Source organism: Anolis sagrei, chromosome 1, assembly GCF_037176765.1.
Source record: "Anolis sagrei isolate rAnoSag1 chromosome 1, rAnoSag1.mat, whole genome shotgun sequence".
Lineage (NCBI taxonomy): Eukaryota > Metazoa > Chordata > Lepidosauria > Squamata > Dactyloidae > Anolis > Anolis sagrei.
Window position 1 is genome coordinate 126,567,809 of NC_090021.1, and position 103,905 is coordinate 126,671,713.

Sequence of the window (103,905 nt, forward strand, 5' to 3'; positions counted from 1 at the left end):
GTTAAAGAGGTGGATCTTAACACCTTTTCTTAACCAGAGCCAACTGTAACAGGAGGGTGCATTACACAATCTGAGAAAGTCCTCTCCTTTGTGTCTGACAAACAGAGCACTGTGAGCAACAATATTCTCTGGCAAAGCTCTCCTAAAAATCATAACAACTACACCAATTCATAAAGAGATAGAACAGTCTTCTAAACATACATGCTCCAACCTGGTGAAAACCAACACTTTGAATTAAACCTGGAAAACACGGGCAAATGTTGTTTTAGTATCAATCCACCATGGATGTTTAGGTTCTCTGGGGGGTAGCTCCTCCAGCCAGCCAGAGTCTGGCTGGCAACTGTCACCCAGAGGACCTTTTCATAGGCCTCCCCAAGACTATGGAATGACCTGCTGGAAAAGCTCTGAGCTTTAATCCTCTGTGCCACTAGGTGCTCCTCATATTGATTTAAGTAATTTGGAATTGCCTGTCAAAGTACACCCAGAACTGTGTTTTCCTATAGGTCATTACATGTTTAGCTAACTGCTTTCCAAATATAATTAGGAATCCACCACGTTCTCTAAGGACCCTGAAAGTTTAAACTAATTTAAAATGGACCGAGAAAACTTCCCTAAGAATCTTGCAGGGCAACATAATGACCTTGTCTATTGATTTGTAAGGAAATGTTATATGAGATTTTTCTCCCCATCACATTGACAGACACATAGAAAGTGTTTTATTAGCTACTGTGAGAAAGAGGCATGCCGGGATGCATATACAACTAAAATCCCCATGGCATATAGAAACACAAGGCTCTGGAGCATGGGAAAATCATTGTGCCAATTTTCTTCCCTTCCAAACAGAAGCAATAGTAACACTGGCAATACATTTGAAAATCTCCCCAGCTGCCTTTGTTTACAGTGAATTTTTGTCGTTGGTGTAAACTGAATGTTCTACAACAGTAGAAAGGTTGTTGACATTTCATGAGGTTTAGTTTTCTGTCACTATGTGTAATCCACCCAGAGCAAGCTAGAAAGTTCTCAACTACTTTCCTTCCCCTCACCATAATTATTTGGAAATTAATCCATTTTTTTTTTCATTTGGACTCAGAAGGAGCAATTCTGTGAATAGAACTCTCCATTCATGAAGAACAAAAAACTTTGGATCCAATCCTCCCTTTTCAAGAAGGGATTGTTTGCCTTCCTATTAAAGTGAACACAATCTTTTCATATAGCACAGTCCGGGAAGAAAAGGCATGGCAGAGTGAGTTAAGATTTCAAGTTTATTAGATCTTAAAATATAGACTTAACTTCCGACAGGACATTTCAAAGAATAATATAATCTTCAATTTCATACACTCAAAATGGTACACCTTTATTCAAAAATATATTACTTAATGTACCCCAAAATACATTTTTTCAAACTTTATTTAAAATAAACTCAGTTCCAAACATCATAACCTTCTATCTAATTCACAAACAAATCCGTTTCCTTTAAAAATGATTTCCAAACAAATTGGAGCAGACTTCGCAGGAAGAGACATTTGTGATTCCTCAAATTCTTCTCAAACCAGCACATTTATTGGTGGTATCGATATTAATATACATTACAGTTCATGAACTGCAATTTAAGCAAGGCTTTGTGGTAAGTTAAACATAGTTAAAAGCAATGGAAATGCATCATGTAATAAAAAACCTTCTGCAAAACATGTTTATTTTGTATCTCAACAAATTTAACAAGATGATAAAATATCACAATTTCAGATGTTCTTCCGAAGTGAGATAGATTTTTCTGAAACTCAATACACTTGGCCACATTATTGATATAGCTTGTGCTCTCTCATCCACCCCTGTACCACACAGAGAAATCTTATGTAATAATGCTAGCAGGAGGGATATATAGTGTAAATCTAAATAAATCTACTCAAAACCAAGACCTTTTGACTTCATTGGGACTTAACTGGTACATGGAAGAGATAATATGCAAGGGAGTAGGCTCTATAGTGGGAATTATATCAGGATAGACATCCGTAGGCTAGGAATGTAAGGTTTTTTTTATCATGTCAGAACCAACTTGAGAACATATTGCAAGTCACTTATGGTGTGAAGGAATTGGCTGTCTACAGAGACATTGCTCAGGGGATGCCCGGATGTGTTACCATCCTGTGGGAGGTTTCTCTCATGTCCCCGCAAACTAGAGATGACAGGTGGGAGCTCACCACATCTCACGGACCTGAACCAGCAACATTCAAGTCAGCAACCCAACCTTCAGGTCAGCAGTCCAGATGGCACAAGGGTTTAACGCCATTGCGCCACCATGGTGGGAATGTAAGTGATTGAAGTGGAATATCTGGTAAATGGGCATCTGCTTCATTCAAATATTCCTCTATGAAAATTGCATAAGAGTTTGTTTTTTTAACTCTCATCAAGAAAGATGTCTGGCTAATTTGGTCTATGAAGAGGAACTGCAGCATAGTTGTGTTAGAGAGACAATAGATCAATAGCATGTTTTTATGTGAGGTAAGAATGTTGTATTATTGCTCCCCATCCCAAACTCTGGATACAAGCAATGGGCCTCCAGCAAAATCTGCAAGCCGCGAGTAAAGAGAAGTAACATGGTTCCTACTGTTACACTGGCTACGCTCAAGAAAACAGCTCTCACAATTATGTGCAATCTTTCAGGCTCTACATTTAAACTACCATTTATTTATTTAAACATGATTCAATGTCTTACTTTATCTAATGGAGCTGAACTTCTAAAAGGAGAATTGTGTTAAGCTAAGCAATCTTTTCGCCCTTTTTCAGTGCCTTTTCTAAATAAATAGCCCGCCAGAGTTTTCATTGGCACAATGTAGCCAAATGTATTCAATTTCCTTTAACAATATAAAACAGTCACAGGAGTTCTGGCGTTTCTGTGTTCGAAAAGGAAAAAAGAGAGCACTGTACAAAGGCCTTATTTTTTAAATATAGAAAAAAATCTCAGCATGATTAACTGAAAATCTGTCTTCAATGTTCTACGACGTAGTAAGATAAACTCGTATTAATAAAGCATTTGAACGGCCATCCATACAAAAGAAACTATATATCTTTAAATAAATAAAAGCTACTATGTACATAATACTGTACATGAAATGAGAAATGGCAGACTGGAATAACTTGCTGCGGAAATCACTTTTCAGAGAGAGAGAAAAGGAGAGGCAATTTTTCATTTATACTATAAAATTAAAAGCTAAGTTGAAATTTCTTAGAAGTTATACTCTAAAAAAAATTCTGATTTTTTTTTCTTTTTCTCATTTTTTAGGACAACATTCTTCAACCTGGGGGTCAGAACCCCCGGGGGGGGGGGGGGTTGCAAGGGGGTGTGAGAGGGGTCGCCAAAGACCGTAAGAAAACACAGTATTTTTCTTTGGTCATAGGGATTCTAAGTGGGAAGTTTGGCCAAATTCTATCATTGGTGGGGTTCAGAATGTTCTCTGGTTGTAGGTGAACTCTAAATCCCAGCAACTACAACTCCAAAAGTCAAGGTCTATTTTCCCCAAACTCCACCAGTGTTCACATTTGGGCATATTGAGTATTTGTACAAATTTTGGTCCATAACCATCATTGTTTGAGTCCACAGTGCTCTCTGGATGTAGGTGAACTACAACTCCAAAACTCAAGCTCAATGCCCACCAAACCCTTCCAGTATTTTCTGTTGGTCATGGAATTTCTGTGTGCCAAATTTGGTTCAATTCCATCATTGGTGGAGTTCAGAATGCTCTTTGATTGTAAATCCCAGGAACTACAACTCCCAAATGACAAAATCAATTTCACCCCCAACCCCACCAGTATTCAAATTTGGGTGTATTGGGTATTTCTGCCAAATTTGGTCCAGTGAATGAAAATACACCCTGCATATCAGATATTTACATTACGAGTCATAACAGTAGCAAAATTACAGTTATGAAGTAACAAAAATTAATAATTTGATGGTTGGGGGTCACCACAACATGAGGAACTGTATTAAGGGGTCACGGCATTAGGAAGGACCTCACAACCTCTGAGGATGCCTGCCATAGATACAGGCAAAACGTCAGGATAGACTGCTTCAAGAACATGGCAATACAGCCCGGAAAACCTACAACAACCCATTAGGAAGGTTGAGAACCACTGCTTTAGTAGGAGGAGAAATTACTTTGGTAATATATAGACTCTTCATATTTTGTAGTAAACGTCAATTTCATCCCTCCGCCATGCCCCCTCCCCCCAAGCTATGCTACATTTGGGGCATTGTGGAGGATGCAAAATGGTGTCCAGACAGCAAAATGAAAATAAACTGTGGTAAAAAGAAAGAAACCATGCTATTGCCTCCAATGATGTTAGCCCCTCCCCTGCTCCCTTTGGAGAAATGTAATGAAATGGTCCCAAGTTCTCTGCTCACAAATACAGTGGCATATCTGACAAGACATTTTGCATAGCTCTGCTAAAATGCTGGTCTTCAATCTCTTCTGATTTAAATACCGGGGCTAGTGGCAACCACATGACCGTACCACCATATTCCTGTATTTTTTCAAAATAACGTTTGAACTGTCATCAAAGTAGAGCACGGAGATAGCATTCAGTTTTGTTGGAGCGCAGCAAGGCTTGGGCACATGATCTGGGAACATCAGATGGACCTGAAAAACAGAAATGGGATAAGTGAAGCCTTTTTTCATAGAATTATTTCCACTGCTAATAATACAATATGTGTATTTTCTACTTGCACTGACATTACATTGCAAAAATAGTGTGCTTTTTGTATTTCACACAGTAAAGTGCTATCCGTTTTTGTTTTTGTTTAGCCACCGTGTAATACGGGAAGGTAGCGAACACACAAAAATAGTTCTGTGGCTTCTTAAAGATTAACGTGCTTCTTGTCAAGCTTTCATGGACTGGGGCCAACTTCGTTAGATTCGTGAAATGTTAGGAAAGAGAATGTTTCATGCAGCTGGAATATGTTTCATGCAATCGTAATCTGTTGACATAGTAAGAAAGAAAAAAGTGACAAAACTGACTTGGGAGACTAATTTTAGACAGTTAGATCAAATGTTAGACTGGAGAAAGGAGACCTGGACTAAGTCCTCACTCAGCCATGAAATTGTGTGTGTGTGTGTGTGTGTGTGTGTGTGTATAGATAGATAGATAGATAGATAGAGAGAGAGAGAGAGAGAGAGAGAGAGAGAGAGAGAGAGATGATAGATAGAATAAAAGCACAGTGCCCATTTATAAATGCCTGATGGCAGAAATTTGTCTTCACCTGTCTGCAAAAGGCAAGCATGGATGAAATCATCCTGATGTCTTTTGGGAGAGAGTTCTAGAGTCTGGGAGCAGCCACCAAAAAGGCCCTTTCTCCCTTGTTCCCACCAAATGTGCTTGATGATCATAGTGGTCTAATAAGTCCCTAAAGAGAGATATGGTCCTTCAAATAACCTGGACTCAGTCTCTCTCTCTCTCTCTCTCTCTCTCTCTCTCTATATATATATATATATATATAAAGCTTGTCTCAAGTATTTTGAGAGGAAGACCACTTGCAAGAGTTCCATGTTTCCACAAGATTAGAAAACTAATGGGAGCTTAGAACTATCACACAAGGTCCTCATCTTCTTAAAAGGCTTGTAACTCTCTCATCTATCAATAAAGCTGAAAGAAGAGTGCTTAAAAGATGGACAGCACTATTAAATATTCCAGTTCTGTCTGTTGTGTGCATAGCTGATACTCACTTTTCTCATTCTCAGTTCTACAGATGACCATAAAAGTAGTACGTACATGAGGTACAATTGAGACTACTTGGTTTGATTGGCAAGATAGAAGAAAAAGAGTTTCAACATACCAGCCAAAATCCCAGCAAGCAAACCCCAAGTATGTGGCTTTTAAGAACATTTTGCCGTGCACCTAAAACTTGGGGATTGGTTGAGAAGTGCCTGCTTTCAGCAGTTCAAGGAATATGGGATTTAAGTCAAGCTAAATAACTGTGATACAGAACTGAACTTCAGATCCCCCAAGTGCAGAGGACACAAAACCACGTATTATCTGCCAAAGAGAGCTGGTGTCTCACCAAATTACAATTCCCATAGCATTGAGCCAAGGCTGTTAAAATGGTGTCAAACTGTATTAATTCTATGGTGTAGAGAAAGCCTAGGATAACTGTAAGGGGGGCAAGGTATGAGGAAAATAGTTGAGAAATTTGAGAACGAGGGAAACACAGGACCTTCCTGCTTGAAAATCAGTTAGATGTAATATTCTGCACATGTTGGGTGAGTTGGAAATCAAGCAGGAGGCCACAGACGAGGGAGTAGTAACAGAAAGGACAAAGAGATTATTAAAGCCTGAATAAAAGCTTCAGAAATAATAAGTTTCATTTGTTTGGTAAGACTGTTAAAGTCTGCTATAGCTATCTGCCCAGCAGCAATATAAGCCTGTAGTATTTGCCAGAGAACACAAAGCAGGCAACTGGGAAGGAGTTTTCATACAACTCTTACCATGAAGAGACCATTTACCCCAAAGAGATGTTTTTTCAAACAACCATAAATCCTAAAAACACACACAAAACCTAGTAAAAGTTTAAGCACATTTCTGAGGTTATTTAATAAAGGTGAGGAGAAATGTTGAGAATGCACAAATCCAGTTTTATTTTGGACAACCAAAAGCTTCCCATTTCCAACACTGGAAAGCACAATTTTTGTTTTGTAATTTGTTTGGTAATTTCTCAGCCAGGCTCTCTGAAGATAGAACATTAAAAAGATTATATGTTGGTAATATGTTGCAGAAGTCTGAGAAAGGATGTGCTTAGGCTAGGGTTTTGTTTTGTTTTTTGTTTTTTCATGTCAGGAGCAACTTGAGAAAATGGAAGTCGCAAGAATTGGCAGAATTGGCCATCTGCAAGGACATTGCCCAGGGGATGTCTGGATGTTTTGATGTTTTACCATCCTTGTGGGAGGCTTCTCCCATGTCACCGCATGGGGAGCTGGAGCTGTCAGAAGGAGCTCATCCGCGCTCTCCCCAGATTCAAACCTCCGACCTGTTGGTCTTCAGTCCTGCCGGCACAAGGGTTTAACACATTGTGCCACCAGGGGCTCCAGGCTAGGTATGGAAAGGATACTCAGATACAGATACTGAAAGGAATCTGGGCTGGTAAGACTCTTCACAGTTTGGGATTAATTTGCATTTAGTTGTTTAGTTTAGAAAACAACACATTTTGTCAAAAATAAACATATCTGTCAAAAAATATTTTCTGCGACAAAAAGGTGTTTCTTTCACAGGAAATACTGTTATAACAGACTTGATTTGAGCAAAATGTGTCTTGTTCAATAAACATTTTCTGCACAAAAAATGCTGTTTTCTGTAAATTTTGTGCAAAATAAGTTTCTAATTGTGAACAGATTTTGATTGCTTTTTTTTGCAAGAGAAAGGAATTTTACTAAAATTACTCACTGCTTCTTACAAAAATGAAAGTAGTGAAAGTTTACATCTAGGGCTTACACTACACATTTTCCCTGTGAGTAATGCCTGAGAGTCGTCCCTTTGACCAGAAATTCATTTTTTACTTATAATTTAAGAATGTTTCTCTTATATTGGATACTTTGACATCTGAGTGCAATGAAGACAACTGGACAAAATGCTTTTGCAACCTGCTCAAAAGCTGATTAATTTTATCTTTTATTAAGTCTAACTGTAGAATTAAATTAACAGAACAAGTTGTTGGATCAAATACAACTGACTCAGGAAATTCCATAACAAAACAAGTACACACTAAGGCAGAGTTTCCAGAGCATTTCATGGTGGAGACATACTTTTTAGATTTGCATCATATCACAACAAAGTAATTCAGTTTTATTAGCAACCCAACTCCTTATAAGAGATATGGATGGACGGACACACAAATCATAGTAACAACATGTATGGAGATACAACATATGTTATGAAAACTTTAAATATATATGATTTATTGTTTATTTCACATAGACCTAGAGGTTTCTCATTATGTTCATGAGACATGCCAACATGCTGCAGCTAACGTATTGTGACACACAATTCGGAAATCTCTGCGGTAATGTGCATTCTTATTCATGGAAATTGACCGTAGCTAGCAAGAAAATGAGGCAAAGGTTTAAAAGTGCATGCAAATTATATTTGGGAAACCTTCACATTTCTGAGAAACAACCTTGTTACTAAGATTTATGAGCCAGTGTGAATAAAAAAATTTCCTTTAAAAAATAATAATCATGACTTGTTAGCTAAATTGACACTCAATTTCCTGTTTGGCTCCATTAGTCAATGCAGATGCTATCGCATGTCCACAAGGTGAGATGATGTCTTAAATACACAATGCATGCAGAAACTCAATTGCTGCTATTCCCACTTGTCGCTTAGAGCACAATAGCAGTGATTGGGTAGAGCTAGGAACTGTCCATCTGGAAGTACCTAAAATGCCTGTAAACGCTGATTTCCTGAAATAAATATAATTTTATTTTAGTATGATAATCTGTACCTAGGGATTAATTCATACTCAGCCCTACTCACATCATCACTGGTTACATACCATAAAGGCATCGGATTTTTCCTTTAAAATGTGGTTTCTGTTATTAAATGTTTTGGTGTAATCGTAAGTAGTAGGGACTTCTTTAGGTTTTGTATAAGATAGTCCTCAGAAGCCTTAAATTCTAGGAATGGGCACTTATTTAAAGAAGTGTTTTATGTGTTCTGTAAGGTTGGCTCTACACTATAGAATTAATGCAGTTTGATGCCATTTTGACTGTCATGGCTCAATGCTATGGAATAATAGAAGGTGTAGTTTTAGAAGGTCTTTAACTCAACCTTCTTTGTCAAAGAGTGCCAGTGTCTCACCAAAGTACAACTCCAAGAATTTCATAACCTTGAGCCATGGCAGTTAAAGTGGAGTCAAAATGCATTAATTCTATGGTGTAGAACCAGCTTAAGATGACAGCGGGTTCTTCAGGAAGGAAGACTCAGCCAACAGGGTGTTGTAGAGGTAAACTAAATAAGTGGTGAAAAAAAGAAATTTCAAAATCATCTGTTTGTCTCGGGAAGATTGGCTGGGAAAAAGAGAAAAAATCAATAACCCCACTTCTGCCAAAAAAAAAAAAAAAGCATTCCCCTATGTAAAACATGTTTGCAGCCTCTCCCTCAAATAAAGCTAAGGAGAATTTGCCTATCATTGATTCCACTGTAAACCTATTTATTTGCTGAATAATTTTTAATTATGTAAATAATTGGTTTCATAAAAGGTAAAGGTAAAGGTTTTCCCCTGACATAAAGTCCAGTCGTGTTCGACTCTGGGGGGTTGGTGCTCATCTCCATTTCTAAGCCAAAGAGTCGGAGCTGTCCATAGACGCCTCCAAGGTCATGTGGCCGGCATGACTGCATGGAGCGCCGTTACCTTCCCACCGGAGCGGTACCTATTGATCTACTTAACATAGGCATGTTTTTGAACTGCTAGGTTGGCAGAAGCTGGGGCTAACAACGGGAGGTCATGCCACTCCCCGGATTCGAATCTGCGACCTTTTGGTCAGCAACTTTAGCAGCTCAGTGCTTTAACCCACTGCGCCACGGGTTGCATAAAAATCAAGCCTAAATATTACAAAAGCACCAATTCCTATCTGATCTTGGGAGCTAAGCAATGTCAGCCCTGGTTTGTCCTTGCATGTGAGACTGCCAATGAATACCAGTTGCTGTAGGTTGCATTTCAGACGAAGGAACTGGCAAAATGACTTTGAGTATCCTTTTCTTTTTTAGTTTTTGTTTTTTGGGTTGGTTTTTTTTTTTTTTTTTTTTTTTGGTGTCAGGAGTGACTTGAGAAACTTTTCTTATAATTGCCCCCCATGAAATGTTTGGGGTCACCATAAGTCTATTGGTGGCTTGTAAACATATACACATGACTACTTAGAAATAGAGGGGGGAAATCCCAAATACATTTTATTTTATTGATTGTGTGTGTGTGTGTTGCATAAGCAACATATCTATTTGGCATTCTCAACACTGTAAGTTAAAATTGGTGGCACCAGACAGGGATGGAAGAACAACTCATATAGTTAGTTTGGGGCTATCCCCAAACTATCCCCAAACTAAAATAATATACTCAGGATTACTTACATTTGAAAAAAATGTTTTCCAAACTCAGCCCTTCCCTGCATCTTTCTTGGAAAGGAATGGTTGTAGGGTTTGTGTGATTTTTTTTTTTAAAAAAAACAAGACTTGCTATATTGGGTAAAATAGGCACCTGCAATTGATAAAAAAATTAGGGGGCACTGGCATTTAATTTCTAAAGTATAGTTAGTGAAAATTTTGTTACTATAACAAGAATAACACAATTTTGTTACTTTTTATTATAGTAATTGCACATAATTACTTCAGGGGTGTCATGTATCATGTCCCACAGTTGATGGTGGTTTGTGGTGGAAGACCTAGCAGTTGGTGATGGAAGGGTTAATGTAAGCCTTAGTTCTAAAGGGCTAAGTAATTTGTAAATAACAGTTTAGAGGTAAAAGCAATTAAGGGTAGAGGCATGCAAAGGATGGGTTGCAGCTGGATGTTACTGGATTTAAAGAGCTAACCTTGGGGCTGATCTTTGAGGGGAAAAGTATTTGTGCTATTTTGGTGTTAGATATTGCTGGTTTTCCCCCAGGTTTCTGGATTTTTGGTGTCCTGACCTGTCTCTTGACCCCTTGAATCTTTGAACTGGCGTTTGACTACGGTATAGACTCTTGATCCCTGGACTTTGCTAATTGAACTCTTGGCATTTGACCACTGGACTGGACCTTTGACTACGGTGAAGCATTTGCTATCAGTTTTTGTTTTATATTCTGTGGCTAAGTGCTATCTTTATGTTTTATATTTTGGACTATTAAAATAGCCAAAAAGTAAGTGCTGCTTTAATTAAACTTTTTGATACAAACTGGATGTTTGTTTGATTCACCTCTGCCTGAATACCAACAGAACCTTGGCATCATGACAAGGGGCTTTTTTCCTGCTCGTTGTTACAGTTATTGGGGTGAAATGTGCTACAATGGTAGAACACATTTACCACTATTTGCCCATCAAGTTTCAGAGTGTTTCACTTCTCCACAAAGTTTTGGGGAATTTTCAAAGTTTTTTAAAACAACATTTAAAAAACACTACAAGAGCTATCTCCTTGAATGTTCTATAAAATGACACAAGATAACGGGATCATTCCTCCCAACTTTCAGAAATATTCATACAACTACTAATTTTAGGATTTTTTTTAAAGTTTTGACAAAAACGTTTTTTTTAAGCCACAACAGCTATCTTATTGAATTATTCTCATATTAATCAATAGAATTTCCATTTCAGGATTTCTTCCTAGTCCAACACAGAGATTTACTTACTAGAAGTATTGGTCAGCCTTCCTCTTTGCAGATTCAATAATTTATTGGAACTCTGGCTGGCTGCTGCTACTGAGAGACAAATCTTCTTCCCAATTGGGGCTTTCTGGCGCAAGCAGAATTCTGGGAAATGTAGTTTAGGGCAGGGCATTTTGAATTCTCTGGCATAGGGCTCCTCACCTTCCCAAACTACATTTCCCAGGATTCTGTGCTTTCTTTCCCAGTGAACTCTGCTTTCTGCCTGCTGCTTCTTTCTCCTAATGGCAAGGCCATTAATTCAAAGAGGAATGGCAGCCTTTTTGGCTTTGCTTTACTTCCTTGCATTGAAAATCAAACTAACTTTGGGAGGCTTCCAAGATTTACAATATGCAAATGAAAAAGTATTGGGTAAGTTTTGGTTCTTAATTTTTTGGGGTGGGCCACGGCCACATGTCAGATATTATGTCGTAAGTACGTATTTAACAATGCGACTTATGAGAACTAATAAAAAATTGCATACCTCTAGTACATACATATAAATTGTAAAATTCCAGAATGAGGACCAAACAACATGTAATGAGGTTGTGCCAGACATGTTTTATTGTTTTGTTTTGTTGTCATGAGCGTGAGGACTGTATGACAATTATTTGCATATCATATGAAGATATCCCAGCAAATAGGTGTTCTTGAAGGGGGAGGTAAATTTCCTATTGGCTTTTGAAAATACACAATTGATCACTCTATTTCACAATTGTGCTGGGTAAGAGATCAAAATAGAGCTACACAATCTGTTAATGGCTGTACCCTAAGGGAAATGCAGATATGTACAGTTTTGGCATAAAGTGTTATAGAATACATTGGTGTGAGTACGGTAGGCAGAGCTGAGACAAATGAATAAAAAGCCATTGCCAAAATTATAGCAACTTAGGAGTAAAACACTATTCAAAGACTCTCTTATGGTATTAAGAACATCTGGTTTGTTTCTGTTTGACAAGGAATGCTAGTATAATGTGTGTGTGTGTATACACACACACACACACATATGTATGCATGTGTATATATTCTTTTATAAAAACTGCTGCAAAGAAAGATGCATTTTTAAAAACAAAACAACCTACTACAGTTGGATATTTACATGTTTCTCTTGTGTCTTTTTCATTAGAGAGACAAGAAAAATGTGTCAAAACTTGACAGGTTTAAGTGAAATCCTATGGAAATCAATGGGATTAATCATCTGCTCTACTCATTCATTAATTCATAACCTAATTTTCATGAAATATTTGGAAACACATACATACCAGAGTCTGAACTATTGCATGATTTGTAGCATTCATATGGGCATTGAGAGGAAATGAACACTCTCCATCACAATAAAATGCAGCATAACCTTCTGGAGCTATGATCCAATCCTAAAAGTAAACACAGAATATTTAAAAATGCAAAGTCAAAAACATCCTGCAGAAAAGCCACACTAGTTTGTATTAAGAAGTTGAAAATATCTAGAATACATGAAAGATCACTGAAAACTGAACTCCACCTACAAATACTTTTTTTAGATTCTGGGTAGAAATCAATAGATGAATGTGCATGAACTGATCAGTCATTTTGAAAAGATGATTCATTTTCAGTAAGAAGGATCCCATTAGCATTTCTTGATCCATCCCTGTGTTGTGGGACTTAAAAAAATTCACACAGAAATAGGTGTGCATTTTCCCTAAGATACATATGTTTAATGCATTTTCTTTAATGTATTCATTTTAATACATTTTATCCATTGATGAAAATGATGAAAATGTGCTTCTACGCATTTTTCAAATATATATAGTTTGAATCATGCAGAATTTTCAGAAATAAGCATGATTCTGTACTGGTTATTTTGTATTCACTACAAACCTGCAAATATGCAGATTTTCCAGATGAGGGGTGCTTTTCCCCACTGTCGGTCCCTGGAGGTGCAAAATAGATGTTTTCATAGGGAAAGGCAAACCCAATGTATTTCTTGGCCTTCCATTCCTAGAGCTGAACTTCCCCTTTGCTCTGAAATGATTTGCCGCTTTCAACACCACTCTTTCAATTTCTATAGGTGGTAGTGTTAGGATTACATATGACCAATGAGCTGCAGTCAGAGATGTAAACTAAATATACTACAGGAGCTGTAGCCTGGAAAGATGGTCATTTGTGCAGTGTTGCAGGGCATGGTTTTTAGAAAGTTAGTAGTGAATATGGGAAACTTCTTTATGTTTCCTCATACTGTCATGTCAATACTGACAACTAAGCAAGAAGAAACAGTAGATGACATATGACCAAGCCTTCTGACTCATGGATTTTCTTTCTTCATTAAGTGCAGCCATAACTGCATAACTACTAGGCATAGCCAATCCATGGTTCTAAATGGTTCTAAAGTACTTACAAAACTAGAGGGTGCTCATGCTTTGCTTCTAAAGTATTGCTAAAACTAGTGCTTTGCTTCTAAAGTGTTGCTAAAGTTCTGTTGGTGAAAATTTCAGAACGCTAACAAAACTTTCAAAATGTCATTATTATTTCGTTATTGGTGATTTTTATGACAGAACCAATTAGGAACTGCCATTTATAGTGAAATTTTGAAAGTTTTGTTAGAGTTCTGAAATTTTCACCGCCAGAACTTCAGCAACACTGTAGAAGCAAATCACCAGGGCCCCCTTTTTTTGTAAGTACTTTAGAACCATTAAGAACCATGGATTGCCCATGCCTAATTAACTACTGCATTAATCTGAGGGGTTCAATGCAAGTAAATCAGCTGTTGGAATTTAGGAGTCAATTGAAAGCCTAACTGTTTATACCCCGCCTTTCTCAACCCTGAAGGGGACTCGAGGAAGCTTTACATGTATGCAACTATTCAACACCTTAAAACAACATACAATAAAAATAAAAATAAGAATTAATACACATTAAAACATTAATAAACATGACATTCACTATTAAAACCACACCATCCACAATCATAATCCAGGGTCATTCCAGTAGTCAGTCATTGCACATATTCAATATCTATCTATCTAGTCAAATTTTTACTATGAATTTTAAACTTATGTCTTGTGTTTCCTGTATTTTAATCTTTGTTCTGTGTATTTTAATATATGTATTTCATAGAAATATTTCTTAATATATATATTTTATATGCTTTATGATTATGTGTTTTTAACGATGTTGTGCCCTGTCTCGAGGAAATATTATGATGATGATTATTATTATTATTATTATGAATTATTATGAATTATTATGAATTATTATTATTATTATTAGGTTCTTGTGGGTTTTTTCGGGCTATAGGGCCATGAATCAAGGAGGGGGGGCAATAAATAAGCAGTTACGAAAGTTCCACTGAAGCAATTAACCTGTTCTAGTTGGGATTAACTATTAGGTTTTGACTTACTAAACCTATAAATGTAACTTGAAAGATTACAGCTAGTCTACAAAAAAGTGATTTTCTCCATCCTTGTGATGGTTCTTCATTTTCTAAAAAGTTTCCATAGCAGTTAAAATGGAATGATAGCATTAGGATTGTGTGAAAGGGTCTCTGAGATGGACCTTTGATAGGATTACTTTACCCACCACAAAATGTAAGAGTACACATGGTTAATCACATGTATCCCTCTCCTGGCAAAGTTGATCCCACCCCCTTTCCGGATTTTAACCACAAGTTAGAATCTATAGAGTTTTAGGCTCTATCTACACTGACATATAATGCAATGCATTATATGCCAGCGTTAGGGCTTTACTTTTATTCTGTAATAGTTTCTTCTTGTTCACAATTTCTCACGCTAGTTAACAAGCAAAAGATCTATTTACTATTTTTGTCTATATCTAGGAGCTCCAATGTTTGAGGTTGTTCTTGTTGAACAGGGCAATAACCAATCAGTATAGGATTTATTTTTATGTTTCACCACATATTTAATGCAACCCTCTTCCAACACACATACACATTTACTCTTGTTTCTCTGCAAAAGCTTGTTTAATTTGGGAGACCTTCTTAGTAGCAATGCTATTTTAAGTCTAGCCCCTCTTGTCCAATGGGAACAAGCAATCCCACCACCATTAAAACATAATGACAAGACCACAATTACAGAAAGTAACACTATCAGAACGTGCTATATTATCCGTCAGTACTCAAGTTCCTCCCAGATTCTTGGATAGAATTTCTAATGGCCCAAAACTCTAGTGATTAACATCTGGAAGACTGTGAAATCAATAAGAAAAATAGGATTTAATATTGCCCCTACCTGCCACCCAAGGTCTCGGAAGCTCACATAGAGTTCATGTTTTTTACAGGCTTGTTTCTGCTCACTTGTGTTGTAATCTGGAAAAAGAAAAGAAGTGCATTGTATGAAATACTTCTACATTTCTAAATTCAGTATTTCACCTCTTGTTATTTGAGTAAACTTTCAAGATATTTCCTATTTCACAGATGAAGTATTTTTAAGGCAAATGCTGTCTATAGTGGGAGTTCTGTAATAATAATAGAGAAAATCTGACAGAAGGATATTAACATTAAGTATTATACATACCAACTCTGAAATAAATCCCTTTCAAGTGAATGGAAACAGCTTATTTCCTAGTAAGTGGAGATAGGGCTGCCATCTTTAAATACCTCAAAATCTGGGGCAGGAAATAACTCAACCACAAATATCAGCAAAAGTGAAATGCAATCCAAATAGGTGCGTCATAGAGGTATGCCTATTATTCAAATCTTAGCAATTACTTTGCTCTTGCTACTTTTTTTAAAAAAGCTAATAGTTTGTGATTATCCTATATCAGGCATGCAAAATGTAAGACCAAACAATCAAACCTTGGCATTCAGGGTCAAACTTTCGAGTACATCCAATACAGAGAATGTAGATGATCATCCTCTTTCAACTTTCCCCTTAGAAATAACCACATAGACCAGGGGTCCTCAAACTAAGGCCCGGGGGCTGGATGCGGCCCTCCAAGGTAATTTACCCAGCCCTCGCTCAGGGTCAACCTAAGTCTGAAACAACTTGAAAGCAAACAACAACAACAACAACAATCCTATCTCATCACCCAAAAATAGTCCCACACTTCCCACTGAAATACTAATGATTTTATATTTGTTAAAATTGTTCTTCATTTTAATTATTGTATTGTTTTAAGTGGGTTTTGCACTCCACATAAGATATGTGCAGTGTGCATAGGAATTCATTCATGTTTTTTTCAATTTATAATCCACCCCTCCAACAGTTTGAGGGACTGTGACCTGGCCCTCTGTTTAAAAAGTCTGAGGACCCCTGACATAGACTCAAACTGAATCAGAAATGGGGCTACAAAGTGGAGTCCACAACATGAGAGTGTGGAGAAGAGCAAACCACCTCCTACAATGCAACCTGAGCCCTGCCACATGCACAATGGAGGACCTTCTCACAATGACACCAGAGGCATTCCAAGTGGCCAGCTTCTGGTCAAAAGACATTTAGCATAATGGCATTAAAAAAAACTTTGCTTGTGTTTTTAAATGCATTATAACTGTACCCCCAATTCGCTTCTGACACAATAAAAAAATGATGGGGGAAAGCAATTACGTGAGAACAACAGACCTTGGAAAACAGGACCTACATGGGGCGTATGAGTATACTCTTCATCATAATCATCTGTGATGAGTGCATAAACTTGGCTCATAATTATATCGATAGTTTTTCTTGATGTCTTATGGATATTATTTAGTCAAACTTTACATTGCACTCCTGACTATTTCTACTATATCTTATCTCACTATTAATGCTTCTCCATTTTTTTTATTTTCAGTATTAGAATAAAATACCATGTAATTATCTGATCGAAAATATCCAATTCCTGTCCCTTTTTACTCATTCTCAGCAAGTATGCCCAATATCTCTGTGTTTCCTTTCTTGTTTTATATTCCTAGCATCCCCTGATCTATGCTTCTCAATTCTCACACAGTGTGCAGCTTCAGCCTTTCCTTTCACTTTTGTGTATTTCAGCAGCTGAACGTTCTTTTGACTCCTACGTAGTTGCATCATTAGACCCAATGTTACGTGTCCTTTGTTTCCCCACATTTTGGGCTGGGAGTCTCATGTTCCAGCACTATTGTCTGTTTCATTTTGGGTTGTTTCATCATAAGGTTTTCAAGGTAAAGGTCTTCAGCATGAGTTTACCATTGCCATCTTCTGAGCAGTATTAGCTTCTTTAGTAATAATGTTGCCACTGTTGTCTCTGAGAGATCTTCCATCAGTATCACCTTCTTATTGGGTTCGATGGCGCAGTCGGTTAAACAGGTCGCAGATTTGCATCTGGGGAGAGTGCGGATGAGTTCCCTTTATCAGCTCCAGCTCCTCATGCGAGGACATGAGAGAAGCCTCCCACAAAGATGGTAAAACATCAACATATCTGGGCGTCCCCTGGGCAATGTCCTTGCAGACAGACAATTCTCTCACACCAGAAGTGACTTGCAGTTTCTCAAGTCACTCCTGACAAGACAAAAAAAAAAAACCAAAAACACCTTCCTATTTCTGGTGCTGGCCCGTAGATATTTGACATATTTAATCTGGCTTCTCAACAAAGGCTCCACTGATGATGGACTTTGTGTGCAATAACAGCATAACTTTTAACACAGTAGCTTGTAATTCCACCAGCACAAAATGTGAATTCCAAGATGCTTATTTTTAGGCACAAGGAGGTATAGTTCTCTCAATAAATGTGAACCCACTTCCTTACCTGCAACACTTGATATTCTTGAAGAATCCTGAGGACTGCTGGATTTGTTGCGGTTCTGGTTTTTCTTTTTATTGTTGGCAGCTCGAACGGATCGAAGAAGGACTTCGCTTGCTTTGAAGAATGCCACCATGAATGGCTGCTTTGACTGAGGGCCATGTCTTCCTATAAGGCCAGCTGATTTCACATTGATACTGCGACCTGCAAAATAGAAGGCAGTGAAGCTATATGATGAATGGACAATATTAGAAAAAAGTATGTATGGATCATAATGCAGAAATAAAATAAACTGGGCTAGGTAGGGAAAGCTTGTTGATTTTGCAAATTATAAAAAATAGAAATCTCACTAGAATTCCAAACTCTGAAGCTAATAGCTAATTTTAAAATCACAAATCTGTTATTTGTTAAAAATCAGAAGAGTACATCAAGAATCCTATTCACCAAACAAAAACCAAAAGGAGGTACCATGCATATTGATGCTTCACATAAGAAATAACTGTAAATTTCAGAGTTCGGTGCCATTTCTATGCAGGTGACACTCAACTCTACTACTCCTTTCCACAAAATGCCAAGGAAGCCCCTTGGATCCTGGACCAGTGCCTGGTTGCTGTGATGGGCTGGATGAGGGCCAACAAGCTGAAACTTAACCTGACAAGACAGAGGTCCTCCAGGTCAGTCACCTGATGGATCGGAATATAGGGTGCAACCTGTGCTTGATGGGGTTACACTCTCCCTAAAGACACAGGTCCGCAGTCTGGGGGTGTTACTGGACTCAGAGCTTACGCTTGGTGCTCAGGTGTCAGCGGTGGCCGGAAGGGCCTTCGTGCAATTGAGATTTGTGTGCCAGCTGCGGCCACACCTCAAAAAGTCTGACTTGACTATGGTGGTCCACGCCTTAGTTACCTCCAGGTTGGATTACTGCAATGCACTCTATGTAGGGCTGCCCTTGAAGACGGCTCAGAGACTGCAGTTAGTGCAAAGATCAGCAGCCAGGTTGATAACTGGAGCAAACTACAGGGAATGGTCAACCCCCATGGTCAAACAGCTCCATTGGCTTGCCAATAAGTTTCCGGTCTCAATTCAAGATGCAGGTTATCATCTATAAAGCCCTATACAGTTTAGGACCTACTTATCTTCGTGACCGCATCTTCCCCTATGAACCTACATGATCTCTAAGATGTTCTGGGGAGAGCCTCCTCTCACTCCCACTCCCATCACAAGCTCAGTGGGTGGGGATGAGAGAAGGGGGATTCTCGGTGGTGGCCCCCTTGGCTCTGGAACTCTCTTCCCAGGGAGATTAGACTAGCGCTCACCCGATCCACCTTCCGAAAAGAACTAAAAAGAAGGATGTTCCACTGTGCCTTTGACTAGATTGTTCCCCAAATAATTCTGTCCCCCAATTTTGATCTTTAGGCACTTCACGACTGTTCCCTTCCAAAGATATAGAGTTGCCTTCAGGCTGATATGAGATAAAAATGTTGTAAATAAATAAATAAATAAATAAATAAATAAATAAAGTGCTCTCTTTACATTACCCCCAGTACTGACCTTGTCACCATGCTTAGCACTTTATCCATCAGGACTATCCTTTGCAAGTGATTTGCACCAGTTGCCCACCCAAAATCAGAAGACAATAGATAGACAATAGATACTGATCACCCCCCCCCCCCCAGTGGATTTGGGCATAGGATTTAGAGGAAGTGGTGCTAGGGAGTGGAGTGCTGCTGAAGCTGCATCCATATGGGTTTCTAACATATAAGCCTCCAGCTTTTTCACATAATTTGTTTTGGCAACTCAGACACTTTTGTGTCTCTGCACTTTATGCAGAATCCGCCTCTCTGCCAGGAACTGAGACAGTGTCATGTGAAGCTGTGCAGCTGCACAAGAGGAAGCACACCCAAGATCTTTAAGTAGTAAAGAAATGTGGAATGGCCTCAGCATGGGGCAGGGAGGGGAGCTGGGCAGCCCCAGGATTCCTCTGATCTATTGTTCTGGTGACACACCAGAAGGAGAGAAATTGTTAAAACTGTACAACAATAGAAGCATCTGCCTTGCAAATGTACATGAGCCATTCAGCTCTGTTCCAGCTACAGAAAGAACTTACTAATAACCATGGGGTAAACCTTAAGCAAATAAGCGTATAGGTTTCCCTTTTAAAGGCAAACTTACCGTGGCTTTCTGCCAGGGACTATATTTCTTAGAAAAACCCCTATCATTGGCATAAATGAAAGAGGGCAGTTTGATTTGTGGTCAAGGCAGTTTCCATTCTACTTCCCCTGTAACAAATGTATTAATTCAGCTCAGACTTCCTCCTCCTGGCAGCCCTTTCGCAGTAAAAAAGAGAAATTAGAAGTCGCAGCCAAATACCGTACCTTGAACTGACCCACTTCGATACATAAACACTTTTACAACATGTTTATTCAGGTGTAGCACTTTAAATTGGTTTAAGATGTTTCCAGTGACAGAGAACCCAGCAAAAGTGGGGCAGTCGTTGGGAGGGAGGGAGAGAAGAATTGAGAAATTTAAGCAGCTCAGGGACAGAGTGCGTGGTCACATACATTCTGAAAAATTGTAATAAATGCTACTTTGGGGAAACGAGTCTGGAAAGAATGGAAAGGAATGAATGTAGGTGTTGCAACTTTTATTTATACTTTTAATTTTTTTAAGTCATGGTTTTGTCTAATGCTGTCTTTTGGTTCCTTTATGTCACTGGCTAATATAGTATCTGAGATTCCTAGAGGGATACTTCTCTAAGAAGCTCTAGGCCTTCCAGTGCAATTCTATGGTCAATTTTTAGTCTTTCTATAAAGAGAGAAGAAATTTGATCATTTGTATGATCCAATCCCTTTTACAAAGCAATGTGTAAATTATCTTTTGTGGAGAGGAACTACCACCTCCTAAAAAAATCTGCCATACTCATGCTACATGGCTGCATGTGAGCTTCTCCCTATTTTATTTCTATCCTTTCCATCACATTTCTTTCAAATATGGGGCAAGCCAGTTACATCAGCACTGGGGCTGACTGAGTTTTGTGTCTGTCCTGAAGCATGCCTGGAGACTGGGGAAGCACTGGTTCCAACATATCCAGTACTTCCATCAATCCATCCCTGGCATAATACTAGAATACCATCCTTACCTTATCCCAGTTGCTTTCACGGCTGTTGAAGTAGCGGCCAACATAACACCCTTTCTTCCACAAAAGATGGACTTCTCAAACACATGAAATGTGACAGCACTCTATGACTGCAATGATATTCTATCAACGCTCATAAAACTGTACTCTCAGTCATTTAATTTTGCCTATAAAACACTAATATTTGTCTGACTGATCTAAGAAACCTTGTGTTCTATACTGGAACGAGGTGTAGTTCTAGGCCTTCTAGACTTTGTGGTACCAAACACTGGTATCAAACAGTTATAAAATAAGCTCTTTTTTTTGGTGATAAAGATGCAGGAGATGGTACATAGCAGATAACCATTCCAGCCTTTTCACTTATGGGGTCCACCAGCCCCTCGCAGTCAACAGTAGAATGGATTTCTAAATATTAATTCTACCCAGACAATCCTTGGCTAGCAAGCCAATCCCTCATAATTAGTTATTGATCCTCTGGGCTGGTGTGGCACATGGATAAACAAAGAAAAAAAGTCTGTAATCCTGACCAATTTCTCTCAAGCTAAGCTATGAGAATGGTGTAATAATGTAAACAACAGTTAAAATTTATGGCCATAATGCATTCTCGGGCTTCACGTCTTTTCCCATCCCCAAACTACCAACTAATGTTATTTTTTAAAATCAAAAACATGAATACAAATCACTGCTTTCCATCCCACTGGAGAGCAATTAGCATTTGGTCCATGATGATAACAAGGAATCTGAAGTGTCTGCTTGGTGTTAGATGGCCAATTCACAGCACAGCCATTTCATACTATCTAGACAAGACCCGTTACTTCAGGTGCTGAGAAGCAAGTCAAAACTTAGGGAAATCTCACGGATTTAATAGATCTACTATAACTGAGACAGGACATTGAGGTCACCTATCCGGTTGGCAACAGGGGATTTGGCATGGATTGTGCAAATCCAGCATCAACTCTCACCTCACCGCCTGGCCTCCCCCCATTGTTGCATGGAGCATAGAAAGCCTCCTGTGTTGCCGGTGCTGCCTCCTGTGACACTTGGACCTCTCTTCAGGCACAGAGCCCCACTGGAAGTAGATAGACGTCATGTGATGGAAACTGGTGGGTTCTGTGCCTGAAGAGAGGTCCAAGTGTCACAAAACAGGCAATTTGGCCCATCTGATGAAATCCCTGGGGTGGACTTCCAAATATGAGACAAGACAGTTTGGCCCCACTTTAACTGCCATGACTAAATACTATAGAAATTTGTAAGTTGCAGTTCGTTAAGAAACATTTAGAGAAGACTAAAGATCTTGTAAAACTACAGCTGCAATAATTCCATAGCACTGAGCCTTGGCAGATCAAGTGGTGTCAAACTACACAAAATGTATAGTGTAAATGCACCCTAGCAAAGGGATTTAGGCCTATTACATATATATTAGACTTCGAGAATGTGGCATTTCAAAAGACTATAGAGATATTTACATTTTAAAGTCTGTAAAGCCATTATCTGAATTCACAAAGTTTTATATTGTGTAAGAAGTCTTCAAACTGACAAGAACCCCCTTTAAAATAATGTTCAATATTATTAAGTTTCCTCTTGGTTTCCCTCACGCATCAGCTGTGGGATAACTATTACGTTCCCACAAGTTAAGGTTTATATAAGTCCTGAAGATATACAGAGATATTCCTAAAAATTAGTGAAAATCCAAATAACCTTTAAACACAGAAGCAGTTTATATGGTTCTCTATCTTCTGTTTACTTGATCTTTTGAACAGCCAAGGTAAGCTGTTAGGAGCAGATTTTTTCCACCCTTCTTCATAAAATTACAACCCAGTGCTCATACTGGGAAAAATCAATAAATAATCATTCATATTTGACAAAGATTTACTTGGTTGTAAGTCCCAATGATCGCTGCTGAGTTTACAGGTAAGTAAATGTAGAATTACAGAAGCCGATAAATTAATTCTGCAGCAGAAAAAGCATGTTGTATTCATCAAAGCACTTAATTCAGAATTGCTCCATTGATCTCAAAACTGCTCCAAAATTAGTGGCTTCATAACTGAAGCTTTCACGTATTTATTATGGCCAGGGGCCAAAGAACTGTGGAACTAGTTCCCTGCACCCAAGGGAGATTTAGGCTTGTGTTTCCCAAACAGCAGCCCCTCGCATGCTACAGAGCAAACTTCTTTTGAACCTGAGGGCCTTTCAGAAGCCGTTTGTGATTATGAATTGTGGGTCTCGTTTTCAAAGGAAAAATGTTAGAGCCCCATTGGGCATAGCCAAGCCCTTAGGCATGTCTAAAGTTATGTTTTGGACCATGGCCTGCATAATTCAATCAATAATTGCATCTCATTATGCAGTATTAGTTAATCATTTTACCATAGGCACCTTGTTCCGATTAGACTGGTGTCCAAAATATAGGTTGAGGAGAGGCCTCCTGAAACTGCATACATCCCTACGTGGGATTCTCCTTTTGGGAAAACTGACAAAACAACCCACTCCCCACTTCATATAGTCACATTGGCAGATTTCCACCATTTCAGTTCCCATAAAAAGTTAAGAAACTGCTGATATAATCCATTCCTTCCTATGTATAAAGAATACTCTGTGTCCAGAAAATACAGGACTTGTGTATTTGTGTGTGAATGTCATGGAGATGGATGAATCAATCTATCCAGTCCTTGTCAGTTTCAAAAGCATTCACTCAACTTTTTTTGTCATTTTAGAAGTGACTTGAGAAACTGCAAGTCGCTTCTGGTGTGAGAGAATTGGCCGTCTGCAAGGACGTTGCCCAGGGGACGCCCGGATGTTTTGATGTTTTGTCATCCTTGTGGGAGGCTTCCCTCATGTCCCTGCATGAGGAGCTGGAGCTGACAGAGGGAGCTCATCCACGCTCTCCCCGGATTTGAACCTGCGACCTGTTGGTCTTCAGTCCTACCAGCACAGGGGTTTAACCCACTGTGCCACCAGGGGCTCCTATTCACTCAACTGATAAATGTTAATGCTTGGACTACAACTCCCAGAATCACAACACGAACATGGCCAATGCTTATCCTCATTGGAGAACCGCGCCAGCCAGAGTTTAAAGAAGTAACATTTCCAAGTTCTTCTGTAGTCATTAAGTCCATCTTGATTATTTTCTGCATCAGTTTGCAATGTTTTTAATACGCATGGAAATTTGCATTCATATACAGTGGACCCTTGGTTCCTTCTGGGGTTTGGTTCCAGTTTTCCCTGTGGATATAAAAATCTGTGGATGTGTAAGTCCCAATATATACTGTGAAGTATTAAATTAAGGTCCCTTATATGAAAGAGCAAAATCAAAGTTTGTGTTGTTGAAGGGTTTCATGGCCAAAATCCCTGGGTTGCTGTGAGGTTTCTGACTGTATGGCCATACACCCCAGAAAACTCACAACAACCCAAAATCATGGTTTGTTTTAGGAATTTCATTTTTTTAAAATATTTTCAAGACATAGATGGTTGAATCAGGAAATACAAAATCTGTGAATATGAAAGGCTAACAGTATAGAGCTTTTTCTAATATACAAACACTGTGGGTATATATTTAAACCAAAAACAAATAAAGCAAATGACCATACATTAGCATGTGGAGCTTTATTTTCTCATGTTCTTTGCCCTTTCAGAAATGATCATCAATTCTCTCCTTTTGAACACCAAATTTGAAGAACTGTGTTCTGATATACACATTAGTCTCGAAACCATAAATTAGGTTTATCAAAGACATTTTCTGCACTGCATACATGTAAATGGATGGTAAACATCTGCTTTTTTATTAATGAAATCCTATAATTAATACCCATCATTCAGGTGTCCCCTGGGCAATGTCCTTGCAAACGTCCATTTCTCTCACACCAGAAGCAACTTGCAGTTTCTCAAGTTGCTCCTGACACAAAAAAAATTACAATAATTCCCATGTCACTTTTCTGAAACAAAGTGAAGGTTCTTACAGTTATGTTCCATCAAGTCAGCTTCAACTTCTAGAGACCTAGATATCAATGATCCAGTTCAGAAGGCTGTGGCCTTTTGGATTAATTCAATCTACATGTAATGCATCTTCCTCATTTACTACTACCTTCAGCCTTACCAATTATTATTCTCCGATGAGTCATGACATTTCATGATTCATCTCTTTGAAAAGTTCACCTGAAATTTCCAGCATCTTAAACAATACATGATTTTACTTTGATTGCTAGTGGCAGGTAATAAAAAAAACTAAGGGCAAAACTGAGTGACATGAGGTTTACTGTGAGACAACTGATGATGGACTATCTTAATGAAATGGCACCAGCATTGATAGTCTAACTGTTTCTGTATTGGAATTAAAACTTCACACTAGAAAAACTTGGTGATTTCAGTTATCCAGTATATAAAGAATGGCCCTACTTGTTGAAGACAAGGCTACAGGCTTGGAGCTTCAGTTACTAGCAAGGAATTATACTACATTATCCAAATTACGAGTCACATTCCCAAATATTGTTTTGATACACAATATAACACTCATAGTTCTTTAGTTTAGAGATTAATTTTACATCTTATAAACCTCCTCATAATTCTGGCTGGCAGTGACTGTTGTAGAGTTTTTCTCTCATATTCTCTTGCCTTCCTCCTTCCTTGGCATCTACATGGAGTTGCTATGACAAATTTGGCTGTAATGACTTATGACTTGACTACACTTTTTGAATACATCATTTGAAATGCCTGCCAACTTGAGCAGGTTGCTGGAACCAGCCTATTGCCTGGGGCAAATGTTAGGAAGATTGTGATTCCCTTTTGTCTGCACCTTTGCTGGATTCTTGTTTCTTCCTAGGCACAAAATCCACTTCTGAAGAGGCTTATGCAGAAAATTCATCACATCTCAGAACAAGGCTAAGTGGATGTCTCTATATATCTAGATTTTTTAGGATCTTCAGAAGAGGTTATTCTCAGTATTAGAATAGCTTGTGGCCAGAAAATGAGGTGATATTTTCATTTTTGTTGTTAAAGTTGTTCTCTGGTCTGAATTTTATTGACCTAATGAAAGCAAGGTACCTCTATTTTGAATGACTTTCTGCTAAGAGTTGAATTCTTCATTTATTTATTTATATTGAAAGGAAGCAATGAGTAATTTTAGCAGGTTTTTTCCCATAGTCTTTTTTCAAAAACTATGAAAAAATAGTCTTTGAAAATCTACTCAAGTTTTGAAGCCTATTTGCAATGTCAGACTTATTCTGGACAAAATCTGAGACCTATTCTGTACATGGCTGTTTTGCACAGAAAAAAAGCCCTTTCTATACATTTCTGCCAGTGATATAATTAATGGGATGTACTTAATTTTATTAATATCTAATAGTTAAATAATTTTATGTATGTGTCATCCCTTTGTAATATATCTTAAATAAATATATGCAATACTGTTTATCTTGATACAGTCCCACAAGAAGGATGATTAATTTGTGTAAAGACAAAAATGCAACAGCTTTTAAAATTATTAATTCAGTCCAACTGATGTCAGCAAAGAGGTGCCAAGGAAGGTAGGCAAACCAACTGCAATGGAGGGATCTGAAGGGGACCCATTGGCCAGGGAAGTAGGAAGGCCAGTTCAAAAAGAGTAAACAGTCCATACTGGCTTCTGCACTTCCTGTTTGCCCCTTACAGAAGTGGTAAGTGAAGCAATAATGGCAGTAATAAGAAAAATATGAGGAGGTTCCTTCCTTGCCTATCATCAGCTTTCTACAACTGGCTTCCTTGTCTAATCAGAGAATGTGAAGAGAAGGAGGAGATGGAGACAAGAGCAATAGCTGTGAATAACCAAGGGGGTGGAAGGGTGTCTAAGAGACATGTTAAAAGAATCACTGATCACTCTCTGCTCTTCCCACCACGGGAGAGTAGTGTCAAAGGGCACCCGCTGTCACCACTACCACTACTATTTGTCCAGGCATTCAAAGACAACAGAAGTGCCACTTCCGTGTGAGAGTAGAGGGGACTGGTGCTTCTTTTAGATTTTCCTAGGATGGAATAAACTCTTGCCTTTTGCCACTTTATGCAGAAGAGGGAACAATTCTTTTTTTAAAAAGAATTAATATAATTAATTAATATAATCTGTTGTGCAGTTCTTTCTCTCTTTGAATTGCAAATGCAATCCTTTTCATGGAAGGAAACTGCTGGCCATTTTTTCCAACCATAATTTTAATTTAAGATACCTATAGCTTTTTAAAATATTTGGATAACCAAAAAAATGGGTAAGCTGACATTACTAATTTAATTCTACCTTGAAACTATTTTCTTTCATTTAATCTTGTTATACAGTAGATTTAATTTTGAGCATTGATGCATAAAGAAATTATGTTTCAGGAATTTGAAAGGAAAACTCCCCACCTCAACCTGTAAAGTTCTCTTCGGGGATTATAAAATAGCTCTACTTGACATGCTATTCAAACTTTTGTAAATCTGTGCTTGCTCAAAGCAAACCATTTGCACTGAGGCATTAACACAAGTCCTCACACTGAAATTAACAGGTCTCAAACAACACAGCTGTTTTGTTCATCCTAGCAAAACAGCTTACTCCAAAGAGCTGAGTTACATGAAGTTGTAAAGAGCCTGCATCCTGCATAAGCAAATCTAAATATTTGACATCCTATATTAAGCTGTGCCAAAAAACTGAGACCATTCAAATGACTAGAGCAGAGCTTTCCAAATTGTGTGTCATGACATGATAGCGTGTCAGCTGCAGTGTGCAGGTGTGTCACATGAACATAATGAGAAACCTCTGCGTCTTTTTAAAAACCTAACTGAAAGATTTTCATAAGCTAGATTTTCATAAGCTATGTGCCCATACATTTCATGATTACAGTTTTTGTATGTGCCTGTATATCTTACAAGATATTGGTTTAACTTCCAGTTTGCTAGAAAAACTGAATTACTGTGTCACAAAATGGTGCACATCAAAAAAGTTTGTCACCAACTTGAAATGTTTGGAAAGCTCTGGACTAGAGGACTAATAATTACAAACTGTGTTGTTCCTCCTACCTGATGGTTGTTTCTCCAGAATAAGTGTTAAAAGAAAGCTCTCTACTTTAGGTAACACTTTAATTGTCGTACATTTATCCCAAGAAATCTTGGGATGCAAAATTTTCCACAAGTCACATCTGTTGTACACTCCTAAAATACAGCTCCTATGGTATCCAGGAAAAAAAAACAGACTGAAGATGAATTATGAGTATTTTTCCTCTGCATCTACAGCTTTCTAGTATCTCAAGAAACTGTAACTCCTAAGGTGTGGCATTCTAGTCGCCAGAAGAACTTGCAAATGGTGTGCAGAATGATGTGTGCATTAATAGAATGGCACAAAATGAACCAAGTATGCATATGCATGACAATAATTCCCTTTAGCACAGTGGTTCCCAGCCCTGACCAGGGTCCACCTTGACAAGGGACCACTCTCCAACATTAGTATTAAAAGGGTTACAAATCAGTTTTTGGTCAACTTTAGATTCGGTTTGGTTATTTGGGGTGCTGACTCAGAAAATTGCATAGAACATCAGCTCTAGTTTCTGATACAGAACATATGCCATCCAGTAGTCACCATCTGCTCACCCACAGAAAACCATACTTAATAAGCTTCAGCACTATAAGAGAGTTTGGATGACTTAAAGGGGTATCAGACTGACATAACTGAACTATAGATATTAGGGCTGGGCGGTTTCGTTCCTTAATTTCGTAATTCATTATTAATTCGTATTTAAATTAGCTTACGATCTGATATTGAGCCATGCAGGAGCAATTAAAAATCGAAACAAAAATTTCAATTTATTTCGTAATTGTTTCGTAATTGTTTCGAAATTGTTTCGTAATTGTTTCGAAATTGTTTCGTAATTGTTTCGAAATTATTTCCATATGTCTGGTGCAAGTTTTAGGGTGGTTGTTTGTTTTATCAGTGATAAAATATAAATTTTATCACACCAACAGTCAACAACAGAGGGAGAGGGAAGCTTCAGAAGTTCCCCCGTCCCATTTGGAGGGTTTTTTTGCATATTGCGCAATTGTGTCCGCCATTAATGAATTGATTCGTAATTCTTTCGTAATTGTTTCGTAATTTACGAAATTTCGTATATTTCGAACTTTTTTAAAGAAAAATTTCGGAATTCTTTTAAAAAACGAAACGCAAAAACCCCCTAAAAATGAATTGAGTTTAGAAACAAATTTTTCCGTGGTTACCCAGCCCTAATAGATATGCCTTGAGGATATAGGATTCAAATATTATATTGAATTAAATAGTTCTTAGTTGTGGCCACGTATTTCTTGATGTTTTCATTTACATTTGTTGTCCCCAACCCCAAATTTATCCTAAAAGAGGAAGGATTAAGTGGAGGTGGGGATCATATTGGGTGAGGAAACAGATTCTCCACCTGACAACCCTGTGGCCCAGACAATGCCAAGAGGCATGGCAATCCCCTCGGATACCATTGGATTCCCAGCCAAAGTGAAATGTGATTCTTTCCCAGCAAACCTGAGGAGGATAGAGAGAGTTGGTTCTTCCTGTCACTTGCAAGCACATGGATTAAGTTCTCTTCCTCCTTCCCTACTCAGGATAGGGACTAGAGGAGCAAAGCATTCTTGATGTTGTTTGGAAGCTCTGGCTAAGGTCCAGTACCTGTATCGGAGCATCCCGTTTCAGAGATTCCATGTTCAACCCCACTTGTCACTGTGATGTTCACCTTCCCAGTGGAGATGGTAGATAAGGTTGTGAGGGACCCAGTTTGTCAGTGATATGAGATAACACAGAATTTCCAACTCAACTCACCCAATGAATCGCATACTACATTTTATGGAGAAGGGCAAAGACCTAAGCCCAATTCCTATTCCCTACTAGAGCAGACCTATTGAATCAATGGGATTTAGTTAAGTGTTGTCTTGCCATTTGTACATTGATACAATTAAAGCCATAATTGTCATTTATTTTAAAACCAAGCTAGAGCTTGAGAAAATTAGTTCTTTTTTTGGTATCACTTTCAGAATCTCCCACCCAGCATGGGGGATTCTGAAAACTATAGCCTAAAAAAGTAACTTTTCCAACCTCTGCTCCTAGCAAAACCCATAAAGTGCTGGGCTATTTATGTCCATTCAGAAGTAAACTGGTTAAGCTCAATGTAGCTTGTTCTCAAGTAATAAAACTCCAGCCATAGCTATATTTTTGAATGGGCTTCCTATGCAGGGTTCGTGTCAAAATTAACAGAATTAATCTGATAGAAGTTCTTTGTAACTTATCTGTACATGCTGGAAATTATATCTGAAAAACACTTTAAGGGAGACCTCTTGAAAGATGTATGAATATTTCAAGAGAATGGTGTACACATTCTTTCAGTCCATTGTGATATATTATTTTAAAGAGGCAAATGTTGTAATCATTACAGAAAATGTGCTCTTGAAATACTTGATCTATCATTCCAATTTAACACACTTCAACTGTTAATGGTATGTGGGAGTCCCACTTTTGAGTCCAGTTCAGCTCCCTTGTAAAGATCACCAAACGATAATACTATGCAGAGTAAATCAGGGTCTTTGAATGATTCATTCCACTTAATTACCAGAAAGGGCAATTTCCCCTTAAATTATATATACAGTTATATCTGAAATGCCACAGTTTTTTATATAGTGTTGCACTGGATTTCTGTGGTATATAATATTAAATAGATTTAAAAGTAACTTAACAATCTGTTACAATAGAGTTGTTACTACGTTAAAATTGAGTTGCATTCTCTGCTATACATCATGACAGATTTGCAGCATCTGGGCTGTGTCCCAAAATGTTTATAATCTAGTTTATATACAGAGTCAACCATACATTTAGTAAGGCTGGGAGGAAAAATAAAATGCTATGTGAAATAAATGAGAAATATACAATGCGAACTTGGTGGGCTACTGTGAAATGACTCCAAGGAAGGAAACACATTGGTATTTAAGAAACTCATGCAAACAAAAGATTAATTACTGGTATGCAGGAAGGGGGAAGATGAGGCTTGCATAAATACAAAATCCCAGAAACGAAATAAAATAAATAGAACAAGGCATAGACGCCAGAAAGCACAATTCACAAGTGCCATAAGGTGGTGCATTGCATTTAAATCATTTCAGTGAGACAGGCATCAAACCCAAGGGGACAAGCAAATGACTTATGTCAACATTCCCTTGGGTAGTTGTCATGGCTTAGAAACAATTCCCACACTGTGAAACCAAAAGGCTGCTTTCTGAAATCAGTTCACCCATCTCTTCAAAATGTTGTGGGTTTTCAAAAACTAAACAATGGTGGGGAGAAAAGAGTTATTTGGAATGAAACACAAAAGAGTGAATTCATTCCTTTGACTTTCCCATTTAAAATCGTTCTTGAAACTATTTGTCTCTTTTTTTCTTAAGAGGACAAATTTGCATGACAACAGGAGAAGGTAGTAGCCCCCAGTGGTGCATTGGGTTAAACCTTTGTGCCGGCAGTCGCAGATTCTAATCCGGGGAGAGCGTGGATGAGCTCCCTCTGTCAGCTCCAGCTGCCTACACGGGGACATGAGAGAAGCCTCCCACAAGGATGGTAAAATATCAAACATACGAGCATCCCCTCAGCAACATCCTTTCAGACAGCCAATTCTCTCATACCAGAAGCGACTTGAAGTTTCTCAAGTTGCTCCTGATACGGGGGGGGGGGGGGGGGAGAGAGAACCAGGAGAAGGTGGCCTACACATACTGCACAAGTATCATGGTGTCATCAAAATTGACTCTACTTCTACAGATATTTACAGATATACAGTGTTCACTCACTTATTGCAGGGGTTCTTTCCAGGACCCTCTGCAATAAGTGAAAATCCGTGAAGTAGGGATGCCATATTAATTTTAATATTTATACATTATTTTATATATTATTTTCTTATCCACGCTTCCTTACCCATCTCCCAGCACATCCCAAGGGTGCCTGCCTGCCTCCCTGGCCTCCGCAGACCCCGGCAGAGCTTCCGGAGCCACACAGGCAGCAGCAGGCTAGGGAGCCAGGCCTTCCCTGCCATGCCTCAGGCCACCACACTTCTGGGGTCCTTGGCCTCCACTGGATGTAAAATTTGTATATTTTATATTAATATTTTGAAAAAACCGCAAAAGAGTGAGTCCACTAAAAGCGAACTGCAAAGTAGCGAGGGAACACTGTATAGGAAAAGAAAATCCTTTTGTCTCAACTTAAATCGGCTTCACCAATTTAACCTAAGGCACATTCTCATTATACGTGAATGATTTCCATTTAACTGCTGTGGCAACAATGTACTGAATCGAGGGAGATACATTTCACATTCTCAGCCGGAGGCGTCTTTAGTCCCTCATCACACCACCAACCCCAGGTTTCAATATCATGGAATCAGTGCAATCAAAATGGAATAAGCCTTATAACTGTGTGGTATGGATGGCCCATGATCCACAGAAATTTCATAAATCAGACAATTCCTCAATGTACTAAAAGTGATACAGTTATTAGTGTTAGAAAGGATGTTGAATATTCCTGTTCTAACCTTCTTCTACAATTCACTGAATGACTCCATAGCTTGGTTTTACCTTTATTTTCTTTACAGTTTGTCATGAAGATAAAGTGGGTAGTACAAAGCCACAATGGAGGAAAGATAGGGTATAAGTATTTTTAAAAAAATTAGAAAAATAATACATTTTAAATAATTACTTTCCATCAAGTTGACTTCAACTTATGGTGACCCAATGAATGAGAGATCTCTATGTCTAGATCTACACATACCCATATATTCCAGAGAAAACTGCGTCAGAGCTACCCAATGTGGCCTTGGAGTCCTTTGGGCATCCAGACAGCCAAAAGACCAAGGGTGAATTTTAGGAATGCCATTGCTATGTTGTGGGCCACAACCGCTGACTCTTACGGCCTCACTATATGGGTTAATTTACCCATCGTATGCCAGTTCCTCTCCATTTTTGTTACAGAGCCCATTCCATGATGTACATCTACTTCCAGCGGGGCTCCGTGGCAAAAGAAGAGAGGAAGAGACATATGCTTCCATGGCAGAAACAAGGGATGGTTCCCATGTTGCATTTGCAACAATGGGGGTGGTAAACACTTTCCCCTGTGGAATGGAGTCAAGGGTAAGTTGGGTGATATGGAGCATGGGGTTATGGGTTCCCCACTCCCCCCGCTGGGCCCCCAGATTAACCATGATGTATAGCAAATCCATAGATTAAGGTGATAAGGTCCTCAGAGGCTTACCTGCAATGTCACTTCTGCTGGTCATGTGGCAGAGCACCCTGTTGAGAACTCAGCAGGAGTGACATTGCCAGCAAGGCTCTGCAAGGGAGCTGTTTATGATGGACAGAGTTGGGTCTGTTGGACATGCATACACTAGACAGGAACATATCCAGACTAAACCAGCTGTTCTACCTCTAAAACATCAGGAGCATTCCTGTTGTTCCTGAGAATTCAGGCATAAATCTCATTTTGCCTTGCACCACATTAATGGCTAGATGCAACCCTTCTGCTGTGAATCCAGCTATATGTCATGTGGACTCCACACAGCAGTTGAAGGATATATTTGCCCTTTATTTGCCCTGTGTAGACATGCTCTGATCTTGCTGATTCAGGGTTGTGGCTTCCTTGATTTAGTCTGTCTGGAATGAGGTACTTCCTCTTTTCCTACTACCTTCTATCTTACCAAGCATTATTGTTTTATTAAAACTTAAAATCCTGTTTTGTTTTGTTTTGTTTTTTTAAAGAAATATAATATTTCAATATCTTGTGCATCTTTTGAATGCCATTTAGGAAAAAATGTGCTGCTTTCTTGCATCTCCTCCCTACCCAAACATATGTGCCATGGGAATATGATGTTAAAATTACACTTCCACTATAACTCTATATTAAAATACAGGTGGTGCTCTACTGAAAGTGTCTCGGAAGTCTTTAGGGATATTCTGTGCATATGAGAAAATTATAGAAGATGCTTTTTTTCAGCAGTTTCTGTATCTGCACAGATTTTATATTGCAGCTTGCGTCTCACCTCTTGAATTAGTGTGAAACCAACTATTTTTTAGTATAAGATCACTAAGGTTTCCAGGCATCAAAAGCATAATATGAAAATGTACGGAAACCCAGTGGAGTATTTCAAAGATATATGCAGACATTTGGAAAGCAAAATCTTTTTAAAATGCTCCTTTCTTAATTTAGTGGAGCCCTAGGGAAACTGTAAATTATATGTTGACAGTTTCCATATGTGTTATGTTACTCTTTGGACCTACAATTCAATATAAGATGTGGTTTTTAGCAGAACCCAAGTTCCATTTCATTCAAAAAGGATGACTCTGATACCAAATATCATAATGGAAAAATGGATTCCAATGTCAGATGGCCTTCCAGCATTGTCAACAGGGGAAACAAAGAACGAAGAAGTGTGAACTTTCCCACAGTTGCTTTCAATATATTATTATTTTTCCTCAGCTGATAGTGTAACAAAGGATTTACAGTTACAAACCATAACCCCAACGGAAGCTGTTTTGATTAACCAGCTCTTAAAATTGATCCTTTTAATCCAAGCTAGAAAGTAGCCATTGTACCATCACTTTTGGAACATAAGATATTTACCGTATTTATTTATTGTACTGTTGCTGGTTTTAATTTGGTTTCAAATGTAGAAATATTTGATTCTCTACTGTGGGTTTTTTCATGGGTTTACATTCCACTCTTTTGTTATTGTTTTATTTTTGAGAGCATAGCAAAGGCAACATGTCCACATCCATACTATATCTGCCCATAGTTTCCTGTCCTCAAAAGATTGTTTATATAAATATCAAAAATTGCCCTAAACACACCAGAGACATTTCAATGGAATCCACTTCTGTTTTATGTGTACTAGTGGCCACTTTAGTCACTAGACATTTTATTTGCATCATAAAATCAACTGGAGATGTTTCAAGGGCCAATTCATTTAAACACTGTGTTTCTGGTAATATCTGAAATGTCTCCCTGTGCTATCTCTTTGCTAATTTCCATTCAATTATGGACATCAGACAAAGCAAGGTCAATCAATTTCCACACTGGAGCAGATAAAACATTCTCATTGACATGAAACCTATAACCAGTTGCCTCAAATTCAACTACTGTATGAATTGGCTTTAGTACTAGGGACACATCTACACTGATCCAGTATCCGGAGGGAGGTGGGGGGGGGGGGGGGCTTCATGGCAGATAAATGCTGAACAAAGCTGATTTAGTTTAATGTTTCCTTTTACTTCATTAACAAAAGTCATGGGTTGCTCCAAATTCTTCAAAGGAATATGGAACAAATCATGATTTTGGGCCTGTTTAAGCAAATGTACTGGCCCTGAGAGTGTGAGCACTACAACTGGCTCCATGACTTGGTGGGATGGATTGGGCCCGTGTTGCCCCATATTACCATGGCAGATGACCAGAGCTCTGCTCCCTCTTTCTCTTTGAGATACCTTTGCTGCTGTCAGCAAAGGTGCCTGGTAATAGCAAAAACAAAACAAAACCTCTCCTGTAGCTCTGTAGCCTTTTGTAGATGTGACAGGGACAAGAAAGGTAAAGTGACAGTTCAGCAGGTCAGAACCAGTTTTGGTCTGGCAGGACCATGAGGATTCTATCCCATCACCACCACAGGATGGTGATGGAGTATGTGGCCACCTTTGGGATCCAAAGTATGCTTACTGTTTTTTGAAGCTGCCTTGGGTCCTTCATAGAAGAAAGGTTAAATATATATTAAATAAATAAATGTTGCTACTCTGGACTGGCCCCAGATGTTGAGGTACATATAGATGAGTCCTTCATCTTCAAAAGGCTGCTTGATTGTTCCCCTCTTTCCTTTTTATGCTGTGACAAACTAACAAGGCTGTCTCTTTGAAAACTGCTATTATGGAGGAGCAATAAATGGCTGGAGAAGTTTTTAAACTCACTGTCCTGGACAGGTATAGGAAGGAGCCTTCACTATCATTCCCTTCAGTGTTGCTCTCCAATCACCCTTATCTAAAGTATGGTTTTTAATGTATGATAATTCATAAAAGTAGTTGGTTGCTCTGTCACAGAGACAACTGATACGTAAGAACCATATGATGAGTGGTACCACCAGGGGCGGCCCGTCCATTACTCGAAGTAAGCGGTGGCGGAATACTTTTTTTGCCAGGGGGCGCTGTTCTGTCCTTAGGCCACGCCTCCTCCTGCAGGCCCCATGCGCCCTCCACAGCCTTCTTCTAATGGAGAAGCGCAGGCCCCGCCCACTAGGCGAGAGGGAAGTCCTCCCTCCCTCCACGTGCTGCCAGGAGGGAGGCAGCCAGCCAGCCAGCCAGCCAGGCTCTTTCTTTCGCTTTCCCTTTCCTTCCCTGCATCTGAGCCTGGACCCCTCTCAGGGCAGCAAGGAGGCCTGGTCAAAAGGTACTGCAAATGTCATCTTCTGTACATGCCTCCCCCAAACCCCTCTAGTATTTGGTAATGGAAGTCCTATATGCCAAGCTTGGTTCAATTCTATTGTTGGTGGAGCTCAGAATGTTCTTTGGTGCTTGGTAAACTGCAATTCCCAAGTGTCAGGGTCTATTTTTCCCAACCCCCTCTCCAGTATTTTCTGTTAGTCATGAAAGTCCTGTATGCCAAGTTTGGTTCAGTTCTATTATTGGTGGGGTTCAGAATGCTCTTTGGTGCTTGGTGAAGCATTCTCACCTGATGTTTCACCCACATCTATGGCAGACATCCCCAAGAGGCTGTGAGGTCTGTTTGTAACTAGGCAAGTGGGGTTTGTATATCTGTGGAATGTCCAGGGTGGGAAAAAGAACTCATGTCTGCTTGAGGTAAGTGTGAATGTTGCAATTGGTCATCTTGATGAGTATTTAATGGCCTTGCAGCTTCGAAGCCGAGCTAGTTGCTGCCCAGGAATCCTTTGTTGAGAGCGGTTAACTGGCCCTGATTGCTTCATGTCAGGAATTCCCCCCCCCCCTTTTTTAGTGTTGCTCTTTATTTATTGTTCTGATTTTAGAGGGTTATTTTAGAGGGTACTGGTAGCCAGATTTTGGGCAAGGGGCGAGCGAGGCATTCTCTCCTGACGTTTTGCCTGCATCTATGGCAAGCAGCATCCTCAGAGGTAGTGAAGTCTATATCTATAAGGGTTTATATTTATGTGGAATAATGACCAGGGTGGGACAAAGGACTCTTGTCTGCTGGAGCGAGGTGTGAATGTTTCAACTGACCACCTTGATTAGCATTTGATGGCCTGGCAGTGCCTGGAGCAATCTTTTGTTGAGAGGTGATTAGATGTCCCTGATTGGGTTGTTGTAGGTTTTTTCAGGCCATATGGCCATGGCCTAGAGGCATTTTCTCCTGACTTTTCGCCTGCATCTATGGCGAGTGAGAGGGGCGAGCGAGGCATTCTCTCCTGACGTTTTGCCTGCATCTATGGCAAGCAGCATCCTCAGAGGTAGTGAAGTCTATATCTATAAGGGTTTATATTTATGTGGAATAATGACCAGGGTGGGACAAAGGACTCTTGTCTGCTGGAGCGAGGTGTGAATGTTTCAACTGACCACCTTGATTAGCATTTGATGGCCTGGCAGTGCCTGGAGCAATCTTTTGTTGAGAGGTGATTAGATGTCCCTGATTGGGTTGTTGTAGGTTTTTTCAGGCCATATGGCCATGGCCTAGAGGCATTTTCTCCTGACTTTTCGCCTGCATCTATGGCGAGTGAGAGGGGCGAGCGAGGCATTCTCTCCTGACGTTTTGCCTGCATCTATGGCAAGCAGCATCCTCAGAGGTAGTGAAGTCTATATCTATAAGGGTTTATATTTATGTGGAATAATGACCAGGGTGGGACAAAGGACTCTTGTCTGCTGGAGCGAGGTGTGAATGTTTCAACTGACCACCTTGATTAGCATTTGATGGCCTGGCAGTGCCTGGAGCAATCTTTTGTTGAGAGGTGATTAGATGTCCCTGATTGGGTTGTTGTAGGTTTTTTCAGGCCATATGGCCATGGCCTAGAGGCATTTTCTCCTGACTTTTCGCCTGCATCTATGGCGAGTGAGAGGGGCGAGCGAGGCATTCTCTCCTGACGTTTTGCCTGCATCTATGGCAAGCAGCATCCTCAGAGGTAGTGAAGTCTATATCTATAAGGGTTTATATTTATGTGGAATAATGACCAGGGTGGGACAAAGGACTCTTGTCTGCTGGAGCGAGGTGTGAATGTTTCAACTGACCACCTTGATTAGCATTTGATGGCCTGGCAGTGCCTGGAGCAATCTTTTGTTGAGAGGTGATTAGATGTCCCTGATTGGGTTGTTGTAGGTTTTTTCAGGCCATATGGCCATGGCCTAGAGGCATTTTCTCCTGACTTTTCGCCTGCATCTATGGCGAGCGAGAGGGGCGAGCGAGGCATTCTCTCCTGACGTTTTGCCTGCATCTATGGCAAGCAGCATCCTCAGAGGTAGTGAAGTCTATAATTATAAGGGTTTATATTTATGTGGAATAATGACCAGGGTGGGACAAAGGACTCTTGTCTGCTGGAGCGAGGTGTGAATGTTTCAACTGACCACCTTGATTAGCATTTGATGGCCTGGCAGTGCCTGGAGCAATCTTTTGTTGAGAGGTGATTAGATGTCCCTGATTGGGTTGTTGTAGGTTTTTTCAGGCCATATGGCCATGGCCTAGAGGCATTTTCTCCTGACTTTTCGCCTGCATCTATGGCGAGCGAGAGGGGCGAGCGAGGCATTCTCTCCTGACGTTTTGCCTGCATCTATGGCAAGCAGCATCCTCAGAGGTAGTGAAGTCTATATCTATAAGGGTTTATATTTATGTGGAATAATGACCAGGGTGGGACAAAGGACTCTTGTCTGCTGGAGCGAGGTGTGAATGTTTCAACTGACCACCTTGATTAGCATTTGATGGCCTGGCAGTGCCTGGAGCAATCTTTTGTTGAGAGGTGATTAGATGTCCCTGATTGGGTTGTTGTAGGTTTTTTCAGGCCATATGGCCATGGCCTAGAGGCATTTTCTCCTGACTTTTCGCCTGCATCTATGGCGAGCGAGAGGGGCGAGCGAGGCATTCTCTCCTGACGTTTTGCCTGCATCTATGGCAAGCAGCATCCTCAGAGGTAGTGAAGTCTATATCTATAAGGGTTTATATTTATGTGGAATAATGACCAGGGTGGGACAAAGGACTCTTGTCTGCTGGAGCGAGGTGTGAATGTTTCAACTGACCACCTTGATTAGCATTTGATGGCCTGGCAGTGCCTGGAGCAATCTTTTGTTGAGAGGTGATTAGATGTCCCTGATTGGGTTGTTGTAGGTTTTTTCAGGCCATATGGCCATGGCCTAGAGGCATTTTCTCCTGACTTTTCGCCTGCATCTATGGCGAGCGAGAGGGGCGAGCGAGGCATTCTCTCCTGACGTTTTGCCTGCATCTATGGCAAGCAGCATCCTCAGAGGTAGTGAAGTCTATATCTATAAGGGTTTATATTTATGTGGAATAATGACCAGGGTGGGACAAAGGACTCTTGTCTGCTGGAGCGAGGTGTGAATGTTTCAACTGACCACCTTGATTAGCATTTGATGGCCTGGCAGTGCCTGGAGCAATCTTTTGTTGAGAGGTGATTAGATGTCCCTGATTGGGTTGTTGTAGGTTTTTTCAGGCCATATGGCCATGGCCTAGAGGCATTTTCTCCTGACTTTTCGCCTGCATCTATGGCGAGCGAGAGGGGCGAGCGAGGCATTCTCTCCTGACGTTTTGCCTGCATCTATGGCAAGCATCCTCTACTAGTGAGGTCTGTTGGAAGTAGGAAAAAGGGTTTATATATTTATGTGGAATAATGACCAGGGTGGGACAAAGGACTCTTGTCTGCTGGAGCGAGGTGTGAATGTTTCAACTGACCACCTTGATTAGAGGGCCCGCCAGAGTGAGTGCCTGCCTTCCCTCCTTAATAATAATTTTAATTTCTCCTCCCTATTCTACTAAATTAATAATTAAATTTAAAAAATATTGAAAAAATATTGAAAAAAAGGGCGCCATCTTTACAAAATGTTTTGTAAATATTTACGAAATTTCGTAAATACCGAACTTTTTTTTTGAAAATTTTGTAATTATTTTAAATATCGAAACAAAAAAAAACCCCAATTACAAAACGATTTTAGAAACAAATTTTTGCGTTGTTACCCAGGCCTAATAGATAGATAGATAGATAGATAGATAGATAGATAGATAGATAGATAGATAGATAGATAGTGATTGGTTTTGGGGGGGGGGCACCAAAATACTGTTTGCTTACCATTGAAAATTACCTAGGGCCGCCTCTGGGTACCACTTTCTATCAATTTCCCAGTGTTACAACTACTGTATGGATGCAGCTCATGGAAGGTTACATCTAGGATTTGAGTTAGCCCCAATTCAGCCCCATTGATTTCAGTGGGACAATGTGCAATATGGCCTCATCTACACTGCCGTATTCAAATTGCATTCTATAAGTTTACACTGACAATATAATGCAGTTTCAAACTGCATTATATGGCACTGTAGATGCAGCCTTTGACTAAACGCTTTCCCTAGAGATGTAAAATGCATACACTGAATTTTTGTCGGATTTGTAAGCCGCCTTAAGTACCCTTCCGGGTCATGAAAGGTGAGAAAGAAATGAAGTAAATACATAAATAAATGTATTTATTAAATAAATAATACTCATTTTGAACAACAAGATGCAAGGGGAGGGAGAAAATCTATTACGAAAGTGAGATACATCAATATATCTTACCATCTGCCATCTCTGCACAGAGCTGCAATCCTAAATTATTCTGTGGATTAATCACCCAGTGATTGCTGGTCACAGTGATGTCAAACACAAGCCAGCCAACATCAGAGGCTTGCGTCTGTCTTGTGTCTAATAGGAAGAGGTCAGCATCCCTAATTTGAAAATAGAAAAAAGACATTGAGAAATGTGTACCAGTTAGGTCAAAGGTTTAGCATTTTTGTCAGTGATCTAACAGTGAAACATTTGTTTTTGCTTGGTAAAAGCAAACTAAACAAATGGGCATATTAATGTTGGCATCCTCTGTTGAAAATTAAAGCTATAATCCACAAATACGCTAAATCAAGTTACTTCAACTTAACTCCCCAGAACATTCACATTGGCAGAGTTGGGTCATAAGTACCTATCACAGAAGGAAAAGGCATTGTCCATATTGTATTGTTGTTGTTGTTATTATTATTATTATTATTATTATTATTTTATATATATTCTGCCTTCCTCTCCGAGGTACTCAAGCCAGCTAACAGTCACAGACTTTGATCAATTTAAAACAAAACAAATACAAAAACTAAAAAAAAATTAAACAGTACTATGTGTGTTAGATTAAAATGCAGCTAAAATACAATTATAAAGCATTTTTAAAAACACAATCCCCCCCCCCACCAATTCCCCCGCTCTCCCAATCGCAACCACAACCTCCCCAGCAACATGCCCCTTATCCTTCCCCAAATGCTTGCCCACAGAAAAAAGTCTTGCCCTGCTTCTGGAAGGCCAGCAGTGATGGATCCCTCCTGGTCCCTCTTGCGAGGGAGTTCCAGTCTGTGAGCAGCCACCAAAAAGGCCCTTTCCCATGTTCCCATGAAGCACATTGGGCAGACGGTGGGATAGAGAGAAGACCCTCTCCGGTGAATCGTAGATGTCTACCAGGTTCACAGAAAGTTATACAGTCCTTCAGATAATCGGGACTAGAGCCACACAGGGCTTTGTAGGACAAAAACGACACATGCCCAGAAAGATGCTTGCAGCCAGTGGACCTGTCACAACAGTGGAGTTATATGCTTCCTGTAGCCAGCACCAGTTAGCAGTCTGGTTGCTGCACTTTGGACCAACTGAAGTTTCTGAGCACTTTTCAGAGGTGGCCCCACGTAGAGCACATTACAGGAGTCCAACTATGATGTAACCAAGGCATGTACCACCATGGCCAGATCAGACTTCTCCAGGAATGGGTGCAGTTGGCACACAAATTTTAATTATGCAAAAGGACACCTGGTTACTTCTGATACCTGCACTTCTGGTTCAGAACTAAATCCAAATTGTGAACCTGCATTTTCAGGGGAAATGTGACTCCATCTAACACAGGCTGAATCCTGATTCCCGGGTCTGTCTTTTGACTGATCAGAAGCATTTCTGTCTTGTCTGAATTAAGCTTCAAATTGTTTGCCCTCATTCAGTCCATTATAGCCATCAAGACACTGGTTTAGCACAAGAACTGCTAAACCAGTGTTAGAGTAATACTTTGGTGTCATCTGCATATATATGGCACCACACTCCAAAACTTTGGATGCCCTCTCCCAGCAGTTTCATAAATAAGTTAAACAGCACGTGGGACAAAATGGACCTCCTATTACCTACTGGCAACATCCAGGTAGGTCTGATGTGATCAGATTTCCAGCATACAACTCTATGAGAATACAAATATTCCATACATTTACAGGGAATTCTAGTGAAAAGGTGGATAATAGGAAAGAAATATAAAAGCTACACTTCAGCTTCAGATCACACAAATGGTATTTCAGGATTCATTTTCATTATTAATGAATAAAAGCCAGCTTGCTAAAGAAGATCTATTTTTGAAATATTTTTAAATTGGGGTGCTCCCAGAATATTTAAAAAAAACCACCTTCTCCGATATGAGTTTGCTAGACATTTGGGTGTCAGCTGCATTAAGATCACTACTGACCAAAAGTTCATGAATTCGAAGCCAGCCTGGGTCAGAGTGAGCTTCCAACCAATTTGTGTAGCTTGCTGTGGACTTTTGCAGCCTGAAAGACAGTTGCATCTGTCAAGTAGGAAATTTCGGTACCGCTTATGTGGGGAGGCTAATTTACGACACCATAAAAATATCCAGCAAGCATGCAAAAAATGAGGAAGTACTTCTTCAGTGTCACAAATGGACGGTGAAGCGACAGCTCCCCTGGTGGCCAGAATACCCTCATGAAAAAGCTGGACTGTTAAATAGCCTCTGTGTGTCTGTCTATATATGTTGTGTGTCTATGGCATTGAATGTTTGCCATGTAATCCGCCCTGAGTCCCCTGCGGGGTGAGAAGGGCGGGATATAAATACTGTAAATAAAATAAATAAAAATAAACAACATGTCCAGACACTTTGAGAAGCTAGGTTGGTGGGTACACAGAACAGTAGTAGCACCCCAAGAGTAAGGCTCCTCATCCAAAAAAAAAATGGGCTGGTGCCATCCCTTTTAAACTTTCAACAGGAGGCAATGTTAGTACTGTTCCGTCTGACATTGGATGTTTGCAAATGCTCTGTGTTTACTAGTTAAAATTAGATTTTAGGATTATTCTTAGGAGTTATTAAAGATCACAAGCTGGGGATGCCCTACCTGGAAATCCCACATAGTTTGAATCTGCTGTGCCATAGGAGCCCTTCCAACTCAATGATTCTATGATCATTTGAGTATCTTTTAAAGATGTTTTTGTTTCCACAGTATTTTGATTGCTTTTTATTTGTTCATTGTCTTGGATGCAGGTGGAAGCCAATACAGAAATACTTTAAATAAATGATAAATGCATAAAGAGAAGAGAGAGAACTTAAGTTTGGTTAGTTGTTTAGATATTTTGGGTATAATATTTCCACATATTTCTGGAAACAGCAAACCCAAGTATACACTTACTACTAATGGAATATTTCTATTAAAATTACTTATGTTGACGAGCATGAATGTGGCAAAGCTAATCTGAACACTCATTCATGGGCTTAGTGTGCCTAAGAAGCTGTCCCACTAACACACACAAAAGTCCTACACAGCATATAGATCAAGAAAATAAATGCCGCTCTTGGTTCTGTAAAAATAAATAGAGTTGAGCCATATAGTACATCCCTTGTTGCAGTCAAATTAAACTTGGCTTTTCATCCTCATATTTTAGGGCAACGTGTATTTTTTCAAAACTAGTCATTTAAATTGTGCATGTAATCCCCTACATTTGCTCATCCATAACTTAACTAATCATTTACATGATGAAATTGGAAAATTGGATACCTGTGAATTTTCCTTCTGGCACCCTCACTGGACAGCAGTACAACAGATGAGTTGTTCAACCTTCCAACCACTAGGAGAAAAAGACTCCGGGTAGGGGCTGAAAACAGACAGGCTGGTATTAGGAACCACTGCTCTGTTCTGAATCCAAATCTATATCTTTTTCCCCAAAACATGCCAGGCTGTTGCTGGATTTACATGGGCTGTATTGAGGGCTGCCATGAAACTCCACACTATATCAATACAGAGGCAAATGCTCAGTATTTGGGGATGAACCTTTCCCCCTGTGGTTCACAAAAAGGTGAAATCTCTCATCAAAGAGCCACGAACAGCCCCAGCACTGGCTTCCATTGAAAGTAGTAAAAATACACAGAAGCTAGTTCTAATTCTGAGCAGAGCTTGGAAAAGTTACTTCCCAGAATTTCCCAGCTGGTAGGACCACTGGTGGTGCAGCAAGTTAAACTACTTACTGCTGAACTTGCTGACCGAAATGTTGGTGGTTCAAATATGCGGAGCGGGGTGAGCTCCCACTGTTAGGCTCCCACTGTTAAGCTTCTGTCAACCTAGCAGTCTGAAAACATGCAAATGTGAGATCAATAGGTACCGCTTCTGTGGGAAGGTTACGGTGCTTCATGCAGTCATGCTGGCCACATGACTTTGGAGGTGTCTACGGACAATGCTGGCTCTTCAGCTTACAAATGGAGAGGAGCACCACCTCCCAGAGTCAGACACGACTAGACTGAATGTCTAGGGCCGTGGTTCTCAACCTGGGGTCCCCAGATGTTTTTGGCCTTCAACTCCCAGAAATCCTAACAGCTGGTAAACTGGCTGGGATTTCTGAGAATTATAGGCCAAAAACATCTGGGGACCCCAGGTTGAGAACCACTGGTCTAGGGAAAACCTTTACCTTTACTTAGGACCACTGGTTCCATTAATTGAGGTAATGTAGTTGCTTCCAAGATGTGATTTCGAGTCTGTCCCATTAACAAAAACACACAAAGTTCTGGGAGTTGTGACTCAATAAATTAGGAAAACTTTTCTAGACTGCACCCTTTCATATCACAGATGGGATGGGGAGAAAAAACTCACAACCCCATGTTCTAGCTTTCAAAAGGATTTCTCCACATATAAATCTGTCAAAAAGAAAGAGTTTCATGGAGCCATCCTTTTTACAAGATAATGTTTGAAGTACAGGGATTATTTCTGTGTGGATGAACTTTAATCATATTTTCAAAATGGTAGATCTCAGAGTAAGGTTTGCCAGAGTTTTTGCTGTATGTTATGCCAAAGGATCCATGATCAATATTTTTGTTGTTTTGTTTTGTTTTGTTCTAAATTACAGCACAGAATTCAGCAGCTGTTGGTTTGATTGTAGCAGAGGTCAATCCCTTCCCATATTTGATAATTTCACCATCTTCTGAAGTTTTTAAAAAACCTTGGGAATTAGGATGAATGGAGGAAGATGTGGAATTGATGGTGCCCAACAGGGCCCCCGGGTGGTGCAGCAGATTAAACTGCTGAGCTGCCAACCTTGCTGACCAAAAGGTTGGCAATTCAAATCCAGAGACAGAGTGAGCTCCCACTATTAGGCCCAGTTTCTGCGAACCTAGCAGTTCAAAAACATGCAAATGTGAGTAGATCAATAAGTACCACTTCTGCAGGAAAGTCATGCTGGCCACATGACCATGGAGGTGTCTACAGACAATGCCAGCTCTTTGGCTTAGAAATGGAGATGAGCACCACCCCCCAGATTCAGACATGATTAGACTTAATGTTAGGGGCATCCTTTGCTAATAGAGAATAAAATCCCTCAGGGCTTAGTACCATACAAGGCTACGTCATGGCTCACACTTCAGTCTCTCAAAAATCTTATTAGTTTTTGAGCACAGTTTGTAAACAACATAGTCCCAATAAAGATGTTCCCTCTGACACTTTTGAAAATGTTGACTTAATGATGTTACTTTAAAAGACTTTCAAGGTGAGGACAGTGTTGTTGTAATGAGTAATTCTAACCCATTGCTTTGAAATGTCATTGGGAGGACTCAACAGTTTCTATTTGGGATCTTTTTATGAGTTGGAAATATTTCAAGGATTAAAAATTAAAGAACTAAAAGTAGAAAATGATGTGCTATACCAAACATGAAGGATGGGTGAGAGTGCAACACTGATAAATATTTTTAAGCAACATGGAATAAATAGCTTTTTAAAAGTAAGGTCCCATGCTATGTATCAGTGGGGGATTCAGAATTGATCTACACTGCCATATAATGTAGTTTCAGAAAACAGATGAACTGCATTGAATTGGTTTATATCACCCTAAACATCGATGTAATCCAATGCAGTTAATGTGCAGTCAAAGTTCTGGCAATCATAATAAGAGTTACTCTAAAGAGAATGCCTTGGTCACCATAACATTCCCTATGTAGCTGCAGGTAGGAGCCAGAGTGGTATAGTGATCTCAGTACTCCACTACAACTTTCAGAATCAGGGTTGGAATTCCCACTCAACCATGGAAACCCCTAGGTGATCTTGGGCACGCCACACTACTTCAGTCTCAAAGGAAGTCAAAAGCAACCTCCCTCTGAACAAATCTTGCCAAGAAAACTCCTTGATAAGGTTGTCATAACTTAGAAACAACTTGAAGGTACACAAGAACAAGAACAAGAACAAGAACAAGAACAATAACAACAACAACAACAACAACAACAACAACAACAACAGCTTCAGGTAGAAATAACTGAGACAACTATCCAAGGACCCATCTACACTGCCATCTAATACAGTGTGCATTATATAGTGACTCATATAATGCATCATATGGTGGTGTAGATGAGACACCAGCATATGGAATCCAGGTCAGTATCTAGCATTCCTACAGTGCTATCTTGAGTAATGGACAATGGGCTTTCTCTCCACCCTCTCCCACCTTAATATGATTTATCAATAACCATGTTCCCACATATCTAATTTAGCTTGCATTTCTTTTGCCTCTCAGAGTGCATCTCCACTGTAGAATTAATGCAGCTTGACACTACTTTAATTACCATGGCTCAATGTCAACAAATAGTATCAACAAAGGGATACAGAATTATTGGAGATATAGTTTGATTAGGCACCAAAGACCATCAGAAAACACAGTATTTTCTGTTGGTCATGGGGGTTCTATGTGGGAAGTTTGGCCCAATGCTATCACTGGTGGGGTTCAGAATGCTCTCTGATTGTAGGTGAACTATAAATCCTAGCAACTACAACTTCCAAATCTCAAGGTCTGCTTTCTCCAAACTCCACCACTGTTTACATATGGACATATTGAGCATTCATGCCAAGTTTGGTCCAAATCTACCATTGTTTGAGTCCACAGTACTCTCTCGATGTAGGTGAACTCCAACTCCCAAGCTCAATGTCATTGCCCCTGCCCCTCAAACCCTTCCAGTATTTTCTGTTGGTCATGGGAGTTCTGTGTGATAACTTTGGTTCAATTCCATGGTTGGTGGAGTTCAGAATGCTCTTTGATTGTAGGTGAATTATAAATCACAACAACCACAACACCCAAATGACAAAATAACCCCCCCCCCCCACCACCACCACCACATCAGTATTCAAATTTGGGCGAATTGGGTATTTGTGCCAAATTTGGTCTATTGAATAAAAATACATCCTACATATCAGATATTTACATTACAATTCGTAACAGTAGCAAAATTACAGTTATGAAGTAGCAACAAAAATGTTACAATTAGGGGGCGGGCACCATAACATGAGAAACTGTATTCACGACATTAGGAAGGTTCGTCTAGTTCAAGGGTCGGAGAGGAAAATTCACAGGCAAAACCAATTTTCTTTCAAGTACCAGGACTTTTGGTCTACCAGATAAAAATGAAGCATAGCATGAACTGTTGGCAGACAACCATATCGGTTGATTGAATTAATGATCATTGTGTTTCTTTACTGAATCAGTTGAAATATGTTAGAACTAGAATTCGAACCTGGAAATGTTGTCCTTTTTTGGACTACAATGGCTACAATCTTAGTTTTGGATTCTGGCAGTTGTAGCCTTCCAAAAATGTTCTTGGATGCCACTTGTCTGTGTCTGTGTGCTGAATCACTATTTCTGCTACATTACCTTTAGTTACTCTCTTTTGGTTCCAAGACTGCTCTTGACAGCTTTATTGTATCTACAGAAGTCTCTTCTCAAGATTATTGTCCATGTTTTATCAGTTTAAAAATTATAACCAATGTGACCCATTTCATATACAAAGGAAGGAAGGAAGGAAGGAAGGAAGGAAGGAAGGAAGGAAGGAAGGAAGGAAGGAAGGAAGGAAGGAAAGAAAGAAAAACTGGTTGCTTTATCTATGGGGTGTTGCACTAAATTCACTTATAAAATCTTTGGCAAAGATAATTTCTTAAATTTGATGGCTTCCCCCAATTATTTCCATTTTTCAACACTCTGATGGAAGAACAATTTGAACACATTAACTGGCAGAATATATATCAACCCATCCTCACAACGGATTGTATTGGTCCTTTGCCCATTCCCAGAACTGCACTGCTATCTCAGGCTACTGGTTGTCTGTTGATGTTTGTTTTATATTGTGCTATGCCGTTGTTTTTTTATTATGCTTGTTGCTGTTTTTATGAATTTTAATGTGTTATTTTAACTATGTTGATTGGGTTTGCCCCCATGTAAGCTGCCACGAGTCCCAGAGACAGAGGCAGGATACAAAAACAAAGTTGTTATTATTATTATTATTATTATTATTAGGATGCCTGCTATAGATGTAGGTGAAATGTCAGGAGAGAATGCTTCTAGATCATGGTCATATCGCCCAAAAAACCTACAACAACCATATTATTATTATTTTATTGACACAAAACACATTATAACACAGCAAACTAGATATATATGCTAGATTTTGTATCACAAAATCAAAAGTCAAACACTTCCCAAGCGTTTAGGACTGTGTGATGTATTTTCAAATGATGCACTCAGATCCAAGGAAAGTGGCCTTTTGCAGTTGACAGATTGTGATTTTGTCAATACTTGTTTCCAAATGCCAACTGAGATCTTTTGGCACGACACCCAGTGTGCCCATTACCAAATTATCTCAGCCGGCATTTGGAAACAATAAACATTGACAAAATCATGATCTGTCAACTGCAAAAGACCACTTTACTACTACTACTACTACTACTACTACTATCATTATCATTATCATTATTATAATAAAAATAGTTTGGCATGTTATAGTGGGACCTTGCTTGTTTAGCTCATAAATGGAAATTGAATCCAGACAAGATAGAGGTCCTCCTGGTCAGTCATAAGCCCAAACAGGGCATAGGGTTATAGCCTGGGTTGGATGGGGTTACCCTCCCCCTGAAAACACAGGTTCGCAGCTAGAGAGTCCTCCTGGACTCATCGCTGAGACTGGAACCTCAGGTTTTCGCAGTGGCACAATTAAAACTTGTGTGCCAGTTGTGCCGTACCTTGGAAAGTCAGAGTTGACCATAGTAGTCCATGCTCTGGTTATATCCTGAATGGACTACTGCAACACACTCTACATAGGGTTGCCTTTGAATACTGTTCGGAAGCTTCAAATGGTCCAATGGGTGGCAGCCAGATTGCTCACCAGCATGGGGCACAGGGAGCACACAACCCCCTGTTACGCCAGATCCACTGGCTGCCAGTCTGCTACTGAGCACAATCCAATGTGCTGGCTTTAACCTGGAAAACCCTAAATGGTTCTGACCCAGCTGACCTGTCTGAACATATCTCCCTCCATGAACCATCTAGGAAGTAAAGATCATCTGGGGAGGCCCTGCTCTTGGTTCCACCTCCTATACAGATGCAACTGGTGGTGGCCCCTCATCTATGGAACTCCTTCCACAATAAAATTAGGTCAGCTCCTTCTCTCCTGACCTCCGGGGGGAAAAAACATAAGATATGGCTTTGGGACCAAGCCTTTGACAACTAATTTGGAATAGTGCAACAAGTGATTATGAATCAATGTGGTTGATAAATGGAACAGTCCTGGATTATGATTTGGATGCCATGATTTTAAATGATGTTTAATAATTTATGTTTTAACTGTTTGGTTTTTAATTGTGATTGTTCATTTTAATATATGTGTGCATGGCATCTAATTGCTGCCTGTTGTAAAATTTCCTTGAGTCCCCTCCGGGGTGAGAAGAGTAGAGTATAAATATGGTAAATAAATAAATTGATTCAACCCTTTTTCTGATTATTCTCAACCTTTCACTGGAATGGTTTGAACCTTTATACCTTGCCACACAATGGATTGTGACTGAGATTATAATAAGCATCTTAGTTTGTTTCTTTGGAGAGTTCCTATTGCATTTTCTATTTTTCTTAGAAAAAAAAAACAAATATCCATCTCTTTATTAACTAATCTTTCTTAAGTAACCAAAAAAAATTATGAAAAGTTAATCTTTCTCATGGAAGCTTTTCTGACATCCAGTACATTTTCACTAAAAATGAGTTGCGTTTAGACATAAAGGCAAACTATGGGATACGTTAGATATCACAAAGGCACCATCTACACTTCCATACAATGCAGTTTGAAACTGCATTATATGGCAGTGTGGATGGGATCTTCAACTCCAAACCATCCTATGTATTCCAGCTGTAGAGGTAAACCATGGTTTCTTGATTCAGTTAAATGTGTTTTGCAAACCAAATTCGAAGCATTATTTCAGTTCTTATTGACTATGACTATACCTGGCTTCTGTTTGCAAATCATCATGCTGTATAGAATTAATTTTTAACCATCACGTATTCTCATTTAAAGTATATCCCTCGGGGAAAGATCAGATTCTTTTGCCTTTGAAAATGAAGAAATGATTTGAAATATTATTAAAAGACCAAAGCACCTGTTTGGGTACTCCTTGATGATCTGGTAAATGCTAATTTTGATGGTTTCGTTCTCAAATCGATTGTAACTTCGATCCTTGTAGATCCGGAATTCAGCTGCCGTCACTGCCTCTCCGTGGGGGATTTGAGTCAAGTCAAATCGGAATTCTTTGTAATGTCTCCGTTGGTGGGAAAAATCTTTGTCTTTTTCAACTGTGAAAACAAGATAAAAATGAAGGGGAAGAATTATACCACCACCACGGTTCATTTGGCATTCAATGCACCTTTAAAGAGAAAGCAAGATTTCTTGCTGTGCATTTGATCTCAACACTGGATGAGTTTGTCTGTACATTTAGCAATGAAGGATTAAATCCTATGAAAGCCGTGGCTAAAGAGCATGTCAATAACTTTCACGATCTCAGGCTAAGTATTGTGATATCTTTCAAAGCTTTCAAAGTCACTGTGAAAATTAATTTCTTACTCTTATCCCAGACCCCACAACAATCAGATACCATCTTCTTTGTTTTCATAATCCTTGCAAGTAACTAAATTGTTTTTCTTTAGTTAAAAAGCTGGATATATAATGAACTCCTTACTCCCAAGCTTTGGATGCTCGCACTAAATATGCATCTGCGTTGTACAATTAATTCAGTTTGAAGCCACGACTCAGTGGTATAAAATCCTAGAAGTTGTAGTTTGATGTGGCACCAGGACTTTTTGGCAGAGAAGACAAGAGACCTTGTAAAATGACAACTTCCACGATTCCATAGCATTGTGCCACAACAGTAAAAGTGGTGTTGGACTGTATTAATTCTACAGTGTAGATGCACCCTTTGACACAAGGACTGTTACGTCAGCTGCACAGCCAATGGAAAGAAACAAGATAAACCCTAATCAACCCACTTTATCATACTTACAGTCCCGCCCCCCACCCCCCATTTTACAGGCAGTCACCCTTAATTTACTGGTAGTCACAGTTGCCATTAGGCAACTTCTGACCATCACTCCTGCCCCCCACCCTCCACCTCGCCACAGAACTACAAAGCAATCATGAAATTGGGCAGATCTGTAATCATGGGGAAAATTATGGAATTAGACAAAAAGCACTACGGACCTGTTATTTTGGCTCAAAACAACATGTGATGGGGTCAGTGACAGTCTCCGTCCTGTTTCGGAGCTTGCCATGGTGGAAAGGGGCAGTCTGATGGGCAGTCCTTAGCAATGGTCTGTCACCCCTCTTTACAGAAGTGCATAATAACTCCTTCCTTTCACATTTTTTAAAATATTAATGACAGATATAGCATAATAGAGGCATTGTAGAACAGAGGACAGCCAGTTGTCCTTTGCTGGTTTGTTCCAATTATAATATTGTATTTAGCAGAGAGCTGCCATCCCTGTTTATAGAAATGAATGATCGCTCCTTCTTTGGAAAGAAATGGCACTCCCAGTTGTGCAGTGGGTTAAACTTCTGAGCTGCTGAAACTTCCTGACTGAAAGATCAGTGGTTCAAATCTGGGGAGTGGGGTGAGCTCCCACTGTTAGCCCCAGCTTCTGACAACTTAGCAGTCTAAAAACATGCAAATGTGAGTACATCAATAGGTACCACTCCAGCGGGAAGGTAATGGCACTCCATGCAGTCATGCTGGCCACATGACCTTGGAGGTGTCTACAGACAATGCCAGTTCTTCGGCTTAGAAATGGAGATGAGCACCACCCCTCAGACTAGGACACAACTAGGCTTAATGTCAAGAGGAAATAAGTGGTTTAAAATAACATCCTTGTTTCAAGGGTCTAATGGGTTTAGATGCAGAACAACTGGATCCCACTGAAAGCAATTTTTAAAGCAGCATCCCTGTCTCAAGGGTCCAATGGGTTTAGATGCAGAACTATTGCATCCCATGGAAAGGGATTCTGGCAGATTTGCATGAAGAAAAAAAGTTGGGGGCAGAGACGTATTGCCTATGTGTAATGAGGAAGACAGCAGGTACCTACGGGGAAGCACTAAAAGTCTGTTGAGAGGAGAATGAATGAAAATGAGTGAGAGAGGACTGGAAGGCACCATCAGCTCCCGATTCCTCTCTTTACTTACAATGCCTCTTAATACTGCTGCCTGATAAGGTCCAATGACTCCATTTCAGGCTGTTGCAGTAAGCATAATATATACAAAGTTTATAAATGTCCTCTTTACAATTCAGGGTACCTTCACTAAACACAAAAATGTATTATTTAATTTAAAGGATTCTCATGTTAACATCGCAGCACTTTCCTCACTCATTTTTCAAGTATATGTTCGGATGGCTATGCAATAGAGTTTTATGAACAATTGCCAGAATTATATATAACCTAGTTAATATACTTAACTAAGTAACGTCACCTGGTCTAACCACCACATGCTGCCATGGAGAACATGAGGAAGAACTTCCTGACTGTGAGAGCCATTCAGCAGTGGAACTCTCTGCCCCAGAGTGTGGTGGAGGCTCCTTCTTTGGAAGCTTTTGAACAGAGGCTGGATGGCCATCTGTCAGGGGTGATTTGAATGCAATATTCCTGCTTTTGGAAGAATGGAGTTGGACTGGATGGCCCATGAGGTCTCTTCCAACTCTATGATTCTATGATTCTATGAAATCTGATGCAAATATCATTCAATCCTGCTCCAATTGTCTGCAGAGTGGACTTCTCTCTCCCTCTGCAGCTAATGTCAGGTAAAGTAGGTTGGAGAAGGAGTTATGGTCATGGCAATCATGTAAATGATGTTCCTGTAAGTTTGTGGTAGGGAGTCAAGATAGAAGAAGTTACTTAGTAAAGTGTACTTAGTTAAATTGACTTATACTTACTTTATACTTAACTAAGGAGCTGATACATAATTCCAGCCAATGTTTTTAATGAGTACACTTGGAGCTGAACTGCTTTTTTTGGCCATGCAATATTTACGTAATCTAATGGTTACAGTAACTATAATAATTGCAGCAGAATTCCCAACATATTTGAGAATATGTGCTGTTAAAGAGGAACATTCCAGCACATGGAAAAATTACTCTTTCGACTACTTCTCTCACACACAGCCAAATAGGTGCCTAAGCACTGGAACTAAGAAAAGTGTTCATACTTGCTGGAGGATTCTTGGAGTTCCAGTCCAAAACATTAATTTTACCAAGCAGATTCCATCCAGGATTACGATCTATTTTGAAATAAATATACTACCGTAGGAAACTAGGAATCATAGGCAAATGACTGCAGTCATCTCCAATCCAGCTGCTGTGAGTTTTAATTCCAGTTGAAACCACAGCTTGGAAGTACTAAGTGATGAGTATAAGCAGCAACTGGTATAAGAAGTAACGTTTTCTACTTAAACATACTCTACATTTAGAACTTACTTGGCAATCTTTTTAGGACTTTGAAGAAAAAACATCTGACAAGCACTTTTCCAGTTTTATGGCTTTCTCTTACTAATTCTGACCTTCTTCCCAAAACATATAATAGAAAATAACACAGAGAAAAAAATTAGCCACACAATGCGTCACTTGAATACATTAAAGCAGTGTTTCTCAGAGTGTGCTCCTCCAGGTGTTTTGGACTTCAGCTCCCAGAAATCCTAGCCAACTTTCCAGCTGTTAGGAATTCTGGGAGCTGAAGTCCAAAACATTTGGAGGAGCACAGTTTAAGAAAATCTGCATTAAACCATAAAGGCAATGGATGTCTTTTGAAAAATAGTCTGCATTTATTTGATGTTATTGTCTATTGTGTGTATTTTATTTTGCCTTATTGTAATTACTTGGGCTTGGCCTCATGACAGCTGCTCTGAGTCCCTTCAGGGACTCGGTGGCAGGGTATAAATAAAGCTATTATTATTATTATTATTATTATTATTATTATTATTATTATTATCAAGGTGTTTCTAACTTTTGATGACCCTGAGGCAGTGATTCTCAACCTGTGGGTCTCCAGGTGTTTTGGTCTACAACTCCTAGAAATCCCAGCCAATTTATCAGCTGTTAGGATTTCTGGGATTTGAAGGCCAAAAACATCTGGGGACCCACAGAATGAGAACCACTGCCTTAAGGCAACCCCATCACAAAGTCTTTTTGACAAGATTGGTTCAGAGAGGGCTTGCCATTGCTTTCTCCTGAAGCTGTGAAATTGTGACTTGCACACATTCACCCAGTCGGTTTTAAGGGACAGGAACTGATGTAGTAACTTTGACAACTTTGGTTCACATCAATGAAAATAGTTAACTACAAAGACTTGCGGCTCTGTTTTTGGAAGGAGAGGGAAAAGGCCAATGTTATTTATTTATATACCATTTGAAACAATGCAATCGTAATAATTAATAATAACAACAATAATAATAGTAACCTGTATTTATATGCCACTTTTCCCCCAAAATGGGGACCCAAAGTGACTTCCAACATGTTAAAAACACAATACAAAATTAAACAACAGTCAAATATATGCATATAAAACAATGTAAGGAATCCGGTAAAACATTAATAGACATTTATCATATAGATTGATCCAGAATTTCTTGATCAGGTTGATAATTTATCCTAATCAATAATATAGTCTCCTATTCAGGTTGCTAAAATCTTTTTTCCCTTTAAATAGTAAAACCGCAGTGATGATCCAGCTGTTACCTCTATTTTTTTTAATTCTGAGCATGAGACTGTGTTTTATTTCATACTTACAAGGGCTACAACACTTCACAAATGTCAATACTGCCTGTTAAGATGGGTATATGGACCTGTTGTATATATAAATCTTAGATATCACGTGTCATGGGTGGCCAAGATGGAAGTAGCTTGTGCTCATTTCTTGGCTCTCAGCACAAGGAGGAATGCAACTCAGCTGATACCAATCACCTCTAAGTGATGGAGATTACTGTAAACTGACACAGAACAAAGTACATGTGTTTACATCTTGAAACCAATGAAATGATAGTTTATCTTCAGTAAATACTTTTGGTTATCTAACAAGCACGGGTCAAAGGGTCCAAGTGTTTCTGCTGGAAATTACTGAGCGCTCTTTTTGATAACTGATAATTGAAAGCAGAGGTTGGAAATATCAAAAGTGGTTGGCGACAGATAAGTCACAGATAAATTCAAAGACTCTAGTTCCTCCACACAGCCAAAGGGCAGAGGCCTCAGGAATTAGCTATTGTGTTCCTGGGAACAGAGGGAGATATCAAACAGTTATTATCATGCACATATCCTTTCTCTATCTTCCACCTTCAGCCAGCCAAGCATCACAATTTACTCTCGTGTGACCTCGTTCTTTATCGGTGATTCACAAGAGAAAATAAACTTCCAAACAGTACTTAGAAATAGCAGTGTGAGAAAAATGAAAGACATTTTTTCTTATATAAAACAGTTCAGATAGAAAATGAACTATGCTTGACAATGATTGCATTGCACTAGAAAGACTTGAAAAGAAAAGAGCAAGAGGCCATCCAACATAATCCCTATCCAAGGCATTTTTTTCACATATTAGTCCCTTTGGAATGAATTGCATAATCCCAGCCATAAACTTTGGGCTGTGTGGATGCCACAATCCCATAACTTTATCTCCAGCTGCAGAAGGTTGCAGCATTGGGTCAGCCAAAGTCCAGAAGGGTCAGTTTCCTGAGAGAGGTTCTGCTTACATGCCCCATCCTCTGCCAGGGAGACCATTTGGCTGAAACCTGAATCGGTTAAATATGTGTGACTGTGCTTTCACAATAATCTAGGTTTCAGAAATGCAGCACCACATTATTTAGTGAGTGCTAAAACACCACAGCAAGGATAAACCATAAAGGTGTGATTTCTCCATGGCCATCCATTTCTAAAGAGCATGGTGATCCAGGATTATTATTTTTTACTCACACTTTTTAAAATTCTAGATTAGAAGCACAGCAACAGTCTGGAGTAAATAATCTTTAGCACTGGCTCCTCAAAGGCAAATGAGTGGCAAATGTACTCTCAGATTTAAGGTGCATCTAGACTATAAAATGAATGCTGTTTGACACCACTTTAACTGTCATGGCTGAATGCTATAGAATCGTGGGATTTGTAGTCTGGTGAGGCACCAGCGGTCTTTGGGAGAGAGGGCTAAAGAATGTGTAAAACAACAATCCCAAGATTTTTTTAGCACGGAGCCATGGTGATTAAAGTAGTTTCAAATTGCATTACTTCTACACTATAGACTGACCTTCAAGTCAGAACTCTAAGAAAGTTGGTCAGAGTGTTGGATCTGTTTTGAAGTTAGAATTCAGTACCCTTAGACAGCTTCATAGAAGAAGTTCAAACCAAAGGAAAAAAGATGATGTTATCAGCCACAGCCGATCTATAGGACCCTTCCAGACAGGCCCAAAATGTGGACCCTGTCTCTTTTTTACCTGAGGCATCCAAATGATCTGGAGAAAACATACTCCAGATTAATAAAACACCTAGAAAGATTCAGACCTAAAGATAAGGTCCAGATCTTTCCAGGTGCTGGGTAAAACCACTGTCATCCTGGTTCTTTGGGCTCCTGGAGCTCCAGTGAGTGGGAGGGTGGGTTGCTCACTCTGCACTGTGCAAATAGCAGTCTGTGGATGTTTGTAGATTAACAAAATGAGGAATAGTGTAGCGATAGTGTAGGATTACAAAGAGGTCAAAGCAACACATAGCTGAGCTAGCTCTGGCCATTCGTAGTTGTTCCAATTAGATGGAACAAAGCCATTCTGAAGAATCTTTTATACAGAGAAAGAGCATCACCATGTAAATTAAAATCTTGGAAAATTCCAGTGCTGTAGTCATGCAAAGTTATTAAAAGAACACCCAAGTGACCTTAGTGGTTCCTTTGATTAGGTGGAAAGAAACTGTTCTGAAGATGAGAGCATCTTCTATGCATAGATGTTCCCCATGTAAGTTAGAATTATGGAAATTCACAATGTTGTAGGCATGCAAAGGGGGTTAAAACAACACACAAGTGAGTTTGTCCTTGTACTTTTGTTTTTGCTTTGGTTAAATGGAAAGAAACTGTTCTGAAGAGGAGAGTCTCTTCTATGCATAGAAATTCTTCACACAAGCCAGGGCTCTTTCAGACAGGCCTCAATTCTGGGAGGAACTGGGATATTTTATCCCAGTTCCTCCCGGGATTGAAGCTTCACACCCAGCCCAAAGCCTGAGCTTTTCCTAGAGTAATGACTACATGCCCTCCCGGGTCAACTAGCCCCCCATTTACCTCCAAAACTTACCCAAGGGGCCTGACTGCATGCTCAGGCCCCTCCGGCAAAAGGTTCCAGTTTATCAAAATGATGCGTCAGAAGGTTGGGGGGAAGAAGGGGCCTGAGCATGCAGCCGAGCCTCTCAGGTAAATGGGGGGGGGCTCCTTTCCACTCCTTCGGGCTCTTGGAGCCTGAAGATCCCCCTGAAGTGGGGATCGCAAAAGCAATTTCAGGAATCCATCCCCACAGGGCCCACACCTGGAAAGATCCTGACCTTGCATTATGGTGCAAATCTTTCTGGGCGTATAATTGATCTGGAGTAAACTGGGAAATCCCAGTTTACTCCAGATTGTTCCAGGTTTATCTGAGGTGTCATTTGGACACCTCACGTAAACCCAAGGCAGGTCTTGCATTTTGGGCCTGTCTGGAAGTGCCCTTGGAATCTTGGAAATTCCCTGTGCTGTATACATAGAGAGGAAGTTAGAACAACACACAAAAGAGCTACCTTTGATGCCTTAATTTATGCTCCAATTAGATGGAAAGAAACTGTTTTGTTGAGGACAGCCTCTTCTATGCATATGGGTTCTCTCTATATATTTGAAAATCCTGGAAAGTCCCAGTGCATGTTTACATAGAAATCCTCAATGCATCGAAGACCCTCCCTGCTTCACAATTAATTTCACTGAAATCAAGGACAAAGAGGCAACCTTCATTCCATGTTGTTTTAGTTCAATCTGCATTCATGAATATGGACTGTATTCTTTTGTTTTTATAAAATCCAAACATTTCTACTGAAATATGTACTTAACCCCTTATTCCAGAATGTCTTCCAAGTCATCATGCATAGAATTGGGATGAATCTGCATTTTAAAGTAAGTCTTGCAGAATACAGTGAGGCTATAACAAGCTGTAAGTCAAATAAAGTTTTTGGTTTTTTTTAATGCAGTAATCCACTGGTTTTTACTGAAATCTAAAATCTTATGTAATCTTTCTGAAAAGGAATATTAAATGCTTTTGCTGTTCCTTTCCAAAAATATTGTGCTGGAAAGAGAGTTTCTTGAAAATCAAGCTGTTTTAAAAACAATACCACTGACGTTTGTCCTTTTTTTAGATTAGATAAGATTTTACATTTGTGTTAGGACTTAAACCTCCAGTCACTTAGTAGTCTTAATACATTTTAGATTACTGGTGAGTAGACAAAATGACCCATTGAACATGCAGACCCCTTCATTTCATCTGGTTTTCTTGGTTATTAATCATCTGGGGCCCTTTCAGTCTTTGCACTTATATGTAGTGCTATGATTTCCATCCGGTTCGGGAAGCAATATTTAAAATTAGATGATAGAGAACTCCTCTCTTGCCAAAGGACAAACTCCAGGATTCCACAGTATGCAGCAGCCATGGCAATTAAAGGGAAATCATATTGCTGTAATTGTGTGATGTAAAAAAAGCCCAAGTCAAACCTGATGAGCTCCACAATGTCAACAAAGCTACTCCTAGCATGAGGCAGATTGAGGCAGCCACCTCAGGCAGCAGAATTTGATGACTGGCAAATTGTGTGGCTTCCTCGATCAAAAGGGCCTAGACCAGCGGGATTATAGCATTGCCCTTCTAAATTAGGATTATATCACTCCCTAATGAAATTTTGCATTGCAAAGGGTGAAACACTGGAAAAAATATTCACACTTGGAACTCATATTTGTTCTCATTCTCCTCGTAAATTTGATTGCCCCTTTTCTGTGGTTGTCTAATTGTATTTCTAAATGCTCCGCTGAAGGCATAATCCATTGGAGAGGAGAACCTTTATTTGGAAGGAGCAATGCTCTCATTTTTGCTTCCCTGTAGCTACAGCTTCCCTTCTGCTGCTGCTTGGTCCCCCCTTCCAGTTTTGCATACTTTTCCTTGCCCCGTTGCCTCTTTGTCTGGCACACGCTTGCTTGTATTTTCCTTACTTTTGCAGGAAACCAGGAAAGGAAGACCAGGTGGGGTAACTTGATTTATCCAGCACCACTTCCTTTGCTTCCTTTGCTTCTCATTTTTTTTCTGTGTGTGTGTCAAAAGTGACTTGAGAAACTGGAAGTCGCTTCTGGTGTGAGACAATTGGCCGTCGGCAAGAATGTTTCCCACAGGATACCCGGATGTTTTACCATCCTCTGGGAAGTTTCTCTCATGTCCCCACATGCGAAGCTGGAGCTCACAGATGGGAGCTCACCCCGCTCCCCGGATTCAAACCACCGACCTTTCAGTCAGCAGTCCTGCCGGCACAAGGGTTTAACCCATTGCGCCACCAAGGGGTCCTTTTCTTGCCACTTGGCTAGAAGTCCCCTGCTTCTGGTAAAAACATCAGAAGCCCCTGTCTCCTCTGCTATTGTCCCAGACTGTGGTGGTTCCTACTGGGAGAGGAGTGGGAGCGGTCTGTGCACACAAAAGCAAATGGGATGTCCTACTAGCACAGCGTTTCTCAACCTGGGGGTCAGAACCCCTGCAGGGATCGCGAGGAGGGTTTCAGAGGGGTCACCAAACAAGATCAGAAAACACATATTTCTGATGGTCTTAGACAGGGAATCCTCCCACCAAAAGCCCTTGTCTGCTGTGATTGGCCAGCCTCTCAGCCAAGGGGAGGTTGCTTCTGTGTGGCAAGTTTACTAGTTTCATCATCAGTTTGGTACAGAGCACACTCTGAGTGTTGTTGCACTACAACTTCCAGAATTCAAAAACAGCTTTCCCCAACTCTACCAGTATGCAATGTTGGTCATGTAGGTAGTGTGCCAAGTTTGGTGCAGATCCAATGAGCTTAGTTGCTCTTTGATTGTAGGTGAACTACAAATCCCAGCAACTACAACTCCCAAATGTCAAGGTCTATTTTCCTTAAACTCCACCAGTGTTCACATTTGGCCATATTGAGTATTCATGCCAAGTTTGGTCCAGATCTATCATTGTTCAAGTCCACAGTGCTCTCTGAATATAAGTGAACCACAACTCCAAAACTCAAGGACAATGCCCACCAAACCCTTCCAGTATTTTCTGTTGCTCATGGGAGTAATGTGTGCTAAGTTTGGCCCAATTCTATTGTTGGTGGGTTCCAGAATTGTCTTTGAGTGTAGGTGAACTATAAATTCCAGCAACTACAACTCTCAAATCGTCCCCAACCCCATCAGTATTCAAATTTGTGTGTGTTGGGTATTTGTGCCATGAATGAAAATACATCCTTCCACAGTTCGGGCCATGCCTTTTATTACAATGATTTCACGGTACAAACATACCTTGCAGTCCATTAACTCAGTATAGGAAGGGACAGAAGGATACTGAATCTTGCCCTTCCAAGTAGCCTCTGGCAAAAGCAAATTGCTGCAGCTTTTCTTATAATTTCTGTATTCTTCCTCATCTATAACTTTTGCCATCCTTAGCATGCTCTGATGCAGCATGGCCGCATGTGTCAAAACTGTTATCTGTAAAAATATTGGAGGCCATAGGAATATTGTATTGTCAAAGGCTTTCATGGCTGGAATCACTGGGTTGTTGTAGGTTTTGTTGGGCTATATGGTCATGTTCTAGAGGCATTCTCTCCTGAGATTTCACCTGCTTCTATGGCAAGCATCTTCAGAGGTAATGAGGTCAACCTCACAACCTCAGAGGATGCTTGCCATAGATGCAGGCGAAACATCAGGAGAGAATGCCTCTAGAACATGGCCATATAGCCCGAAAAAAAACCTACAACAACCCATAAGAATATTTTCATAATGCTCAATTGTAAGTGCTTACTTTCTCAAACTCATAGAACCTGGCCCATGATGGAAATTTATTCATAGGCTCCAACCAGCATATGAGGAAGTCTTTTCTCTTTCCTCAACCCCTCTTTTCCTCTATGACCTGCCTGCAATAAACATTGCTGTCAGTATCTTTCACTTAGTGTTCAGAATTAAAAAACAAACAAACCATTTAAAACCTACCCCAAAGAAAAACAACATCATCTTTCAATTAAGGAAACCCTATCACCCCATAAAGTAATGTTTCGATGAAAAGTTCATTTGTAAAACATGTGTTATTCATTCCATTTATAATTTCCTTATATTTTCCAAGACCTATGTAGCCACTTTGCATGTCAAAACAAGTGGTCCATTGCAGCTGCCGCTCTAATTATTAAATTCTGAACGTTTTTCACTTGTTGATATTGTGAGTGAGAAAATGACACCTCACCTTTCTTTCTGCAAGTTTGATCTTTGCCAGTCATACAGGTCAGGTTTTTTTTTTTAACTGAAAAGAAAAATGAATGACTGAATTGACATCGTCTATTAGTTGCGATGTAGAATGGAATCTGGATAGCACCAAAAAAAAAAAAAAGTGGTTGGGACAAGCATCCATTTCATTTATCTAAAGGTGATTATGGAGATTAGAGCCTTATCATCATGAACATTAGGAGCCCCCAATGGCACAATAGGTTAAACCCTTGTACCGGTCAGCTGTCAGGTCAGTGGTTCGAATCTGGGGGGAGTGGGTTGAGCTCCCTCTGTCAGCTCCAGCTCCCCATGGGGGACGTGAGAGAACCCTCCCACAAGGCTGGTAAAACATCAGACATCCAGGCATCTCCTGGGCAACATTCTTGCAGACAGCCAATTCTCTCACACCAGAAGTGACTTGCAATTTCTCAAGTAGCTCCTGACATGAAAAAATAATAATGAACATTTAAAATCTGCCTTACTACATAGCATGATCACATAAAGTATCAAGACATCCTTGTACCCAAAAGCTTGCCTCAGTTTTTAAAAAAGGACCAGAATTACTGGTATGACTCAGTCTACAGCCCATTAAAACAAACATCACATTTGTTCAGACAGTATCTTTCCTGATTGAACCGCATTTCCGCCTTGAACTGTTTCCACTGAAGTGTTTTTCCCCTTTCTCTTTCAGACATTGCCCACAATCCTGGCATGGTTGGGTTTACCAGCTTGGCAAAAACAATAATCTATGGAGGAAGGGTTAAGATAAAGATAAAGGCTTCCCCTGACATTAATTCCAGTCGTGTCCGACTCTGGGGGTTGGTGCTCATCTCCATTTCTAAGCTGAAGAGCCAGCATTGTCCATAGACACCTCCAAAGTCATGTAGCCAGCATGACTGCATGGAGCGCCATTACCTTCCTATTGATCTACTCACATTTGCATGTTTTCGAACTGCTAGGCTGGCAGAACCTGGGGTTGAATTCATTTTACATCTGAGATATAATTGAACAAAAGCTTTTAGATCTTCTACTAGTCATAAATACATGAAGATGTATTGAGTGTGCAGGCCAAAACACCAATGTCCCCCACTCTCTCAAACCAACAAGCCCTCCAGAAGAATAGAGCTAACACTATCTTTTCAGTAATGAAAGCTTTGGGAAATTAATTTCATGCAGGTAGAGACTGGCACACAGTAAAGTTCCTGTTTCAAGTTGGGAAGTCAATTTTTCCACATTTGGTTCATGTCCTGTTAGGAAGCCACTTTCTGCTATATGTTTCCTGATTAATAAGAGGGTAAGGTGAGTCTGTAATTGCCTGTGTCAAAGAAATGGTTCTGCCTCCTAAGGTTGAAAAAACAGAAGAAAATCAAACCCCACATTTTGCTGCTTTGGTTACCGCCTACGGGGTTTTTTTTACTTGACTTTAGTTTTGTTCAGAGGCAAAACAGATGAAATAAAAAGGAACCATTTAACGGACAAGTTCCTCAAAAAGCGGAAAGCGAGCACGTCAGCTCACATCAGCCTGGAGATTACTGACCACCACCCCCTCCCTCCGCCAAACCAAATTGGCTTGAAACCCCCCTGGATACAATGAAGGCTCAGAAATCTGCTCTACTATTGAATGTGTCAGGTTCTTTTCGAAATACTGGTTCCAATAATACTCATAACTCCTTTGCCTTGAACTTTTCAAGAGGCAAAGTCTGCTCTGACTTACGCACTACCTCACCGCAGCCTTTGGCTTCCATTCAACAGGGAGAACAGTAGTGCGAGTTATGAATAAGGTGTGAATGGGTTTGAAAATTGGCCTAAACTGTGAAATCTGCAGCAGCCATTCCATCAAACTACAGCAAAGGGGAAAATGGGAGGCAGGGTTATTCCACCAGCTCTCCTGGAAGACTCGTTCCTTTGGGCTTCTCCCTCAACTATTGCTTTTTTTCCCATGTCAGGAGCGACTTGAGAAACTGCAAGTTGTTTCTGGTGTGAGAGAATTGGCCATCTGCAAGGACGCTGCCCAGGGGACGCCCAGATGTTTTGATGTTTTACCATCCTTGTGGGAGGTTTCTCTCATGCCCCCGCATGGGGAGCTGGAGCTGACATAGGGAGCTCATCCGTGCTATTCCTAGAGTTGAACCTCCAACCTGTCAGTCTTCAGTCCTTCTGGCACAAGGTTTAACCCATTGTACCACTGGGGGCTCCTGTTGCTTGAGCAACACAAGTGAATGGAAAGCAGAGCTACTCAGTTGTCTGCTAAATGTTATATGTAGCTTGTCTACCTAAACGTTTCCTTAATCCCAGCTGTTCATTATCAGAACTATTTTTTTCACTTTGTTTGTTGTCTCTCTTCCCTTTTCATTTCCCTTTTCTTTTGTGTTACATCTTTTAGATTATAGAGACTTTGTCGCATGAATACGCTGAATTGCTATCACTGATAGTGAATACACACCAAGTCAAGCAACTTTGATATCTCATTTCTCTCTAGTCACACACTTGCACCAATTCAGCTGTTTGTAGTAGTGCAGTCCTATTTTCACATACCCTTGTAACCCCGCCGTTGTGAACTACCACTACTCCATATTTCAGTCTAGAGAAATTTCACAATTTCAATTTTGAAAAAATAATCAAAAATAGGCAAATAGGATGATAAAATATAAAGCAGAAAATAAACACCTTGGGATTAGCAAGGGGTAGAAGGAGGAGGAGGAGAATCTTACACCCTGATGCTACAGTACTGTCAGCATGCTGACACAGAGGTGGAACGGATGCATCACATCAAGTTTACCAATCAGCTATAGCTATACACTGGATAATATATTCTATGGGATGCATACATCATTGTGTGATAGGGATCGTCACAAAGTAATGGTTTAGCTGCAATGCTACTGTGCCTCCCTCATTTAATAAAGCTATACATCTACAAATAGTCCCTCTTTTTATCAGTATTGATTGGAATCCTGTGAGGGCCTGTGCAATGACAATTTGGAATGGCTATGGTATACAATTTCTGGATCATGGGATTTTTATGTTTATACGAGGATGATGTTAGGAGCCTCCGGTGGTGCAGTGGGTTAAACTGCTGAGCTGCTGAACTTGCTAACCGAAAGGTTGCAGGTTTGGGTCCGGGGAGTGGCATGGGCTCCTGTGGTTAGCCTCAACTTCAGCCAACCTAGCAGTTCGAAAACATGCAAATGTGAGTAGATCAATAGGTACCGCTCTAGCAGAAAGATACGGTGCTCCATGCAGTCATGCTGGCCACATGGCCTTGGAGGTGTCTATGGGCAATGCCAGCTCTTAGAAATGGAGATGAGCACCAACCCTCAGAGTCTGACACGACTGGACTTAATGTCAGGGGAAAACCTTTACCTTTACCTAAGATAATGTTATGCTTATCTGAATGTTTAAATTTTATGTATGTCTGATGTTTAATGATTTTAAATTGATTTTAAGTTCATATTTATATGTAGTAATTTGTTATTAAAATTTCTTTGTGTACTGTATGTTGGCACTGAATTTTTGCCATTAGGATGTTGTAAACCGCCTTGAGTCCCCCCAGGGGTGAAAAAGGCAGTATATAAATATAGTAAATCAATCAGTCAGTCAATCAATCAATGTGTCTTCATAAATGGACTTGTGTCTATGAGAATTAGAATTGCACACGTGTCCAATATTTATTTATTTATTTATTTATTGTATTTGCATACTGCCCTTCTCAGCCCACAGGTGACTCAATATCCATATTCAATTGTGTGCTGTTGTTACATGACTATGTAGCAGAGCTAGTGTCCCATTACACTTCTTAACAAATCAGTAATTGTATTTCTTAGTGGCTCTTTTACATAGCTAGGTATATACAAAGTTAGGTTAAGTAAAAGGCTATACAGGATCCCAGAAGTGTTCACATTAGCATTTGAATAGTATACAGATTGTTCTGGGAAGAAGACTATACTATTGAAGAACGGAATTAAAAGTCTGCAAACAAACTATTATTCCAGCTAATTGAATATGCTGGGATTTGTTGATATGCCTAAAGAGGAGATAGGCAGGGACAACAATATGGTCAACTCCTGGACACAATATCTCTTATATTTAAAAGGGCATTTTTATTTTTATTTTTAAAAAAGTGTTCACTTTCTTTGGAGCAAGGGTGTGAATCATATGGCCTTCCAGATGTTGTTGGAGGCCAACATTCCTCAATGTTGGTTATGCTGGCTAAGGTTGCTCAGTCCAACCCCATCTGGAGGAAGTACATGATTGCAATCCCTGCTTTAGAACATTAGAACAGACTATCAAAATACAAATAGATAATCACATTATTTGAATTCTTTGGTTCATAGGTCACTAGATAGTAAGAGCAGAACAGATGATTTGATAGAACCTCTACTGCTCCAAAACATGTGTCAGATCCTAAAACTTTGAATAATTTAAAATATTTTATTTTATTCTATGCCAAATACATATGCATCATGGACAGGTTCCAAATGCATACCCTCTGGCAGTTCTGACATAGCAGGAATAGTCCCATGTAATCCTATGTTGTCTCATTTTTTTCACCTGTTTTAAAGACAACATAGTTTTTCTCTCCTCCTCCCACCATATCCTTTTGTCCTTGGCTTACTGTAGTAAGCTGGAATGTGTCTAGAGGAGGGTGACTAAAATGATCAAAGGTCTGGAGAACAAGCCCTTTGAGGAGCAGCTTAAAGAGCTGGACATGTTGAGCCTGCAGAAGAGAAAACTGAGAGGAGACATGATAGCCATGTATAAATGTGTGAGGGGAAGTCATAGGGAGGAGGGAGCAAGATTGTTTTCTGCTGCCCTGGAGATTAGGATGCGGAGCAATGGCTTCAAACTACAAGAAAGGAGATTCTACCTGAACATTAGGAAAAACTTCCTGACTGTGAGAGCTGTTCAACAGTGGAACTCTCTTCCCCGAAGTGTGGTGAAGGCTCTTTCTATGGAGACTTTTAAACAGAGGCTGGATGGCCATCTGTTGGGGGTTCTTTGAACACGATTGTCCTGCTTCTTGGCAGGGGGTTGGACTGGATGGCCCATGAGGTCTGTTCCAACTATGATTCTAGTTGCTACAGACCGAGTTAAAACTGAAAAGAGAAAAGGAAGAATTTTGTCCTTCCCACTAGGCTCACAAAAGAAAACTCTTGCATCCTTCCACTCTGCTCTGCATTTATCCTCCAGTTAGAAAATAGACTAATAAATGAAATATTATTTTATATACCCTATCTGCCTAAGTGAAAAGGGAGTCATATCTTCACTTCAGCATGATCTGGGAACAATCCCTTTAGCTCAAAATTTTACCTTAATTTCCACACAGGTAAATATGAAGTGCAGAGAAACAGAGGAAAGACTGCGCTTTCAGGAGTCAGGTGCTACTCGACTTCCAACAGAAGAAGATGGGTAGACGCAAGGAAAGGATGTGGGATGGCTGCCATCCCCGAACATGGAAAGGCATGGAACCTGACGATAGGAAACGACAGAAGGCGGTTCCCTCTACTTTCCCCCGCTTTTCCCACTTTCATGTGATGACGTCCCAAGACATTCCAAACAACTGGAATTAAAGCTCTGACTTATCCAGCAAAGATTCAGTTCACTTACAGATATTTACATTTAACACATAAAAGGTCCCAAGTTTCATCTCTCCTCCTCCCCTCCCTTTTTTTTTTTTTTTTGCTTCTAAGGGCAGTTGGTGTGGAAAGGCTTTTATCTGACCCTTTAGAGACATTGTACTAGTCTGTACAGACTATGGATGGGCCAATTTTCCTTCCTCTTGGACTCTAGGGGCTATGCAGAAATATTTGGGGGGATGGAGTCTTGGAAATTGTCAAATATCCACATCTGGTTTGGGGGGGAGGGTGAGAGTTTCTTAATTTTTTGTGTCAGATGTGACTTGAGAAGCTGTAAGTTGCTTCTGGTGTGAGAGAATTGGCCGCTTGCAAGGACGTTGCCCAGGGGACACCCAAATGTTTTTGATGTTTTTGAGGTTTCTCTCATGTCCCCGAATGTGGCGCTGGAGCTGGCAGAGGGAGCTCATCCACACCTCCAACCTGTCAGTCTTCAGTCTTGCCGGCACAAGGGTTTAACCCATTATGGCACCGGGGGCTCCAGTTTCTTAATTGTAATGAGCATAGAGGGAATTTGCAATCTATTTAAAAGGTGAATTGCTGCTCTTGGAAGTTTCTGGGGCGGGCAATTCTCCATCTCTTTTAGTGACCAACATGGTGTGAAAGGCCCTGGAGGAGTCAAACCTCACTAAAATGATCTTGGAGTCCACATGTAGCCCTACAGTGATTCCCTGTCCATCCCTGGTGCTGAAGAAGAGATGGACAAATAGCCTGGGCTTGGTAAAAAGCTCTTCCTCTCATCCCGGATAGAGGCCCTTTGAGAAGTTGATAACCTTTAGATGACATTAACTACACTCAAGTGTTGTTACTCATTACTCAAAAGCCTACATTCTTAATTATCTTTTTGGAGAGCTTTCAACCCTCAAAAATGCAAACAGGAAAGCCCTTTATCACAAAAGGAAGCTACTTCTCAGTCTTTAAAGACCACTTGATCAAAGGCTTCACCCTACTACTGGATGCTGGACCTGCAGCTCCCCACTCCCTCCTCCATCAAACTACAGGAATAATTTAAGACCTCATAAGACTGGTTTTTCGCTTGAAAGGTGTTATTACTGCTAGACTTCATTTCCTATTTGCTTCTTTCCTTCTTATGTAATGCTACAAGAATTCTTATGCTCATTCCAAAATATTAGAGCAGGATGCAATTAAGTACAATTAACATTGGGAGTTAGATGGTCAACTGATAAGAACTGGCCCAGATAAGGCTTCACACAGCAAGGAACTGCAATGATAGGAATGCACAGCTCTGGTTTTTTTTTCTTTTAATCCAAACATAATTTTGTTATCAATTAACCATTTTAGAAAACTATATTATGTCTTCATAATGAAGTATAGATTAAGCATCTTATCCAAAATCCTGGAATCTGAAATTGTCCACATGGGTGGCTGAGATAGTGACAATTTTGCTTTCTGATGTTTCCATGTACACAATAGTGCATAAAATTACCTTCAGGCTATGTGTACAAGGTGTGTCTGAAACATAAATGGATTTTGTGATTAGATTTGGATCCCATCTCAAAGAAATCTCATTATGTACATATACATAAACCCAATTATCCCAAAATCCAAAAGAAAAATTCATAAAAGTAATACTGTTGAACCTTATGTTGAACAAAGTGGGATTATTTCCCTATCACGTAAGATAGCTGTATTACATTATATGTTTTATTCTGATGACTCACTTTTAACTTGAGGACAAACAAGTAACTAATATTCACAGTTGTTAGAAACCACATAACTGAAATCACTATGTAACCCAATAAACGGAATTCTTTGGCTTTGTTTACATTGGATTTTTAAGCTAAGTACACACATTTAACATACAGATTCAGTTGGTGCACTCCCTCCTAGTGAATTGGAAAAGTGAAATAAGAGAGAAAGCCATTAATTTTGTATTTGAACCTACAATAATATATTTTCAAATCATTAATAGAAACAGGTATCCTTTGATATTAATCTAAGTTATGCAAGCATCAGCAAAGGCAACAAGCAATGGCCAGGAAGCACTTCAGAGGTCTGTCAAACACTTTGGAGATCTATTGCAACTGCTATGATGGCAACAAGGCAATAACAGCAAGGATGGTTGTCCAGCAGGGTTATATTGGGTTTGGCCCCACTGGTTGGTGTAGACTCTCTTCCACCACCACAGCAGCATGGCAGTGGGGACTTCCCTAGGGCTGATATGCACTGTCTCTTAATGGACTTCAGTGACTAATATTGTTGTTTATTTCAATGTATAATGCCAATCCTGATGTGAGAACTTCAAGGACGCATGTCAGTGAGAACAAGTAGAGTACGACAGAGAAACTAGACTCAGCAACAATGAGAATATGAGCTTACAAGCAAAGAAGAAAAATAGAGATGAGCAGCACCCACTAGGGGAATGAAATCTGAATAAGATATAAATAAAAGGAATGGTGAATCTTCTATGACAGAAGAATAGCTTTGCATAAAACACATCATTTAAACCTCAAAGCAAAACTGATTAAACTCAATGTAACAGACAACCTTTTAAGAAGAAGTCTGCTTCTAGGAACAGAAACTGTAAATCACTGTCACAGGAATTTCTTCCCATCAGCTCAGACAACATTCCAGCCCTCAGCTAAAAGTTGAAAACAAGGTCCTCTAACCACTCCACCAAAACAAAGTAACTGGTTGTCAGGACTGACAGGTTTTGCCCACTATAGCACTCATGTGCTTTATAGGAATCTGTAGCCAGGGGTGTTATTTTAAGAGATGAGCAAATGGGGAAACCCCATGGCCTTTCCAATAAAATATGAACTTAAGGTGCAATGAAGCACTCATAAATATGACGCCGAACAAGGGAAATCATTGTTTCGACTGACCTCCTTTTTTGCTTCTCTTCTGATCTCAGCCTCTCTGTGTGTGTCATGGCAGCTCTCTTCCTTTAACCTGTGGTTTTCAGAAAGGGAGCTACTATGTTATTTACGGCCAGAAGCATTAGTAGTTACTCTGTGCGCTCCCCTATACACACACATGCTAGGCAGGATGGGGTCGTTCTCTGTGTGTTTTACTTTGCCAGGATGAAAGAGTTTGCCTCTGGAACTGAGATGGTTACTGTACTGTAAGGAGGTCTGAGCAGTTCAGGTCCCTCCCTTCTCTTGCAAAGTCATATGGCAAATGAAATGGAAAAGTCCTTCCCTCTGTACCTCACAGCTGAACCCACTCTTTCTTATAGGCATATGGTCCAATTGTGCATATTACACATTTCCTTCAATATAGAAGATTGTTTTCCCTAATTATTACCTTCTTTTATCCTCCAAACCAAATCCACCCCAACTAAACTCTGTTACTTGTAGGTCAAGCCATGCAAGTGAGGACAAGTTCACATGATTGTTAGTTAAAGAGAATTGGCCTGAAGCATTTTCCTGACAGAAGTGAAGTACAAAATATTGCCTCCTCCAATTCCATGTTTAGAAGCAAATGGGATTAACATCTGAGTCTTGCTTTAAAACTTGCCATGGGGTATCCTCCCACTTCATCTGAAGGTGGCAAGCTATTTTCAGGGTGCAGCTCAGGCACGACTTACCAGTAAGTCTGCCACCTCACTGCCACTTCTTGCACATCGACATCTGCTGCCCAAGGCAGTTGCATCATTCTGGCCAAAAAGAGGTCCAGCCTTTGGGAAATTTCACCATAAACAATGTGTTGCACCTCACTGGGGCTGGCATAAGAAAAACAACACATGAGCTGCTAAGTACTGGAAGCTAACTTCTAAAGGTTTTATCACAACTGTGTCAGACAGAAGATCATTTGCAAGAATTAGTGGCTGCCAAATGGTTAGAGAAGCAGGCAAACAAAAAATAATTACATTTTACTTATTGTATCAGAAGCAAACCGAGGGTACGGTTGTAAGGTATTTAAAAAACACAAATTTTAAAAAACCTTGGCATTATACGAAATGTCCTTTGACCAGTAGCTGGCCACTTGGAGTGCCCTGGTGTTGCTATCAGAAGGTCCTCCATTGGGCGTGTGGCAGGGCTCAGACTGCATTGTAAAAGGTGCTCTGTGGTTTGCTCTTCACAGAATCATAGAATCAAAGAGTTGGAAGAGACCTCATGGGCCATCCAGTCCAACCCCCGGCCAAAAAGCAGGAATATTGCATTCAAATCACCCCTGACAGATGGCCATCCAGCCTCTGTTTAAAAGCTTCCAAAGAAGAAGCCTCCACCTCGCTGTTCTCTAACCACTCCGCTTTGTGGCCTCATTTCTTAATGTTGGCTCTGCATCTTGTGGTGCCAGAGAGCAGTCTATTTAGCACCTTCCAAGTCACCCAGTCTTCTGTGTGCACAGGACAGAGTCTCTCATTCTGTATCTGTCATGGATTGAGGTTCCGGGTTTTCGCCGCCACTTTTGCAGGTCTTGAAGAAGTGTTCCTGTGAGTATCTCTGTAGATCTTAGAAAACTATTTCTTGATTTAAGGCGTTGGCATGCTGGCTGATATCCGAACAGAGGATGGGCCGGAGATGTTATTGCCTTGGCCCTTTCATTATTGGCTGCTACTTCCTGGTGGATGTCAAGTGGTGCAATACCAGTTAAACAGTGTAATTTCTCCAGTGGTGTAGGGTGTAGACATAATAATGTCTCATTAAGAGCCACATCCACTGTTTTAGCGTAGTGAGATTTGTTCCACACTGGGCAGGAGTACACAGCAGCAGAATAGCAAAGTGCAAGGACAGATGTCTTCACTGTATCTGGTTGTGATCCCCAGAGGAGATTTCATCTGAACATGAGGAAGAACTTCCTGACTGTGAGAGCCGTTCAGCAGTGGAGCTCTCTGTGGTGGAGGCTCCTTCTTTAGAAGTTTTTAAACAGGGACTGGATGGCCATCTGTCAGGGGTGATTTGAACGCAATATTCCTGCTTCTTGGCAGGGAGTTGGACTGGATGGCCCATGAGGTCTCTTCCAACTCTTAGATTCTATGATTCTATGATTCTATGATTTGTGCTAGTCAACGTTTGTGTCTGATATTGTGTCTAACACACACTTTTTGCTTGATATTCAAGTAGTGCTTCTTGTAGCTCAGATCATGGTCCAGGGTAACTCCCGGGTATCTGGGTGTGCTGCTATGCTCCAGTGGGATTCCTTCCCAGGTAATCCTCAGAGCTTGAGATGTTTGTCTGTTCTTAAGATGAAAAGCACAAGTCTGTGTTTTAGATGGATTAGGAATCAGCTGTTTTCCCCTGTAATAAGCAGTAAGAGCACTTAGAGCTTCGGAGAGCTGTATAACCATTTCAAAGCTCCCTGTTTGGGCAATGATGGCATGATCGTTAGCATACATGAAACTCTCTGTCCCTTCTGGCAGTGGCTGATCACTTGTATAAATGTTAAACATTGATGGAGTGAGCACAGTTCCCTGAGGCAGGCCGTTCTTCTGTTTTCACCATCTGCTACATTAACCTCAGGGTTCATATGGTAACAGAGTTAACATGGGCTGATTTGCACAGAAAGCCGATTCCCATGCCCATGTAAAGAAGTACAACATTACTTTAGTATACAGTAAAGGGAAAGCTTAAAAGTTGCCATGCTCCCCATTCAGATGGGGAAAAGGAAGCATTTGATACGGTGCACACACAAGTGTGACTGCTCACATGTGTGCAAAATCAGAGATCTTACGTGGCCCTGAGGGCAAAAAGACTGCTTACACCTACTCCTGTTATTTCACCATTTCTTCAGCTCAAGTCTTCTGTTATAAGGGAAGACAATGTCCCTTTAATGACGTCACATCCTTTCTATGAGTAGTCAGCTAAAAACATACATTTCCCCACCTCGCAATGCTTGCTTTTGAAATTCCTCATTCAACCATAGCTTATAATGAGCTCTTGTGTCCATTTTGTATCTGTGTGGTCTACCCTTATGGTAAAAAGCACACAAAGCAAGGTGCCTGGATTCCATATTCTACAAACTTCATTACTTTAAATCTCAGCCCCCATAAAACTATATTTAATTGACTAAACTTGCTTTAAGAAAAGAAACATGGTTTATAGCACTATGCTGTACCTTGGCTCCAGGCTTGAGACTCAATAACCCAATGTGGGAAATTTCCAAGTTTAAGAAATCATGGGTAGGTCTTGAAGAAGATCAACATCCATGGGGAGCTTGGTTTTGGAATGAGGAAAGGTATCTAATTGGGAGGATCTAGTGAAAGTCCCAAAAGGGAAAAGAAAGCTATTAAACATCTGTTGTGCTTTCATAGGGGAAAAAAAATTCTGGGTTTGTTGATGTCAACTTTTAAAGCCTTAAAATGATTAGAAGACCTATTTCAAAGGAGCCTTGGGAGGCCATTCTAGGGTCCTCTTGCTCCAGTACAGATAATTCAAATTCTGCAAGTATACAGTCGCCAACATTTCACAGGGCTCATGGGGCAAAACAACATCAGAATGTGGTCAAGACAGTGAACGTCAATTAATCAGGAAGACACACAAGCTAGAAGAGCCTGCAGCAGCTTGTTTTGCCTGTGCCTACCAGGAAGGGTAAGATTTTGCTTCTTCCTTTCCTTTCCTTTCCTTCCATCTCCTCTCCACAGAATGAAATGAGAGCAAACTGCTTTTACACTTGGAATTCAATTTGTGGTAGTGGAATTAAACTGTGGACAAACGGGGAAAGTGTGATGAGGAGAGGAAAAACTCAATAGTGCTCCCTATAAAGAATTATGGCCTTGTGTTGTCGAAGGCTTTTGTGGCTGGAATCAATAGGTTGCTGTGAGTTTTCTGGGCTGTATGGCCCAGATATATGAACCCCACCTGCCCAGTTTCCAGAAGCATTCTCTCCTGACGTTTTGCCCACATCTATGACAGGCATCCTCAGAGGTTGCGAGGTCTGTTGGAAACTGGGCAGGTGGGGTTCATATATCTGTAAAATGTCAAGGGTGGGAGAGAGAACTCTAATCTGTTTGAGGCGTGAATGTTGCAATTGGCCACCTTGATTAGCATTGAATGGCAGCTTCAAAGCCTGGCTGCTTCCTGGCTCAGGGAATCCATTGTGGGGATGTGTTAGGTGGCCCTGGTTGTTTCCTGTCTGGAATTCCCCTGTTTTCTGAGTGTTGTTCTTTATTTACTATACTGGTTTTAGATAGATACCTACATAAAAAACTCCAACTATCATCCAGGTAAAAAAGAAGCACGGTTAAAGCCCTGGCAGACAGTGCAAAAAAGAATCTGTGAACTCCACCTCTTCCAAGACGAACTGAACCATCTAAACTGAGCTGTACAGGCCAATGGATACACCACCAAAGACATTAGAAGAGTTGCATGACCGAGAACAAGCCATGAGAGTAAAAACAAAGATCCACCCAGAGGAAAAAATTTATCACCATGCATCAAGGGAACCAATGACTGCAGAGGGAAGCTGATGAGGAAACACAACATACAAACTATCTACAGATCCACTAAGAAAATCCAACAAATGCTATGTTCAGCAAAGGACAAGAGGGATCCTCTCACCTCTGCAGGAGTCTACCGTATACCATGCAGCTGTGGACAAGTCTACATAGGGAACACCAAATGCAGCAATGCCCAAACACGAATCAAGGAACAGGAAAGACTACTTCAACCAGAGAAGTCAGCCATAGCAGAGTACCTGATGAACCAATCTGGACACAGAATATTATTTGAGGACACAGAAATGCTGGACCATTCTAACAACTATGATGTCAGGCTACATAGAGAAGCCATTGAAATGCTTGTGAAACATAAGCATGTGGACAATTTCAACAGAAAAGAGGAAACAATGAAAATGAACAAAATCTGGCTACCAGTATTTAAAAACTCTAAAATCGTGGCAGTAAATAAAGAGGAAAGCTCAAAAAACAGGGGAATTCCTGACATGAAACAATCAGGGCCAGCTAACACCTCCCAACAAAGGATTCCCCAAGGCAGGAAGCAGCCAGGCTTTGAAGCTCCAAGGCCATTTAATGCTGATTAAGGTGACCAGTTGCAACATTAACACTGGTCTCGGGGAGATAAGAGTTCTTTCTCCCACCAAGGACATTCCACTGATATATAAACCCAATTTTCCTAGTTTCCACCAGACCTCACAACCTCTGAGGATGCCTGCCATAGATATGGGTGAAACGCCAGGGGAGAATGCTTCTGGAACATGGCTATAAAGCCCGGAAAACTCACAGCAACCCAACTGTGGACTTATTTCTAATGATAACAGTCAATGTATGATAAACACTAATCACACAAAACGCTATTAAGCAATCCAATAAAGCCTTACAGATTTATTGCCAAGAAGGGGTTGATAATAAAAGGGAGAACAAACAGGTCCCATAGCATAGGAAAGGCCACCCATCCATCCCAACTACTACTGCCCTGACTTGGCAGGAGGAGGAAAGCAGCCAGTATTCATATTCCACCCTTCTCAACCTGCAGGGGACTCAGGGCAGATTACAATGTACATATATATGGCAAACATTCAGTGCCATAAACACACAACATATATAGACAGACACACAGAGGCTATTTAACATTCCAGCTTTTTTGATGAGGGTATTCAGGCCACCGGGGGAGTTGTCACTTCACTGCCCATTTGTGACACTGATGAAATACTTCCTTAATTCTTTGCATGCTTGCTGGAGATTTTTATGGCATTGTAAATTAGTTAAGTTAGCCTCACCACATAAGCAGTACCTAAATTTCCTACTTGACAGAAGCAACTGTCTTTCAGGCTGCAAAGGTCGACAGCAAGCTACACAAATTGATCAGAAGCTCACTCTGACCTGGGCTGGCTTCGAACTCATTACCTTTCTGTCAGTAGTGATCTTAATGCAACTGACTCCCAGCCCAGCTGCGCCACAGTCCCAGTGAAAGCCCCCCTTTCCATGTTTTTTTAAGAACTTAAGCTAAAGGCAAAGCAATTAACAATTATGAACTGCTCATGCAAAGAACCATGTAAAATGATGAAACTATGCAAATAAATGAATCAATAGATGATGATGCTTGATGATATTTTCTGGACCAATTGGTTAGAAGCACACAGCAGCAAACTGTATTGGGACAGTCTCTCTAGCTTTCCTGTTTTTTCTCCCCCTTCAGCTTTACTTAAAGCAAGTTTGTTAAGGTAATTATAAATAGACTCAGCAGCTTTACCAGTGCTTGGCAGGGCGCTGAGTATGAAGTCAAGGAAAAGGGCAGGAAATATGTGAGAAATGGCAGCAAAGACAAGTAGCAGTTAGCTGTCTTTCAAAGCCTCGGGGGATTTCTGGTGTTTCTTATTAACAGCTTAAAAAGTGCCTCATGCAATTTTTGGTTCAAAAGAAAAGACTGGGGCAAGGGAAGAAGAAAATGCAAGGCAGGATGTTAATGATTATTTCCACAATGAGGAATATTATGGGAGCTGATATTAAGAATATGTTCTTATGAGAGATTCAGAATAGATCACTCAGGAAACTCAGCTGTAAAATGATAGGCTGGATATACATGGCCATACAAGGTAGTTTGAACAGCATTATATGGTCAGTGCAGATCCATATAATAAAGTTTAGTGCAGTTAAACAGCATTATATGTCAGTGCAGATCGGTAGTTCAGACTGCATTATATGTCAGTGTAGAATAGATCCAGCCATTGTGATCACTAATTTACAACAGATAAGGCATAATCATGAAAATAGCTCTTGCAGTAGTTATTTACATAATTATTTTTGGGAAAATTGTTTTTATTAATGCCTACACTATCTGGGGATTGTGGGAGATATAATCTCTCTCCAAAAGTGATTATTTGGAACTATATTTATTAGTCATGGGAATTTAACAGAAGCTCCACATTTGCAGATCGTACAACAGTGTATACAGATTACAGCTTCATAGGAAATTATCACATGGGCAAGGGTAAAACAGAGGACATAGTGCGGCAATCATGGGGCACCGCAGGGAACTGTCAGGCTCTGTTACTTCCCATCAGTGCCTATAGTCTCCCTTCCCATGATGTTTCCCCATCTGTCTTTGATTCCTCTTTGGATCCTCTGCTTTGGGGGTATGAGCAGTCGGGTGTACACTGGGCACTGTTTCTCTGCACAGCTAGCACACTTCTGGCACAGAGCCTCACAGATCCCCACGAGAAGTAGCCCTGTGTCATAAGATGGGCTCCGGGGGACTCCTTTCTGGTAGCATGCCAGCAGCACAAAGAAGCAAGAAGACGCTTCTTGGCCTGAACATGATGAGTGTTGGAGTTCAGCCTGTGATTGTGTCTAATGGTCAGAGTACTCTGGATGTTGGGAGTAACAAAGAGGTTCATGCTTCTAATGATGTTTCTAATGATGAGGTTGCTCTAGATACAGAGAATGACAATGGGATTCCTGTTCATCATTTTTCTGATGATAATGTTCCTGAAGGGTTTGGGGATGAAGGTATGTGCCCTAGGCTTGAATTGCTACCAGAGAATTCCCAAGGCTTTGAGCCTGAGAAAAGTTTGGCACCTGGGGCAGCTGCAGAAATTAATAAGCCAGTAGATAGGAGAAATGTTTTCAGTCAGCACAGACAAACAAACCAAACTCTCAGGCGCTCTACCAGATTGCGAGAGAGATTGATAACAGAGTTAAGGCTGGAAAAAAATCCATTCCTGGCTGCTTGGGATATAGATTAGGGGATAAAAGTGCCAAGTACAGAATCTGTAGCCAGATGAAGCAATGTTGGAATTGAGTCAAAACATTGTCTCAGGTCCCTGGAAGCCTTGCCTTGAATAGATTCCTGTGCTAAGTGACATGTTCAATTCATATTCAAGTTTTGGGGTTTTACCTTGGAAGTTTCAGTATTTGTTTTCATGAACTCTGATGGACTAATTTATTGGACTATTTGTTTCTATCTATCTTTCTCCCTAATTGGATTTACCTATTTTTGTGGATTGCTTTTTACTGATACTGCTTTTAAAATATCTTCAATAAACTGCTTGCATTTTTATTCAGCTATGTAGTGTTTAAAGACAGAGGGCATTCCCGGCCTGGAGTGGAGCAATGAGATCCCTACTCTGCCTCTAAGATTTTGCAGACGCCAAGGCTCATCATTTTACTATAGTATGATCCTCCAACGCAATTTATGCAGTCTCTGTTTCTGGATCAAGATGTGACGTTAGCATTATTTTACAGACACAAAAATACAATATGTCACAGCAAACAAGATATATATGCTGGATTTCGTATTACAAAATCACATTATTATTATTATTATTATTATTATTATTATTATTATTATGCTAGGAAAAAGCCCAGGTTCACCAATCACAAGATTTCAAATTATTCCATAGATAAAAATGAAGGCTCACATTCATACATATGATCAAAACCACATCCATGACATAAGAAAAGAATCCTATTTTGTTTTAGGTTGGTGACCTCAAGCTCAAAGATGCAGTATTTCTGTTCAATCTAATAAAATCACTACAAATCCCCCATGCAGAAAATAATAATAATAATAATAATAATAATAATAATAATAATCATGGTTTCAATTTGAAGTTAATAATTCAGTTGTGCTTGCTCAGTGCTGCACAAAGGGAATGGCAGTAGAGAAAGTACGTAGTGGAAGAATCACCAGATCTAAGTTCTGCTCGATTTGCGCTGGTCATACCACTAGGGAGAGAAGAGGGAGCAGGCACAGCTCCATCATGCCTAGGACCAGAAACAGATAAAACTATACATCACCCCAATCCCAACTGGCATTGCCTTGCCCTCAAAGAGAGAGAAGAAGCAGGTACAGCCCCTTCTTACCTAAACATAGATCAAAGGGCCACTTTCCATCTCAACTGCTACTTCACTAGCCTCAGATGAAGTCAAGAGCAGCCACCATGCCCCTTTCTTGGTTTGTTACCTCATATTTAGACTGTGAGTCTGAAAGAAGGAAGCCATCAGTGTGAGCCACTTTGAAAGTTGAAAAGTAGAGTTTAAATGCTCTGAATAAATAAATAGGTCAGGGAAAGATATTTCCTCCCTTCTCACCAAGGTACCTTCACTGCTGGCATAATTTCCTTTTTTTTTTTTGGAGGATGTGCTGGGGAATAATGGAGCTTTGGGTCCTACAGGCTAGCACTTCCCTTGGTCAAACAACAGCATACCCTTTTGTCTGACATCAAAATGAGGCCATAAGTGACTTGTGTCCCTTTTCCACTGCAGATCTTCATTCTCTGGACAAAGTCCAAATAATCTTATGACCTCTTAGGACAATGTTTTTCAACCTTCTTAATGCTGCGACCCCTTAATACTGTTCCCCAAGTTGTGGTGACCCCCAACCATAATTTTTTTTTGTTGCTACTTCATAACTGTAATTTTGCTACGGTTATGCATTGTAATGTAAATATCTGATATGCAGGATGTATTTTCCTTCACTGGACCAAATTTGGCACACATTCCAGATACGCCCAAATTTTAATACTAGTGTTTTTTAATTTTGTCATTTGGGAGTTGTAGTTGCTGGGATTTATAGTTCACCTACAATCTAACAGCATTCTGAACTCCACCAATGATGAAATTGAACCAACCTTGGCACACAGAACTCCCGTGGCTAACCGAAAATACTGGAAGAATTTGGTGGGCATTGACCTTGAGTTTTGGAGTTGTAGTTCACCTACATCCAGAGAACATTGTGGACTCAAACAATGATGGATCTGAACCAAACTTGGCACGAATCCTCAATATGCCCAAATGTGAACACTGGTGGAGTTTGGGGGAAAATAGAGCTTGACATTTGGGAGTTGTAGTTGCTGGGATTTATAGATCACCTACAAAGAACCCCTTGAACCCCACCAATGATAAAATTGTGCCAAACTTCCCACACAGAACCCTCATTACCAACAGAAAATACTGTGTTTTCTGATGGTCTTTGGAAACCCCTCTGACACCCTCCTGTGCCTTCCCCCCAGGGGTCCTGACTCCCAGGTTGAGGAACACTGTCCTAGGATTATGTGTCTCAAAGTGAATGCACCATTTCTTTGATGGACAATTGTCTTAATAATTATTTGCTCCTGACATGCGAACAGAACCATCCATGAAGAGATTGTTTGCATTTAAAAAAAACCCACTTTAATCCTTCATAACAGGGTCTCCCTGTTTGTAGGTGGGGGGCCAGTTCTAGTTGTAACATGTTCTTGGTATTCTTCTCCCCTTTGAATTTCATGCATTAATTTTGTTTGGCTTATTTAGAATTCAGAAATTTTCCCAACATATTTCAGATTGACATTGATGATGTAGTATCTTTTTAAAAAAACAAACAGTGCAAAAGGTATGAGATAATTCTTTAAATGAATGTGTAGAAAGTATTCCTTTTGAAATTTAATGAATGCTTAGAGTACAGAAGATAATTCACAAATCCAACACAGATGAATCTAAGCCATCAACTGCACATGAGACACAATGGCCAAGTGTGCAGAGGTAGTCCCGACTACAGGAAACTTGTAAGAACTGCCAGATAAGAGTTTCTTTAGGTGGTATCCAAAATAGTTGATGGATTGAGACCAAAGCCTTTGTACGGTCTTTCTTTTGATCCCATGAGTCACTGCACAAAGTTGAGTGATTCTGAGAACAACCATGTGGATTTGTATAGCATAATAGGCAGAGAGAGAGAGAGACAGACCATTTAAATTACAGGATTTTTTTAATGCAAAGGAGTCTTTTGGATCCCTTTAAGTCTACCTGGCTTATTTTCATGGATTCTGATGTGCTTCTATTGGTATATTTGCAAATGGGGAAGCAAATAGGTTCATTGTAAGGTTTTTTAAGTTTCTCCTTTTTATATTGAAACACTTCAAATGGACAGCTAGTGAGGCGAGGATAATTAAAACACTCTTTACAAAATAGGAAAAAACACATTTTATCCCCACAGATGATTACTGCTCAAGGACTAATAATCCTCTTCCACGCAGCTGTATAAAATCCACATTGAACTGGATTATATGGTAGTGTGGACTCAGATAACCAAGTTCAAAGCAGATATTGTGGATTATCTGCCTTGATACTATGGGTTATATGGCTGTGTGGAAGGGTCCTATGAAGACAACTGCTGTATGGGCCACAATGAAGAGGTAGCATATTTTCAATGTGATATCACACTGTAAGAGGATCTGAGGCAGATGTATCTGCTGTAGGTTGACCCCAGTTCTCAAAAGAGAAGTCGAATAATGATGCAGCTGGGTTGTTGTGAATTTTCCGGGCTGTATGGCCATGTTCCAGAAGCATTATCTCCTGATGTATTGCCTGATGTATCGCTACATCTATGGCAGGCATCCTCTCAGTGATTTCGGCCATGAAAGCCTTCAACAATAATACAACTCCTTCCCTTTGCATTTCTCATTGCTGGCAGATGATTAAAAAATAATAAATAAACAAGGACTCATTGCTCAAAGGGTGCCAGATAATGGCAATGAACCTTCTCTCTGGGAAAATAGGTCTTGAAGTGTTTAACAGAGCTAACTCCCAATGATGACCCCGTGGTACAGATTGCAACTACATCCTAACGACTTAATACTCTTGTATAAATTGACCTTATGTCAATGGCAGATTTGGAGGCCAAAAATGTGGATTTTTATATGAGCTGTGGATAAATCAAGATATTGTCCATGGAGATGGAGAAACATCAGGACAACGTCAGGGCATAAATTACCCATGGTCCCCACCATTTTCCCTCTGAAGCCATTAAAAAAAGCCAGAAGTGGCACCACAATGGAGAGAGTAGAGAGATTTGGGGCTTTTTAAGGTTCTCCTGGGATAGACTAAGCTCTTGCCTTTTATTTACGACATTTCTACCCCGGGTTATTGTAGGTTTTTTGGGCTCTATGACCATGTTCTAGAAGCAGTCTCTCTTGACGTTTCGCCTGCATCTATGGCAGGCATCCTCAGAGGTTGTGAGGTCTGTTGGAAACTAGGAAAATTGGGTTTATATATCTGTGGAAAGTTCAGGATGGGAGAAAGAACTCTTGTCTGTTGGAGCTAGGTGTGAATGTTTCGGTTTCTACCCCGCCTTTCTCCAACCCGGAGGTGGCTCAAGGCAGCTGGAGGCAATTCAAGGCACCTGACGCATTGAGTCACTCTGTTCAGAGATGTCACTCTGTGTCACTCAGAAATGTCACATGCCTTTGTCACTCTGTTCAGAGTTTTTTTTTTCTAGACCTATACATGAGTATATATAGTACTATAGACTGCCTATGGTCTACAGAGCTACAGATTTCAGTGAAGAAGAAAAGTCAGGAAAACAATCAGCGAATCACACCTCATACCAAGAAAGTAATTTTATATGTTATAGCTTTCCTCACATAACAAATACTTCTCTGCCCACCATTTTATGTCTAAGAGCCAAGGATTTTTTTTGTCACAGAAGTCTTTGTGTGGGAGCAGGCATGCTGGTTCATAATATTGCACACCACATGGGTTTCCAGGAAACAAATGAGTTGCATTAACCAAAGGGTTTTTATGGATCATTTTAATCACAACCTGTGGCTCCCATGGCTTGTTTTGTTTTCCTAGTAAAAATGTATTGTATGCAACCCACATCTTCCCACCCAAAGTCTGTGTTTAGTCTGAAAAAAGTTAATGACAAGGAATAAATAAGGGGACCTCTATTGATCTCTCCCTCTTAATAGTAAAAAAATATTACCAACTCTGTACCTTTTTACATATACACATATAAGTTCATTTACTGTGTGTTTCTAACCATCTAAAACGTCATGCTCTCCAGGGTTACTGGTCATTTCTTTTATATTTTTGGCAAAAGAAAACGTCGGGTATCTTCTCAAATTCACAAAAGGAAAAAGTATTGTTTTCAAAATACTTTTGGGTAGCATCTCAGAATTTTAGGGGTGTTTCTAGAGAATTACATCCCATATAATACTCACAAAGTATATTCTTTTCTAAGAAAAATACATAAATTGTATTACCATGCATTATGTTTTCCATATTACATTTTCACAATCTATACTATGTTTCAAATCTCTTTGGGCTTGTGTTTGTTATTTTATCCATAGTCCAGAGGCAATATGGATCAGGGTTTGCTCTTATTTATCTCATCCAGACAGGCCCTATATCCCAGGATCTGATCCCAGGTTTTCTGCTTTAAACTGGGTTATATGAGTCCACACTGCCAGGTAATCTTGGATAAAAAAAAACCTGGGATCAGATCCTGGGATATAAGGGCTGTCTGGGAGGGGCCTCAGCCTCATTCATTGAGTTTACTTGAGATTACAAAGTCTATGGCAATGCTTTTGTTTCCCTACAAACCGATTTGCAAAAGAAGCAAAAAGAGAAGACCTGAATTGACATTAAAATGATGCAAACAATAGAGAACACGCTCATTCAAGGAACTTCTATCTGTTCATTTGGGTTTTCTTCTACAAGGAACAAATAATACCAATTTCACCAGTAATTCCCATGACATAAAAGTGACTGCTTCCAGGAAAGAATTCAATGAATTACTCATTGAGATAAGAGAATCCTGTAAATCTAAAGAAATAGACACCACAAGCCCAGGTCAAAAGCTATTGAAACTGCCATTCACTTAGAGAAAATGAAACTAAAATCAGAAGCTCTTGTTATCCAGCTGTTTGCTATTTTAGTAACAAAAATAAGCATTCACAATTTGACTATAATAGAAAAATCCCATTTTTCACTTCCTCCAGCTTTGAAATATATATACTATGCCCACTGATGCATGGCTAAAGCAAGAATGAATGAAGGTGTGCTTAGCTGAGAATAAGGGCCCTTCCACACAGACCTATATCCCAGAAAATCCCACATTATCTGCTTTGAAATGGGTTATCTTAGTCCACACTCAGATAATGTGGGATTTTCCACCTTGGTAGTCTGGAATATAGGGCTGTGTGGAAAGACCCTTAGATGTGAATCCCATTGAAGAGCAAAAGGAGGCATGTTTTTTTTTCCCAGTAGTGCTGTCCTGTTTTTTTTAAAAAAAAAAAAAAAACCCTCCCATATTAAGTACTGAAGGTGGAATTTACCTACTTTGGGCTGCAAAGCTATCAGTAGGAATAAGTCCACAAAACGTGACAAGCATCGGAACGCTCTGTATAATAACTAAGATACTTCGGCTATAATTTAAGAAAAAGAGAATTTGAGGCTTTCAGAATTGGAGCTTAAAATACCTTTATTCTGAGCAGTAGTAAAAGTAATTGAAATCTTAATTTCAGGAGCGTTTTTCCCCCTGTTTAACTGCACACATGGTTTTATAACTACCTCTTAGGCATGTAAGGTTTTATTAGCAAATCAAGGGAGCATTATCAAAACGTATTCTACCAGAATCATTATTACAACTCAAGCAGCCTCCTGTATCCCTAAAGAATGTTTTCCCCTTTTAATCTCCGTGTCCCAAAAGAATAATTTTATTACCTTGAGCTCACAGTAAATAGCATTTCTAGGACTTAACACTTCACATGTGTTATTTTTAGGATATGAATTTTTAAGCAGTTGCAATGGGCAAGTGGCATGATTTATGCAAATTCTTTATCACCTCGGAGGGGATTAATATATTGTAATTTGATAATAGTCCCCCACTTTAACACATCCAAGTCCAGCTCCAAAAAGAGCAATTTAATTGCCTCTGACTGAAAGTTCAGATCTTAAACAGCTTCAGCTATGTTTGTCATCAAATAATTATTTCAGAGTAAGAATCAGAGGTCTCAGGACTGTATATTTTACATTTCTATTTGTTAATACAGATTGCCTTGGGTTGAAAGATAAATAACAAAAAGGTTTATCTGAAGCTGCAACTCACATCACAAATCTACTCAAAAAATCCCCTCCAATTGTTGTCTGATTTTGTTACATGGCAATTATTTCATAATAGGCCTTATTTCAATTAATCTATTTAACCAGCCAAGAAAAAGCAGGGTGATTAAAAATAAGTGTTGCAAAGTGAGTAATTCTTTAAAACCACAATTACATAAAATATACAGTTACAAAGGAACCTTGAAATTGAGTTTGATGCAGCCACCCAGAGAACAAAATTATACATTTTATAGTTCATATAAACCAAATATAGCTAGGCAGTTTGCATAAAAAGCTTGGCATTTCAATAATACATGTATGCCTTATCCTTCTATATAGTATAAAACACGTGCTGTTGATCTTAAATACTGTTGCATTTTAAACATCACTGCACTGTACTTCCGTAACTTTCAAAATAAGACTTAAACAAGGATGTGACTTTGGTAGAAGGCAAAAAATGATTGATAAGAAATAACATAATTTACCAAGGCTAAACCTGAATCAGTTTGAATGAGTTCTGCATTTTGTTACTAAATTAATTCAATGGCCCTTGAAAACTTCTGGGAGGGAAAATAGGCATTTGTTTAAGAGCAAGTTAATTGAATCTTCTCATTTAAACTCAAAGAGACTGACAGTGAGCAGAGTTCACTGTTTCAACTTTTCTACATCAAGGATACCTGCTAAAATGTGGAAATATGAGTAATTTTTTAAATCCTTTTCAAAATCCAGGACTTCAATAAGTGTGAATTTAAATATATACACAAACGTGTGTGTGTGTGAATATATATATCTTACACACACACACCACCACCACCACCACCACCAACAACAACAACAACAACAACAACAGGGGGGAGCAATGGTGAAATAACATTTGGGAAAAAATGTGAGAAATGAAACTTTCAGAAATTCTACTGAAAATCAAGCATTGCAATATCTTTAAGCATACTAGATATGTGATTCCCCCCCCCCCCCAACTGATAGAAATAAGCTTCTGCTACCAAAATGTTATTATACTGCTGGAGTATAAAACATTCTTCTCTAATACTCCCAGTGTTGAGGTATTTTCACCTAAAGAGCACATAACTTGATATTGTCAAAGGAAATTAAAAAGTCACACTTCTGAACACACAATCCAAAGTGTAGCACAACTCTTAACTGATGGTTAAGAAAGTATTCGAGTAGTAATCAACAATCACATCTTGTGCAGCTGATCTACGAAATGTACGACTTTAAAAAACTATTTGCTAAAGAACTGCAAACCAGCATGCGAATGATAATTCCCCAGCAAATATACCTTTAATGGATAAATATAGATCTCAATAAATTATTAGCATCATCCTTAAAATGTTCTTTTCCATTAAAAGCTTGACATGCAGCTTATTTTTCCATTATAGGGGGAACCATAATCCTATTTGTCTCTGAATCATTAAATATGTTCAAAACCAGCAGGAAGTCTCCAAAGCTCTCTCCATTCATTATGTTTCGGATGCTAACATTTTCGGCATTAGCATTTTCCAAGTCGGAAGGGAGGGATGATTGAACCCATTTGTTATCCATAAAATAGACAAAATAATTCTGCATAAAATCTATGGGTGAACTTTGATAAACACAAGGCTATGGAATAACAAAAGGAGAAGCACTGCATCTCACAAAATCTAGAGGATTCTTCTCACAAGAAAAACAATAAGAGTGTCAAAAGGTACATTTGGAATTCAATTAACATTACTATCAGAAATATACACACACAGGCCGAATGTGTCTCACTACATAATGTCATAATTGTATCCTAGTAAAGAAGTACAAGTACAGGCTTATATCTCTGTCTGTCAACTTTGAAATGTACTCTCCCAAACTATTCTTGTTTTCACTTCTTTCACTGCATAACCTTACAGTTTTTAAACTAGACAGTTAGCTCACCCAAGTCTTGTTTCAAGTTGAAAATGAATACTCCACCAACACCCATTTTTAATTATCATCCTTATTATTACTTGTCAAGCATCTTGCCCAAGGCTACGACTTCCTTCACATCAATGAAAGAAGGAAAACAGAAGCCACGAGAGGGGAGGTATAGAAACTGACTTTGTATAAACAGTGTGAGAAACCCCCTTTGACTCCCTACTTGGCCACCTACAGTGCGGCTCCTTTTTTAGCATTTGCACAACTTCACCTTGTTTTATCACCACACATTCCAATTGTGGCCTTACAAGCAGAATTACAGGTCTGACTCCAAGGTTTTCAGACACAGAGCAGGGTTATTATTAAAGTGGGGAGCCAGGGAAGTGAAACATACCTAAATTGACAAAGCTCATGACCATATCTGCATCATTCAGAAAGTTGGTATCATGCAGGCTAGCTAAAGGAGGGCTCCGTGTGGTGAGCTGAGTTGTGCGCGATAAGTGTATCCTCCGAGAGTATCCGTTTGGAGATGCAGGATGTCGCTTCCGAAGCCCTTTGCTCTCTCCACCCAGTGTGGTTCCCTGCAGTGAATATTCCAGTTCTTCAGTATCTTCTTCATTCGTCATAGCATTGTAGAGGTCCAGCATGAAGAGTGGTGCTGAAGACGCTTGTTTTCCAGGTGAAAAAGGCCTGGGTCTGTGAGGTAAGCCCAATATGGAAAGAATTTCTCTCTGGATCTCTCGTCGTTCATGGTTCCTCAATCTCCGGTAAATAAAACTAGAATGGACATGATTGTCTCCTATGCCTCCCTTCGCAGAACTTATTAAAATCCAATAATTCCAGAGAAGGCTCACCACAACTCTGAGCACAGCTTGGTCCATATTTTGCCTTTAATCAAGGATGCAGTAATTATTTTCTTTCCTTTTTTCCAGAAAAAGAAATTCCTTTCCCCCCCTTGTCTTACTTGTCCTGATCTCTTGTGAAATCTGGTTGTTTTCCCCGTGGCTGGGGAACTGGGGGGGAAAGATGAACTGTGAATTACCTATTTTTCATGTCAACGTTGTCATCTCTGCACACAACATCTTGGTGATCTTATTCCTCCTCTTATTTAAATATCACAGAGATGCGTCAGGCGGCCGCTCGTTCTAAGAAAGCTGAAATTCAGACTTCCAATTTTCCACTGTCATTACAGTTTTTTCTGCATGGATGGAGCAGAAGACCAGAACTTGGTCGGTTGATGTAGGCATTCCTGTACAGCGCATCAAATAACCAGACTGGGTGATGTGGTTGTGGGTGTAAGAGATAATCTTCAATCAGAGTGGCATCCTCAGAGTCATCTTCTCCTGCTGCTGTGGCATCTGATCAAGTAACTAACCAAAGCTCCTTGCCCACCTGACCTCCTTTCCTGATTCACAGGTTTCTGTCTTGGTCTGCAGCCCGGTGGCGTGGCATCTATTTCCCTCAGCAACCAGCTGAGACCACTAACATCTTGAGCACTCTCCTTAAGGTCCAACCAATCTGAAGCAAGTGCCAGGCAGTTAAAAGGACTTTTCCTGCATTCACTCAGGGGGGAAAAGGCCCCTTCTGAAAATTCACCTAGCTTCTTCCAAATGCTTAACTGTTATTTCCACCTCTCGCAGGCAAAAACATAGCAGCTCCCTTCAAGAGAGATCTAAAAGCTAATGTAAGCACAACCCTGCTGGGAGAGAAGAGGCTTCCCTCATTGTAATTTGAAACGGGCAAAGTGTATGTGTATGTTGGGAGGGGGGTGGCTTAACCCTTTGGCTGCCTCACAAAGCTAATTTCATCCTTCAGTTTACAGTCCTATCTCTTAACCGGAGGCAGTCCACCCTTCGAAAGAGCTTTGGGATGAAAGGTAACTTATAATCAGTATGGGACACATAAAAATGGTTTCAGAATCCAATGACAGTGCTTATGTTGGATCATATTGGTTTGCATGTAATATTGACCCTAACACAGGTCTACATTCATTCACTCCCTTTGAGCAATTCTATAAGACCATTTTTTTAATTCACATAATTATTTTGATTTATCTCTTTTCACACAATCAATGAGTTTGCTTTATATGAGACTACCAATATGATTCAAGCCAATGTAAACAACTAAGAGCTTTATACAGCCAAAGTGAAGTACTTTAAATTTCAATTGATATAATTAGAGTAGGAGATCAGAGTTGTAATGCTCAATACATGTTTCTTGACTTGGAAAAGCACAATCCAGCTATCAGTCACAATTGTATTTATGCTTTATCAAAGTAAATCCCTCTGAAATTACTGAGAATAATTTCTAAATGTACAGTCAAAACCCTTTTGTATTTATTTAATTATGTCCTGCCACAATAGGGGTGCAAATATTCCTTTTTATTCAACTTAATTTTAAATAGTGAAATCACAATTATTTACCAATAATGCATTGTTACATTTCCTGCATATTTGGGATCATAGAATCGTTGAGTTAGAAGAGACCTTATGGGCCATCCAGTCCAACCCCTTGGCAAGAAGCAGGAAAATTGCATTCAAACCTACTTTCAGACTATTTCTTTATTATACAAGGGCCTACAGCACGTTGTATTTGTAGTAAACATGTTTGTAACTTAATCTTACTAAGCTAAATGATTTCCAATACATGTGTGGGTGGGTGGGTTCAGGGTGCCTGTCAACTTACAGAAACTCCATAAATTTCACATGGGGTTTTCTTAGGTGAGGAGTGTTCACCATATCATTAGCTGTATATTTATATTGCTTCCTGCTTCTTAATGTTGTTGTTGTTGTTCATTCATTCAGTTGCTCCTGACTCTTTGTGACCTCATGGACCTGCCCACGCCAGAGCTCCCTGTCAGCCGTCACCACCCCCAGCACCTTCAAGGTCAAGCCAGTCACTTCAAGGATGCCATTCATCCATCTTGCTTCTTAATGAACTTATGGAAAAAAGTCAGGTGCTTTTGTCTGTGAAATTTAACTCCTCTACAGAAATTGGGGAAAAGGAAGGAAGCTACTTTCACATGTGACGGTCGTGTAACAAATATATATATATATATATATAGAGAGAGAGAGAGAGAGAGAGAGAGAGAGAGAGAGAGTCCAGGATATAATGCAGAAAGTACTAGAAGTAAATATACCAAGGAGGCCAGAAATATTCTTATTGGGGATGCACAGACAAAATATAGGGGGGGGGGGAGATAAACTCTTATTCCTGATGACTACGGTGGCAAGAATTTCCTATGCAAAATTATGGGGGTGGGGGGAAGAAATCCCAGAAATGGAGGACTGGATTATTAATATCTCAGATATAAGAAATATGGATAGACTTACTTTCCTGAGCTCAAAAAGTGAGAAAAACCTAAGGAAAGAGACCAACTGAACCCCAATCACGGAATGTCTGAATCGAAAAAGAGGAAGATATGACTATGAGAAGAAGAAGAAAAACACTTTAAAGGAGGGAGAAGGAAGAAACAAAAGAAGGAAAAGACATAAACTTCAAAGAAGATACTTCAGGAGTCAAGAAAAGCTTCATTTTCATTTTTTGTTTGGCTTTTTGTTCTTTTTTTTCTTTTTTATCCTTTTTTCCACTTTCTCTCTTTTTCTTTTACCCTTTTACTCTATTACCCAATAAAAAAAATTAACTTCATAGAATCATAGAGTTGGAAGAGACCTCATGGGCCATCCAGTCCAACCCCCTGCCAAGAAGCAGGAAAATTACATTCAAAGCACCCCCAACAGATGGCCATCCAGCCTCTGTTTAAAAGCCTCCAAAGAAGGAGCCTCCACCACACTCCAAGGTGGAGTGTAGTGGAGGCTCCTTCTCTATGTAGATAAATTTGCAGATTTGTGACTTAATTTAGCAGGTTGTAAAAATGCTAGAATTAACTAAGAAAAATGCATTCATATTATATGTAATTAATTTTATACCTCAGTAATTGAGCACTTGTTAAACCACAGCAGAGTGTGTGATTTTGTTTCATTAAAAAAAAAAGGGGGGGGTTGCCTGAATTGTCAGTAAATTAGCAGTCCCCATGGAGGAGATTTTGCTTAGTGCTGAAGACCACAAGTATTGGGCATCTTCTGTGATTTTAGCCCTTCATCCGTATATCTTTCCTCTTGCTTCGGTGAAAAGTGATCCTCACACAATACATCTGTTTGTAGCAAAATTTCACCTGTAATTTAACCAAATGGGAAAACAGCCATGCATCTGTCATCAACTGACGAAATGAGAACATGTCTGGATTTGGGCAACAGAGGATAAAAAATCCAAATGAGTTAAATGTTGTACTTTGTTCCCCAAACCAACTTTAGATCATATCTCTTCAGCTATACACACAATAGTAATACTACAGCCATATTTTAATTTATTTCATTCGACATGCCTCTACATTGTCCTACCACCCATAGAGGATATGCAATGTCAGATAAAACAGCAATAATATTCATTGATGTTGGAAGAGGACATATTTTAGATGACTATCTAATGATCTATTATTCATTCATTATCTGGCCCCAATTCATCTAAGCTCACAAGGTGAATGTGCCTAGTTACATCTGGGCTGTTGCAACTGTGAGAAGCAGCAATGAAAACCAGAACTTGTGGTCTAAGAATTTTTGATATTGTTTCCCTTCTGTCCACACCCCACCTTTTGTCCCCATTTTCAGGATTTTGGAACCACTATAGACAGGAATATATGATAGGGCCATATTAAAAGTCTTACACAAAATTTAGGAGTCAGGTGGATCTATGCTCCAATAAACATCATCTGATACGAAGTTTTCTTGGAATCATTTCAGTAATAGAAAGGATGCAATCAGGGAAAGGATAACCGGTGAAGACTGGTGATCATGTTTGGAGAAGCTTCAGTGTGAGAGGGATTAGACAGATTTATATTTTAATGATTTTTGTGTAAACTGCTTTGGCCAAATAGTATAAAATTGATATAAATGTAGATGGCACAGGCCTCTGAATCTCTGCACTAGGGCTCTGTAGGAAAGAATTCTAAACCACAAATTCCAGAATTTCATAGGATGGAGATACAGCAATCAAAGCAGTATCAAGCTTCTACAGCTACAGAATTATACAGTCAGCCCTCCATATGCATGGATTCACTTAATTCATGGATTACACTATCTGTGGCTTGAATTTTTTTTAGAGTACAAAAAGCAAGCCTTAATTTTGCCATCATATAAAGCACATCATTTTTATATGCCAATGTATATAATGGGACTTGAGTATTGGGGGGGGGGGATCACAGCATATCCCAAAGATCAATGTTATGTGTGTCCACTCATTGTCTTCAAGTTCTTCACAGAGTAGGTTAAGGTAAAGGCTCCCCCTGACATTAAGTCCAGTCATCTCTGACTCTGGGGGTGTGGTGCTCATCTCAATTTCTAAGCCGAAAAGCCCGGCATTTTCCATAGGCACCTCCAAGGTCATGTGGTTGGCATGACCTTCCCGCCAAGGCAGTACCTATTGATCTACTCACATTTGCATATTTTCAAACTGCTAGGTTGGCAGAAGCTGGGGCTAACAGTGGGAGCTCACCCTGCTCCCTGGATTTGAATCACCAACCTTGTGATCAGCAAGTTCAGTAGCTCAGCAGTTTGACCTGCTGCACCACCAGGAGGCCCTTACAAAGTATATTATGTCAGTTTAACTCCTAAAGAAGAGTTCCTTGGACACATAGGACTGGACATTAATTTGGTCAAAGGACATTACTACATGGGAGCTGCTATGTGTTCCCATTACACGGGAGAACAGCTATTTACTAGCTTGATGTCAAGTGACTGCACTGCTTCTGATATTCCAAAATTGTAATACACTAGTAAAGCAAACCTTTACTTCCAAGTGGTCAGGTTAACTCTGTCTTCACACTATGCCACTTTCCCCCTTTGAGATAGATAGATAGATAGATAGATAGATAGATAGATAGATAGATAGATAGATAGATAGATAGATAGATAGATAGATAGATAGACAGACAGACAGACATACATACATGCAGAGAGAGGGGGGAGAGGGAGAGGGAGACAGACAGACAGGCTGACCATGGCTTGTTCAGGCTTTGCCTGCCTATAGCCCCTGATGGCTTCTTCATCCCCACAAGCCCCCTCAGGTAAACCCAGGGCCCATTATGGCTTATCAGGCAGGGACCTTAAGACAAATTATAGATAAGTGTAAATGATAAAATAGATCTATATAGACTATGAGACTTGAATATATGGCATCAATCTTTTAAAATGTTCAATTCGGTCTTAATCATGTTTACTTTGAATGTCAGTGAGACTTTCACTTGAGTACAATACTCATTCATTACTTCTCTACATGATTCTGACCTTTGCTTTCTGTTAATAGAGTTGTCTCCTTTTTTTAAAAAAAAAAGTATTTGTTATGGAAAGCTCCTTTGCAATGAGATGGTACCTATTAAGGACAAAAGCAAGAGAGCACATTAAGAGTGAGAACATTTCCAGAGGCAGCTTGGAGAAAGGATGTTAAGCTAAAGAATCTACCCAAAAACCAATGCCAAGGCTCTCTAACACCTGACCTACTAATAAAAAACTCTGTCACAGAGAGTAAATTGAAAATACAGCAACGACACAGTATTTTTCCACCTGGTGTAGGAACAAACTGATAGTAGCATAAACTGCCCTCTTTGTCAAGTATTATACAAAGTAAATTCTAGTTGTCTGGTGGAATAAGTTAGTCTTATACTGAAGTAAAAATGTTGTATTTAAAGTGCAACAAAATCATTGATTTTGTTGTTGTGACCAGAAACAACTAACCCTCTGGAATTTGAGAATGTACCAGTGTACCTCAGTTAACAAGACAAATGTGTTTGTGGTCATGATTTTCTTCAGCGAAAAAAAAAAAACTACAAAGGTACAAATAGCATAGAAAAAATACATCTCTACACCATAAACAAGAAGAGCAAGTCAATATGTTTTTGCAAACTTTTTATTCAAAACATTATTCTATCAATGGGTTTGTGGACTGAGTATTGTTTTTAATTTAATCACTGTTATGATAATTTGGTTATAATTAATTGCTATTGTTTTAACTCTGTATGTATTTATGGTTTTATACTGTGTTATTGATTTGTGGCATTGAATTGCTGCTTTGTTAGTTGCTCTGAGTCCCTGCCCCCCCCCCTCCGGGGGGGGGAGGGTTGAGAAGGGCGGGGTAAAAATGGTGTAAATAAATAAATAAATAATGTACACATGAACTGAAGCAACTGGGCCAGGTAAGCCATAGATAAGCATACCTCTACAACTTGCTTCTTACTGAATAACAAATGATCTATGTAAAGAAAAAATAATAACACCCAAGATGCATAAAGTATATAATATTCAGTACATAGTTTAGTACATTCACATAAAGTGAAATAAACAGGCCCAACCGCTCTCAAACATAAAACATAACACTTACAATACAGTATATAAAGTAAAATGAAAAGGAGCAACTGCTCTCAGACATACAGTTGTATGCAGATTTCAGAGAAGCATATACAATAGAGTATCTTTTTAAACAAGGTGAGAAGGGTGTCTTATAGATTTTTTTTTGTTGTGTCAGGAGCGACCTGAGAAACTGCAAGTCGCTTTTGGTGTGAGAGAATTGGCCATCTGCAAGGACATTGCCCAGGGGACGCCCTGATGATTTAATGTTTTATCATCCTTGTGGGAGGCTTCTCTCATGTCACCGCATGAGGAGCTGGAGCTGATAGAGGGAGCTCATCCGTCTCTCCCCAGATTCGAACCTACGACCTGTCGGTCTTCAGTCCTGCCGGCACAGGGGTTTAACCCACTGCGCCACCGGGGGCTCCGTCTTATAGATGTTGCAAATAAATAAATAAATTCCATCCTATCTCCCCAAAGAGACTCAGGGCAGATCACAGTACATATACACAGCAAACATTCAATGCCATTTGGACAGACAAGGACAGAACAGACAGAAAGGAGGCATGTTGTGTTGTGTTGACGTCAGCACCTTTAGAAGGCTGTGCTCTAAATCCAGCCACAAGAGGTGCTGTTGCTCCATCCTCTATGTCGAAGAGCCATCATGACTTCCTCCTTCCTTCCTTTTTTTTTTTTTTTTTTGGTCCCCAGTATTTTGTCGACTTGTACTAAAACAAAGAAAGAATACTAGCCATTGCATGCATCTATTGAAGTGATCTGTAATACATTTCCTCAAAGGTAAGGAATTATTACACTGCTGTTTAGGCCAGAACATGTGACTTTCACGTAAAACTCAGCTTTCACATAAAACCCTCCTTTTTCTGCAAAAAAAGAGAAACAGAAAGAATACAAATGTGTAATAAAGAATAGAACCAAACATGTTCACTATAATTTTCAACTCAATGGTTGACTGAATGGTTGAAAAAACTTATTATAAATTCTTCCTTCTACAAATTAGGAAGTGGACATCACCCTTGAAGGAAAATGAAAATAACTACTCTTGTGCATTTTAAGGAGGACTTAGCATTAATGGTACTGCAGGGATATTTTCCAACCCAATCAATCCCTGATGAAGGAAATGTCCTGAAGGAAGGGCTGTTTCAAATAATTGTCGCCCCTCACAGTTATTTCAGTGTGGAAATGCAGTTTTAATAATGTCACCACTGGGATTCCCATTGTATGACAATAATAGTTTCCCTTCAGAAAACACAATATTCCCATAGTGCTGTGCCACCACAGTTTTATGCAATATTTTCCTGGTTTACATACTTCCCAGATGGGCATTTAACTCTCGACTCAATCAGTTGTTCAGCAATTTTTGCATCCATTTTAGTTTGTGCCACATGTAAAGCTAAACAGTAAACAGAAACAGTATGTTCTGAGAAGTAACTAATTGGACAAAAAATTCAAAAAATATGAAAAATATGAGAAATTTTGTGGTACAAAAACACCAAAAATATGTTTAAAATATTCAAAACACACAAAAAGTTGATTTGCTTAGCTTAAATCTGGACTAGTTGGGAAACTTAACAAAAATAGCAGGGTAGACAATGTGGCACTGAGAAAAGGAGAAGTGGAAGGAAGGAGGGGAGAGATCAGTATGGAAATGAATATTAATAGCATGGGATCTTTGTTGGGCATCTAGATGTTGACCATGCATCTAGATCAGTGGTTCCCATCCCTTTTTTGAATAGGGACCACTTTGACCAGGGTCCACTTGGTCAGGGACCAATTGACCATGGACTACTTGATCAGGGACCACTCTCCAACATTAGTACCTAAAGGGTTATGAATCAGTTTTTGGTCAACTTTAGATTCGGTTTGGGGTGCTAATTCACAAAATTGTACTGGATAGACCACATCAGTTCTGATTTCTGATACAGAACATATGCCATGGCCAGCAACAGAGAAGAAGTGGCAACAGTGCGAAAGGAGTGAAAATAAAATAAAATAAAGAGGTAGCAGGCATGCAAACCAGATTTTCATCCTTGTGGCCCACTGATGGCCTGCAGTCCACAAGTTGAGAACCACTGATCTAGATGGACACATTTTCCTTGCTTCTAGTATGTATTTTTCATAATGTTATTTCTAAAACATTTCACTCAGACCTCATTGCTCAGGTGTAGATTCTTCCACAGCAGGGTAAAAATGAGTCAGGCTAGCTGTTACTTTAACTGCAATAGAGCATATAGCTTTTGCTGGTAGAACTATAAAGGTTTCTTTCCAGTTAAAATACCCTATTGTTAGCCATTCTCTCTACTGTGCCTAATAGCATTTGAAAAACTTCTACATTTACACATACACTCCTTCTCTTTAGTTAAAACAGTGAATTTTAAATAGAGGAAAGTACAGCATGGAAGATGGGAGGGATAATCCCCCCCCCTTTTTTTCTTCTTCTTCACAATGGTTATGGTTTTCTAAAAAAGGAACGGTTCCTAGGAAAAAACCACAAAAATTCATCTTTAGTGTTCATTGTTGCATTCAAGCTGCCATCTCTTCCACTTAGTGACAAAATATTTCATCATGCCGCCGTGATTTGCAAGTTTGCCTTCCTAAAGAGAGAACAGTAATCCTCTTTGGTTTATAACAAGGCTATGATTAGTGCACAAATTGCACAGCGGCAAATGTAAAACTCTTGACTGCAAAACACATTTGTAAGTAGCAGTGGAGAGTACTCTTTTAAATTTTGATATTTGGCTTCACCACTAAAGAGTTTTATTGAGCTCCAGCTGCAGAGCAATACCTGTTAAACACATTGTTTCTTGGCTATACAATTTTCTCAAGCACATCTGTTTTGCTCCATTAGTTGTCCTTATTTCTTACTCAAGGAGTCACTCTTTGGTTTTCCAGGGCAGATTGTGGTCCTGTCATAATTAAATAGGCCAGTGGAGTAGGATATGATGTTGAAAAAAAAGAGGAGAAATTGAAGTTTTTGACTGCATTTTAGACAGTACCATATTGTACATTGTAAACATCTTCTTACAATCAGTTGTGACATGATTACATCCAACGAAGATACACCAGGGTCCTCCAGTGCTACTGCAGTCATTTCATGTTTAACTGTAGGGATGCAGCCAGATGTTTCTATGATCATGGTCAATCTCCATGAAGCATGGAATAGCCATGTGTGGAGCTCCAGAGACTGTTCAGTACAATGAGGATGATAAATCACTCAGCCTAGTGTACATCCAAATGTGGACCTAGTATGCTTTGGTGAGCCATATAAGATTGCAGCTAATGTGAGTCTTGGGTTTTCCCATACACAAATGTGACTGTTTTTGTAGGTAAGAGGTTATTTACTTCTTCATCCAATTTTTAGGCTGCCCAAACAGCCAAAAGAAAAATTCTCAAAACGATTTATCATTACATTGAAGTAAAAAATATACTATAATAATGAACCGTAACGCCTCAATCTGACAAATTAAATTCCAAGAATTAGTCCTCTCACAAATGCCAGAGTAGGTTTCCCCCTTTTTCCCTATGGTAAAACTTCTTTTTCAAAGAGGCATATGACTGCCATTAGAAATGAGTGTTCTTTAAGTTACGTAAAAACCAAGTACATATATATACCTTATAGCCACCTCTTTGGTTGGTTAGTGCCACATCGATCATTCTTGCTTAAAGATCCCAAAGCATTGCCACTATCATCATGTTTAAGCTCACTGCTAGCATATAACAAATCTAGGTGTTGCATTTGTTGAAGCAATCTATTCAGGTTTTAGAAGACAACCTACATGATGTTGCTTGAAGACGAGACAAATTACAGTTACCTCTACAGCCATGAAATCTAAAAAACAGACGTGCCCTGTTACAGTTAAAGAGATCTGTATGCAGAAAGAGATTTCTACATGTATAACCGAAGAAGAAATGTATGTTGTGGGGCTAATCCAAGTCATATCAAATTGGTGGGATACATCTTCTGATTCTCATTATGTTGTGCATTCTATGCCTGCAACTGTAAGCTATAACATGCAATTAGTAGCTGCTCCCAACGAGAATTGTTTATATCTTTATTTGCATATTAAATCAGTGGCAGCTGTCTGAAACGGTAAATCCAACACATGGGGCTCCAAGTTCAATATCAAAGGGAGATATCTAAGGTGCCAAGAGTGATCTATAAAACTGATTCAGCACCTAGGATAGCTCCTATAAAGTTCTGAATACCGCCTGGAATAACTTAATTGATCCATTGCCACCATGCACCACTGTTTGCTTTGCTCTTCTGGTATGACCCAAAGGCTGGAAATTTAAACAAACAAAATATTGGTCTGAAACTTTTTTGGTCTGCCAGGTTCCAAGTCCAGTATGATTTTTTTTTTAAAAAAAAAAGAATTGCTACATTATAAATTGCTTAAAAATGAGCTATATAATGGAAATGGTGACAGACTTTACTGTGGCAGCACCGACAGGCGCCAGTATAATTACAGTCTTCTCAAGACATAAGTTATTACAGGCTCCATAGTAGAGCCCGGTACTTTGTATTTAAATTCAGAAACCTGGATTTTGTTTGTCATAATTGACTATTATGCTGCCCCTTTTGCCAGGACGCTGTTGTATAAAAAGAAAAAGGAACTCATGCCTTAAGTGGCCATTTTGGCATATAGTGTGCATAATTAGCTGTCTTTTAAAGAAAAAAAATGTAAATAGTTTCCCCAACTGAGTTTTCCCATTGTTCTACTCATTAGAGCACTAGAAAATAATAAAGTAGTCCTTTTAGGAAAATTTAACAGCTTGCTGAAAGCGTATGATTAGGCCCAGAAAAAACTGCCATGGCTTAAGGATCTCTCTTTCATCTTGGAATATCATGGGCAAACACCACCCTTGGGTAAAAAAAATGGAAGCTGCTGTTGGGAAGACTTTATGAATCACAATGATCCATAGAAATTTAGGTGTTTTCTTCATTTTCTAGACTAGCTTTTTAATAAGCTGTTTCAGTGTTGTCTTTTATGGTTTAGTAGAAGGTTTCTACTAGGATGACCATATGACCAAAAGAAAATGGTTTTTTTGAAAGATAGCAATGGAACTATTTCAATGAAGGTTGTGTTTGAATTTAAAGCAGCATAAGAAGGGAAAAGTTGCTCATCAACATTCAACAGCATATGTGTACCAGGCTGACTAGACATACATGATATGTGGTCATATTGTTGAAGCTAAGCAAGTTTTGGTCCATTTAGTGCTTAAATGGGAGACTATGTGAAAAGATCACATATGCTGCCTTGGCTTCTGTGACTGAACAAAGCCAAGATATCAGTGTATTAAATAAAAAAATTGTGTCAGAAGCAACTTGAGAAACTGCAAGTCGCTTCTGGTGTGAGGGAATTGGCTGACTGCAGAGAAGTTGCCCAGGGGATGCCCGGATGTTTTACCATCTTGTGGGATGGAAGCATTGGCTATCTGCAAGGACAATGCCATCCTGTGGGAGGCTTCTCTCATGTTCCTACATGAGAAGCTGGAGCTGACAGATGGGAGCTCAAACTGTTTCACAGATTTGAACCATTGATCTTCAGGTCATCAGTTCAGCCAGCACAAGGGTTTAACCTATTGTGCCACCACGGCTCCTAAATAAGTAAATAATATAAATAAGATGGGGTGCATTTGATTTCTAAATGTGCCTCTATAGATCTAGCTATTGGTTTCAATCCTATTGATTCAGGCCTAAGTAGAGAAGACCCATTGAATACATGGGATTTATCCATGTATTGATACACCATTTAATATCTGAGTCAATGGGTTTCCTTGAATCAAAGGACTCCAGAAACTGTTTCTACATTGCATCTAGTATTGTTGCATGCTACTTTTGTGAAATGTCCATACTTCATGTTTTCCATACCTAAAACCTCTAACATTGTCTTCTCATTTTTGTTATGAATGCATTAATGTCCATTCTTAGTTCAGTCTACAGTATTCAAAAACATGTATCCTTTGCGCTCTTATTCAATTAAAAAAATCCCTGAAACCTGATGAAATAAATTTGAGGAAACAGATAAGGGAATCATTGGCAATATTGCATGAGGTGCTGCCACCTTTTGGTGTTACAAATTCTTTACATGGGTTTTATTATAGTCCACGGATTCCTGCTTTTCTTTGGAAGCTTTTCCTTCCAAGACTATGCCCAGCATGCATTAAGGCTACATTTCTATGCAGTACATGTTCAGCTGGAATGTATATTTAATGCAGCAGTGCTTACCTCTGGGAAAATCGATATAGCAATGAGCATATCTTATATGCTCATTGCTATATAAGATAAAGATCTTATATAGCAATGAGCATATAAGATCTTTGCTCATTGAGGTCAGTGGCCTTAAATGACTCTCAGTCTGCATTGTTGCCCAAATTGACACTATGTAATGCAATTTTTGTTCCTTGGTTATAAATGTCATTTCCTAACTGGTTCTATCATGGAAATATAGAACATTTTTTATTAAACTGCAAAAACTTTGTGGGGCATCCTGCAGCATGTTTTTCAATGAATATCTTATAGGGTGTCAACCAATTGTGGCAGCCACAAAAAAAAGTTTGTGGAGTATAAAAAACTACTTTCAAAGTAAGTAACACACAGTTAAGCAGGAAACAACACTCTTAAACCAGGAACATTTTTTTTCAAATTTTTGTTACATAGTGTTATATTCAGCGGATGTTTGTTACCCAGTGTGCTCGTTTCCATTTCTTTTCAGCCAGAGCATGCTGTTTTTATGTACAGTTCTTATCTTCTGTTCTGAGTGAGAAATATAGCTATTCTTCCAATCTCCTTTGTTCACATTTTGTTAAGAAACTGAGGACAAAATGCAATAAGCTTGTACTAGCAAAAAGGAAAAGAAATACCAGGCACAATATTTCAGATAATCGATTTGAAAATTGTAGTCTATCACTAAAGATTTTCTTGCAAAGTTTGTAATCCTGGATTTGCTTGTACATCCCAAGTCAGTTTAATGAACCTTGCCATATTGAATAGCATCCCTACGAACATGGTATCTACTTAGTTAAGATCTGGCTGCCAAAGGACTTTTGTGAAGTCTTGGCTCTGCATTTCCTCTCCTCTGCTTTGGTTCCTCCTGTTTTCCTATAGTGTAGTTACCTTTCCTTGCATTAGCTTGTGAGCGGAGCATAAAACACCCTTCAGAGGCCTGCGTCAGTTGGTTTATTCTATTTCTTGTATAGAGCTCCCTTGCTGTACTCCTTTTTCTACAGTGAAAGAGGCCTGGACATTGTCTGGAAATCCTAGGCCTAGCAATCCAACAGGCATTCTTAGCACTACTACTGCTATTGCTGCTGCCTTTAGCAGTATTTATACCAACAGTCCAAAGGACAATTGAAGCTTTTGGTCAGCCTAAGCTTCACAGAAAAGAAGATTTGGGCAGTTTTTAACCATTGCTCTGCAGCAGAAGCAAAAGACCCAGAGAGATGATCTGCAGCCAGCCAATGCTCCTTTTGTAACGAATTGTTTTAAGTTATTCTATAATAGTCCCGGGTGGAGTTAACCTTTTATTAATCTTGTTTCAGTAAACTCATTTGGTTATCTTTTCACCTTGCCTCAAAGTGCCTCTGTCTTCTAAGGGACTTAATCTTAACAGAAGGTATCAAATAGCCCCCGAGTAAAGCCAGACAATATAGTTTTCCCCAAAGGCTGGGGCGTGCCATCGCAGCTTTTTTGATTTTAGCAAATATGCCTCTCAGCACAGAAACACAAAACCCTAATATTGAGATTATCCTGCAAATCCTACTGATTGCACCTTCAAAATAAATTTCTAGAATTTAATCATAGCCTGATATTTACAGCTTAGGAAGTTTTTTTCAGAATTCTCAGCCAGAGTGCTTTACTGCTTCATCAAACTACATAACCCAGGATTTCCTAGGATGCATTAATGCAGTTAAGTAGGAATTCTAGTGCTATAATTTTGGAAGATCTGCCTGTGAACTCTAAAAAGGGAGCCACACATTTACTAGAGCAGCAATTCAACATTTGATTCCAGGAAATTAGTCAAAAATTAACACACGGAGGCTTAGGTCTGAGTAAGTACACAAGAATACAGACAATGTAGGCTTATATACTTCCAAGTCCACGTGCAGAAAATAGGTCTGCAAAAACTTCAATTGGAACCGCTTTTCAGATGATTTCCCCCAGAGAAAACACATTCTTAGGTGAGATTTTAAATGTGGAAGTGACTCACTCATTCGGACAGTTCCTGACAGATGATGCAATTTAAGTGAAAGAGCATAACCAACCACAGGGAGGTATCAGGGAGGAGAAGCACAAATGGGAAGAACAGAGAAAGCAAGCTGAGAAGGAAGTAAATCAAGGTCAGAAAGAGAGGGTGGAGTAAACCCATGGAGATTTTGGAAAGCAAGGACTACAATGAGGCAGCTGTTTAGGAAACTGGCAATGAAGATCGATAATGACACAACAAGGACCTCGAGCTGCATTTAATAAAGACTTATTGCAATCCGCAAAAACTGTTCCTTAAGAATATTGCACTGCTAAGCCATTAGAATGAGGACACAGGGCATGAATAATACAACTCCACAGGCTATGGATGATCCTCGTGGATAAATTTGTGGAGCCCCTGGTGGCGCAGTGGGTTAAAGCACTGAGCTGCTGAGCTTGTTGTCTGAAAGGTCACAGTTCCAATCCAGGGAGCGGCATGAGCTTTGGCTGTCAGTGCCAGCTTCTGCCAACCTAGCAGTTCGAAAACATGCAAATGTGAGTAGATCTACGGACA

The 103,905-nt window shown here is 39.7% G+C and overlaps 1 protein-coding gene across 1 annotated transcript; it reads right to left on the reverse strand.

The window, feature by feature from the left end:
- Window positions 1-1,244: 1,244 nt before the first annotated feature.
- Window positions 1,245-89,445, reverse strand: BMP5 (bone morphogenetic protein 5). The gene is made up of 7 exons (XM_060788101.2): window positions 88,126-89,445; window positions 51,107-51,299; window positions 40,950-41,098; window positions 18,063-18,260; window positions 15,596-15,672; window positions 12,635-12,745; window positions 1,245-4,634 (listed from the first exon to the last, which is right to left on the reverse strand). Exons 1-7 carry the CDS (start codon window positions 88,610-88,612, stop codon window positions 4,485-4,487), a joined length of 1,365 nt encoding a protein of 454 aa, XP_060644084.1. The 5' UTR covers window positions 88,613-89,445; the 3' UTR covers window positions 1,245-4,484.
- Between the last annotated feature and the right edge of the window lie 14,460 nt (window positions 89,446-103,905).

Bases quoted from the DNA above. Each gene is read 5' to 3' on its own strand.
- BMP5 (XM_060788101.2), bottom strand. From the start codon at position 88,612: ATGGACCAAGCTGTGCTCAGAGTTGTGGTGAGCCTTCTCTGGAATTAT. The intron at 15,673-18,062 runs GTAAGGAAGTGG...TTCTTTTTCCAG, and splicing joins AAGAATATCAAGTGTTGCAG to ATTACAACACAAGTGAGCAG. The intron at 12,746-15,595 runs GTAGGGGCAATA...GTTTACTTTTAG, and splicing joins TCCGAGACCTTGGGTGGCAG to GATTGGATCATAGCTCCAGA.